The 144,179-nt window shown below is 45.4% G+C and overlaps 1 protein-coding gene across 2 annotated transcripts; it reads left to right on the plus strand.

The window, feature by feature from the left end:
• Nucleotides 1-29,381: 29,381 nt before the first annotated feature.
• Nucleotides 29,382-93,819, plus strand: AGR3 (anterior gradient 3, protein disulphide isomerase family member). Of its 2 annotated transcripts, none has more exons than XM_089660247.1 (8): nucleotides 29,382-29,689; nucleotides 64,754-64,885; nucleotides 66,585-66,648; nucleotides 75,156-75,208; nucleotides 77,201-77,277; nucleotides 84,146-84,209; nucleotides 90,204-90,287; nucleotides 93,019-93,819. In XM_089660247.1, exons 2-8 carry the CDS (start codon nucleotides 64,783-64,785, stop codon nucleotides 93,066-93,068), a joined length of 495 nt encoding a protein of 164 aa, XP_089516373.1. In that variant the 5' UTR covers nucleotides 29,382-29,689; nucleotides 64,754-64,782; the 3' UTR covers nucleotides 93,069-93,819. The 2 variants fall into 2 exon arrangements, with proteins under 2 accessions (XP_089516373.1, XP_089516372.1); XM_089660246.1 differs by lacking the exon at nucleotides 29,382-29,689 and adding an exon at nucleotides 48,813-49,102.
• The last annotated feature ends 50,360 nt before the right edge of the window (nucleotides 93,820-144,179 follow it).

Consider the following 144,179-nt stretch of genomic DNA (forward strand, 5'->3'; position numbering starts at 1 on the left):
GAGAGGACGTGTCCACTCTCCTCCATCCTCTCTACATGCTGGCACCCGCTGAACTGGTCCCTAGAGCCCGGGAGACATTGCAGGCAGGACAGATGTACACGGGAGGGCGGTGGAGGCTGGCACTTTAGTGGGCTTTGTGGAAGCAATCGGGCGGCAGCACTGCCGTCTGAATGCTTCCACCTGACTGGTGAGCCCTGCTGGTTGCCTGCAGCAGGGCTAAAGGTTTAAGAAAAACTACCTGCCCGGCTCCCAGAACTAAATATCCCAGGTGTCAGGCCATGCAAATTGAACATCCCTGACTCCCCCATGGAGTGGAGATATACTTACCTAACAGTGGTCACATGATTGCCAATTCTTTTCCCTTTTCCCAGGAAGAATTTAATGGGACAAAGAAGGGGGGGGGGGTAAGAGTGAACCTATAATTTGCTGGGAATTATATGATCAATATATTTAATCTGAATTCTAACTGAATGACTAAAGCCGGCCATACACGGGTCGACTTCCAAAAGAATTTTCTTTCGAAAATATTGTCTAAGAATTTTCATTTGAATTTTGCACCATTAGTGGGTCACAGAAACGGCAGATTTTTGAGTGGCCATCGAATTTGAGTGATTGGGCATGTTGGAAATATTTTGAAAAATGAACAAATTTCTAATCAATGATGGGAGAATCGTGCCAAAAATATAAACAAAAAAGAAATGAGCGTGAGCTGTGACCTGGTAATAAAAGAAAATTCCCGGCCACAAAAATTCTTTTCAGTAGCAACACGAGGTGAAATTAAAGTCTTGGTTGGTTGAATTTCGAAATCAATGGTGGCACCATCGGGTTACAAAACGCACAAAATTTCAGATTTTCTAAATAAAATTAGTTCGGAATTCGACCCGTGGATGGCCTGCATTAGGCCCATTCACACCATCTCATTGCAATAACACATGGAAACACATATTAAATATGTTGGTGCGATGGAGTAATGCACCCGCCAATGGAACTGCATTGCATGATGGCAACGTAACCACATGCATGGTTAAAAAAAAAAAAAATACACTGCACCACAACACAATGCATGCCACAACGCGATGGTATAATACATCAAGGAGGTGAATAAGGTTCAGGAGGGCAGTATTTTCAACACGAAAACAAAATCAAGAACACGGGACATGACCTTAAACTAACGGGAAGAAAGTTCAAAACTAATCTCTGAAAGTATTATTTTACTGAAAGAGTAGCTGATACTTGGAATAAACTTCCAGCAGAGGTAGTGAGCCAGTCAGCAGTAAACTGCTTCAGCCATGCTTGGGACACGCATAGATCTATACTCAAACAAAAAAGTTAACAGAAAAAAAAACACCCCAGCTCCCCCCCCCCAAAAAAAAAAACAAACAAACACACACACAAAAAGAAAAAAAAAGGCAAGCTTGGTGGACCCCTCAGTCTTTTTCTGCTGTCACTTCTCTATGTTTCTATGCATGGAACAGCAAAGTAAAAACATAACAGGCAAATAAAATGACATAATTTAGTCGGCCACCTTTTTTAAGATTTTTTTTTTCCTTTTATACCTCTAATCTAATGGCTTTTTTTTGCCATTGGTTTCCCTATCTTCATTTTGACACAGATATGTTTTTATCTGCACTAAATCTGTATCAGGTTCCTGTTTTGGGCAGGCTGAGCTCTAAAATAGATAAACAGTTTAGTAGCTTACTCGGACTTTTGAGCGTGTGATTGCAGCTCGGCTTCTTTTAGGCTTCGGGGGCAATAAAACCAGGCAATTGAGCTGCGGTCTTAACATTCAGGAGAAGAACATTTGGGCAAAAACTAAGCACTAACCGCATTTACAGCTTGGGCGTTGAGTCATTTCAATAGCAAGTACTCTGCCCAATTACATGAATAAAAGTGCAAGCATAAAACGCAGCTACAATTGGGTAAATGCAGTACCGTGTTAACATGCGTTTTTCTGCTTCCAGCAGTTCTAGTGTACATGAGGAATGTTCCAGTGTGCATGAGGAATGCTCCAGTGTGCATGAGGAATGCTCCAGTGTGCATGAGGAATGCTCCAGTGTGCATGAGGAATGTTCCAGTGTGCATGAGGAATGCTCCAGTGTGCATGAGGGATGCTCCAGTGTACATGAGGAATGCTCCAGTGTGCATGAGGAATGCTCCAGTGTGCATGAGGGATGCTCCAGTGTACATGAGGAATGCTCCAGTGTGCATGAGGCCTTATTTCCGGATGTTCTTGGAGTGCCTTTTTCTCTCTATAAGAATATCATTGTACCCTGATGATTCCAGTTGACATGAGTCAGTGCCCCATCCATGCTGAGCCTGAGCCCCTCTATCAGAGTAATAACAAAGGATTAGAATCTGAAAGTGGTGGCTTTAGCCCATTAAGCTGCATTACAAGCAGAGCTCTAGCTATTGTTGCTCATAAAGAGGCGGCTTATTCAGAAGTCTTGAATGACACATTGCTTGTCCTGTGTGTCAGTCACAGCCCCACAGGGTAACAAGGCAAAGACAGGTTGCCTCAGTTGTTTAGGAATTTCTACTTGAATTCCTTCATGTCTGTGTGTTTAGTTCAACAGGCAGTGGGTTTGGGTAAATGGGACTCAGGAGATTGCAGAAATACATAAGGAGACTGTTTGAGATTGCATACATATTACAGAAGCCTGAGAGTGATTGCAGACATGCTGCAGGAGAATGCCGGAGACTTCAGACATGCTACAGAAGACTGCCAGAGACTTCAGAAATGCTACAGAAGACTGCCAGAGACTTCAGACGTGCTACAGAAGATGGCCGGAGACTTCAGACGTGCTACAAAATACTGCCGGAGACTTCAGACGTGCTACAGAAGACTGCTGGAGACTTCAGACATGCTACAGAAGACTGCCGGAGACTTCAGACATGCTACAGGAGACTGCTGGAGACTTCAGACGTGCTACAGAAGACTGCCGGAGACTTCAGACGTGCTACAGAAGACTGCCGGAGACTTCAGACATACTACAGGAGACTGCCGGAGACTTCAGACGTGCTACAGAAGACTGCCGGAGACTTCAGACATGCTACAGGAGACTGCCGGAGACTTCAGACGTGCTACAGAAGACTGCCGGAGACTTCAGACATGCTACAGGAGACTGCCGGAGACTTCAGACGTGCTACAGGAGACTGCCGGAGACTTCAGACATGCTACAGAAGACTGCCGGAGACTTCAGACGTGCTACAGAAGACTGCCGGAGACTTCAGACATGCTACAGAAGACTGCCGGAGACTTCAGACATGCTACAGAAGACTGCAGGAGACTTCAGACATGCTACAGAAGACTGCCGGAGACTTCAGACATGCTACAGAAGACTGCCGGAGTCTTCAGACATGCTACAGAAGACTGCCGGAGACTTCAGACATGCTACAGAAGACTGCCGGAGTCTTCAGATGGGCTACAAAAGACTGCTGGAGTCTTCAGACATGTAACAGAAGACTGCCAGAGACTTCAGACATGTTACAGAAGACTGCCGGAGACTTCAGACATGTTACAGAAGACTGCCGGAGACTTCAGACATGTTACAGAAGACTGCCGGAGACTTCAGACATGCTACAGAAGACTGCCGGAGTCTTCAGCCGGGCTACAAAAGACTGCTAGAGTCTTCAGACATGCAACAGAAAACTGCCGGAAATTTCAGACATGCTACAGGAGACTGCCGGAAACTTCAGACATGCTACAGGAGACTGCCGGAAACTTCAGACATGCTACAGGAAACTGCCGGAGACTTCAGACATGCTACAGAAGACAGCCGGAGTCTTCAGACGGGCTACAAAAGACTGCCAGAGTCTTCAGACGGGCTACAAAAGACTGCCGGAGACTTCAGACGTGCTACAGAAGACTGCTGGAGACTTCAGACATGCTACAGAAGACTGCCGGAGACTTCAGACATGCTACAGAAGACTGCCGGAGACTTCAGACATGCTACAGAAGACTGCCGGAGTCTTCAGATGGGCTACAAAAGACTGCTGGAGTCTTCAGACATGTAACAGAAGACTGCCAGAGACTTCAGACATGTTACAGAAGACTGCCGGAGACTTCAGACATGTTACAGAAGACTGCCGGAGACTTCAGACATGTTACAGAAGACTGCCGGAGACTTCAGACATGCTACAGAAGACTGCCGGAGTCTTCAGCCGGGCTACAAAAGACTGCTAGAGTCTTCAGACATGCAACAGAAAACTGCCGGAAATTTCAGACATGCTACAGGAGACTGCCGGAAACTTCAGACATGCTACAGGAGACTGCCGGAAACTTCAGACATGCTACAGGAAACTGCCGGAGACTTCAGACATGCTACAGAAGACAGCCGGAGTCTTCAGACGGGCTACAAAAGACTGCCAGAGTCTTCAGACGGGCTACAAAAGACTGCCGGAGACTTCAGACGTGCTACAGAAGACTGCTGGAGACTTCAGACATGCTACAGAAGACTGCCGGAGACTTCAGACATGCTACAGGAGACTGCTGGAGACTTCAGACGTGCTACAGAAGACTGCCGGAGACTTCAGACATGCTACAGAAGACTGCCGGAGACTTCAGACATACTACAGGAGACTGCCGGAGACTTCAGACGTGCTACAGAAGACTGCCGGAGACTTCAGACATGCTACAGGAGACTGCCGGAGACTTCAGACGTGCTACAGAAGACTGCCGGAGACTTCAGACATGCTACAGGAGACTGCCGGAGACTTCAGACGTGCTACAGGAGACTGCCGGAGACTTCAGACATGCTACAGAAGACTGCCGGAGACTTCAGACGTGCTACAGAAGACTGCCGGAGTCACAGCCCCACAGGGTAACAAGGCAAAGACAGGTTGCCTCAGTTGTTTAGGAATTTCTACTTGAATTCCTTCATGTCTGTGTGTTTAGTTCAACAGGCAGTGGGTTTGGGTAAATGGGACTCAGGAGATTGCAGAAATACATAAGGAGACTGTTTGAGATTGCATACATATTACAGAAGCCTGAGAGTGATTGCAGACATGCTGCAGGAGACTGCCGGAGACTTCAGACATGCTACAGAAGACTGCCAGAGACTTCAGAAATGCTACAGAAGACTGCCAGAGACTTCAGACGTGCTACAGAAGATGGCCGGAGACTTCAGACGGGCTACAAAAGACTGCCAGAGTCTTCAGACGGGCTACAAAAGACTGCCAGAGTCTTCAGACGGGCTTCAAAAGACTGCCAGAGTCTTCAGACGGGCTTCAAAAGACTGCCAGAGTCTTCAGACGGGCTACAAAAGACTGCCAGAGTCTTCAGACGGGCTTCAAAAGACTGCCAGAGTCTTCAGACGGGCTTCAAAAGACTGCCAGAGTCTTCAGACGGGCTTCAAAAGACTGCCAGTCTTCAGACGGGCTTCAAAAGACTGCCAGAGTCTTCAGACGGGCTACAAATGACTGCTAGAGTCTTCAGAAATGCAACAGGAGACTGCCGGAGACTTCAGACATGCTACAGGAGACTACCAGGGACTTCAGACATGCTACATAAGACTGCCGGAGACTGCAGACATACTAGAGAAGACTGTAGACATAGTACAGGTGTGTTACATGAGACTGTATGGATTAGTGCTCCCAGTACTGGTTGCTGGGACAGTGGGCAGCACAAGTACCCAAGGGCCACATGTGGCCCTTTGGCTAGAGGTCTTGGTACAGGGCTCTTTTGCAGATCCTGCTTTGTGACATTGTTTTAAAACACATTAACATGTTTGGTTTGGGCTTACATGCACTATATAAAGAAAAATAGTTCAGTAGATGATAGATAAAACAAAATTCCCTGAGGTATCCTCCCCATATTACCCTCCTCATCCATTGTGGCCCAATAGTCCCCTGCTTGTACGCAGTCCGCTTGTTCATCAAGAATTGACTCACTTTAGCCCCATTCATCTATGGTCACTCATTCTTCCTGAATCACCCCAATCTTATGTTTTATGTCCGGAATCATTAACTTTATATATATTATTTGGGTGTTTTTGGTTTTATTGGATCCAGTAGGGTTCTTTTGTACATAAATATATCATGGCACTATAATGGGGGGTTTATGTGGCCCTTTATCAGAGGTTCACAGGGCTCTGTCTTGATCTTCCTCTTCACCTTGCAGGGCGACCTCGTACGAAAGTTAAAAAGAGGAGAAAGCTCCTCAGGTCGATGTGGACAGAGCCATGGCAGAGCTGAAAAAGGATTTTGGCAGCCAAGGTACAAATCTTCTCACTGATTCTCAAACAAAAGCCTGACAGCTGGTCTTACTGGGCCGTGTTGTGCAAACAACCAGTGAGATTAATGTTGTGTTGTACAAAGAACTCTCTTTTTGATAGAACTTAGATCTTCAAGTCAAACCCCAGCCAGAACCTTCTCTGCTAGTATGGGAAAGGGTTAGAACCTCTATTATTTTTTTGTATTCCAAATGGAGAAGCTTAGAAACCATTTTTGCCTTGGTGACACTAGCGGAAGTGAGGGGCATTCTTCCTGATGTGGATACAGTAGTATAAATATTAGAGGCTAGATCTTTCTTAAAAACATGGAGGAAACCAAGATCACTAGGAGGGGAACTTTTTAAAGGGAGTTTGGCCAAATTAAAGTGGGTGTGGTCAGTGATAATAGGGCAGTAAACTAAATTATGCATTGATTGCGATGGAGAGCCAGCATGGTGGAAGCATAATCTACCCATGTCATGGCAACAATTGGCGGGTAGTTCACAAATGGTCAGTTAGACTCCTGCTGTAACCCTTTCTAGATTTCACTTTAATCGCTTCCCGCCCGTAGGACATCATATGATGTCCTGGACTTTAAGTGGAGATATCTGGATGATATCTCAGCTACAGGCATCCTCTAGATATCTTTTTTTTTTCATCCAGCAATTCCTTCACATGTAAAAGCCATCCTAGCCGCTGACTATCCGCTGGATTGCTTTTACAGGCCACAGGAGGGGACATCCCTCCCGCTGCCCAACTGTGCCTCTTCGATATCTCTTGTGTGATCAGGGAGCTGGAGATCCAATCCAGCAGCGGTGCCAGGTTACCATAGAGCTGACCATGGACCAGATGGTTCCAGGCCATCTCTATGATTCTGAGAGGGCGGAAGCTATCTCATGACATCACTTCTGGCTCTGGCAGATGTTAACAAGTCCATTTTTTTTCCCTCATGCTTTCCAGTATTTTGGAAAGATAATGGGTCCTGAAGACCTCACATCACTCTATAAAGAGGGCCTGTCATGCCTTTTTCCTTTTACAGGGGATGTTAAAATTTCTTGAAATAGGAATAAAAGTGATCGGATAGTGTAAAAATAAAAAATAAAATAAGTAATTAAAAAATAAAAAATCTAAAGCTCCCCTGTCTCCTCATGCTTGCACGCAGAAGCAAACACATACGGAGGTCGGGCTAAACTGTGTTCGTACCACGCATGTGAGGCATCGCCATGAACGCTATAAAGAGAGCAATAATTCTAACACTAGACTTCCTCTGTAACTTCAAACTGGTAACCTGTAAAACTTTTGAAAGCGTCACTTATGGATATTTTTAGATACCATAGTTTGGCGCCAATTCACGAGTGTGCGCAACTTTAAAGCGAGACATGTTAGGTAACATCATCTGTTATATTTTACCAAAAATGTGTATGTGTGTATATATATATATATATATATATAGGGGCGGACTGACCATTTGGAAACTCGGGCACTGCCCGAGGGCCCAGGGTCAGTAGGGGGCCCCATGAGATGCCCCTGGTACCTTTTTCATAGGCTTTTTTGAGTTTGGGCAAGGACACAGGGGCCCCATGATCCCCTATTGCCCGGGGGCCTCATGAGTTGTCAGTCCGCCCCTGTATATATATTGTGTATATATATAAAATATATTGTATTTTTTACATTAAAATTCATTAAAGTGTATTTTTTTCCCCAAAAAATGCATTTTGAAAAATTGCTGCGCAAATACCATGTGACGTAAAAAATTGCATTGACCCCCATTTTATTCTCTAGGGTTTCTGCTAAAAGTAAATATATAATGTTTGGGGTTCAGAGTGATTTTCTAGCAAAAACAAAATTATGACTTTTGCATGTAGGAGAGACCTGCCAGAATATCCTGGGTGTAAAGTAGTTAAAAAAAAAGTTCTTTATTAAAACAGGTTGTACAAATAAAGGTACAACAACAGTACATAGTACAATAGTGTATGATGCGACACACTTCAATATAAATGTATGCAATGGTAGTAAAAGGTACATGATCATTCAGACAATATTTGTGACATGAGAAATCCGAAAACTAATAATCGGGACACATGCGTTACAAGTAGTAATGCACAGGTATATTGACCACCGAAAATTATCGTCCAAAAAATAGGGTTATTGGCGTTTTGCCAATGAAAGAAAAAAAAAAAAAAGTGGTGATAATAATAACTGACTTCAACGCAAAATTGCATCCCATTGAATTCAGTGCATCGTGAATTTTTGGTTCATAATTTTCAATTCGTCAGAAAGTCTTCCGGTATAACCTAGGGTCTGGTTGCCATCATCCCTATTTTTCTAATAGAACAATTTTTATAGCTTACATTTGGTGGGATTTTTAAGGCAACCTCGGAATATAAGTAAACCAAACAATTAAAAAAAAACGTTTTGACATTTTATTAATACATCAAATGCATATTTCCCCAATAAAACATGACAATTTTTGACAACATGTTGATTTGACAATATTTGTGTTATTGCTTCAAAAAATTTGTGGTATCTCTTGAAGCTGATTTTCATCTTGCAACCTCAGTTGATGAATCTACAAGTGCATTCAGCCTATATCCAACATGTTTTGAATACTTCAGTACAGATTCTTCCTTAGGGAAAGGATACCGCTCTAAAACTTTAATTAGCAATAATTAGGCCCCATGTACAGGGGACACTTCTGAATGATGGAAACTGACTGCTGGAAAATGTAGGTTAAAATACGTCTGTTTAGTGCATATGTGCATTTGTGTTTAGAACCGTTTTTTAAAGATAAGCACAGGAGACCTTCCAAAATGCCCAGAATGCACTGAAAAGTGGTAAATTATTAATTATTTCAGACTCTTTCAGAGAAATACAGAGAGTAGAAGCAGAGACAGCAGTATGTGTTGAGATTAGCTTAGGTGTGAGTTTCTCATTAACATTTCTTTTGTTTCCAAGGGTGGGAAAGGTGTCTGGTGGAGGGAGTCATTAAGGTCACCTGGCAGGGGGTCTTCATGTAGGCGCACCCTGAAAACCCATCTCTTCAGGGAAGCCTACCCCACCCCCTGCTAACCTGCCAACCTCCTCCACTCTTCCTACCACTCCATCCCCCACAGCTATCTCCTCCTGTACCACTATCCCCTCCCTCCTAGATTGTAAGCTTGAAAGAGCAGGGCCCTCGATCCCCACATGTTTTGCATTGTATTGGTATTGTTATGTCACATGGTCTGTCCCCCTTTATAATGTACAGCGCTGAGCGAACTATTGGCGCTTTATAAATACTGTATAATAATAATAATGAGGAATTTGAGGTGTGAATAGTCATTAACATATCTTTTGATTCCAATGGTGGGAGAGGGCTGAGATGTGAATGGTCATTACCATATCTTTTGTTTCCAAGGGTGGGAGAGGTCTGAGGTATGAATGGTCATTAACATATCTTTTGTTTCCAAGGGCAGGAGAGGTCTGAGGTGTGAATGGTCATTAACATATCTTTTGTTTCCAGGGGTGGGAGAGGTCTAAGGTGTGAATTGGTCATTACAATGTGTGACAAGCTTGGTAGGAACATCCTGTGTTCAGTGTTTTGTCCATCTGAACTCCTTGAAAACACTTTCCATGCATTTTTCATGATGAAAATAGGCTCTAGACAGCATCGGGAACTGGAAGAGTTAAAAAAAAGCTTATAAACACGATTTGCCGCGTATAGTTGCGTTTACACGCATTTACAAGCATTTTTCTTGTGAAACGCTGATAAAGTCGACTGCTGAACGCAAGTTTTCTGCATTCAAAAAAACGACTGTAAACTCAAATGCCTGTAAACGGCAGTAAATGACGATGTGTACATGGACACATAGGAAAACATTAGGGTGAGTTCAGGGGCTGCTGAAAAAAACATTGAACAGTTCCTAAACGTGAGTTTATCAGCTGCAGTGTACATGAGCCCTTAGACCCTATGTATGTACAGTTGCAAGAAAAAATATGTGAACCCCTTGGGATTACGTGGAGTTTTGCATGAATTGGGCATAAAATGTGCTCTGAACGTCATCTAAGTCACAACAATAGAAGAACACAGTCTGCTGAACATAATACTACACAAACATTAGATGTTGCCATGGTTTAATTGCACATAACATGTAAACATTCACAGTGCAGGGAGGAAAAAGTATGTGAACCTTTGGACTTAATAACTGGTTGACCCTCCTTTGGCAGCAATAACCTCAACCAAACGTTTCCTGTAGTTGCAGATCAGACCTGCACAACGATCTGGAGTCATTTTGGACCACTCCTCTTCACAAAACTGTTTCAGTGTAGGAATATTCTTGGGATGTCTGGTGTGAATCGCTCTCTTAAGGTCATGCCACAGCATTTCAATCGGGTTGAGGTCAGGACTCTGACTGGGCCACTCCAGAAGGCGTATTCTGTGCTGTTGCAGCCATTGTTTTGTTGAATTACTTGTATGCTTTGGCTCATTGTCCTGTTGCATCACCCATCCTCTGCGGAGCTTCAGTTGGCGGACAGATGGTCGTACGTTTTCCTGCAAAATGTCTTGATAAACTCTGGAATTCATTTTCCCATCAATAACAACAATCCGTCCAGGCCCTGAGGCAGCAAAGCAGCCCCAAACCATGATGCTCCCTCCACCATGTTTTACAGTGGGGATGAGGTTTTGATGTTGGTGTGCTGTGCCTTTTTTTCTCCACACATAGTGTTGTGTGTTCTTCCCTAACAACTCAATCTTGGTTTCATCTGTCCACAGTATATTCTGCCAGTAGTGCTGTGGAACATCCAGGTGCTCTTTTGCAAACTTCAAACGTGCTGCAATATTCTTTTTGGACAGCAATGGCTTCCTCCGTGGTGTCCTCCCATGTACTCCATTCTTGTTTAATGTTTTCCTTATTGTAGATGTGACAACAAAAATGTTAGCATGTGCCAGAGATTTCTGTAGGTCTTTAGCTGACACTCTGGGATTTTTCTTTACCTCATGCAGCATTCTGCGCTGTGCTCTTGCAGTCATTTTTACAGGACGTCCGCGTCTAGGGAGAGTAGCAACAGTGCTAAACTTTCTCCATTTGTAGACAGTCTGTCTTACCGTGGACACATGAACATCAAGGCTTTTGGAGATACTTTTGTAACCCTTTCCAGCTTCATGCAAGTCAACAATTCTTGATCGTAAGTCTTCTGAGAGCTCTTTTCTACGAGGCATGGTTCACATCAGACAGTGCTACTTGAAACCAGTAAACACAAAACAGGTGTGTGTTTTTTACGGGCAGGACAGCTGTCAGCAACACATCCAAAATCATCACACTGATTGGACTCACTCCTGGCTCCAATTAGCTCTGGGAGAAGTCATTAAGCTAGGGCCTCACATACTTTTTCCTCCCTGCACTGTGAATGTTTACATGTTATGTGCAATTAAACCATGGCAACATCTAATGTTTGTGTAGTATTATGTTCAGCAGACTGTGTTCTTCTATTGTTGTGACTTAGATGACGTTCAGAGCACATTTTATGCCCAATTCATGCAAAACTCCACGTAATCCCAAGGGGTTCACATACGTTTTCTTGCAACTGTATTATTTATGGTCCAAAAATTGACCAAGAAACGTTACACATTTTACATACCACCAAAATTGGTCAAAGTGAAAATGCTCTGCTGTGTTTTGGAGAATAAGTCCCCCTTAAACTGGATGAGGTAATTGCTGGACATGCAGGAACCACAGGTGCCACGTGGAAGAAAACTGTAGTGATGGAGTGTATTAGTATAATGTATTAATGTCCCAAAATATATAGCACAAGACATCAACATTGTATCAAAAAAATGCTGTCTTTTAATAGTATGATAGGGACCAGGAGTATATTAAATGTTCAATGTATATTACATATGAATAAATATGTTATTTAGACATTTAGATCATTCTTTAGCTCACTCTAACATGTGAGTAAATATATTAGTTAAACAATTAAATCACTCTTTATCTCCCTATAATTTGAGATGTACTATCAATAAAATAGGGGAGAAAGAAAACTAATTGGATGTTTTAAATAATTTTTTGGTAAGAATAATTACTTCCATTTTTGATATTCACCATGTACATATGAAGACACGGTGCTGTAGTAGTTGAACCTTGAAAATTTTTTTTTTTCATTCAGACTATAACTCATCAAAGGGTCCAAAATGAAACGTAGTACATGTAGTTCCACCTGGGACCGAACACCATTTAACAGCTGCCTCCAAGTCCCAATGCTTAGGGCCTTATATAAGGTCCAAGAAAATTGTAATTGATATGTTTCTCCTCCAATTTGCGGGAACGCATCCGCACGAAGGGAAGATGGCGCCCCTAATGTGATTCCTGGCGCTCTACACAACTGCGCAGGCGCTGCCGCGTCTTACGCACTAGCATCACATCCATCTCCAGAGATGGAGTCACCGGAAGTCGGGTGGACGTCATGTTGGAGATCGCCATTGAGACATGGGGCCCCTGTGTCTCTGCCCAAACTCAAAAAAAACTATGAAAAAGGTACCAGGGGCATCTCATGGAGCCCCCTACTGATCCTGGGCCCTCAGGCAGTGCCCGAGTTTCCAAATGGTCAGTTCGCCCCTGCCGCCAACACGGAGTAAGCGGATCCATTTGGAACTCAAAGAAGGTAAAAAATTCTGCCCAACGCTCCATAGGCCCTTGCCATATAGGCCTTTTCCGTGCCAGGCATGTCAAACATGGAAAATCTGCTCCCCCCCAACACATGATTTCTCCCACTGCAGAACTTACAAGCAGGCAAGGGGATCCATTGCTTGCAGCGGAGGAAACAGATATGCCACCCATCCAATAGGTCAAATATCTGCATCAGCCAACAAAAATTAGTTCCCACTGGCATCGAAGGGGTGTTAAAAACAGGAGCAAGAGCTCTGTTTTTACCACCACTCAACCGCCCACCTAAACAATGACCACGTGGCCGCACAGGACAACCCACACTGCTGCAGCCACGATGCCAAAGTCAAACTCACCCACTGAAGTCAATGGGACCGCAACTGCGTGCCAACCGAAGCTATGCTTCCTGAATGCCTTTAAACCAGCTGTCAATCATAGTCTGAAAAGTAATTCATCATGGATCACTTTTTGGAGCCGTCAAAAATTCCGCCGTACATGTGAATGAAGCCAAAATGGGGATCAGAGCCTGGTCATATGACCTGTCAACCAATGCTGTGTTTTATTAGTTGATGGTAATATGCACTTTAAAAATACTCCTTGCTGTCAGTTCTTGGCTTTTTACTGATTGTCAATGGCATAGTATACAGTGTGTAATATCTATAATATACAGACAAGGTGCCAGTAGGTGGCAGCAGACAACCAGCAACAGCCTTCTAAAAGAATGAAGCTGCACTGCCATCTTGTGTTAAAAAATCATAATGACTTTTGGAAGCCAAAGAGAAGAGAGTGAAGGATGGATTTGACTGTAAAGTGTTATGTAGAAAGAAAAAGTAATCATGTTTATCCCTATTCAACACCAGGATTGTTGCACTCTATTGATAGTATGTACCTTCTTCTGTTCTCTAGATACTGAGAGAGGCCATGCCATTGAATCTACTGATGGTGAGTGTCAAGTAGGAAGTTAAACGATCAATCCCAGGGTTGTCATAAAACATTCATCCTCCAGCTTCTAACAAGATTGAAAGCACTCTGTGTAAATATCCCATTACTGATGAAACCTAAAGAGATAATAGAAACGCCTTATTCCATGCAACAGTTTAAGGGGTGTGTTTAAAAAATATTTGCAGCTTTTTTTTTTCTTTTTCTTTCTCTTTCTTCTTCTTTCTTTCTCCTGACTCTATCTTCTATGGTGCTCTACCATGATTGTAGTCTCGCTTGTTTATTAGGTTGTCATACTGAGCAATTTATTTGTATTGTTCTTTTACTATTTGATTTTCCACACTTATGATTGTAACGTTCTTCGCCATTTATGGGCTATTTTCCATAGGCATCGCTGGCTTTCTGCTGTGCCACGTGACTTGATTCTTTCACCTGAATTCATGATATATCATTTTTGCAATGATAATGTATAAGGGTTGTACAAATTTATGTAATTTCTAATAATTGCATTATTCATTTACAGTGATTTGCTACATTGTCAACTCAGATGTTATCTACTATCTGATTTGTACGAAATATTGATCTGACTATTGCCAAGTTGTATTCTGTTTGTTTTTCTCAAACATCTCTATGGAGTAAAAAAAAATTTTTGCAGAGCTATTCGTCCTGTTAACCACTTCCCGTCCGGCCGTTGCATATAAACGGCCGGACGGTGGCAGTGCAGGGTCGGGTGGCCGTTTATAAACGGCCTCCCGGCACCCTGCTTGTGCGCGCTCCCTGGGAGTGCACAGCACCGCGATCCGGTGCCCGCTGTGTCCTCTGGACACAGTGAAACACTGATCGTCGGACGGGACCTCTGTACGAGGTCCCGATCATGTGATCACTGATTGGCCAATCAGTGATCACATGCAAAGTAGTAAGCAATGATGTCACTTGTGACATCATTGCTTACTACGTGTGAAATCTGTGAATGATCACAGAGGTCACATGGTACAAGGCTATTCACAACAGCCTTGTACCATGTGACAAGCTGTGACCAATCACAGCTCACTCAGTACTTCTCAATGAGTGCAAGAATGCAGACAGAGAGAAAGAGAAATGATTGCTTTTACATCCTATATGGGTGTAAAAGCAATCAGTGTAAAAAAAAAAAAAAAAAAATCTTCATCACCCCCCACAAGTAGTACAGTGTCACCATGGTGACACTGTACTGCTAGGGTGACAGTATGTAAAAATAAAATAAAAAATAAAATAAAAAAATAAAATAAAAATGTAAAAAAAAATATTTAAAAATTATAATTTTTGGTTATAAACTAATTTGGATTTTGTTTTTTACTAAAAAGATAACGGAATAAATTTTGGCAAAGATTTATGATTAAATATTATTTATTTGCAAAATTTTATAAAAAAAACACTTTTTTTCAAAATGTTTGGACATTTTCATTTACATAGCAAAAAAAATAAAAATCCCGGCAGTGAATAAATACCACCAAAATAAAGCTTTATCTGTGTCAAAAAAATGGTAAAAAAAATAATTTGGGTACAGTGTTGCATGACCGCGCAATTGTCATTCAAAGTGTGATAGCGCTGAAAGCTGAAAATTGCCCTGGTCAGGAAGGGGGTAAAAGTGTCTGGACTGGAAGTGGTTAAAATGTATGTACATTCGTTCTGTGTCAATAGGGACCAAATCAGATGTTAATAGGCTATTTTCTTTATGGCCAGTAGCTAATGATCATAATAAATGAACATTTTCTATGATCATCAGTTCCATCCAGCAGCAATAATGTGGTATTTTCCTGATTCAGTCCGTTCTATATAAACTAATGTTCAACCTGGAGAGAAAAAAGCTTAGTAACATTCAATTTTTTTGCCCCATTCACACAGATTAAATGTACTTTTTACAGGATGGATATATCTGAGAATTTTTTTTTTATAAACACACCTCTAAAAGATAACTTTTATTGGCTTTTGAGATGCCTTAGAATCTTTTTCAGGCTTTATACATGTTGTACGATTGATAACTCTGCTCCTTCAGTGCAACTTGGCGAGGGCCTGTGCCAACGGGGTTTTGTTTTCATCATGTTGCAAATTTTACATTTCCATACAATTCTATGGAATTGAAAAAACCAGCTGATAGCAAATCAAATGCAAGACGTAAGGAGGTCACTGCAGGTCAGATACACATCTTAATGAATTCTGAATGATCTCAAAAGGGATTCAAATGGATGCCATAGACCCAAGCCTCAATATGGAAAAAATGAGTGTAGTAAACCTAGAGATACAAAAATGCCCTTTCCAATACTAGTATAGTGTAATATGTAATTATCTATAAAAATGCAAAAAAAAAAAAAAAATGATCCAAGGGATGCCTTATTCAATACAATAGGGTCACTTGTAATTACTGAATAAAACTCCTAGCACTGTAAACCTAAATAGATATAAATAGATATAAGGGATGCCCTTTAATACAATAAGGTAATGTGTAATAACTATTAAAACTCCAAATATTGTTAACATAAAGAGATACTCGGGATGTCCTTTTCAGTACAATAGTGTGAAATGTCATTACCTGTGAGTGCATTAAACCTAACATGATTGAAGGGATGCCGCATTCAATACAATAGGGTGATTCATAATTGCCTATTAAATCTCCCAGGCACTGGTGTATTTAGATTTTGTGCTGCCCTAAGCAACACAAAACCTTTGTGCCCCCCCTTCCCCCAATGAGAATTCAAGAAGTATGTGCATGTGTATATGATTCTCTTTTTCCCTCTTTCTCTCTCCTCTCCCTCTCTTCCCCCATCTCTTTCGCCCCTCTCTCTCCCCTCTCTCTTCCTGCTCCCCCCTCTCTCTCTCCTCTTCCCCCCCTTCCCCCCCTCTCTCCTCTTTCCTTTCTCTCTCTCCCCCTCTCTCCCTTCCCCCTCTCTCCCCCCTCGCTCTTTCTCTATCCCCCATCTCTCCCCCCCTCTCTCTATCTCTCTTTTCTCTTCCCTCTTCTCTCTCTTTCTCTCTCCCCTCTTTCACTTCCTCTTTTCCTGTGCTCTCTCTCTGTTTCTCTCCTCCCTCTCTCTTTCTCTCCCCCCTCTCTTTCTCTCTCCCCCCTCTCCCCACTTTCTTCTCCCCCCTCTCTCTCTTCCCGCTCTCTCTTTCTCTCTCCCCTCTTTCTTCTCTCTCTCCCTCACCCCCTCTCTCTCCCCCCTCTCTCCCTCTCACCCCCTCTCCCGCTCACCCCCCTCTCTCCCTCTCTCTCTTCCCTCTCTCTCTCACTCTCTCTCTCTCTACCCCCCTTGTTTCTCTTCCCTCTCTTTCTCTCTCCCCTCTCTTGCTTCCTCTCTTCCTGCACTCTCTCTCTATTTCTCTCTTCCCTCTCTCTTTCTCTCTCCCCCCCTCTTCTCTCTTTCTCTCTTCCTGCTCTCTCTTTCTCTTCTCTCTCTTTCTCCTCTTCCCTCTCTTTCCCTCTCTCTCTCTTCCCTCTCTCTCTCCCCCCTCTCTCATCCCTCTCTGTCTCCCCCCCCTCTCTCTCTTCCCTCTCTCTCTCTGTCTCCCCCTGTCTCTCTCTCTTCACTCTTTCTCTCCCCCCTCTTTTTCTCTCTGAACTCCCCCCCTCTCCCCCCCTCTCTCTCTCCCTTTCTTTACTCTCTCCCCTCCCCCCTCTCTCTCTTCCATCTCTCAGATTGTATGGGACTGCACACACACACACACACACAGTATGATTACCCCCCACCTCCTCCAAGTTTGCTGATCTTTGGGAGCAACAAATGTGGGCAGGGGGTGGTACTCCTACTGTGTGTGCGCAGTCCCATATGATCTGTCAGTGATCGTGTATCATGTGCTCTATGGAGGACAGGAGGGAGAGCCCAGAGAACACAACACAACTCACCTCCTCAGCCACTTCTCTCCCTGCTCCAGGCTGTCCCCTGGTCCTGGCTCTGAGTACGTGCGGGGGAAGGAGCTCAGTGGAGAGCAGCCACTCAGGAACACCAGGGCACCCCCTCAATCCGGCCAGGTCTGTCTTTCCCTCCAGCAGCAGAAAAGTGACGGGAAGGAGAGGGGGAGAAACCTCAAACTGGCTTTCAGCTGCTGGAGGGAGAGATACACAGGGCATCCTTCTGTAACTGCTCTCCCCCACCACACTGATCCTCCTGCTGCCCAGGCCACCTACAGGAATACCGGTGGTACCGCTCTGATGGCGGCCCTGCATGGCTCTGTCCGCCACTGCTCACCAGGTCCACTCTTCTAGGGGGGCAGTGTCGCCCCCCTAAAAACTGCCACCCTAGGCAAGTGCCTTGTTTGCCTTGTGGTAGGTACGCCCCTGCCCCCAGTGCAATAAACCTAAATATACAGTATACAATGGATGCCCTTTAATACAATAGAATAATGTGTAATTACCTATTAAAGCTCCTAGTGCAGTAAACTCTGGGAGATGCAAAGAATGCCTTATTCAATAAATTAGGGTAACTTGTAAATTCCTATTAAAACTCATAGGGCAGTAAGCCTTGAGAAATACAAGAGATGCCATTTTCAATACAACAGAGCAGGGGTCTCCAAACTATCTACACAAAGGGACAGTTTTCTGTCCTTCAAACATCCTGGCTTGGGAGTAAACAATGCCCCATGATTAGTATTAGGGGGAGTAATAGTGCCCAGACTTTGGTATTAATGGGGGGGATAGTGCCCCATCATTGGTGTCAATGGTAGGAATAGTGCAACATCTTTGGTGTCAGTGGAAGGAATAGTGTCCTATTGTTGTTGTTAGTGGCAGGAATTATGCCCTACTGTTGCTGACAGTGGGGGCAATAATGCCCCAAGGGCCAGATAAAAGCAAGTAAAGGGCCGCATCTGGGAGACTAATGCCATAGAGTAATATATAATTACCTATTAAAACTCCTAGTGCAGTAAACCTAAAGATACTAGGGATGCCTTATTCAATACAATAGGGTCATTTGTATTCATTTATTAAAACTTATAGTGCAGTAATACTAAAGATATACTAGGGATGCGTTTCCCATACAAAACGCAGATAGTTCACAAAACCTCCTGCGCTCACATGAACTCCTACCCTAAAAACACAAGCTGCTGACACTAAACTTATACCCAAAATAAGTGAATGATCAATAAAAATAAAAAGTGCAGCGCTAATCAATAATAAAAATGAATATCCAATGAATGCGTGATACAATAAATCAAAACTCAATACACCCCTACAAAAAAATCCAAAGTACTCAATAAATATAAGGTGTCATGCGTGTATTCCCTCATAGGGAATATCTGGTGCAAAAAGTGACAAATATATCATAAATAATAATAATAAAGTGGCAACACACATACAGTGCTCAAAAAAGATGAACCAAAACTCAGTTATGAGAAAAGTCCAAACAATTAGTAGTAATAATGATGATGCAGTGCTTAATGATGATCTTCACACTCCACTCTTCATGCAAAAGTAATGTGCAGTGTGCGTGATTCACACGTGACAATCCTTTAACAGCCAAAATGCCCCCTCACCAACTTCCTTAGACCCCAAAGGGCCAGCACGCTTTCAGGATCACACGATCCTAACAGTATGGATTCCTCTCTAGGTATCGCCTTCCACCTCCAGCATCCACCAGTTTAGCAGCCAGCTCCTCCCAGGGTCATAGTGAGACACAAGCAGAGACCCTCCATAGTGCAACCAGTATTTTATTCAGCAATAGGTATATAAAATAGATTTCCACTCACATAGAAAAACGAATAGTCCAGCCTCCTACCACATGCTATGGGTGTACTGCATGGGTAATACACAGGGTGATCCAATATGGCCCCCACGCCGGAAATGACGTCACCGCGTTTGCCGGAAGCTCCTCCCAACGTATCGACGCATTGCGTCACGTTCAGCACGTGACTTCATCAGGGTCAAAACGCACCTTCATTTGATCTCAGATGAAAGCAGTGAGTGAAATGCAAGTGGTAAAGACTAGGATATACTGTTTAGAAACCGAATAGTATTTCAAGAAGGTTACATTGTCTTTGGTAGATAATGAAAATCAAAGTTGCCTATAGATAAAGTAACAAAATAAAACTGGATGTGTTTCAATAATTTATCTGAAACTTCCCTTTATCTGCAGATTACTGTTGGATTTGGCTTTATAGTAAGAATATCCAAACCCCTGAGGTCAGATTTGGGATAGTTCTGCCTATCTGTGAATGTAAAGATCCCGGACATGTATCGCTTCTCATGATATATCTGCAATAAAGTTAATTAGAGATGAGCGAATTATTCAAAAATTCGGTTCGGCTGATTCGCAGAATTCGCCGATTAAATTCGCTTCATGCCGAATATATTCGCTGCGAATTTAACTTATAAAAAGGGTGTTTCTAGGCTTCAGAGAGCCTTCATATTAGTGCAGAACACTGTACCTTTAATTTAAATGCCCTTGGAGTCTGCTGGGGAAGAGAAATAATACTGTCAGTCAGTATGACATGCAGATGAGTGCCGTCGATCTTAGAATCACCGCACACTTCACTCATTTGGGCAGTCACGGGGCCAAAACCAGAGTGTGGAGCCACAGTGTGGCGGTGGAGGCAGCAGCAATGGGAGACCATACAGCACCCTATGACAAAATGGAACCCACCAGCAGTGTGAGGAGACCTGATAGTGGCACATGGCAGAGTGTGGCGATGGAGACAGCAGCAATGGGAGGCCGTACAGGGACCCATGACACACTCTGGACCTGGCAGCAGCATGAGGAGGCGGTACAGGGGCCCATGACAGATTACGGGCCTGGCAGCAGCATGAGGAGTCGGTACGGGGGCCCATGGCAGATTACGGGCCTGGCAGCAGCATGAGGAGGCGGTACAGGGGCCCATGGCAGAGTGGCGGAGCGTAAGCAGCTAAAATTGAAGGCCATACAGAGGCCTATGTTAAAAAGTCCCCCCAGCAGCAGCGTGGGGAGATGACTATCAAGAGTCCAATGGCAGAGTGGCGGAGCAGAAGCAGCTTCAATTGAAGGCCATACACAGGCCTAGGTTTAAAAGTCCCTCACAGTTAATTCCAATAACGAACTCTACTCCTCCGTGCAATCTACTTACGAGACCCTGGGCAGGTCTGGGTCCAATTTGTGGTAGAGACTGGTTTTGTTCAGCCATGCTTGAGCGAGTAATAACAGGTCTGTGCTGCCCTTTGGTGTCTGGCTTAATGCGCACAACACTGAACGTCCCAGCGTTTGTCAACGATTTGCCGTTAAGTGATGCAAACCCGCTGAACCACGTTCATGAGGAGCCGGTACAGGGGGCCATGAATCAGTATGGACCTGGCAGCAGTGTGAGGAGACCCGAAAGTGGCACATGGCGCAGGGTGGCGGTGGAGGCAGCAGTATTCGGAAGCCATACACAGGCCTAGGTTAAAAAGCGGAAGCCGTCAGCAGCGTGAGCAGACGACAGAGGCACATGGCGCAGGGTGGCGGTGGAGGCAGCAGTATTCGGAAGCCATACACAGGCCTAGGTTTAAAACTGGAACCCAGCAGCGTGAGCATACGACAAAGACGCACATGGCAGAGGATGGATCTGGCAGCAGTATGAGAAGGCGGTACAGGGGCCCGTGGCACAGTGTGGTGATGGGGGCTACAGCAACTGGATGCCAGAAAGTGGCCGATAGGGCTATATACTGCATGGAATTATAAAGTTGTAAAGACAGCGGCCTATAAGGCTATACACACTATAACAATCATGACTTGATTGACCATTGGCCTATAAGGCTATACACAGCATGAATATCATGACTTATTCTGAGAGTGGTTTGGAAGGCTATATACAAAAAGTAATTCATGAGCTGTCCGGACAGCGGACAATAAGTACATATATACAAATCAATTCATCAGCTGTCCAGCCAGCGGCCTCAAAGGCGACACATATAGAAAGCAATTCATGAGCTGTTCAGACAGCGGCCTCTAAGGCGACAGATATACAAAGCAATTCCCGAGGTGTTCAGGGAGCGGCCTGAACGGCTAGGTTATTAGGTCAGTTGTGTCAGGAACTGGTGGTTTGAAATCCAGACTAATCCACGCCTGATTCATTTTCACAAACGTGAGTCTCTCCACACTTTGGGTGGACAGTCGTGTCCTACGCGGAGTTACAATACCTCCTGCCGCACTAAACACGCGCTCCGATGCCACGCTACTGGCCGGGCATGACAGCCTTTCAAGGGCAAATTCAGCTAGTTGGGGCCAAAGGTCAAGTTTCGTTGCCCAGTAGTCAAGGGGATTGTCTACCTCGGTTGGCAGGGTGCTGTCCAAGTAGGCCCAAGCCTGTTGTTTGAGGTCCTGCTCCAGGTCCACCTGATGCTGCTGCTGCTGCGGCTGGTTAGTAGTTTCCTCACTGCGCTGGTGAAGAAAGCTACTCATCATCGACTGCAGACTGAGGCAGCCGCTGCTGGTGGAGCTGCCACTGCTCCTACCACCCCACCCCTCCCCTGCTGCCATGGCAGCGGAACGCGAGCGCACAGGGCCCACAGTGTCTGAGGATGGACGTTGGCGCAGAAAGGCAGAGACCAACTGACTACATAGGTGGTTTTTATAGTACTTTATTTTGGCCTCCCTCTCAGCAGGTGTGAAAAAGGCCACCATTTTTGAACGGTAGCGAGGGTCCAACAAGGTGGACAGCCAAAAGTCATCCCTCTGTCTGATGGTTATTATTCGGCTGTCGCTACGCAAGCAACCGAGCATGCTATGGGCCATTTGTGCCAAGGAATGCGAGGGACTCCCTGCCTCCATCTCCACAGCATACTGCCATGGTGCGTCTGGGTCCTCTGTCTCCTCCTCCTCCTCTACCAGATGCTCCTGCTCCTCCACTCCTGTCCGCTGAGTGGAAAAACCACCCATTTCACTCAATAATTCCTGAGCACCAATGTCCTCCTCTACCTCCTCCTCTTCTTCTTGTCCTGCCCCCACAGGGGTCATGTGGCGTTGAGATCTGTGCGCCACGTCTACCGCACCCTGACCAGCCATTGTTAACAGCATTTGTTCCAGGACGTGCAACAGAGGAATGACGTCGTTCATCCCATAGTCCTGCCGACTCACGAATAGCGTGGCCTCCTCAAAGGGCCTGAGCAAGCGGCAGGTGTCACGCATGAGCTGCCAATGGCTGACATCTAAGTTACACAGGGGAGTACCTTTATCCGCTTGTAACATCAGGAAATCGGTGATGGCCTTTCACTGTTCGTAAAGGCGGTCTAACGTCGCAGATCAGGCGATGCTGTGGAATTCCGTTCTGCCGCTGCAGCTCAAGGAGGGTGTGCTTTGCGGTGTAGGAATGGCTGAAATGCATGCAAAGTTTACGTGACATTTTAAGGATGTCTTGCAGTGGGATGGTGGATTTTAGGAACCGCTTGACAACCAGATTGAACACGTGAGCCATGCATGGCGCATGGCACAACCTTCCTTGACGCAGAGGAGACACCATGTTCTTTCCGTTGTCGGTCAACATGGTTCCGATTTTCAGTTTGCGCGGAGACAGCCATCTGTCGATTTCTCTGTTCATTACACTCAGAAGTTCCTCCCCTGTGTGACTACGTTCGCCAAGGCATACCAGGTGCAGCACAGCGTGACACCGTTGCGCCCTGCACATGTGATATGCCGGTCGGGTAATGGGACTTGGCACGGGGGTGGCGGCTGAGGACACGGCGGAAGAAGAGGTGGTAGAGGCGGACATCTTTGCTGACCAAGGACGTGCAAACGTGGAGGCAAAAGCGGCGTGACCTGTCCAAGTTGCTGGTGCGGCTGTGCCGGCACCACGTTCACCCAGTGGGCCGTAAATGACATGTACTGTCCCTGACCGTAGTTACAGCTCCACACGTCGGCGCTGCCGTGCACTTTGGCAGAGACCGACATGCTCAAAGACTGGCCCACCATCTCTTCTACATGTGAATGCAGGGCTGGCACTGCCTTTTTGGCGAAGAAATGCCGGCTTGGCACTCTCCACCGCGGCTCGGCACAAGCCATCATTTCTCGGAAAGGTGCTGAGTCCACCACTTGGAAAGGGAGGGACTGCAGCACCAGCAACTTGGACAGGAGGACGTTCAGCTTCTGCACCGTCGGGTGCGTGCTCGCAAACTGTTGTCTCTTGGAAACGGATTCCAAGAAAGACTGCTGACGGAATCCGTGAAGAGGAGTAGCAGGAGAAGGAGCATCTGAACGAGCGGAAGATGCCAACGAGCGACAACTCCCCTCAGCAGAGGTGTTGGAGCCTTGACTGGCTGATAGAGGGCGATTGACGTCGGGTGACGGAGCAAGTAATGGAGCGGGTGATGGAGCGGGGGCTGGGGCAGGCAGAACCGCCGTATCTTTATCACGGTTTTCCCAGGCCACCGAATGGCGACGCTGCATATGCTGACGCAACGCTGTAGTCCCAACATTGGCCCCCTGGCCACGCTTGACTTTCTGGCCACATAGTCGACATACGGCTACGTTTACTTCCTCGGGCGGCTTGACGAAAAATTGCCACACCGCCGAGTAGGAAACTTTGCCCCCGCTACTCCTCACTGGCTGACTGCTACTTCCTCCGTGCACACCGGCACCACTACTGGCCGTGGTGGTAGGCTGCAGTGGAGGCCGTTTGGCTCCACTGACACTGCTGCGACCCTGCTGCCTCCTGGGCAACCCACCGACTGTTTTGCTCGCTGGCAAGCTGGCACCCTCTTCTCCTGATGATGCGGAAGCAATAGCCTGATGACGACGAGGCTGCCAAGTGCGATCAGCCTCATCATCATCAATTAGGGTCTCCGCGTCACTACTAGCCCCCTCGGCTGCGTGTGGGTCAGGAGACAGACCTGTCTCTAGACCGGCTACCGAGCCACTCTCCTCGCCAGTACTTCTTCGCCTGGCTGCTGAAGAGGCGGATGTCTCCCCCCGTTCCTGACCGCCCTCTGTTAGCTCTTCCTCACTGTACAGTGGGGCTGAGCCCACAGCATGCGATACTTCGCTTGGTGAGGGAACACCAAAGGACAGGGGCAGGTAGAGGACACGTGATTTCAGTGGGCTTGCTCCCGGGCCATGCCAACTAACGGTTGTGTCTGACGTACCCACCGACCGTTGGCTGTAGGTGTCAGAGGTGACCTGGGAAGAGGAAGACGACCGAGTCAACCAATCGATGACGGCAGGGTTGTCGGTGGAGACACGACCGCTGGATGACACCGGGAGCACTGGCCTCTGGCTGCGACTAGTGCTGCCTCGACCCCTTCCTCTGCTGCCATGTCTGCTCGCTCCTGAAACATTGCCTCCTCTGCCACTCCTCTGCGTGTTGTCTGACATACTCTTTAATTCAATAAGCACCCCAAAAATAAAACCGGATTTAACTCTTTGAACGTACAATAGTGGTTGTGAAGCAGAAAGTCAGTTTATTTAGCACAATCGGTCAATTGCAGCTTGCCGTTGGCTGTAAACTGTACGTTTATGTCACTGGAATGCACTAATCAGCCAAAAAATATTACCGCCACCCGGCGTGTATATGGATTTAACTCTTTGAACGTACAATAGTGGTTGTGAAGCAGAAAGTCAGTTTATTGTACACAATCGGTCAATTGCAGCTTGCCGTTGGCTGGAAACTGTACGTTTAGGTCACTGGAATGCACTAATCACCCAAAAAATATTACCGCCAGCCGGCGTGTAAATGGATTTAACTCTTTGAACGTACAATAGTGGTTGTGAAGCAGAAAGTCAGTTTATTGTACACAATCGGTCAATTGCAGCTTGCCGTTGGCTGGAAACTGTACGTTTATGTCACTGGAATGCACTAATCACCCAAAAAATATTACCGCCACCCGGCGTGTAAATGGATCTAACTCTTTGAACGTACAATAGTGGTTGTGAAGCAGAAAGTCAGTTTATTTAGCACAATCGGTCAATTGCAGCTTGCCGTTGGCTGGAAACTGTACGTTTATGTCACTGGAATGCACTAATCACCCAAAAAATATTACCGCCACCCGGCGTGTAAATGGATCTAACTCTTTGAACGTACAATAGTGGTTGTGAAGCAGAAAGTCAGTTTATTTAGCACAATCGGTCAATTGCAGCTTGCCGTTGGCTGGAAACTGTACGTTTATGTCACTGGAATGCACTAATCACCCAAAAAATATTACCGCCACCCGGCGTGTATATGGATTTAACTCTTTGAACGTACAATAGTGGTTGTGAAGCAGAAAGTCAGTTTATTTAGCACAATCGGTCAATTGCAGCTTGCCGTTGGCTGGAAACTACGTTTATGTCACTGGAATGCACTAATCACCCAAAAAATATTACCGCCACCCGGCGTGTAAATAGATCTAACTCTTTGAACGTACAATAGTGGTTGTGAAGCAGAAAGTCAGTTTATTTAGCACAATCGGTCAATTGCAGCTTGCCGTTGGCTGGAAACTGTACGTTTGTGTCACTGGAATGCACTAATCACCCAAAAAATATTACCGCCAGCCGGCGTGTAAATGGATTTAACTCTTTGAACGTACAATAGTGGTTGTGAAGCAGAAAGTCAGTTTATTTTGCACAATCGGCAAACTGCAGCACCAACTGTGCACGACAGCCACCAAAAAAAAAAAGGGTGTATGTCACTTTAAATTTTCGATTCTTTGATAGCTGTGGCCCTAAGTAACGATTCTGTGTCCCTGAGTAACGATTCTGTGTCCCTGAGTAACGATTCTGTGCCCCTGAGTAACGATTCTGTGCCCCTGAGTAACGATTCTGTGTCCCTGAGTAACGATTCTGTGGCCCTAAAGTCTCTGTGGCCCTAACTCTGTCCCTTAATACACACAGGTCTGTCTCTCTTGAATGACCGGAGGCTAATGGAGAATTCTAAGATGGCCGCGATTTATAGCTCCACCATTACACAGTGCTGGCTGGCTGCTGATTGGCTAATGCGATCACATGTCATGATTCATGACTCATGAATGCATTATGGGTCAGCGCGCCTTGTCTGCGCGCCTTCCCAGAGATCCCCGCCCCATCTTCTCTGTCCATTTTCTCCTGTCGCCGCACATGTCGCCGCCATTTTTGGGAAAATTCGATTCGTGCATCCGAAGTTTGCTAATCTTCGGATTCGTCGCGAATAGAATTTTTCCAAATCTTCGGAACAAATTCCACTTCGTCATGTTCGATTCGCTCATCTCTAAAGTTAATGTCAGACTATTTCCTGTGCTGGATGAATGTTTTTCATTTATTTAAAATGGGAAATGACATATTTGGCCACGAGATGGACATACATATCAGGGATTTTTAATGATGCTTATTGCCATCTGATGGTGCTAAGATGGGGGGGGGGGATAAGTGTTGGTTGGGAGGGCTATGTTTGGGGAGGAAATGTGCTAAGAGGGGGATTGGGCCTCTTCTGTGAACTCTGATCTGTAGGCCTTCCCATAGATTTTCTATTGGATTCAAGTCAGGTGATTGGTTGGGCCATTCTAGCAGCTTTCTTTTCTTTCTTTGAAATCATTTAAGAGTTTCCTTGGCTTTGTGTTTGGGATCGTTGTCTTGCTGAAATGTCCGCCCTCGTTTCATCTTCATCACCCTGGTAGATGGCAGCAGATTTTTATCAGGAATGTCTTGGCACATTTTTCCATTCATCCTTCCTTCAGTGGTATGAAGTTTGCCAGTACCGTGTGCCGAAAAAGCAGCCCCACACCATGATGTTCCCATCTTCATGCTTCACGGTTGGGATGGTGTTTTTTGGGATGATGTGCAGTGCTATTTGACCTCCAAACATGGTGTGTATTATGGCATCCAAAGAATTCTATTTTGGTCTCATCTGACCAGATTATATTCTCCCAGTATTTTACAGGCTTGTCTAAATGTTAAAGCAAACTTTAAAGGAGCTTCAACATGCTTTTTCTTCAGCAATGAAGTCTTGCGTGGTGATCGTGCATACAGGCCATAGAGGTGAGTATATTACTTATTGGTTTCTTTGAAACAGTTGTAGCTGCTAATTCCAGGTCTTTCTGAAGCTCTCCACAAATGGTCCTTGGCTCTTGGATGACTCTTCTGAAAATTCTTTTCACTCCTCTGTCAGAAATCTTGCGAGGAGCACCTGGTCATGGCCGGTTTATGGTGAAATGTTGATCTTTCCATTTCTGGATTATGGCCCCAACAGTGCTCACTTGAAGTTTGGAAATCTTTCTGTAACCAATGCCATCAGTATGTTTTGCAAAAATAAGGTTGTGACAGTCTTGAGAGCTCTTTGAGTTTACCCATCATGAGATGTTTCTTGTGTGACACCTTGGTAATGAGACACCTTTTCATAGGTCATCATTTGAGACTGAACCAGCTGATATTAATTTGCACTGACAAGGGGCAAGATTGATTTGTAATTACTGGGAGATTTCAGCTGGTGTCTTGGCTTTCCATGCTTTATTTGCACTTCCCTTTCAATACTTTTTCCCTGAGTCATTCCATTTTATTACACATAACTTAATTCTGAACTGTTTTGGTTTTCTTTGTATATATGGCTTGCATGGGATGTTACCGACATTTGGAGAAAATTTCATGTCTTATAGCCTAGGCCCAGTGGTGTATTTAGGTTTCGTGCTGCCCTAGGCAACAAGAAAAGTGGCTCCCCCCCATTGACCAACACCCCAGCCCCCCACCCCCACCCGAGAGAGTAATCCACTACCACTGCCCTCATATGCTGGCAGCCACCCACACCCCGAAAAGAGATAAAACACTCACCTTCACAACTCCGGACATCCCCGGGAACAAAAGTCAGGCTCTACATACACCATCAAGCAGCCCGCATCCTCTCTCAGATCACACCTGGTCCCCATGCTGCATGTGTCCCTTCTTCCTTTCCTTCTTTCAGGGGACAGCACTGCCCCCCTGAAACATGCTGCTGCCCACCTGAAAAATTCTGCCCTAGGCAACTGCCTTGTTTGCCTTGTGGTAAATACACCCCTGCCTAGGCCATCTTTATGTAGAGCAACAATTCTTTTTTTCAGATCCTCAGAGAGTTCTTTGCCATGAGGTGCCATGTTGAACTTCCAGTGACCAGTACGAGAGAGTGAGAGCGATAACACCAAATGTAACCCACCTGCTCCCCATTCACACCTGAGACCTTGTAACACTAATGAGTCACATGACCCTGGGGAGGGAAAATGGCTAATTGGGTCCAATTTGGACCTTGTCACTTAGGGGTGGACTCACTTTTGTTGCCAGCGGTTTAGACATTAATGGCGGTGTGTTGAGTTATTTTGGGGGGACAGCAAATTTACATGTTATACAAGCTGTACACTGACTACGTCACATTGTAGCAAAGTGTCAGTTCTTCAGTGTTGTCACAAGAAAAGATAGAATCAAATATTTACAAAAATGTCAGGGATGGACTCACTTCTGGGAGATACCTGAACTCCTTAAACCTTCCTTAGTTTTGGATGATGCCTTACCAGATTATCTCCTAGAAAAAAAATCATGCTGCACCCTGGTGACCTTTGATCTCTCCCTTGTTGCGTAGATCTCCCGGGGTTGCCTAGCCCTGCTTTAAATGTTACAAGATAACCAGTATGTATCTTTCAACCTTCAGACTCCAGTGAGCCCTGGACGGTTCCCAGGGAACAATAGCCCCATACAATCTGAAGGTATTATTTTTCACTGAGACCGTCCCAGCCCCATCCATCCGGGCCTCGTACACTGGACTCTTTTAGAGCTTTCCTTTAATTTACTGACATGCGATCCGCGGAGAGGGAGGGGGGTGGCAATGATCGGCCATGAGAAAAGAAAAAGTAACAAAGTTCCCAGTTCCACCTGTTTCAGTTTTTTTTTTTTTTACGGGGAGTTATTTGCTTGTTGCCATGGTGACAGGAAGTGCAGGTCACCTGTTCAATGTAGGAATATAAAAACCTTATCTCAGCCGGGATAAAGAAGCCAGGACACAGCCGCAGGATCTCCCAGGGTAAGTCATTCTTTTACTTGCTCCTCTTTTATCTGAGCAATGTCCCACATGGAAGAAAAATATATTTTAAATATATTTCAAAAATATTCTTCCCAAATATATTGCCATATAATTGAAATACTACAATTTTGGTCATATTCAATATATTTCAAAATATATTTCAATAAATATATATATATACAGTTGTGTTCAAAATACTAGCAGTCAGACATCACTAACCGGATCAATCACTGTTTTTGATAGAAATGATATTTCTACATGGCAAATAATTTACTAGCAGGTGTAGTAGAGTAATAGAAATCCAACAGACCCAACAGTCGTGACATGCATGCTGCTGATTCTGTGTCATTGAATCACTCATTGAAAGGGGCATGTTCAAAATAATAGCAGTGTGGAGTTCTATTAGTGAGGTCATTCATTCTTTGAAAAACAGGTGGCAATTATTGCCCTTATTTAAGGAAGGAAGGCAGCAAATGTTGTACATGCTGGTTACAGTGCATTTCTCTCTGAAATTCGAAGGAAAATGGGTCGTTCCAGACATTGTTCAGAAGAACAGCGTACCTTGATTAAAAAGTTGATTGGAGAGGGGAAAACATATAAAGAAGTGCAGAAAATGATCGGCTGCTCAGCTAAAATGATCGCAAATGCTTTAAAATGTCAACCAAAACCTGGAAGACGTGGAAGAAAGTGAAAAACTACCATTCGAATGGATAGAAGAATAGCCAAAATGGGGCGGACTCAGCCAACAATCAGCTCCAGGAAGATGAAAGAAGGTGTAAAGTTTCCTGTGAGGACTGTTACAATTAGAAGACGCCTATGTGAAGCCAAGCTATCTGCAAGAAGCCCCCGCAAAGTCCCACTGTTGACAAAAAGACATGTGCTGAAGAGGTTACAATTTGCCAAAGAGCACATTGACTGGCCTAAAGAGAAATGGCGCAACATTTTGTGGACTGATGAAAGTAAGATTGTTCTTTTTGGGTCTAGTGGGCGGAGACAGTTTGTCAGACGACCCCCAAACACTGAATTCAAGCCACAGTACACTGTGCAAGACAGTGAAGCATGGTGGTGCAAGCATCATGATATGGGGATGTTTCTCATACTACGGTGTTGGGCCTATTTATCGCATACCAGGGATCATGGATCAGTTTGAATACATCAGAATACTTGAAGAGGTCATGCTGCCTTATGCTGAAGAGGAAATGCCCTTGAAATGGGTGTTCCAACAAGACAACGACCCCAAACACACCAGTAAACGTGCAACATCTTGGTTCCAGACCAACAAGATGGACGTTATGGAGTGGCCAGCCCAATCCCCGGATCTTAATCCAATAGAAAACTTGTGGGGTGACATCTGAGGCAAAACCAAGAAATAGAGAAGAACTGTGGAATGTAGTCCAATCATCCTGGGCTGGAATACCTGATCACAGGGGCCAGAAGTTGGGTGACTCCATGCAACACAGATGTACAGCAGTTCTCAGAAACAGTGCAACTACAACCAAATATTCATGAAGTCATTCAAAGGAAAGCAAAATCTTCAAACATTTCTCAGTTTATATAGTGAATGTTTGAGTTTGTAAAGAAGAATACAAACACTGCGATTTTTTTAACAGTCTAATATTCACTTTTCTTAAATTTTTTAGAGGAACAACACAAATTTGATATATTGTTCTTCATGTTGTGATTTGGAATAGAATGTGTCGTGTTCCCAATGCATTTGTGTGGATGGAAATAAAAGCTATTAGAAGGATTTTGAGCTTTATTCACTGTTTTCAACACACTGCTATTATTTTGAGCACAACTGTGTATGTATATATGTATGTGTATATTACAAAATATATGAGAAATATTTTTAAAAATACGTTTCAAAGTTACTGTATCAAAGCACATAATAGGTGCAGCGCTATAGAAATGTATATAAAATAATCAATGTCCACAAATAAATATGACAAATATTAAACTGTTCCTCCGTGCAGATCTGGGTAGTAAATAATGGTGCTCCAAAAAGGTATGGTAGAATTACGCACTCACCAGATGCGTAACGTAAATACGCATTGTATATATGTGTAGAGGTCTCCTTTAGGATATGGATAAGGTCCTGCCACAGGATAATCCTCCCTCTAGATATGGTGGTGCTGTCAGTAATTCACGGGATAGTACAGGATCCAGCTAAACCAGAGGTCCCTTTAAGGGATGGACGGGTGTGGATATCAGCATTAAGGAACTCCCCTCTCTGGATGTTGATGGATGGCTGGATCAGGATGAGCTCTAAAAGTAAATCGCTCCGCACTGGGGAGCTATGGCGACCTCAGATGGCTGAAAAAAAAAGCTACTGTATGTCTTTAAAAATACAAATCTGGATTTTTAGAAAGCATTTACAAATATATGTAAAAATGTTAAAATTACTTTTTTATACGTTAAAAAAAATCTGAAGACTATATTTAAAAGATATATATTTTTTCATATATTCTTCAGATTTTTTTTAACATATAAAAAAGTCATTTTAACATATATCTTTACATATATTTGTTAATGCATTCCAAAAATGTAGATTTGTATTTTTAAAGACATACAGTATATTTGAAATGTATTTTTTTTAAATATTATTCATATAGTTTGTAATAAAAATGCATTTCAACGTGTAGTATATTTTTAAAATATATATTTTTTATATATTCGTCAGATTTTTTTAACGTATAAAAGTCATTTTAACATATATCTTTACATATATTTGTAAATGAACTCCAAAAATGTAGATTTGTATTTTTAAAGACATACGGTATATTTGAAATGTATTTTTTAAAAATATTTTTCATATATTTTGTAATAAAAATGCATTTCAACATGTAGTGTGTATGTGTGTGTGTATATATATATATACAGTATATATATATATATATATATATATATATATATATAAATAATTTTTTTTTTTTTATTGAAATATACTTTGAAATATATTGAATATGGCCAAAATGTTAGTATTTCAAATATATGGCAATATATTTGGGAAGAATATTTTTTAAATATATTATAAATATATTTTTCTTCCATATGGGGTAGCTTATATTTAGGGTTTAACTCCACCCAAAACTAATTTTTTAAACTTTTTGAGTGCCCCCACATTCTGACTTCTTACATTTCTCAGAGAATCCAGAAGAGATCCTGATTACAACTCCCTGATCCACCAAGGTGTGTAAGCACAGATTTTGTTTTTTTTTTAAAGAAATCTGAACAATGGAATATCTGAGAGATACTATTGGCCAGTGTCCATGCAAACTGAAATGGTAGCTTTGGGTGGAGTTGACCTGACAAATGTGATATTCTAGGGCAGGGGAACAATAAGCTCTGTAAATAGTCATTTGGGACTTGCCTTGCTAGTCTGTGCTTCTACATGTGACTTTATAACCCATTTATATGCATCCAAGGTGTTAAAACAATCTATTGAGCTCCACATTGATTTTTACAGCCAAATTTCTGCTTTCAGGTAAAAGCGATCGTATTTACAAGGCTGCCCCACCTCTGCCAGCATCCGCAATGGTTCCTGAGCTCCCCATTCCTCCAGGGAGCCCAAAACCATGGTCATATTTGCAGCAGGAGGCGTTCAGGGACCATCTATTCCCCAAACCTTTCTGTGACTAATGAACCTGGAAGTGATGTGTATTGCATTACGTCCGGGTTCATTATGATCATGCTTCGGCTACTGTAGCCAGGGAAGCAGCTAATCAAGAACAGGGGCGGACTGACAACTCATGGGGCCCCCGGGCAGTGCCCGAGTTTCCAAATGGTCAGTCCGCCCCTGATCAAGAATTATCTGTGCTTGATTAGCTGCAGGGGAGACATTGGGGGTCTGATAGACTCCTGATGTCTCCATAAAGAGGACCTAAAACCTACCCGATGTTATCACGTAGGGGACTTGAGATGGCAATAAAGTTAAATGAAGAATAAAAGTTTTTTAAAAATTGTAATAAAATAATGAATTATAAACACCCCTGCAAATGAGCATGTAGAGCGTGTACATGTATGTAAACTGTACATGCATGTACTGTACATGTGATGTCTCGTAGCGAACGTTGGAGAGAGAGCAATAATTCTCGAATTATAATTCAAGATGAACTCTGGTGAACTCAAACAATATGTAAAATTTGCTAGTGTGTTTAATTCTGTTCGACCATCTAACATGCCCCTCCCCCCCAGCCTAACAATGCTGATGTCCAAAGGTGCCTCCTGTGCTTCTTCATCCAGAGTGGAGGCACTCTAATACAGGAGGTATGTTACCGGCTAGATCATCAGGTGAAAGCAGAGGAAAAAAGCCTTAAACAAAAAAAAAAAAGAGAGAAAACAAATGCAGCCACCATATCTAATGACTGATAAGCTGTAATATATTACATTTTGAGTTTTATACTGATTTAACATTTCTAAAAGGTTTTAGCTCAGGGGTGCTCAGGCGCAGACTGACAACTCATGGGGCCCCCGGGCAATAAGAGATCATGGGGCCCCTGTGTCCTCGCCCACACCCAAAAAAGCCTATGAAAAAGCCAATGAAAGGTACCAGGGGCATCTCTTGGGGCCTCCTACTGACCCTGGGCCCTCAGGCAGTGCCCGAGTGCTCGAATGGTCAGTCCACCCCTGGGGGTCCTCAACCTGTGGCCTGGGGATCCCTCCGATGTGGCCCTCGACCTCACACCAGGGAAGCTCACTTCTATTATATCTTGAATGCAGGAGTTATGGAGCACTTTAGGAAAGTGCACTACACCCACAAGTTATAATAGAAGTGCAGCTGACACCCAGGAAAGCTGCAAGTGCACTGCGCTGCACCCCTGGTGTGGTTAAACCGCAGCACATCAGTGTGAAAGCAGCCTTGCAGAGGACTCAGGACAGTAAGAGCTCATTACATTTGCATTTTCGGGGGGTGGTAAAACCCCATAGTTCAGATGTGTTTTTACGACACACCACCAACCACTGCTGTAGCCTCAGGATTTTCAATGGTGACCCCGTCCCATGCTCCAGGGGGCCCGTGCAGCCCTGTCACATTCGGTTTTACCCTTGGACAGAAGGGGCAGCATATACAGCAACAAATCCTGTCCATTTTCATATTGCAACTGCTAAAAGTCGTCTTCTCCTCCTCTTCCGTCCTCCAGCTGCAGGAGGAAAATGTTCATTATGCTGTTCAAAATAAAAAAATTAGAAATTCTGAACCATTTCATTTTACTGTGGCATCAGGCCAGTGACCAAATCACTTAGGTGGCGCTTGCTGTACAAAAGGCTGGGCAGCCCTGCTTTAGCTGGGCACATAATGCCATGGGGCCCTCTATGCTTCTTCTCCGGGGCTGGGCATCTCTCAGCGATCCAGAGAGCGGTTCTAACATGACATCAGTGCCGTTCTGTACAATGTTACACAATGAATGCAGGGAGCCTAGGGCTACGTTCACACTGGCTTTGTCAGTAGGCATTAGACAGGCGTTTGGGAAGCGTTTTTAACACTCCTCAAACGCCTATGAAAATTGTACACATGGCTGTTCACACTGAAGCATTAGCGTCGCGGCAAAATTGATGCCTCATGTCGAGTCAGGAGGAGTTGAAGCTTCCCATTCAAGTCTATGGTGACGCTCCTCAAACGCCTGGCAGGCGTTTGCGGAGCTTTAATACCATAAGTGCTCGTTCACACTTGACTTTAATTCTTACTCTTACCAAACGCCCCTATAGTGTTTGACAGGCGTTTGGGAAGCATTTTTAACACTCCTCAAATGCTCCCCAAATGCCCTATACGCAGTTTTGAGGCAGCTGATAGGCATTTGCCAAGCGTTAAAACCGCACCACAAACGCCTAAAATGAAGTTAAATGGTATTAACGCTCCACAACTGCCCCGCAACCACACCGCAAACGCCTGCCAGGCGCACCATAGACTTGAATGGGAGGCTTCACCTCCTCCTGACTCAACCCGAGGTGTCAGTTTTGCCGCGACGCTACCGCTTCAGTGTGAACAGCACTGTGTGCTGCCATGTGCAGAATTTTCATAAGTGTTTGAGAAACATTAAAAATGCTCCGAACGCCTGTCTGACACCTGAAAGCTAGTGTGAACGGAGCCTTAAACTTCATTATAGGCGTTTGTGGTGCGGTTTTAACGCTTGGCAAACGCCTCAAAAATGCGCATAGGTATTTGAGGAGGGTTTGAGGAGCATTAAAAACAATTCCCAAATGCCTGTAAAATGCTATAAGGGAGTTTGGCAAGAGTTGGAAATAAGTCAAGTGTGAATGAGCCCATAGTGACACAGTGTTATGAGGACAACCAAACAGGGAGAGTCTAGGTAGCCAGCAGCAGCTAAAGCCTAGTACACAAGATGAGAACATCAGACAAATGATCGTCCTCTTTTTTTTTTTTTTCCGCATCCTAGTCTCATATCGAAAGTTGAAGAATTTACTAAAGCTACGAAAATTCTCATGAGACAGAATACAACTTTATAAGTGATGTATCTTATTGTACTGTAATATATTCTTTTGTTTCCGAGCATGCGCGGTCTTGGTCACTTGTTTTTTTTTATTGGACGAATATTGTACTGATTGAATGAAAATCATTAATTCTGTTATCGTACGAGAAAAATGTTCGTGCTTGTTCTGTCTCTGCAATCTAAGGATTGATAGTGTGATCTCTGTAACTTAGTTGTGATGAGATAGCGGTGACTCCAATCTTAGTTGAATAACACAGGAAGTGACTCGATTGGATGACACCTTGTAGATCTTGTGAAGTTTATTCCATAAACTGAGAGAATCTTACAACAATGAACATCGGATAGGTCAAAAGATCATAATGTGATCTACTTCATGACATGAGGCTAGAAGCTGAAATGCATTACTGGGAAAGGGGCGGGATATCTATACAGCAAGAACTAAACCAAAGGAAAGGGAGGAGCAGAGACAAAATACAAGAACACTTAAAGGCATATGACAGTCATGTGAAACATGACAGTGCTTGTCCCTTCAGAAATTTTCACATGAACTGTCGTGATCGGCTCCCTACAGCTGTGATCAGATTATTGGACGATCGCTCCGAATGCGGTATGTCGTCCAATAGTCTCATTGTGTGTACAAGGCTTCGGCATTGTCATCCTACAATGGGAATTAATGTTACTGGCAGGATGAAGGAAGGATGATGGACAGAGGGATTTGGATCCCATAGAGGGACAGTCCCTCCAAATATGATTTGGCATTGCTGGAAGATTGATCAAAGTAGAGGAAACTACAGATCACCATTTAAGGAAAGAATCCCCTGAAAGGGTACAATATTGGGGTACAGTGTTAGCCATAACCACAAAGGGAAAATATTTGGGCAAAACAGAGTGGCCTGGTAGGGGAGAACATAAATAGAATTGTAAGGTATATAACTAGAAGGATCACAGGCAGGACGAAGGTAGTCTTTATTCCTCTATATAGATCTTTAGCTATCACTAGAGGGATCACCTGATACCTCTATATAGACCACTAGAGGGGTCAGTAGCAGGAGGAAGAAAGCCCAGATTCTTCTATATAGATCTATGTCACTAAAGGGGTCACCGGCATAAGGAAGGTGGTCCCGATTCCTCTATATAGAACTTTATATCACTAGAGGGGTGACCAGCAGGAGGAAGGAGGTCCCGATTCCTCTATATAGATCTTTCTATCACTAGAGGGGTCACCAGCAGGAGGAAGGAGGTCCCGATTCCTCTATATAGATCTTTATATCACTAGAGGGGTCACCAGCAGGAGGAAGGAGGTCCCGATTCCTCTATATAGATCTTTCTATCACTAGAGGGGTTACCAGCAGGAGGTCCTGATACCTCTATATAGATCTTTTTATCACTAGAGGGGTCACCAGCAGGGGGAAGGAGGTCCTGATTCCCCTATATAGATCTTTATGTCACTAGAGGGGTCACCAGAAGAAGGAAGGAAGTCCTGATACCTCTATATAGATCTTTGTCACTAGAGGGGTCACCAGAAGGAGGAAGGAAGTCCTGATACCTCTATATAGATCTTTATATCACTATAGGGGTCACCAGCAGGAGGAAAGAGGTCCCGATTCCTCTATATAGATCTTTCTATCACTAGAGGGGTCACCAGCAGGAGGCAGGAGGTCCTGATACCGCTATATAGATCTTTCAATCACTAGAGGGGTCACCAGCAGGAGGTCCTGATACCTCTATATAGATCTTTCAATCACTAGAGGGGTTACCAGCAGGAGAAAAGAGGTCCTGATTCCTCTATATAGATCTTTATATCACTAGAGGGGTGACCAGCAGGAGGAAGGAGGTCCCGATTCCTCTATATAGATCTTTATATCACTAGAGGGGTCACCAGCAGGAGGAAGGAGGTCCTGATTCCTCTATATAGATCTTTCTATCACTAGAGGGGTCACCAGCAGGAGGCAGGAGGTCCTGATACCGCTATATAGATCTTTCAATCACTAGAGGGGTCACCAGCAGGAGGTCCTGATACCTCTATATAGATCTTTCAATCACTAGAGGGGTCACCAGCAGGAGGTCCTGATACCTCTATATAGATCTTTCAATCACTAGAGGGGTTACCAGCAGGAGAAAAGAGGTCCTGATTCCTCTATATAGATCTTTATATCACTAGAGGGGTGACCAGCAGGAGGAAGGAGGTCCTGATTCCTCTATATAGATCTTTCTATCACTAGAGGGGTGACCAGCAGGAGGAAGGAGGTCCCGATTCCTCTATATAGATCTTTATATCACTAGAGGGGTCACCAGCAGGAGGAAGGAGGTCCCGATTCCTCTATATAGATCTTTCTATCACTAGAGGGGTTACCAGCAGGAGGTCCTGATACCTCTATATAGATCTTTTTATCACTAGAGGGGTCCCCAGCAGGGGGAAGGAGGTCCTGATTCCCCTATATAGATCTTTATGTCACTAGAGGGGTCACCAGAAGAAGGAAGGAAGTCCTGATACCTCTATATAGATCTTTGTCACTAGAGGGGTCACCAGAAGGAGGAAGGAAGTCCTGATACCTCTATATAGATCTTTATATCACTATAGGGGTCACCAGCAGGAGGAAAGAGGTCCCGATTCCTCTATATAGATCTTTCTATCACTAGAGGGGTCACCAGCAGGAGGCAGGAGGTCCTGATACCGCTATATAGATCTTTCAATCACTAGAGGGGTCACCAGCAGGAGGTCCTGATACCTCTATATAGATCTTTCAATCACTAGAGGGGTTACCAGCAGGAGAAAAGAGGTCCTGATTCCTCTATATAGATCTTTATATCACTAGAGGGGTGACCAGCAGGAGGAAGGAGGTCCCGATTCCTCTATATAGATCTTTATATCACTAGAGGGGTCACCAGCAGGAGGAAGGAGGTCCTGATTCCTCTATATAGATCTTTCTATCACTAGAGGGGTCACCAGCAGGAGGTCCCGATACCGCTATATAGATCTTTCAATCACTAGAGGGGTCACCAGCAGGAGGTCCTGATACCTCTATATAGATCTTTCAATCACTAGAGGGGTTACCAGCAGGAGAAAAGAGGTCCTGATTCCTCTATATAGATCTTTCTATCACTAGAGGGGTGACCAGCAGGAGGAAGGAGGTCCCGATTCCTCTATATAGATCTTTATATCACTAGAGGGGTGACCAGCAGGAGGAAGGAGGTCCCGATTCCTCTATATAGATCTTTATATCACTAGAGGGGTCACCAGCAGGAGGAAGGAGGTCCTGATTCCTCTATATAGATCTTTCTATCACTAGAGGGGTCACCAGCAGGAGGCAGGAGGTCCTGATACCGCTATATAGATCTTTCAATCACTAGAGGGGTCACCAGCAGGAGGTCCTGATACCTCTATATAGATCTTTCAATCACTAGAGGGGTCACCAGCAGGAGGTCCTGATACCTCTATATAGATCTTTCAATCACTAGAGGGGTTACCAGCAGGAGAAAAGAGGTCCTGATTCCTCTATATAGATCTTTATATCACTAGAGGGGTGACCAGCAGGAGGAAGGAGGTCCTGATTCCTCTATATAGATCTTTCTATCACTAGAGGGGTGACCAGCAGGAGGAAGGAGGTCCCGATTCCTCTATATAGATCTTTATATCACTAGAGGGGTCACCAGCAGGAGGAAGGAGGTCCCGATTCCTCTATATAGATCTTTCTATCACTAGAGGGGTTACCAGCAGGAGGTCCTGATACCTCTATATAGATCTTTTTATCACTAGAGGGGTCCCCAGCAGGGGGAAGGAGGTCCTGATTCCCCTATATAGATCTTTATGTCACTAGAGGGGTCACCAGAAGAAGGAAGGAAGTCCTGATACCTCTATATAGATCTTTGTCACTAGAGGGGTCACCAGAAGGAGGAAGGAAGTCCTGATACCTCTATATAGATCTTTATATCACTATAGGGGTCACCAGCAGGAGGAAAGAGGTCCCGATTCCTCTATATAGATCTTTCTATCACTAGAGGGGTCACCAGCAGGAGGCAGGAGGTCCTGATACCGCTATATAGATCTTTCAATCACTAGAGGGGTCACCAGCAGGAGGTCCTGATACCTCTATATAGATCTTTCAATCACTAGAGGGGTTACCAGCAGGGGAAAAGAGGTCCTGATTCCTCTATATAGATCTTTATATCACTAGAGGGGTGACCAGCAGGAGGAAGGAGGTCCCGATTCCTCTATATAGATCTTTATATCACTAGAGGGGTCACCAGCAGGAGGGAGGAGGTCCTGATTCCTCTATATAGATCTTTCTATCACTAGAGGGGTCACCAGCAGGAGGTCCCGATACCGCTATATAGATCTTTCAATCACTAGAGGGGTCACCAGCAGGAGGTCCTGATACCTCTATATAGATCTTTCAATCACTAGAGGGGTTACCAGCAGGAGAAAAGAGGTCCTGATTCCTCTATATAGATCTTTATATCACTAGAGGGGTGACCAGCAGGAGGAAGGAGGTCCTGATTCCTCTATATAGATCTTTCTATCACTAGAGGGGTGACCAGCAGGAGGAAGGAGGTCCCGATTCCTCTATATAGATCTTTATATCACTAGAGGGGTGACCAGCAGGAGGAAGGAGGTCCCGATTCCTCTATATAGATCTTTATATCACTAGAGGGGTCACCAGCAGGAGGAAGGAGGTCCTGATTCCTCTATATAGATCTTTCTATCACTAGAGGGGTCACCAGCAGGAGGCAGGAGGTCCTGATACCGCTATATAGATCTTTCAATCACTAGAGGGGTCACCAGCAGGAGGTCCTGATACCTCTATATAGATCTTTCAATCACTAGAGGGGTCACCAGCAGGAGGTCCTGATACCTCTATATAGATCTTTCAATCACTAGAGGGGTTACCAGCAGGAGAAAAGAGGTCCTGATTCCTCTATATAGATCTTTATATCACTAGAGGGGTGACCAGCAGGAGGAAGGAGGTCCTGATTCCTCTATATAGATCTTTCTATCACTAGAGGGGTGACCAGCAGGAGGAAGGAGGTCCCGATTCCTCTATATAGATCTTTATATCACTAGAGGGGTCACCAGCAGGAGGAAGGAGGTCCCGATTCCTCTATATAGATCTTTCTATCACTAGAGGGGTTACCAGCAGGAGGTCCTGATACCTCTATATAGATCTTTTTATCACTAGAGGGGTCCCCAGCAGGGGGAAGGAGGTCCTGATTCCCCTATATAGATCTTTATGTCACTAGAGGGGTCACCAGAAGAAGGAAGGAAGTCCTGATACCTCTATATAGATCTTTGTCACTAGAGGGGTCACCAGAAGGAGGAAGGAAGTCCTGATACCTCTATATAGATCTTTATATCACTATAGGGGTCACCAGCAGGAGGAAAGAGGTCCCGATTCCTCTATATAGATCTTTCTATCACTAGAGGGGTCACCAGCAGGAGGCAGGAGGTCCTGATACCGCTATATAGATCTTTCAATCACTAGAGGGGTCACCAGCAGGAGGTCCTGATACCTCTATATAGATCTTTCAATCACTAGAGGGGTTACCAGCAGGAGAAAAGAGGTCCTGATTCCTCTATATAGATCTTTATATCACTAGAGGGGTGACCAGCAGGAGGAAGGAGGTCCCGATTCCTCTATATAGATCTTTATATCACTAGAGGGGTCACCAGCAGGAGGAAGGAGGTCCTGATTCCTCTATATAGATCTTTCTATCACTAGAGGGGTCACCAGCAGGAGGTCCCGATACCGCTATATAGATCTTTCAATCACTAGAGGGGTCACCAGCAGGAGGTCCTGATACCTCTATATAGATCTTTCAATCACTAGAGGGGTTACCAGCAGGAGAAAAGAGGTCCTGATTCCTCTATATAGATCTTTATATCACTAGAGGGGTGACCAGCAGGAGGAAGGAGGTCCTGATTCCTCTATATAGATCTTTCTATCACTAGAGGGGTGACCAGCAGGAGGAAGGAGGTCCCGATTCCTCTATATAGATCTTTATATCACTAGAGGGGTCACCAGCAGGAGGAAGGAGGTCCTGATTCCTCTATATAGATCTTTCTATCACTAGAGGGGTGACCAGCAGGAGGAAGGAGGTCCCGATTCCTCTATATAGATCTTTATATCACTAGAGGGGTCACCAGCAGGAGGAAGGAGGTCCCGATTCCTCTATATAGATCTTTCTATCACTAGAGGGGTTACCAGCAGGAGGTCCTGATACCTCTATATAGATCTTTTTATCACTAGAGGGGTCACCAGCAGGGGGAAGGAGGTCCTGATTCCCCTATATAGATCTTTATGTCACTAGAGGGGTCACCAGAAGAAGGAAGGAAGTCCTGATACCTCTATATAGATCTTTGTCACTAGAGGGGTCACCAGCAGGAGGTCCTGATACCTCTATATAGATCTTTCTATCACTAGAGGGGTGACCAGCAGGAGGAAGGAGGTCCCGATTCCTCTATATAGATCTTTATATCACTAGAGGGGTCACCAGCAGGAGGAAGGAGGTCCCGATTCCTCTATATAGATCTTTCTATCACTAGAGGGGTTACCAGCAGGAGGTCCTGATACCTCTATATAGATCTTTTTATCACTAGAGGGGTCACCAGCAGGGGGAAGGAGGTCCTGATTCCCCTATATAGATCTTTATGTCACTAGAGGGGTCACCAGAAGGAGGAAGGAAGTCCTGATACCTCTATATAGATCTTTATATCACTATAGGGGTCACCAGCAGGAGGAAAGAGGTCCCGATTCCTCTATATAGATCTTTCTATCACTAGAGGGGTCACCAGCAGGAGGCAGGAGGTCCTGATACCGCTATATAGATCTTTCAATCACTAGAGGGGTCACCAGCAGGAGGTCCTGATACCTCTATATAGATCTTTCAATCACTAGAGGGGTTACCAGCAGGAGAAAAGAGGTCCTGATTCCTCTATATAGATCTTTATATCACTAGAGGGGTGACCAGCAGGAGGAAGGAGGTCCCGATTCCTCTATATAGATCTTTATATCACTAGAGGGGTCACCAGCAGGAGGAAGGAGGTCCTGATTCCTCTATATAGATCTTTCTATCACTAGAGGGGTCACCAGCAGGAGGTCCTGATACCGCTATATAGATCTTTCAATCACTAGAGGGGTCACCAGCAGGAGGTCCTGATACCTCTATATAGATCTTTCAATCACTAGAGGGGTTACCAGCAGGAGAAAAGAGGTCCTGATTCCTCTATATAGATCTTTATATCACTAGAGGGGTGACCAGCAGGAGGAAGGAGGTCCTGATTCCTCTATATAGATCTTTCTATCACTAGAGGGGTGACCAGCAGGAGGAAGGAGGTCCCGATTCCTCTATATAGATCTTTATATCACTAGAGGGGTCACCAGCAGGAGGAAGGAGGTCCCGATTCCTCTATATAGATCTTTCTATCACTAGAGGGGTTACCAGCCGGAGGTCCTGATACCTCTATATAGATCTTTTTATCACTAGAGGGGTCACCAGCAGGGGGAAGGAGGTCCTGATTCCCCTATATAGATCTTTATGTCACTAGAGGGGTCACCAGAAGAAGGAAGGAAGTCCTGATACCTCTATATAGATCTTTGTCACTAGAGGGGTCACCAGAAGGAGGAAGGAAGTCCTGATACCTCTATATAGATCTTTATATCACTATAGGGGTCACCAGCAGGAGGAAAGAGGTCCCGATTCCTCTATATAGATCTTTCTATCACTAGAGGGGTCACCAGCAGGAGGAAGGAAGTCCTGATACCGCTATATAGATCTTTCAATCACTAGAGGGGTCACCAGCAGGAGGTCCTGATACCTCTATATAGATCTTTCAATCACTAGAGGGGTTACCAGCAGGAGAAAAGAGGTCCTGATTCCTCTATATAGATCTTTATATCACTAGAGGGGTGACCAGCAGGAGGAAGGAGGTCCCGATTCCTCTATATAGATCTTTATATCACTAGAGGGGTCACCAGCAGGAGGAAGGAGGTCCTGATTCCTCTATATAGATCTTTCTATCACTAGAGGGGTCACCAGCAGGAGGTCCTGATACCTCTATATAGATCTTTTTATCACTAGAGGGGTCACCAGCAGGGGGAAGGAGGTCCTGATTCCCCTATATAGATCTTTATATCACTAGAGGGATCATCAGCAGGGGGAAGGAGGTCCTGATTCCTCTATATAGATCTTTATGTCACTAGAGGGGTCACCAGAAGGAGGAAGGAAGTCCTGATACCTCTATATAGATCTTTGTCACTAGAGGGGTCACCAGAAGGAGGAAGGTAGTCCTGATACCTCTATATAGATCTTTATATCACTATAGGGGTCACCAGCAGGAGGAAGGAGGTCCCGATTCCTCTATATAGATCTTTCTATCACTAGAGGGGTCACCAGCAGGAGGAAGGAGGTCCTGATACCTCTATATAGATCTTTCAATCACTAGAGGGGTTACCAGCAGGAGAAAAGAGGTCCTGATTCCTTTATTTAGATCTTTCTATCACTAGAGGGGTCACCAGCAGGAGGAAGGAGGTCCTGATTCCTCTATATCAGGAGTGGGCAACTGTGGCCCTCCAGCTGTTGTAGAACTACAAGTCCCATGAGGCACTGCAAAACTGACAGTTACAAGCATGACTCCCAAAGACAGATGCATGATGGGACTTGTAGTTCACCAACAGCTGGAGGGCCACAGTTGCCCACCCCTGCTCTATATAGATCTTTATGTCACTAGAGGGGTCAGCAGCAGGAGGAAGAAAGCCCCGATTCTTCTATATAGATCTTTATGTCACTAGTGGTGTCACCGGCAGGAGGAAGGTGGTCCCGATTCCTCTATATAGAACTTTATATCACTAGAGGGGTGACCAGCAGGAGGAAGGAGGTCCCGATTCCTCTATATAAATCTTTATATCACTAGAGGGGTCACCAGTAGGAGGAAGGAGGTCCTGATTCCTCTATACAGATCTTTATATCACTAGAGGGATCCCCGGAAGGAGGGCCTGATTCCTCTATATAGATCTTTAGCTATCACTAGAGGGATCACCAGCAGGAGGAAGGAGGTCCTGATTCCTCTATATAGATCTCTAGTTATCACTAGAGGGATCACCAGCAGGAGTATGGAGGTCTTGATTCTTCTATATGGATCTTTACCTCTAGAGGGATCACCAGCAGGATGAAGGAGGTCCTGATTTCTCTATGTAGACCCTTGGTTATCACAAGAGAGGTCACCAGCAGGAGGAAGGAGGTCCTGATTCCTCTTTATAGATATATAGTTATCACTACAGGGGTCACCGGCAGGAGTAAGGAGATCTTGATTCTTCTATATGGATCTTTATATATCTAGAGGGGTCACCAGCAGGATGAAGGAGGTCCTGATTCCTCTATGTAGACCCTTGGTTATCACAAGAGAGATCACCAGCAGGAGGAAGGAGGACCTGATTCCTCTGTATAGATCTATAGTTATCACTACAGGGGTCAACAGGAGGTGGAAGGAGATCTTTAGATCTTTACCTAGACTTCATTGAGAATACTGTGTCCAACTCCAGAGACCTCACTTACATAAAGATACTGAGACGATAGAACAAGTCTAGAGACACACAACAAAAATGGTGAAAGGTCTGAGGGATAAAACATATCGGGAATGAAAGGAAAAGGGGCAACATGACAAATGTTTAAATACATGAAGGATGTAAATATGGTTCAGAAGGGCAATTTGAATTTATAATGAAGATCACGGGGACATGGACTCTAACTAGCAGGTGAAAAGTTCAAAACTAACCGTAGAACATATTACTTTGCCAAAAGAGTAGTTGATGCATGCAGAGGTAGTGAGTCAATCAACAGTAAGGCCCCTTGCGCACGGGCGTCAATTTACTGATACTCAGAAACTTGATGACAGGAAGTCCCTAAGTGAAAAAAACTGTGTAAAGACCTGAGTAATGTTGAGTATACGTGAGTAAAACTGCGTAGGCGTGTTGATGAGTAAAATTCTTCTTTATTGCCAGTACTGAAATATACTCATTTATACTGTCGTAAACATGCTTATAGATGAGTAAACAGTCGTATGCAAGTAAATTACTGCACTAAAATCAGATGTGTGCATTGTCCCATAGACAGCAATGCATCTCATTTCAGATCATTAAAAAACTCAGCAGTTTTTACTCCCATGTGCAAGAGGCCTAAGTGAATTTAACCCCTTCACGCTGGCGCTTCCCGGACCATTAACCACTTGCCTACTGGGCACTTATACCCCCTTCCTACCCAGGCCAATTTTCAGCTTTCAGCGCTGTCGTACTTTAAATGACAATTGCGCGGTCATGCAACACTGGACCCATATGAAATTTGTATCTTTTTTTTTTCACACAAATAGAGTTTTCTTTTGGTGGTATTTAATCGCTGCTGAGTGTTTTATTTTTTGCGCTATAAACAAAAAAACAGCAAAAAAATTTGAAGATTAAAAGTTTTTCTTTGTTTCTATTATAACATTTTGCAAGCCGGTAATTTTTCTCTTTCACTGATGTGCGTTGATGAGGCTGCACTGATAGGCAGCACTGATGGGCACTCATAGGCAGCACTGATGGGCACTGATAAGGTGGCACAGAGAGGCAGCACTGATAGGCTGCACTGATGAGGTGGCACTGATGAGCCGGGACTGGTGGGCATTGATGAGGAGGCACTGATGATGCTGCACTGATATGCAGCAATGATGGTCACTGATAGGCAGCACTAATGGGCAACACTGACGGGTGCTGACTGACGTCACTGACTGAGAGCCCTGACTGGCAGCACTGACTGATGGCACTGACTGGTGGCACTGCTGGGTGGCAATGATGGGCACTGAGGGACACAACTGCTGGGCAGCACTGCTGGGGGGCACTGATGGATGGCACTGCTGGGCACTGATGGGGCACTGGTGGGATGTACTGATGGGCATTGGTGGGTGGCACTGCTGGGCACTCACTGCAGGGCACTGATTATCAGTGTCTTCACGATCAGTGCCGATCTCCTGTGTGACAGCTCCCTGTTATCCGCAGTACTTTCCTCACACTGTGACAGCATAAAGAAAGTGCTGCCGATAACCAGCAACTGTATTTACTTGGTGATCTGCTGTGTCATTGGACACAGCTGGTCACATGGTAAAAGGCCTCTGTGATTGGACTTTTACCTCATCATGTGATCAGCTGTGTCTGTAGGACACAGCGATCCCGGAGATCACCGGGTGGGCGCCCCTGGGGGAGCATGGGAGGGCGCGTTCTGGGAGGACATCCTATGACACCCTATCAGAACTGGGTAACTGCGCTGTAGCCATCATTCGGCTATAGCACGGTTACCAAGTGGTTACATTGTTGTGGGACGAGGTTTAGTCATGTGATTGCCATGATTGGCTGTCACGGCAGTCACATGATTGGAAAGGTCCCAATTGCAAGGAGAGATCGGGACCTTTCTGTGGGACACCGACACATGTGCTGGGAGTGCCTATCATGGCGCGTGCTCTCAGCACATGTTTGTTTACAAATGGTACGCAAATATGGGGCCTCTTGGCATCAAGGCCCAAAGGATGCGCTACATTATCAGCCTAGGCTGTACATTGAGTGCAGATAGAGAGGGTTAAAGCAGTGTTTCTCAACCTTTTTACCGTGGAGGTACCCTTGGCGAAAAGTTTGAGATCTCGGGGAACCCCTGAAAAGAATTTTCAGATCTACAGCTCACGGATCATTGGATCTGATCAGTGAGCTGTAGATATAACAACAATTAAACTGATATAGAGCAGCACAGGGAAGCTACTGTTGTAACATGTCTTTTCCCCTTGATCACTGCTGGCCCTCCTCTCCTCCATCCCAGGGTATATCACATGCAAGAGCCTGGGACAGACAAAAGAGGAGGACCTGTGGGGAACAGTGGTGTAATAACCAGTATGCTTCCCTGCACCGCTGTCTGCTTCCATGAGGGAGACTTATTCTCTCTACAGGCAAACCTCGATTTATGAATTTAATACGTTCTTTTAGTATTGTGAAAAATTTGGAAACCGAAACGTGGAATGCAATGAAAGCCAATTAATCCATTCTGGAGGTCAGAAAAAAGTAAAAAAAAAAGTATTTTATCTGTTCAAAACTCTTTATAAAGTGCACTTTAAAGGCATAAATACTGTACAGGGACATGATTAAAAAATAATTTGTAAATGCACTGAAAACTAATTAATCTGTTCGTACTGCGAAAAAAATTCATAAATGCATTGAAAACCAATTAATCCGTTCCGGAGGTCAGAAAAAAGTAAAAAAAAGTATTTTATCTATTCAAAACTCTTTATTAAGTGCACTTTAAAGGCATAAATACTGTACAGGGACATGATTAAAAATAATTTTGTAAATGCATTGAAAACCACTTAATCCGTTCATATTGTGAAACAAAATTTGTAAACCGAGGCATTATTTTCAATGGATTTTCATTCGTAAACCGAAAATTACGTTAGCCGAGGCATTCGTAAACTGAGGCACGCCTGTATGTGTCTTTTTTATTGGTATCCAAAAGGAAAAAAAAAAAGTTTGGTCTTTAGTTCTGCTTTAAGATTCATATTGTTTGATGCATTCTTTGTTACAGTGAATCTGAGAAAAAGGGAGTGTCGGTATGTGAGACTCGGCACAGTGAAGGCCATTTATGACCCTGGGCTGGACAGGTAGAAAACAAAACGGAGCTCACCAAATACCACAGGTAGCACACCTGGGGAAGGGGAGCGGCACTGAAACACGTACATGGAGGTCCTCCCAAGGTCAAATCTCTGCCCTCATTTTCTGTCCCTGTTTTGGGACGAGTTGTAGTGCCTTCTTCCATGGTGTGACTCCTCGTCCACTCCACAAATTTCCACCTTTGCTCTCATCTCTCGTTCTACCTGACCAGAGCGAATCCAGCGACTGCAGACGTGACCTAGTTTCCTTGGGAGAACTTACTCCTGGTTCCATCCTGATCGAGCCTTCATTTTGTAAGTGTAATTATATCTTATTCATTATCTCCTTCCCACCATGCACACACATATGCAGCTTCACTGTAGTGAGTCTTTTTCAGTGGGGCTCTATAGGCTTTGCCTGTGTTTGTGCTGAGAGCAAGCTGCACAGCACACTCCCAGCATGTAGACTGAGCTGTCACCAACAGCTCTGGGTCTCCTACTAATGATTGGGATTCTGGAGGACCGGCTTTTAATCTCATGATCGCTGATAACCTGTGGTCTGTGTACAGCCCGCCCCTGTACTCTTTGGCCTTGTTCACATGGGCGTACTTAAGCGTACACCCACGCGAAGGGCCGTTTTTGCCTGCATAGGATGCACAGGTGTTCCATGGAGCCGTGCGTGGGCAATCCCTTTGATGACTATTGGGATGAAGCCGCTGCTCATGATTTGATAGCTATGCAAGTGTGTGTTGGTCCCTGAACTCACTCGGTCTGCATTCAACGACACACACCTGCACCCAGGGCTGTGGACATGGGGTAGCACCAGCTCTCCAGTACCAGGCGTGGCCCAGCCAATTCAGCAGGGAGTCCCTTTGATGTCTATTGGGATGCAGCAGCTGTGCATCCACTGCTCATGATTTGATAGCAATGCAAGTGTGTTTGTTGGTCCTTGAACTCACTCGGTCTGCGTTCAATGACACCTGCACCCATGGCTGTCGACATGGGGTAGCACCAGCTCTCCAGTACCAGGCCTGGACCAGCCAACTCAGCAGGGAAGCCCGGCCTGGAGGTAGAGAGGGGACTCCCAACTTCTGGGAACTGCTTTTAGCAATAAAAAAAAACCTTTCTTGGGCTCCATTTTATTCAGCAGGGGCCAAGGACAGAAAGGGGACTATTTACTGACTGAGTAATATTCAGTTCCCTTAATGAAATTAAAGTCCTGACCTCTTCTATATCAATCTGCCAGGGAGACTAGGACCGAAAATCATTAAATAGTTCTATTTCTGCCCTTGGCCTGCCAGCTAAACAAATAGGGCCTGGGGAATAGGTGATGCCAGGGGGAGGTGCACAGGTGTGCTGAAGCACCCTCAAAAAATTTCAAGAACCCTCACAGTACCCCCATCAGCAGCCACTAGCACTTTGTCACAATTCTTCCTTGGGTTCCTCACCAATCATATTAAGTGTGGGCAGACTAGCTTTCAGGGGTGGGCAGTGCTCCCGCCCCTACGCCTGCCCCAAAGTGTGACAGCTGACAAAAACAGGAATGCTGTAAACCAGCACTATGCACTTGCATCGATCTCACTGTTTGCGCACCCGCCTGTCTGCCTGCTGCCACTGACCACCAATGTAATGAGCACACTGGCCACCAATGTAATGGTCTGGGGGTTAATAGCTGTGCTGTGTTGGGAATTAAATATCGTGCAATGCTAGGGTTGATTGTTGCGCAATGCTGGGGATTAATTATTGTGCAATGTTGGGACATATTTTTTGTGCCATGCTGGTTGTTTAATTATTGTGCCATGCTGGGGGTTTACTAATGTGCTGAAGGATTATTATTGTACCATGCTGGGGGTTTACTAATGTGCTGAAGGATTATTATTGTACCATGTTGGGGGTTCAGTAATGTGCTGAAGGATTATTATTGTACCATGCTGGGGGTTCAGTAATGTGCTGAAGGATTATTATTGTACCATGCTGGGGGTTTAGTAATGTGCTAGGGGTTTATTATTGCTGGCCCTAACACTTACTGGGAGTTACCATTGCTGGCTTCAAGGGGACGTATTTTACTTCCAAAATCTCTTCAGTGTACTTCTAGGCCCTATTTCTCCATAACACACTCTGTCTGCAGGCTAGTGGGAGGGGTGGTCACGCTCAGGCCCTGGCCCTGTCAGCTGGGGCCCCATAAATTCTAACAGCAGCCCTGCCCGCACCCACACGGATGTCAAATTGGGAACAGCAGCTCTGTTCGTGCAATATTCAGTATTCATCCATCAATATGCAGTATTCATCTGTGCAATAATCACTTGCATTGCATGCATTTGTGGGGCATCACCATTTGCTTGAGTGGGCCATGTTCGGCGTTAGTACTGCCTGTTGAATGCAGTAATTTTTGCCATGGGCGAAAAAGCATTTCAACTGCAGCATATGGACACACCTTCACTGCTTTTGTAACTTAGGGGTGGCCGGTTGGGGGTGCTAAAACGCCACTATCTGCAACTGTATATGAGCTGTTATGGTCAAAGGTCAGGGTAGGTGTAATTTAGGAAGGAATATAAAAAATGTATTTCAGCCACTTGGTGGCGATGATGATGTAGGAACTACATATATTAAACACAATACAGGCATACCTCGGTTTACAAACGCCTCGGTTAACATCATTTTCAGTTTATGAATGAAAATCCTTTGAAAATAATGCCTCGGGTTCAGGGGCGGACTGACCATTTGGAAACTCGGGCACTGCCCGAGGGCCCGGGGTCATTAGGGGACCCCATGAGATGCCCCTGATACCTTTTTCATAGGCTTTTGTGAGTTTGGGCAAGGACACAGGGGCCCCATAATCCCCTATTGCCCGGGGGCCCCATGAGTTGTCAGTCCGCCCCTGCTCGGGTTACAAATTTTTTTTGCAATATAAACTGATTAATTGCTTTTCAATACATTTCTATGGGAAACTGCGTTTCATTTTACAAACTTTTCACAATACGAAACGCCCCGGAGAACACATTAAATTTGTAAACCGAGTTACGCCTGTAAAGTGAGTTTGTTCTAAATGTGCGGATGTTTGCTGCATCCACACAACAAACATTTTCACATAGACCCCTTAGCTTTAGTGATGATATGCACAGTTTTACTAACACATACCAAAAGTGCAAAATTGATGTCAGGTATAAAGAGTAGCTTCACTTTTGTTGAGAAAAAAGCATTCCCCTCTGGGTGATCTATGCACGTTCTATACATTGCAGGGATTTTACAACCTTTGCTGCAGATTCCTACATTTTTGTTATTCTGAAGGCATAGCTGTTTATTTGTGTCCATGTGCAAAGTGAATGTGAATGCGAGTGATATATTTTTCAGTGAATTGCTGCACTTGCAGGGTTCTAATGAGGAAAGTGGCAGGGTCTGCATCCCTTTAGACATGATTTCCCTTTGGGAGTACCTCACCAAAGTTGACATTTTTGTTGCAGAGGATGCCCAAAATCTGACTTGTAACTTAGTGCAGACTTCTGGGAAAATCAGGCAGCCAATCACACAAGCAGGAAATGACATTTCTGTGGGGCATTCTGTACTCCATCTGTGTACGAAATGCCTCCAGTTTGCCATATTGCATTTTACAAAAAATCACAACACTGCAGGTTGAAAAGGAAAGATCATTTTTCATAACATTCAATTACAAAAGGCCTTGTGTAGAAATTGTATACACTGTATTATTTTTTTACTTTTTTTACCCACAAAAGTTGAGTTACCCTTTAAGATTTGTTTTACCTTCATCGTGAAGGGTTTAAGAGGTGTTTGCCTGAGCTATACGGTGCACTCTGTGGTGTTCTTATTTTTTGTTTCAATCGTTTTTATTGCACATTTTTTTTGTTACAAAAATAAAGGAGGAACAAGACATTACAACGGTTTGATTGTATCATCCTCAAAAATATTGAGATTCATATATAGAAGGAAAGGCATTTACTGTTAGCCGGATACACGTGTCTATCCCCCTTCAGTGGGTGAACCTTGAAGTGGGTAGAAAATTGCAGCAATAATTTTCTCTCCAAGAATACAGAATAAAGAGTATTCAACTGATAATATCTGGTTGTCAACTTATGTGCAGCCACTGTGTGGAGGCAGTAGACAAAATAGAGCGAATGGTTGATCAATCCCTCCGATTCTCACAAGACCACTGGTCCACCAGGGTCCTTCAGGGTTGGACCAGGACAATAAAATAATTGAGGTCCTCCCTCCCAGAGGGTCTACAGAGATCGAAGCATCAGCAACATCAGACATAGAAATAAACAAAGTCCAATAACACCATAACACAATGTCATATCTGGTGAGTAACAAAAGATGTCTCGGTATTGAGATGGGGGGGGGTCAATGTCCAAAGCAATGAGCCCCCCCGATTCAACCAACTCACATATATTCAGAGCACAAAGAAAAAAAGAGAAAATAGGAAAGAAAAAAAAAAAAGAAAACATTGATAAGGGAGAAAAAGAAGCAAAAAAAAAGGGGGGGGGGAATAAAAAAATAAGGGAAAGGAGACAAAGGGTAGAGGCAAAGGACCAGACAAAGAAAGGAGGGGAAAGAGAGAAAATGAAATCAGAGGCGAGAGAAGAGTAGAAGAACCAGTCCAACCGAAGTCCAGCTCACCTCAACCCTGTACTCAACCCTGACCTCCCAGGACCTGTAAGTGAGCCATGGAATCCATAATCTGCCAAATAGGGGTTGCCTGTCCCGCAATACATTCACCAGTTTTTCATTAAGCATAATCCAAGTGAGCTTACGTTTCATCAAAGCGATATCAATAACTGGGCTTTTCCAAGCTGTGGTGATGGCGATTTTTGATGCCAAAGTCATAAAGTAAATTAAGGTTTGAGTGTACCTGAGGACATTGTCAACCGGCTTATTTAACAAAGTGATACAAATATCTTTGGTTATGTCGACCATGGTGACCTAGAATATGAGGGAATGTATCCTCATCCAATAGCGACGGACTTTGGAGCAGGTCCACCATAAATGTAAGACTGTGCCTGTTTGGCCGCAGCCCCTAAAACATAGGGCAGATGCACCTGGGAACATACGAGAGAGGCGGTCTGGAACCATGTACCATCTCACATATACTGTACCTTGTATGCCGCTTCTATAAGGGCAACATTTAAGATGCCTCTGTGAATACGAGAGTTCCAAGACCACCAATCCTCCTCATCAATAGACACAGCCAGATTTCTTTCCCAGGCGACTTGATAAGAAAGTTTGGCTGGTGGGGTGGTGAAATATTTGTACAGTATAGAGATGAAGTCCTTCAATTGAGTTCCCTTCGTGCATCTGTTTTCAAACATAGTGCGGAAGATCAGATCAGGACTGTTTTTCTGTAAGGTATGCGAGAAATGGTAAATTTGCTGCAGGTGGAAATTCTCAGAAGGGGGCATCTCCAGACTGTGCAGAAAATACAAGGGCGGTCAGATCCCCTTACGATCTAGGAAGTCTCCTATTCTGTAAAGTTCTTCTGAAGTCAGTTGGATTTAGTCCAGGAGGGAAAAAAGGATTATTAAGAAGGGGGCCCACTGGCATGTGTGGAGAACACAAAGGCCATCGTTTGCAGTTCAGGTCCCACAGACTGTGGGAGTGGGAGAGGGTAGGGCATAAAATTGCCTTGCAATGGAAGCCATAACACCAGGTCCATGAGAAGCGGTGCACAGGCTTGGACTTTGGTGGACACCCAGTAAGGCTGATATCCCCTGTGATGCAGTTGACATAACTGTGAGAGCTGTGCTGTGACATATTTTCAAAAATCTGGAACAGCCAGACCACCCACCTCCTTTAGGGAATACATCATGGCTTGGGCCAGCCTGTTAACCTTAGGGCACCAGATATAACAGAAAATGTTTCCTTGAAACTGCTGGATTGTTGCCAATGGAACTGGGATGGGTAGCCTCCTAAATTAATATAACAGTCTAGATAGAACCATCAGCTTGATGGAAGCAACCCTCCCCATCCATGACAAGCTCGCATCTGACCATGTTTCTACATCCTCATCCCGAACAGGGCTGGGTAGTTCACCTTGTAAACTGAGGAGATGCTAGAAGTCAATTGTATACCCAAATATGGAAGCATTGAAAGGGATACTGTGACTGAATGCTACGTAAAATTGAATCAGCTAAGGTTATGTTCAACTCCTCCGACTTATCTTGATTGACCCCTAGGTTTGAAATATTCTCAAAATGATCTAGAAGGGTAAACAAATTCGGCAGTGATGTGTGTGGGGAGGTGATAAATAACAAGAGGTTGTCGGCAAATAATGCACATTTATGACTTCTGCCCCCGCTCTCTATCCCCAGGATATCAGGATCATGCAGATGGCAATTGCCAGGGTTTCTATAGCAATTATAAATAAGAGGGGGTGACAGGGGACAGTGCCAGAGTGGATGGGAAATGGTTCTGATCTATGGCCTTGCAATGTTATTTGCGCCTTAGGTGTACTATAAAGTGAGCGAAGGGAGGCCAGGAATTTAGGTCCAAAATTCCACCTTTCCAACACCCGAAAGAGGTAAGACCAAAAGAGTGAGTCAAATGACTTGCGAATATCGAGCAACAATAGCATCCCTCATCTAGAGTTACCCCCATCCCAGTGGACTGTAATAGCGTAATCAAATCTGTTACATGTCGTGCTGATCTGCTGCTTGTCGGTTGGGAAGAAAACCCACCTGACTGTGACAAATACAGTATAATGAGCCAAGAAAGTCAATAACCTATTTGCCAAAATTTGTGTGAATAGTGTTAATTAGAGAAATTGGCCGGTGATTAGCCACATTGCTGAGGTCCTTATGAGGCTTTGATATTGAGTTACGTATATATGCTTTATTGGAGTCTGTAGGGTCTCCACGTCGTATGGCATTAAAACATTGATGTAGGGGTACAGCTGAAAGGGAAGCAAACTTTTTATAATATAGGGATGTGAACCCATCAGGGCCTGGTGCTTTTCCAGATGGGGCTTGTTTAATAGTCAATAGCACCTACTCAACCATTATCTCCTTTTCAAGGAGGTTTCTGTGTTCCGCCATTATATTGGGAATAGGCAGATGTGCAATAAGTGTAACTAAAGCAGGATAACTCAAGCAGCAGGAAGATACAACAAAGAACTCTACTGCATGCTGGACGGACTGCAAGCAAACACCCTGGGAAACATCTCCTACAAGTTTGATTGCCACTCCATGTACCTTTTAATATGCCCCTCTACTCCTCCTTTTCATATTACTATCCTCTGTTCTCAAAATCTCAACTTTTTACCCCTCTGCTCCACCCCAAAGCTTATACATATCACCCTCACCTCTACCATCTCCCTACTACTGCTTTCATCACCTCCTGCTGATACTTTACTCACCTGCTGAACCAAACACCAGGACAGGAAGGCATGTGCACTCATATACATCCTGCTCCCACCTTACTTTCCTCACCCTCCTTCTTCTCCTAACCTCTGGGGATATCTCCACAAACCCTGGTCCTCCAGTATCTCACCCCCACACCAGACACCCTCCTTTCTCCAGGAATAGCTGCAATCTCCTCAATTTAATCTCTATCCTTGTGCTCCTAAAAACCACCCTCCCTTTTTCATCCTTGTGCTCCTAAAAACCACCCTCTGTAATGCCCGCTCTGTCTGTAATAAGCTCACCTCTGTCCATGACCTTTTTGGCTCCCTTAACCTACTAGCAATTACAGAAACCTGGCTTCAAGCAGTAGATTCTGCTTCTCCCGCAGCACTTTCCTATGGAGGCCTTCTCTGGACTCACTCGCCCAGACCCAGTGGTTGGAAAGGAGGTGGAGCTGGTTTGCTTCTATCCCCACTGAGCACCTTTCAAGTCCTCCCTAACCCTCCCTCTCTATCCTTCTCTTCTTTCGAGACTCACTGCATTCGGCTGTTTTCTCCCATTTTCTGAGGATTGTAGTGATCTACCGGCCTCCTGGACCGGTGTCCCACTTTCTTGATGACTTCTCTGCCTGGCTACCCTACTTTCTCTCCTCTGAACTACCCACTATCATTCTTGGAGATTTTAACATCCCCATTAATATGAACAACCCAGCTACATCCCAACTCTTCAACCTAACCTCATAACACTGACGTACAAAGCTGTCCATAATTCTACCCCAAACTACATCACCGACCTAATATCCAAATACCACCCAAAACGCACTCTCCGCTCTTCACAAGATCTCCTTCTCTCTAGTTCCCTGATCTCCTCCTCCCATACCCGCCTCCAGGACTTCTCCAGGGCATCACCCATCCTCTGGAACTCCCTACCCCAATCCATCAGACTGTCACCCACTCTCCTCTCCCTTAGGCGCACCCTAAAAATCCACCTCTTCAGGGAAGCCAACCCACCCTCTGCTAACTGCCGATCTCCTCCACTCTTCCCACCACTCCATCCCCCACAGCTTTTCTTTCCGTACCACTATCCCCTCCCTCCTAGATTGTAAGCTCCAAGGAGCAGGGCCCTCGAACCCCTCGTGCATTGCACTGTATTGTTATTGTACTGTCTCATGTATTGTCTCCCATTGTAATGTACAGCGCTGAGCGAACTGTTGGCGCTTTATAAATACTGTATAATATTAATCTTTTGCATTAGCACAATATATACAGTCCTCCACTCACTCTGATGGGAATACATTAGACCTTGTTTTCTCCCATCTTTGCACTCCTGACAACCTCACAAACACCCCCTTTTCTCTCTCTGATCACAATCTCATCACCTTCACTGTGTTCTTGTCTTCAAACACTTATCTCTTCAAGCAGGGAACACAGAAACCTTCACAAATTTAACCCTTCTCTTTTCCACTCTGCAACTGACCGCCTCTGACAGAATCTCTCCCCTGTCCTGCCCTGGCCACTGCTGTCTACAACAGTTCGCTTTCATCCACACTAGACTCACTTGCTCCTCTTAACTACATGAAGCATCAGGCCCCGACCATTGCAACCGTGGCAGACTGACGACACCAGAAATCTTAAGCGATATAGTCGTGCACTGGAGTGATTGTGGCGTAAAACCAAATCTCAGCAAGCATTCACCAGATATAAATCTACTTTCTTAACATACAATTCCTCCCTCCATGCTGCCAAACAAGCCTACTTTGTCACTCTCATCAATAGCTTGTCATCCAGTATTTGTCGTCTCTTCTCTACTTTTAACTCTCTACTTTCTCCACCTCCACCCAGTACCTCACTCACTGCTTACGAGATTGCACATCATTTCAAAAACAAGATTGATACAATTCGTAGGGGCATTTCCACTACACAGACATCCATCCCACTTAACTTACCTTGCACTAAACCTCTCTCAACACTTTCCTCTTTTGACCTCGCTACTACCGAAGAAGTCACTAAAGTTTTCTCAGAAGCCTGTCTCAATACCTGCCCCCTGGATCCTGTTCCCTCACAACTACTACGGTCACCCTCTTCTTCCATCCTATGCTCCCTCACTCACATCTTCACTCTCTCCCTCTCTAATGGCGCCCTCCTCACCCCTCTAAAGCATGCACAAATCACTTTCATACTTAAAAAACCCTCCCTGGACCCCACCAACCTGAACAACTTAAGACCCATCTCCCTGGTCCCGTTTACCTCTAAACTTTTAGAACGCTTAGTCTACAACCGCCTGAGCTCCCACCTCACTGACAACAACCTTCTTGACCCTTTACAGTCTGGCTTTTGCTCACTCCACTCCACTGAAACTGCCCTACTAAAACTCACTAATGATCTACTAACTGCTAAAACCAATGGCCACTACTCCGTACTCTTACTACTCGACCTCTCTGCAGCTTTTGATATTGTTGACCATCCCCTCCTCAAAAAAAAAAACTCCACTCTCTTGCCCTCTGAGGCTCTGCTCTCTTCCTATCTATCGCAGCATTCTTTCATTACCTATTACTAAATCTTCTCCTCTCCACTTCCTCTTTCTGTAGGGGTCCCTTAAAGTTTTGTCCTTGGACCCCTCCATCTACACCATCTACACCTCTTCTCTTGGTCACTTGATAAACTTCCATGGCCATCTCTATGCTGATGACACACAAATCTATCTTTCTACTCCTCACATCACCCCTTCAGTCTCTCACATTACTAACCTACTGACATATCAGCATGGATGTCACTCCACTTCCTCAGACTCAATATTTCTAAAATTGAGCTCATACTATTCCCTCCAGCCTGTGCCCCTCCACTGACTTCTCCATCAAGATCAATAATACAACCATCAGTACCTCCCCTCATGCCAGGGTACTAGGTGTAATCCTAGACTCCCATCTGTCCTTTCAGTCCCAAATCCAATCACTGTCCACAGTTATTACCTTTTGTACCACCAGCCCCTTCGTCTTAGGTTATAAGCTCCCAGGATCAGGCCCTCCTAACCCTCTTGTATTGAACTAGTATCGTTGCTGTATTGTCGCCCTTTATTTTGTAAAGCACTGAGCAGACTGTTGGCTATAGAAATCCTGTATAATAACAATAATATTAATAATAATAATAATAATAAAATCTCACTCCTGCAATCAGGCCATCACCTGAGGCTGATTGCACGAGGTGTATTTAAGCAGGACCTGGCCTGTGATCAGTGCCTTGGTGTTGTTCCCCATGAGCCCCTGTGCTGTGTATCATGTGTTCCTGGTCTTCTGACTATCTGATTTGTTGCTGACCCTGCCTGATCCTGACCTCTGCTGACTTCTCCTGCTTGATCCCTGGCTTGTTTGACTACTCTCCTGGACATCCCTAATCTGATCTGAACTCCTGTTACCGACCCCGGCGAGTGACCCAACTACTCTTCTGCCTGCTGCCTAGTACCACGCTGACCCGCTGTTACCGACCCGGCCCGTCTGACCATGCTAATTACTCTGCCATCCATCCATCCTGCACGGATCCAGCCATCCCTGCTCACACCTTCTGCCTCTTCACATCAGGCTGTCTACCTGCATATACCTCTGGTGGTACCCTCTACCACGAGCAGGTGTACTCAGGGGCCGCGAACTGGTTCCTGTCTGCTCCAAGTCCATCCCCACTATCAGGGGCCCTGGTGAATAAGCAGACTGGGACTTAGACTCCGCACCCTGGGGAATCCTGTCCCGAGGACTGCCAGAGGTACCACCAGACGGTTGTTAACAGAACCATAAGGCCGGCCTGACCATTCCACCTCTCCAGCCCTGACTACGCCTGTGTTCCTGCACATACTAGTATTAGTGGAAGGTTGGTGTGTTTACTGTGTGTTTGTATATTTGGGTGGCTAATAATAAATTATATTATTATTATATCATTCCTGAAGCCTGTTATTTCCTTGTGTCAGTCCACACATTTCTGGTCATACCCGGATCCCTGACATTACACCAAGGACATTCCTGACCAGAAGTGGCTGTACAGGGAAGCCATCTTGGCTTGTTGTTGTGAAGGATGCATCCGGAGGAGGTTATATACTTGTATTTGCTAGTCTTAGATGACAGAGAATATGCCTATCAGACTCTGCAGGAGTATACCAGGGAACAGCTGCTAGAGTGCATACGGGTTGCTCATTCCCTAGTAGATCAGGGCACAGAGGTCTCTGAGGTGCAACCATTGATTCAGGCTTGTGTTGAGTTGGCTTCATCTAGTACCCCTGAAAGCAGGAATGACTTTCTTCCACCATTCAGTACGGATCAAATAGAACCACTGGTATGGTTGTTGGAGGATGATCCAGATTGCTTCTGGGAGCGTTATTCAGCATGTTCACCACATGTGCTAGTGGAGTGTATAAACACAGTGCAGTCTTTGGACAGACAGGCTATGTGTAAGCTGAGCTTTGTTCAACCCATACTACAGTCCTGGTCAGATTTGTTACACCCAGCCTCAGGCAGCTTGCAGCAAACCCCTCCTGCTTCTAATTATTCCTCTGCTCAAAGCTCTCTTCCTCCAGTTCCCGACAGCACCCCCAGTGACAGCCCAATATACCCTGCTAGCTACCACATGTCAGTCCCCTGCTCCCACTCGCTGCACCTATCCTGCCTTTAACTCTGTAAAGAAGTCCTCTGTAGAGGCTGCTCCCTCCTCTGTCCCATCCTCCAGCTCTTCTCTGTCCTCAGCTGCTTCCTCTGTTTACAGACCTGCATTTACTTGCAGTGCGTCAGTAACTAAACCTAAGAAGAAGCTAAAATTCTTTCCAACCAGCACCATTCTGCCAGTAATCAAATCAGTCAGCCTGCCGTCTGAAAACCTGCCTTCTGTTGTCCCGCCCGATGCCATGATGCCTGATGACCCAGTGTACGCTATCCCGTCTGATGATCCTATCCCGTCTGATGTTCCTATCCCATCTGATTATCTGGTGCCCGCTACCCAGCCTGATGGCCCGATCCAGCCTGATGGCCCGATCCAGCCTGATGGCCCGGTCCAGCCTGATGGCCCGGTCCAGCCTGATGACGCGGTCCAGCCTGATGACGCGGTCCAGCCTGATGCCCCGTTGCCCGCGGTCCAGCCTGACGCCCCGGTGCCCGCGGTCCAGCCTGACGCCCCGGTGCCCGCAGTCCAGCCTGAGGACTCAGTGCCCGCGGTTCTGCCAGACGACTCTGTGCCCGCTGTCATGCCAGATGACTCGGTGTCTGCTGTCGAGCTTGGTGACCCCGTGCCCGCTGTTCTGCCAGATGACTCGGTGCCCGCTGCCCAGCCTGATGTCCCGGTGCCCGCTGCCCAGCCTGACGTCCCGGTGCCCGCTGCCCAGCCTGACGTCCCGGTGCCCGCTGCCCAGCCTGACGTGCCTCTGTCCGCTGCCCAGCCTGGCGTGCCAGCTCCTGATGCCCAGCCTGCTTCTGGAAATCCTGTGTCCAGCCAGTCGCTTGACTCTGGCAGTGGGATATCCAGCCAGTTACCTGACCCAGGCGGTGGAACATTTTTTTTTATTAAGGACTGTTTGGAGCGTCCTGAGGCTGCTCCTTGAGGGGGGGGTACTGTTAGGAATTGACTCACCAATGTTGGCGGGACTCACCTGCCTTGTGGGCTGCAGTACCAAGGCTGGCCAGCGGGTGCTCTCAGCAGCCAGAATCTCACTCCTGCAATCAGGCCATCACCTGTGGCTGATTGCAGGAGGTGTATTTAAGCAGGACCAGGCCTGTGATCAGTGCCTTGGTGTTGTTCCCCATGAGCCCCTGTACTGTGTATCCTGTGTTCCTGTTCTTCTGACTATCTGATTTGTTGCCGACCCTGCCTGATCCTGACCTCTGCTGACTTCTCCTGCTTGATCCCTGGCTTGTTTGACTACTCTCCTGGACATCCCTAATCTGATCTGAACTCCTGTTACCGACCCCGGCGAGTGACCTGACTACTCTTCTGCCTACTGCCTAGTACCACGCTGACCCGCTGTTACCGATCTGGCCTGTCTGACCACGCTAATTACTCTGCCATCCATCCATCCTGCACGGATCCGGGCATCCCGGCTCACACCTTCTGCCTCTTCACATCAGGCTCTCTACCTGCATATACCTCTGGAGGTACCCTCTACCACGAGCAGGTGTACTCAGGGGCCGCGACCTGGTTCCTGGCTGCTCCAAGTCCATCCCCACCATCAGGGGCCCTGGTGAATAAGCAGACTGGGACGTAGACTCCGCGCCCTGGGGAATCCTGTCCTGAGGACTCCTAGAGGTACCACCAGACGGTTGTTAACAGAACCATAAGGCCGGCCTGAAGCCTGTTACTTCCTTGTGTCAGTCCACACATTTCTGGTCATACCCGGATCCCTGACACCCCCTCCCTTATTTTCTGTGGAATAATGTGTTCCAGTCTGTAGCTGGTACTCTTATTTTTATCTGAAGATAATTTATCTAGCAAGGCCATATTCTGCACTGTTTAGAAAGTCTTCTGAATGTACAGACAGCGAAATAAGAAATATATGCATTGTTACATAATTGCTGATACGTATACCCTGTGAGATGCTTTTCAAGGCACTTAGCTTGCGGACACAAGTCTGGCTAGGTCCCAGCTGATTAATAAAGCTTGTTTTCCTCAAGTTCGTGTCCGGAGTTTTACCTGAAGTTTCCAAAGTTGCTACTACATTATTAACCCTTGACACACTCAGTTTAAGACTTGCGTGGCCTGGGACATTGCAAATGGTGTCCACTTCCTGCCCTAACACTTGGAATACTGTGTTAAGAAGCTGCTGTTAAGGGGTTAGTGTCCTCATGTAAGATGGGGAAACAGCTCTCATTGTTTGAACACTGTTTGGAGTAAATCAAATGTTTTGACTGACATTCTGCGATTTTGCCACAAGATGTCACTGTTTTTCTAACACAGCCTCAGACTGCATAGATACTTCTATATTCATGAAGAGGTGGGGTTTACACACAGGAGTTGAGTGAACAGGAAGAGGAGACAGCAGCCATGCTTTGGAGAATGGGGCTGTGTGTGAGCTGAGAATCCGATGCCATCCAGGTGTGAGAACATCCCTCCGTAATCAGAAATGCAGCTAAGTGAAGCTGATGGTGTTCAAGACGCTGATCCTGTTCAGAGAAAGGAGGAATGCTGATGAGATTGCTGCTTGTTGGAGAGACATTTGTTCTGTTCAGAGTCACCAGCAAATGCAAAACAGACCGGGGTCAGTAAGATCGTGCACGCACCTCATTTCAGTGTTGGCGCCTTGAGACTGAGTCCAGGCCTATAGTTAGTTAGGGTCTCTGTTTGTGTCAGGCTACAAGTGTTGTTACTGATCATTGGAAGGACTCCACAACTTAAAGTGACATTTCACATTGGAGCTGATAAAATCCCACAAATTCAAGCCAGACTGGCATTTTGCTCAGAAGGAATACTCAGGCACGTGCTACAGGACCAGTTATGGGAGGGGGAATACTGTAGATTTGTGTAAGATTGTAAGCTGTTGTGCTGCACCGCAGGCTAGCCCATACCGTACACCCATACACTGATTCCTGCTCTGTAGGGTAATAACAGGTAAGGTGTGGCAGCTTAGTTGTGCCCCCCAGTAGGTAAATTACTTCACTTTCTACCTTCATCCATCAGGAGGCGCCGTGCTGTGCAGCACAAGGGTCTCAGCCTTTGGGCTGGGTGTATGTAAATTTATTGTATGTTTCCAGCATTTGTGGTTGTGTTTATTTGCCACATCTAAGTAAAATTCTGTTGTTTCAAAAGCTGGTGTTGGGGTTGCTTTCCTCATTCGTGACTTCACTGTATCCTGGGGAGCCCAGCCCGGTACACGGCTTACACTCAAACCCTTGTTCAGTGTTTTGGAGTATCCCACAGGGGAGGGTTAGAAGAAGAGGGCACAGCATGTCAAATGACCAGCCTAAGGACCTTGGGAAAAAAAGATAAGTATTAAAAAAGAGCTTAGCCTGGAGCTTGAACGTTAACTCTTCTGGAGCATGCTCAGAAGTGGCTGTCAGAAGCAATAACAATTTCAGTTAAGGAACATAGCCTGACTGCTCCCTATGGATCACAAAAATATAAAAGCCCAGAGTGCAAATTCAACAGATCCCTACTTTATTAATTCTAACATGTTGTACCCTCTCTTCCTGTTTTGTAAAAGTGTAGTGCCCATGTAACATAGATGTAATACATGTACTGTAATTCTACATACACCCTTTTCCTCCAACTGCCTTTGGCTAGGTTTGATGGCATCACAGGTCCTCTTTGCCCTTTTCTTCCTCCGATGAAGGATGATCCAAAACTGCAGAACGGTGGTGCTGCCCTCTGCAGCATTCTTCTGTGAGGGAGGGCAGAGCCTTGACACCCTGGGCTCACAGGAAGTGGGTTGAGTGATGTTGGTTGTCATTCAACCCAGAAGAGGCCTAGTGAGCTTCTTTTTTTATTGATAACGTGCTGGAGAAAAGTTTTAAATGTACAACCAAGCTAGACTCAGGTTTTAATGATGTTTTGATATTTGATAGTAATGAAGCTATTTTAAAAGGATAAACCGCCAAACTCACTTTATTTAAAAAAATGTTAACATATTTTTCTTTTTTTTTTTAAATTCTCTACAGGGCAGCTCTGACCACAAACAGGAGACACAATGTTTCTGTCGTCATTGACTGTATTGTTCATCATAGTCACCTACTCCTCTAACCTCGCCATGGCGGTGAAGAAGGAGAACCGACTGCAGACGCTTTCCAGAGGTCATATAGCTGATGTTAGGCACTGAACATTTTATGGTTGTAATAGTCATCAATGGGGCTGAGCAGGGAGATTTGTGATTGATTTTGCATCAAGATTGCCAATTTCATAGGACATTTCCTCATATCCATGTATGGCATATTACATTGACGTGACACTAAACACTAGTTAAAAATTGCATTCCTGTATTCTGAACTTGAAAATGTCCCCACTATTGCTTTTAGCCTCCTCTAAATTCCTCCAAAACCTTTTATATTTTTTTTTCTTTCTGATCTGTGATCTGACTTCCTGTTAGAGGCTGGTTGCATTCGTTCTCCATGGTCCCACTGTATGTAGGAATGTAGCCACCTACCCGTTTGCATTCGTTCTCTGTGCCCCCTAAGAGCCTTCAACCTCCAACACCCCCCCCCCCCCCACAACCTTCCATAGTGGCCTATAGTGCTCCTAGACCCCAAGAGTCCTCAGCCTCCACAGTACCCCCCAACCGTCCATAGTGCCCTACAGTGCTCCTAGACCCCGAGAGCCCTCAGCCTCCACAGTACCCCCCAACCTTCTATAGTGGCCTACAGTGCTCCTAGACCCTGAAAGCCCTAAGCCTCCACAGTACCCCCAACCTTCCATAGTGGCCTACAATGCTCCTAGACCATGAAAGTCCTCAGCCTCCACAGTACCCCCCCCCCCCCCCAACCTTCCATAGTGGCCTATAGTGCTCCTAGACACCGAGAGTCCTCAGCCTCTACAGTACCCCCCAACCTTCCATAGTGGCCTACAGTGCTCCTAGACTTCCAGAGCCCTCAGCCTCCACAGTACCCCCCAACATTCTATAGTGACCTACAGTGCTCCTAGACCCCAAAAGCCCTCAGCCTCCACAGTACCCCCAACCTTCCATAGTGGCCGACAGTGCTCCTAGACCATGAAAGTCCTCAGCCTCCAAAGTACCCCCCACCTTCCATAGTGGCCTATAGTGCTCCTAGACCCCAAGAGTCCTGAGCCTCCAAAATACAAACCCCCCCCCCAAACCTTCCATAGTGGCCTATAGTGCTCCTAGACACCGAGAGTCCTCAGCCTCTACAATACCCCCCAACCTTCCATAGTGGCCTACAGTGCTCCTAGACTTCCAGAGCCCTCAGCCTCCACGGTACCCCCCAACCTTCTATAGTGACCTACAGTGCTCCTAGACCCCAAAAGCCCTCAGCCTCCACAGTACCCCCAACCTTCCATAGTGGCCTACAGTGCTCCTAGACCATGAAAGTCCTCAGCCTCCACAGTACCACCCCCCCCAACCTTCCATAGTGGCCTATAGTGCTCCTAGACCCCAAGAGCCCTCAGCCTCCACAGTACCCCCAACCTTCCATAGTGGCCTACAGTGCTCCTAGACCCCGAGAGCCCTCAGCCTCCACAATAGCCCCCCAACCTTCTACAGTGCCCCTAATCTTCCACAGTTCTGTCCTTACTTTTATTGTGAGTATGAACTTTATTCTTTACTGTTGGAGCATGGAAGGTTTTGGAAGAATTTTCGGAGCCCTGGTCTGAAAATGGTTGGCAATCCCTGCTCTAGATAATGCATTAAACCCCATAACTATAGCACCCACCTGCTACACTTTCTTACTGAAGATAATAAGTTCCAACAGTACACCAAATCGTTCTGATATAATTGTGAAAAGATCATTCAGGTCGATCAATCAACATGTTTTCTTCCAGGATGGGGAGATGGCATCACATGGGTCCAGACATATGAAGAGGGATTGTATAATGCAAAAAAGAGGTAAGCAGACTATTAAACTTACAGTATCTCATGACCCGCAGATGCTTCAAGAGTCAATCCACTCAAAACATGTAGTCTAGTCTATGTATAAAACATTTCTTGGGTGAATAAACACATTTGTGCACGCTGCATTCATTTTGGCTGTAATAGCTCTAATAGAGTAATCCCTATATTCGTAGCGCCATCTAGTGGCCAACATGTTGTATGCTTTTTCATTGAGGTAGTTCAGAAAACAATCCCACATTTTGGCCACTAGATGGTGCTGATGATGACAGGAATTCATCTATTAGAGAAATTACAGCCAAAATATGTGCATCATGCATGAAATGTGTGTGATATTCATCCAACAAATGTTTTATAAGTAGACAGGTTGTTTTTTTCTGTTGTATTCACTCTTCTAAAATGAACCTGCACTTTGCTTGTGTAATGCTTGCTCAACCAGCTGCACAGTGACCAATCACCAAGCACTATTGTTGTCTTTAAATTATTAGTGTACCCTTGTGGCAAAGGTAAAAGTGATTGTTATTTTATCCATGTCTTTTTTTTTTTTTTTTTTTTTTAAAGGAAATCCTTGTAATCCTTGTCTTTTTAATTTGGTTCCTTAAAGTGAAATGCTGGGTAAAATGAAAATGACATATATGATGCAGTCTGTCCAAAGCATTGACACAGCAATTTTTCTTTTTCTGAGTCTTCCTGTAACATAGTTTTATTGCCTTTTGATCTCACCAAAAGATATCTTATTTTTCCACTTCACGTAACAGGGTGACAACATTGTTCATTCTGCAGCAAAATTGTACAGCAGAGTTGTCACCCTGTGGAAAGGATCATCCTATGGTGGTCATACACTATACAATCTGATTCTATAATCTCCCAAACTATATAATGGGAGAACACACCTAATCCATCCAGTTAATCGGTGTCCAGTCCAGGCCCTTGAACTACATAGTTGATGGTAGATCTAAAAGAAAAATGTACATTCAGCTTGTAAAGTGCATGATGAGTCCTGACAGACATATCATTTGAAATGGACCGATTTGTACCCTAAGCATCCAACGTGTTATAAATAGTTAAAGCAGCAATTTTACATTTCTGTTGGGAAAAAGGTTTAAGCCGTCTGAGCTGAAGTGGAGCTCTGTGCTCGTTACTGATCCAACCACAGACCCATCCATCTGGTCCGTCAAGAGTCACTTTCATCTCATCAGTCCATAAACCTTTAAAAAATCTGTCTCCAGATAATTCTTGGCCCATTCTTGACGTTTCAACCCATGTGTCTTGTTCAGTGGTGGTCGGGTTTCAGCCTTCCTTACCTTGGCCATGTTTCTGAGCTCTGAACACCTTGTACTTCTGGACACTCCAGGTAGGTTGCAGTTCTGGAATATGACATCACTGGAGGATAATGGCTTCCTGGTAGCTTCAATGTTGACTCTTCTCAAATCTTTGGCAGTTCATTTGTATCTTTTTCTTCTTAACGCGTTTATTGCGACCCTGTTTACTATTTGCAACAAAACATTTGATGGTTCTGTGATCACGCCCCAATATCTTAGCAATTTCAAGAATGCTGACTCCCTCTGAAAGACTTTTTACAATTTTTGACATTTCAGAGTCAGTAACATCTCTTTTTTGACCCATTTTGCCTGAGGACAATAAGCTGAATAATAATTATGCACACCTTGATATAAGGTGGTCCTCTCCTTAGGCCACACCCTCCCTTATTACACAAATTCACATCACCTGAGATGCTTAAATCCAATGAGTATTCAAGTTTATACAGCTTGGAGTTGCAATATGCAGAAAAATGAGGATTTGGTCAAAATACTCACTTGCCTAATAATTTTGCACGTGTACAGTATGTTCAGGGGCGGACTCACCATTTGGAAACTCGGGCACTGCCTAAGGGCCCAGGGTCAGTAGGGTGCCCCATGAGATGCCCCTAATACCTTTATCATAGGCTTTTTGGAGTTTGGGCAAGGACACAGGGGCCCCATGATCCCCTATTGCCCGGGGGCCCCATGAGTTGTCAGTCCGCCCCTGAGTATGTTATTTATTTTATATTGCCCATAGTTTCACTTTAACCGCTTTCCGTGCGCCCTGTAGCAAATGCACTACTACAGGGCGGCACAGGTGCGCAAAATCATGTATATATACATTATTTTGCATTTCTGGGTACAGGGCGGCATATGTGCGCAAAATCACGTGTGTGTATATATATATATGTGATTTTGCATTTTCGGGTAGGGGGCGCGCACGCCCTACCTGCGCCGCCATTTGTGGCCGCGGCTGTCAATCACCGGGCAGTGATTGCTGGCCAGCAACAAAACAGTTCTCCTCCCTGTCAGCTCCTGCACACTGCTTTGCATGGCTGTGCACAACTAAGCCATGCGAAGTTGTGTGCTTACTGTGAAGCACACTAACACTGCCCGCCCTAGTAAAACACACCAAGCACACAGTTAACCCTTTGATCACCCCAGATGTTAACCCCTCCCTGCCCAGTGCCATTAGTACAGTGTCAGTGTGTGTTTTTTTTTTTTTAGCACTGGTCAGTGACACCAAGCCAGTTCCCTCCAGTGTTAGAATGCCCGCTGCAGTCCTGCTATAATCGATTGCCGCCATTACTAGTAAAAATAAAAAAAAATAAAAAAAGCCCAGTGTGTATATATATATCGCCATTTGTAAACACTGTAACTTTCACGTAAACCGATTAATTTACACGTATTGGGAATTTTTTTTAGCAAAGACATGTCGCTGAATACATTTTAGCCTAAATTTATGATGAGATTTGATTTTTTTTTTACTGGACATGTTTAATAGCAAAAAGTAAAAAAAATATTATTTTTCTCAAAATTGTCGGTGTGTTTTTTTTTTTATAACGCAAAAAATAAAAATGCACAGGTGATCAAATACCACCGAAAGAAAGCTCAATTCGTGGGAAAAAAAGGATGTAAATTTCATTTGGGTGCAGCGTTGCATGACTGCGCAATTGTCAGTTAAAATAACGCAGCGCGTAACGCAACAAATGGTCTGGTCAGGAAGGGGGGGGGAATCCTCTGGAGGGCGAGGGGTTAAAAGAAACCTGTACCGCTAACATATCTAGGATACCATTGATGAATATTACTTTTGAAAACGTTGTTTTTGAAAATTTCCCAGCAGTTATAGTTCAAAGGCTTCAATATACTGAATCACTTACGCATTTCCACTAGATGGCAGCAGCCAATCAGTGACCTTTCTCCTCCCAAGTGTTCTCTGTGTTCCTCATTCACACTGTATGTGCAGAAAAACTGATAGAAAACCACGCAGATTTCACCCGCAGAAACACGAGTTGACATCAGTTTTTTTTAATGCACAGGCTCCCATTTACAGAGAGAGAAGAGGACAGTTTGGACAGTTAATTGCTAGTGTTATTGCAGAGCCTTCCTTTAAATCAGAGTCCCCATCAGAGCGTTCCTTTAAATCAGAGTCACCATCAGAGCATTCCTTTAAATCAGAGTCCTCTGTGCATTACAGTCCCCATCAGACCCCTCGTTATATCATGGTCCCCATCAGAGTACCCTGTGCATTACAGTCCCCGTCAAATCCTCTTTTACACCCTAGAGCCCATCAGAGCCCTTCATTTGCCGTCATCAGTTTCCCCCACATCAGTGAATCCTCATCACAACCCCCACATAAGACCCAACATACCAGTGACTCCCACATCAGAGCCCCACTCATCAAAGCCCCCACATAAGACCCAACATACCAGTGACTCCCACATCAGAGCCCCCCTAATCAGAGCCCCCACATAAGACCCAACATACCAGTGACTTCCACATCAGAGCCCCCCTCATCAGAGCCCCTTCCGAGTCACTCCTTGTCTCCGCCCTCTACTTTTGAGCACTGCCCCTAATTCCACCCCCTACCCGCCTCCCAGTACTGCCCCTTTCAGAGAAACCAGAACCAAGTATCATTTTGTGGTGTTAAGTCATTTGTATAGAACTCGTTATTGATCACAAGAATAGCAGTAAAATAGATCCCCTGCAGCATTCAATAAAAGTCCTTTCTAACAACAATAGACCCCACCCCAGCAACAATGGATCCCCCAGTAACAATAGACCCTCTGCAACAATAGATCGACCCAAGGAACAATAGATCTCTTCAGTGGCCACCAACACCAGACCCATCCCTCAACAGTAGTTTACTCCCAGTAACAATTTACCTCCCCCAAGCGACATATGACCCCCCCAGCAACAATAGATCCCTCCCTCGACAATATATCCTCCCAACAACATCTCCCCCAGCAGGCAGCATAAATAGACTCTTCAGCACAACCCAACACCCCTTACCAGTCAGTGCTGGAGGTGCTGGAACTGCATTCCCACTGAAAAAAAGCCAATTGTATATATTCAGAAATTTTTTTTCTAAGGTTAGTACTGAACTTTCCTCCTGCTAGTTTCAGGTTATGTCCCTGCGTTCTTGATTTTAGCTTCATATTGAAATACTGCCCTCCTGAATCTTTTTCACACCATTCATGTATTTAAAGATTTCAGTTGTGGCCCCCCTTGGACAGGCCCCCCTTGGGAGTGTTGCAATGTTGAGGATCTGTAGTACTTTATGCTAAACCTTTCGTACATTGGACCCCGGGTGCAGTGCTGGGACAAGGCCATGCCCAGGACAAAGATGGCAAACTGCTGTGAGTGAGGTGCTGAAGAATGGAGCAGCTGAAGCTCTCCCTCCACATATCAACGATGCACCTGGGGCACATGCCCCTCTGGCCACCACTAATTGGGTGAAACATCAGAAAATTAAAGTAATTCTGATCATAGATGTAGCACCTAGAATAGGTTGCTAGAGAGGTTCAGGAAAATCTGGTTCTTTAGATTCTTTGTAATCATTGGAGCAGTGTGTGATTATTTTTGTTTTTTCTGGGTCTCAATGGCTGCAGGCTCAACTGCTTCCCCCTGCCTTCTAGGGGATTCTAGAATGTAGTGGGTTGGAAGAGGCAGACACTGGGCCTGAATATTTATGTAGTCTCAGCCAATCCTTGGGGGAGAGGATGCCCAGTAGGTAGCTGGGGGGTGCATAAATAGTCGGGTTCTTGGAGCAACGGGGCTCTTGTCCAGGAGGAGAAGACCCCAGCCTGAAGGACTGCTGCCCTTCTGGGCAGTGTAGCTAACATCTGTAGGAGTTCACCAAGGTCCCAGCTCAGGGAAAGCTGGGGGGCCTATTTTTTAGAAAAAGCTGGAGCTCTTTCAAGGGGATTCACTGATGATTTGGCCTGGAGGTTCACAGGAGAAGTGTCTGGCTGATATTGGACAGAGGAACCCAAGTCTACGGGGACATTGTGAGTGTAGGCCTGAGTATGGGATCCTAGTGACTGTTCGCTGCTCTACCCCTTTGAGCAACTGATCCAGTGCTGCTGAATTGGGACCTTTCCTGTGCTTGTAGTCCCAGGGTTGCATGTTCTCCTAATGCCTGCCGAGAGTGGAGTTATCCTGTAGAGTAAGGGTGTCAAGCTGGTGGCCCTCCAGCTGTTGCGAAACTACAAGTCCCATCATGCCTCTGCCTTTGGGAATCATGCTTGTAACTGTCAGTCTTGCAATGCCTCATGAGACTTGTAGTTTGGCAACAGCTGGAGGGCCGACAGTTTGACACCCATGTTGTAGAGTGTAGGCAAGGCAAAGAGGGCCCTCTGTTACTTTGTGCACAGAATTTGGAGTATCCCATAGCCCACCTTGCACCCCAACCAAGTTCAACAAGCATTAAAACATTAACCTCTTGATGCCGATCGCACGCAAATATACGGCCTCTCGGCATCTGGGCCATGACACCGATCGGCCGCATATTTGCACGCAAATAGAAAATACATATGTTCTGAGAGCGGGAACCCTGCCCGCTTCCAGCACATATGTCCACGACACTCGGAAAGGTCCCGATCGCCCCTTTCGATGGGGACCTTTCCTGATCATGTGATCGCCGTGATGTCGAATGACGATGGTCACATGACCCTAAAACCCCTGCCCCACCTCCTAGCTCCTGAAACTCTTATGCAGGCCATAGACGGGTTGTTTATCGGACAAATTTTTGTCTGTACGAAAAATCTGCCGATATTCAGGCCGTTAGCTTGGCCAGCCCGTCGGCCGTTTTTCACAGATCTCATTTATTTTTACCGGTCATGCTGGAAAATCTGCGAAAAACGGCCGTTTTTTGTGGACATTGATGGCAGCATCGGCAACGGGGCCTACTGATTTTTCGTTTATCGGGCCAAAATTTGGCTGATAAACAGCCCGTCTATGGCCTGCCTTAAAGGGCCAGGAGGCGCCAGCGTTAAGAGGTTTAAAAACATTCCTTGCCTATTCATGAAGTTGTTGTGAGACTGTAAAAGGTATTGTGTGCCTGGTTGCATGTACACCCAATTGGAAAGAGATCCTGGGACATATCAGCATGCTTGCCAGTAGTCTACGTTGCAATAATATGAATGTAAATTGGAATGCATCATTCGATCCCTGTGTAACACGTCCTCATTACACTCAGGGAAATTAACATTGTGGCAACCACATCCTCATATTTCACAGGTCAGCTCCCCCCCCCCCCCCCCCCCCCCCCGCAAACTCCCTACAAGGAACTTCTGGCTATTCTTGTCTGACCTACTCTTATCACAAAGGAAATCTCCAAATCTACAACCTACTCAGCACATTGTGATAGGCTGCACACAGGAAGATCTTACTGATAGTAGTTGACGTGTATTTTTATAATAGTTCTCTGTGCTCTGTTATTTTTCATGTGAGTAAAATCAATGTTATAAAATTCTTCCCTGCATGCTCTGCTTTTATCCAGCGGTTTAACCTCTCTAGCGGTCTGATTATTCTGTATTTCTGTGCTCAAAGCGGTACATTTTTTTGCATGGAAATATGTTGGTTTTTTTATTGTAGGCTGTAATTTTTAGGAATAACTCACTGAAATCTGTCCGAACAAGAGTCTAGTAAACATCCCGGGTATGATAAAATTTGAAACATGAAATCATAAATTATAATATAATAAATAATCATAAAGAATATTTTAATAATAAATTTAATTCAATAATATAATCAAACCAAAAACACTGAAATTTGAAATATAGCGCCAAGTTCGCACATCCCTGAGCTCAGTCGCAGAATCATTTTCAGTGTCTGACGAATTTCCCCCACGAATCATTATCACTCAATTCTGCAAGTGGTACTCGCTAATTTCCTTGGATAGTTGGTTGCCGCCTTCCAATATCTGCCAGACACCTCTCCTGTAAATTCTTCAGACCAGATCCCCAAAAAATAAGTCCCTCAGTAATCTCCAGCAAGTTCAGTAGAAAAGGCCCCTCAGCTAACATAGCTGGTACCTCGATCAGCAAAGAAAGAAGCACAACTGGACTGCCCAGAGGGGCAGCAGCCCTCTGCTTCAGGCCTTAGGCTGTTTATGCTCCCACCCCACCACCTTCTGAGCACCTTCCACCAGGGATTGGCTGGAACCACATAAATATCCTGGCTGTCTCAGCCCACTGCTTTCCAAAACCCTCCAGAAGGCAGGGAGAAGCAACCAATGAGACACAGAAGAGGGTGCAACACAAAGGACAAGGGTGCACTCTTTACGTCTGGAGGAAAAGAAATTTAATCTCCAGTAAGAGCTGTGAAAATGTGGAATAGACGCCCTCAAGAGTTGGTTGTGGCCAGCTCAGTGGATTGCTGTAGGAAAGTCCTGGATTCTTTCTTGGATACACAGAATATAACTGGATATAACATTTATAGGTAAAGTTGATCCAGGGAATATCCGATTGCCTCTCGGGGGATCAGGGAGGAATTTTTGTCCCTGCAGGAGCAAATTGGATCGTGCTTTGCTGGGTTTTATTTTTTTTGCCTTCCTCTGGATCGACTGTGTGTATAGGATTATAACTTTTTTTTTATGGTTGAACTGGATGGACTTTTGTCTTTTTTCAGCCACACTAACTATGTAATAGAACAGCCCAAAATAATCACAAGCTGCTCAACTGATAACAGTAGAGCTAAAGAACTAAATTTACCTAATCTGGCAACTAAGTAGGCGGGTGCGACATTAGGAATACATTAACACCCACAGCAGGTCGCACACCCAGTGCATTGTGAACACGGTGCAGGAAATGTTCACAGAATGCAGGTTTCCCGCTCCACGTTCTGGTGTGCAGATTGCCTAACTACAAAAACATCACAGAGGTTCTAACCATTCCCTACTCAATCCAAAAATAAAACAATACATAAAATCTGGCCACAGGTACACCAGGGGGCATATCTATAAAGCAGCAAATTCACCACCAGTGAATGTAGTGAGTGAAGTGAATGTATGGTGAAGGTTACATTCACTGCTTTATAAATACGCGGGAGGGGGGGGGGGGGTTATGTCTTCCTGGCTGAACTTGTTGGACTTGTATCTCTTTAAAGGTAACAATGTAACAGTATAGATTATTATGTATTGTTCTCGGGTTGCTTTGTGTCCAGGCTGACGTCATTGATCATGTCCTGTTTTTCTTGCAGCAATAAACCGCTGATGGTGATCCACCATTTAGAAGACTGTCAGTACTGCCAAGGTAACCTACCCGTCCAGCTTCCTGTCCTGACACAGGACAATATTTCTCACCGAACCCACGTCAAACTCGGCCCTATTACACTTTATTGAACTCTGATTGGTTTCTATAGATTGATTAGGTACATCCAGGGGCGGACTGACCATTGGAAACTCGCCCAACGGCACGGGGTCAGTAGGGGGCCCCAACGGCACGGGGTCAGTAGGGGGCCCCATGAGATGCCCCTGGTACCCTTTTCATAGGCTTTTTTGAGTTTGGGCAAGGACACAGGGGCCCCATGATCCCCTATTGCCCGGGGGCCCCATGAGTTGTCAGTCCACCCCTGGGCCGGATCACTGTATAGAAACGCAGTCCAGATGCGTTGCGAATGCATTTAAGCATGTGTGTTTTTGATGCGTTTTTGACGCATTCCAGTTCAAATTTTCCCCTCTTTTTGTCTTCAATTTAAATAGGGAAATGTGCGTTCCAGTGCATTTTTGGTGCGTTCCGGTATGGTTTTTATGCTTTTTACCGCACTTAAGTGCAGTTCTGTGCAGAAAAAATGCAGCATGTTCTACTTTTTTTTTTCTGCATCTGGAATGCACTGGAACTGCAAGCACTGATGTGAACTATGACATTGACAACCATATCACCTACTTTCCGTGTGTTTTGGATGCAGAAAAAAAGCAACTGAAACGCATGGAGTGTGAACCGGCCCTTAAAGCTACAGTTTAATCGGCTTATATTTTGCCTTCCCTGGTTCCTCATTTCCTCGCTCATTCACATGTGAATGACATTTCTAAATAATTTTTTTTTTTACCTTATTTTAGGCTCAATGATTTCATTACTGGGCCTCCGTGCTTCTCTAGGCAAGGCTGGGAGATCATAGCTGGTGGGAGGGGCCATCAGGGTGCTGTATATAGCTTCCTAAAAACATCACAGCACCCTGCCTCAGAATTCCTCTTACACCCTGGTTACATCAAGCCCGACTTTGAAATCATGCGACTTGCAGTGAAGTCTCACGATTTCAAAGTTGGATGACCTGCCGATTTCAGGTGCAATTTGAAAGACATCTGATATAGATTTCTATGCAAATCGCACCAAAAGTAGTGCATGTACTGCTTTAGAAATTGGTGCGGCTCCGACCAAGTCAGAACCGCACCGATATGTAATTGTGGACAATAGGGTGTGACCAGGGGAGGACTGACAACTCATTGGGCCCCCGGGCAATGGGGGATCATGAGGCCCCTGTGTCCTCACCAACATTCAAACCACACCCAAAAAAGCCTAAGAAAGGCTCTAAGGGCATCTCATGGGGCCCCCTACTGACCCCGGGCCCTCGGGCATTACCCGAGTGCCTGAATGGTCAATCCGCACCTGGGTGTGACTTGGCATGCGATTTGCAAGCCGCATGGCATGTAAATCACATGCCAAGTGGCACCCAGTGTGACCGGGGTATTAAAAGCCCTCAGTCCTGAAACAAGCAGTGGGCTGGCTTTTGGGAGGAGCCACAGATATTTTAAAACACCTTGATGGGTGAATGTCAGTCTGGAGAAGTGGGAATTCATAGGCAGGAATTTTCATGCAGACTTTCCCACATATAATGCTCCGTGATTGAAAGAACTGAAATCCAATTACTTAAAAAGGGATGCCAGGGACAGTCAGAGTGGGGAGGAAAGGGCTAACTGATGCTGGTAGTCCTCCAGCCAGGAAATGAAGCCGGTGTTATTAAGGTGCTTCAGCTTCTAATGCACATTGTGAGAAGCTGACAGTGTGCAGTGAAATCAGAGGAAGCCAGTCCAGGAGAGGAGCCGGAAAGCCTGTGCAAGACCGAAGGGAAGGCTGGAGGTCAGATTAAACTGTAGATGGGGTCACCTGGGACTTGTATGGTGAGAACATTAGACTGTAAGCTGCCGAGGGAGGAGGTCTGACAATACACATCCGTACTCTACAATCTGCTGCCAGTATATCCCAATAATCACATGAATACAACGCTTTATCAATGTCTTCCACCAGCTCTGAAGAACATATTTGCAGAAAGTGAAGAAGTCCAGAAACTGGCCAAAGAGAACTTCATCATGCTGAACCTCATGGTATGTGGATTCCCTAGAATTCATCATTATTATTCACCATCATGGACTGACACCAAGGAGATTTATTATGGATTTGATTCATATCCGTTGTGACTGGGGAGGGCCGGGACATGCTGATTTCTGCACATGTGGATTAAAGTGTTACTAAACCCCAGACCCTGCATTCACTATATCCGGTCTCCCCAGACCCTGCATTCACTATATCCGCTCTCCCTGGACCATGCATTCACTATATCCGCTCTCCCTGGACCCTGCATTCACTATATCCGGTCTCCCCGGACCCTGCATTCACTATATCTGGTCTCCCAGGACCCTGCATTCACTATATCCGGTCTCCCCGGACCCTGCATTTACTATATCCGCGCTCCCCGGACCTTGCATTCACTATATCTGGTCTCCCCGGACCCTGCATTCTCTATATCTGGTCTCCCCGGACCCTGCATTCACTATATCCGGTCTCCCCGGACCCTGCATTCACTATATCTGGTCTCCCAGGACCCTGCATTCACTATATCCGGTCTCCCCGGACCCTGCATTTACTATATCCGCGCTCCCCGGACCTTGCATTCACTATATCCGGTCTCCCCGGACCCCGCATTCACTATATCCCCTCTCCCCAGACCCTGCATTCACTATATCTTCTGTCCCCGGACCTTGCATTCACTATATCCCCTCTCCCCGGACCCTGCATTTACTATATCTGGTCTCCCCGGACCCTGCATTTACTATATCCGCTCTCCCCGGACCCCGCATTCACTATATCCACTCTCCCTGGACCCCGCATTCACTATATCCGCTCTCCCTGGACCCCGCATTCACTATATCCGCTCTCCCCGGACCCTGCATTCACTATATCCGCTCTCTCCTGACCCTGCATTCATTATATCTGGTCTCCCCGGATCCTGCATTCACTATATCCACTCTCCCAGGACCCTGCATTCACTATATTCACTCTCCCAGGACCCTGCATTCACTATATCTGGTTTCCCCAGACCCTGCATTCACTATATATGGTCTCCCCGGACCCTGCATTCACTATATCTGGTCTCCCAGGACCCTGCATTCACTATATCTGGTCTCCCTGGACCCTGCATTCACTATATCTGGTCTCCCCGGTCCCTGCATTCACTATATCTGGTCTCCCAGGACCCTGCATTCACTATATCTGGTCTCCCCGGACCCTGCATTCACTGTATCCAGTCTCCCCGGACCCTGCATTCACTGTATCCAGTCTCCCCGGACCCTGCATTCACTATATCTGGTCTCCCCGGACCCTGCATTCACTATATCCGGTCTCCCCGGACCCTGCATCCACTATATCTGCTCTCCCACAGTACACACAACATGGAAATGTAAATTATTTTAGTAAATATAAACTTCTAAATACCTTTTCTCATCAGCCGTATATAGCAGTCTTGTGACTTCTATCAGTGTCCAGCAGAGCACTAATTACAGCTTCATTTACCCCTGATTGTCCTATGAGAGGCTGCATGGCCCCTGACCCTCTGTCTGCATAGCGCTGATTGGCCCTGTGCTGATCACATGCTCCCCCCCAAAGAAAAAAAAACTTCTCTAACAATACACACCAAACGGAGCATGTGCAGAGTGACTCCTAGAGCTATGTATTATCAGCAGATGGATTGGGGACAGTAGAAGGGTAGGATCCAAGAAGACAGGATCAAACAGCCTTTTTACACAATGCAGAGGATTAACCCCTTAGGTTCCACAGTGACTATAACAAGCATGCTTTACTGCATCTACAGACTGATTGTACTGCTGTGGGATTAGTAACACTTAGTTTTCTTTTTGGGGCTTCTTTCCCTTTTTTTTCCCCCTGGTGATCCTGCACAAAGTCAGGAATAATACCATTGCCTCTGTAAGATCCTGGACATTATTTTAATCTGAACCCCAGTTACGGAAATCCCCCAACTATGGAGATTCCATACCTACGGGATCCCTCTAGAAGCTGAAAACCACTGAAGTAGGTACCACGACTACACCGCCACTCCACTGATCTCCACCAGCTTCCAGTCCCATGCTGAGCTGCTGCAATGTGAACACAGGAGGTCGCCTGCTGATGCAATTCACACATTACATTTTCTCAATGAATGCAAAGCGGAGAAGGCACAGTGATGTCACAATCTCCACCTCTTCCAGTCAGAGAATGCTTTGCGTGCTGTGAATGGCCCCCATGCCAAGCAAACAACCTCCTGTGTTCACCAAGCAGCAGGACAGCCAGTAGTGTATTTAGGTGTTGTGCTGCCCTAGGCAACACAAAAATTGGCTCCCCCCCCCCCACGGAGAGACCCTGACACCGAGCAGCACCCTCCTCCCTCCCAAAGAAAGCTTGACATTGACCAACAACACCCCAGACCAGGGGCGGACTGACAACTCACGGGGCCCCTGGGCAATAGGTAATCATGGGGCCCCTGTGTCCTTGCCCAAACTCAAAAAAGCCTATGAAAAAGGTACCAGGGGCATCTTATGGGGCCCCCTACTGACCCCGGGCCCTCAGGCAGTGCCCGAGTTTCCAAATGGTCAGTCCGCCCCTGCCCCAGACCCCCACCCAAGAGAGCCTTCCACTACTACTGCCCCCCCATATACTGGCAACTCTCCCCCTGACCCTGCGAGAGAGAAGACACTCACCTTCACAGTTCCGGACATCCCCAGGAACAAGAGTCAGGCTCTGCATACACCATCAAGCAGCCCCTCTCAGATCCTACCCGGTCCCCATGCTGCGTGTGTCCCTGCTTCCATCCCTTCCTTTGGGGGGCAGCACTGCCCCCCTGAAAAATGCCGCCCTAGGCAAATGCCTTGTTTGCCTTGTGGTAAATACACCCCTGAGGACAGCCACTAGGCACGGGACCCAAAAGCCAGTTGTGATCATTGGAGTAGCGGTGCCTACAGTGGTTTCCAGTTTCCAGAGCGATCCCACAGGTCCCGGAAATGGCGCAGAGCAATCAGGACACGGCATTACTAAGCATGCCTAATGGAAGTCTTTTTGAACTTTTTTTTTTTTAAGTGGAACTAAACCATATCTGAGCATCACAAACTGAATATGTTATTTAATTCATTTGTAATGTTCATAGCAAACTCATCCATCCATCCATATCTCCATGCTTTATTTTGCTGAGAAATCACTTTTGGAAAATACCCTCCTAGCATTTTCTAGCTGTGGCCATCTTGAGTAGGGGCCAGGGGCGGACTGACAACTCATGGGGCCCCCGGGCAATAGGGGATCATGGGGCCCCTGTGTCCTTGGCCAAACTCAAAAAAGCCTATGAAAAAGCTAGCAGGGGCATCTCATGGGTCCCCCTACTGACCCCGGGCCTCCGGACACAGCAGAACACCGATCGCTGTACGGGATCTCTGTATGAGGTCCCGATCATGTGATCACTGATTGGCCAATCAGTGATCACATGAAGAGTAGTAAGCAAGATGTCACTTCTGCAGGGGCGGACTGACAACACATGGGGCCCCCGGGCAATAGGGGATCATGGCGCCCCTGTGTCCTTGGCCAAACTCAAAAAAGCCTATGAAAAAGGTACCAGGGGCATCTCATGGGGCTCCCTACTGACCCCGGGCCCTCGGGCAGTGCCAGAGTTTCCAAATAGTCAGTCCATCCCTGGTAGGGGCAGATGATTCATGTAGCATTTACCTCCTGGAGTCCATATGCCCCTAGCTCAGGCATGCAGGCAGGGTGTGCTTAGCTGAGAATGCTCCTCCTGAAGACACCTGGGATGTATGACGACATATTGGCCTAGGCCAGAAACCAGGAAGTAACTGAAGAAATGCAAAAACAAAGTTTTTAAAACAAGTAAATATGATATCCTTTCCTATCAATTTACTAAGTCCTCATGCACACGGGACGTTTTTACAGCGGCTGTTTTTGGCTTTTGATGTTTTTTTTTCTACAGTCAGTAAACCCCCCAGCATGTTATCCTATGTGCCCATACACACATCGGCTGGAATCAATGTTTTTTGGCTGAAAAAAAAAAGCTCAGTACTAGTGGGTTTCTAGAGGATTTTTTTTTAGCTGTAAAAACGCTCTAACGCTTAAAACGTGGTAAAACTCAGTAAATTGAGGGTGACGTCAGACGGACAGTAAATTGTGGCAAACCAGCGTTTTTGGACTTCTTTTGACCAACAATAAAAAATAAATTGGTAAAAAAACTCTAAAACCGCAAATGCAAAAAAAGCCGAAAAATGCCAAAAAACTCGTTTTAATTTGATTTTACACAGCAAACATTACCAGCGTTATCAAAACGCCCCGTGTGCATGAGGCCTAATGCAGGCCATAGATGGGTCGTTTATCGCCCAAATTTTCGTCCGCATTAAAAATCGGCCGATATTCACGACGTTAGTGGGGCCCGTCGGCCGTTTTTCGTGGATCTTCTCATTTATTTTTTTTCGGCCATTCTGAAAAATCCCCGAAAAACGGCCGTTTTTCATGGACATTGGTGGCAGCATCGGCAACGGCACCGACCGATTTTTCGCTTATCGGCTGACGATTTGTCTATGGCAGGGGCGGACTGACCATTTGGAAACTTGGGCACTGCCCGAGGGCCCGGGGTCAGTAGGGGGCCCCATGAGATGCCCCTGGTACCTTTTTCATAGGCTTTTTTGAGTTTGGCAAGGACACAGGGGCCCCATGATCCCCTATTGCCCGGGGGCCCCATGCGTTGTCAGTCTGCCCATGCAGGGGCCCCATGATCCCCTATTGCCCGGGGGCCCCATGAGTTGTCAGTCTGCCCCTGGTCTATGGCCTGCATAAGGATTGAAAATAGTCCATGTTGACAGAGAGAGAGTGCAGATATGCGTTCAGTAAGCTACATTGTCCTTTCTACAGTTGGCCATACAGTATAGATCTGATGATAAACAATTTGAGGCTTTATAGACAACAGCCAGGAAGGAGACGCCCCCAAGCACTTTCCTAAGGCCCTGTTCACATGGGCGTTCCGTATGTCCGTTTTTCATCAGTCCATTTACAGATGAAATACGGACACCCATGTATTTCTATGGACTAGCGGATGTAAACGGATGATCATCTGCTTACATCTGTTACCTGATTCCTGACTGCCCTATAGCAGAAATACTGCTACACGGTGGTACGGGAGCGCAGAATTACACACATATATATATATATATATATATATATATATATATATGTGTGTGATTTTGCATTTCTGGGTAGGGGGCGTGAGCGAGCCGCGCCGCCATTTGTGGTCCCGGCTTCCAATCACCAGGTCCCGGCCGGTAATTACTTGCTGATGCCCGGTGATTTCCGATCTCCAATTGGGAGGAGGACTGTTTTGTTTACTAACAGTCCTCCTCCCTGTCAGCTCGGGCAGTTGCATTATATATACATTTTGTATCATTTCAAGTGACTCACCTCATTTCTGGCAGGATCTGCAAGTATTTTCTATACTTGCCTGAAATGTTCTTAGCCTGAAAAAAGAAAACAAATGCATCCACCATATCTAATGAGCAGTAGGCTGCAATATATGACATTTTTGTTCTTGTGGAGTTTAGTTACATTATATTGCCAATAGTATTGGGGCGCCTGCCTTTCCACGGACATGAACTTTAATGATATCCCAGTCTTAGTCCGTAGGGTTCAATATTGAGTTGGCCCCGCCCTTTGCAGTTATAACAGCTTCAACTCTTCTGGGAAGGCCGTCCACAAGGTTTAGGAGGGTGTCTATGGGAAGGTTGGACCATTCTTCCAGAAGCACATTTGTCAGGTCAGGCACTGATGTCGGGGGAGGAGGCCTGGCTCGCAGTCTCCGCTGTAATTCATCCCAAAGGTGTTCTATCGGGTTGAGGTCAGGACTCTGTGCAGGCCAGTCAAGTTCCTCCACCCCATACTGGCTCCTCCATGTCTTTATGGACCTTGCTTTGTGCACTGGTGTGCAGTCATGTTGGAACAGGAAGGGGCCATCCCCAAACTCTTCCCACAAAGTTGGGAGCATGAAATTGTCCAAAATGTGCTGACACCTTAAGAGTTCCCTTCACCGGAACTAGGGGGCCAAGCCCAACCCCTGAAAAACAACCCCACACCATAATCCCCCCTCCACCAAACTTTACACTTGGCACAATGCAGTCAGGCAAGTACCGTTCTCCTGGCAACCGCCAAACCCAGACACATCCATCAGATTGCCATACACAGAAGCATGATTGGTCACTCCAGAGAACACATCTCCTCTGCTCTAGAGTCCAGTGGTGGCGTTCTTTACACCACGGCATCCGACGCTTTGCATTGCACTTTGAGATGTAAGGCTTGGATGCAGCTGCTCGGCCATGGAAACCCATTCCATGAAGCTCTCTACGCACTATTGTTGGGCTCATCTGAAGGCCACACCAAGTTTGGAGGTCTTTAGCTATGGACTCTGCAGACAGTTGGTGACTTCTGCACACTGTGCGCTTCAGCATGCGCTGACCCCGCTCTGTCATGTGACGTGGCCTACTACTTGGTGGCTGAGTGGCTGTTGTTCCCAGTTGCTTCCACTTTGTTACAATCCCACTAACAGTTGACCGTGGAATATTTAGTAGCCAGGAAATGTCACAGATGGACTTATTGCACAGGTGACCACCTATCACGGGACCACGCTTGGAGTCACTGAGCTCCTGAGAGCGACCCATTCTTTCACCAATGTTTGTAGAAGCAGTCTGCATGCCTAGGGGCTTGATTGTATACATCTGTGTCCATGGAGGGGATTGGAACACCTGAATCACATGATTGGAGGGCTGGCCCAATACTTTGGGCAATATAGTGTGTGTTACCAGGAGAATGTCAGGGCTGTATTTAATGAACAAACTACTGCAAAATCTTGATGAAAGTTTTACCGTTCTCTGCCTCCTCCTCTAGCACGAGACTACAGACAAGAACCTGGCACCAGACGGGCAGTACGTACCCCGGGTAATGTTTGTTGGTAAGGACAGAACATTATTTGAAGATTTGGGGAAACTGGTTTTATTTTCGGCCTAGAAGTGGAAATGTTACATTTTGATTTTGCTCACTGGGAATATTGTACATTTTTGTTTATTAAAAATCTTACAAACAACATAATAAACATATTTACATATATACAGAAAAAATTTAATATATATATATATTTAAACAAAAACAGCTTACTTCAGCATAGAAAACAATAAACGGCTTTTTTGTTGGGAAAAACAAGCAGAACCAATCATATTTTAATATTATTATTATATTGTATCTCTGCAAACCTGACCGTCACCTAAACGCCCCCCCTCAGGCTAAGAAATGATTAAACATTTATCCCATGCATGCAGCCTTTTTTCAAAAATCTGATCTTACAAAAATCTAGGGGGCGTGATTGGGAATATTGTAAATGTTTTGTTTATTAAAATCTTGCAAACAACATAAAAAACATCATAAAAAAACATTTACATATACAGTTGCAAGAAAAGTATGTGAACCCCTTGGGATTACGTGGAGTTTTGCATGAATTGGGCATAAAATGTGCTCTGAACGTCATCTAAGTCACAACAATAGAAGAACACAGTCTGCTGAACATAATACTACACAAACATTAGATGTTGCCATGGTTTAATTGCACATAACATGTAAACATTCACAGTGCAGGGAGGAAAAAGTATGTGAGGCCCTAGCTTAATGACTTCTCCCAGAGCTAATTGGAGCCAGGAGTGAGCCAACCTTGACTCCAATCAGTGTGATGATATGGGGTGTGTTGCTGACAGCTGTCCTGCCCTTAAAAAACACACACCTGTATTGGGTTTACTGGTTTCAAGAAGCACTGTCTGATGTGAACCATGCCTCGCAGAAAAGAGCTCTCAGAAGACCTACGATCAAGAATTGTTGACTTGCATGACGCTGGAAAGGGTTACAAAAGTATCTCCAAAAGCCTTGATGTTCATGTGTCCACGGTAAGATAGACTGTCTGCAAATGGAGAAAGTTTAGCACTGTTGCTACTCTCCCTAGGCGTGGTCATCCTGTAAAAATGACTGCAAGAGCACAGCGCAGAATGCTGCATGAGGTAAAGAAGAATCCCAGAGTGTCAGCTAAAGACCTACAGAAATCTCTGGCACATGCTAACATTTTCGTTGACACATCTACAATAAGGAAAACATTAAACAAGAATGGAGTACATGGGAGGACACCACGGAGGAAGCCATTGCTGTCCAAAAAGAATATTGCAGCACGTTTGAAGTTTGCAAAAGAGCACCTGGATGTTCCACAGCACTACTGGCAAAATATACTGTGGACAGATGAAACCAAGATTGAGTTGTTTGGGAAGAACACACAACACTATGTGTGGAGAAAAAAAGGCACAGCACACCAACATCAAATCCTCATCCCCACTGTAAAACATGGCGGAGGGAGCATCATGGTTTGGGGCTGCTTTGCTGCCTCAGGGCCTGGACGGATTGTTGTCATTGATGGGAAAATGAATTCCAGAGTTTATCAAGACATTTTGCAGGAAAACGTACGACCATCTGTCCCCCAACTGAAGCTCCGCAGAGGATGGGTGATGCAACAGGACAATGACCCAAAGCATACAAGTAATTCAACAAAACAACGGCTGCAACAGCACAGAATACGCCTTCTGGAGTGGCCCAGTCAGAGTCCTGACCTCAACCCGATTGAAATGCTGTGGCATGACCTTAAGAGAGCGATTCACACCAGACATCCCAAGAATATTGCTACACTGAAACAGTTTTGTGAAGAGGAGTGGTCCAAAATGACTCCAGATTGTTGTGCAGGTCTGATCTGCAACTACAGGAAACGTTTGGTTGAGGTTATTGCTGCCAAAGGAGGGTCAACCAGTTATTAAGTCCAAAGGTTCACATACTTTTTCCTCCCTGCACTGTGAATGTTTACATGTTATGTGCAATTAAACCATGGCAACATCTAATGTTTGTGTAGTATTATGTTCAGCAGACTGTGTTCTTCTATTGTTGTGACTTAGATGACGTTCAGAGCACATTTTATGCCCAATTCATGTAAAACTCCACGTAATCCCAAGGGGTTCACATACTTTTTATTGCAACTGTATACAGAATAAAATATATATAATTAAACAAAACCAGCTTACTTCAGCAAAGTACTAACAAATCCTGACCATCACCTAAGCACACCCTCAGGCTAAGAAACGATGAAACATTTATCCCATGCATTCAGCCTTTTTTCAAAAATCTGATTTTACAAAAATCTAGGGGGCGTGATTGGGAATATTGTAACCTCCTGTAATACAATAGAGCTAAATATACTCCCCTTAACCTACACTAAGGCTCACCATACACCTTACAATCTGATTGTACAATCTCTGTACAATCAGCTTTAGATTTGCCAAAACTATGTCATATGATGACCTTCCTACACTATCCAATCAATTTGTGTCCAGTCAGACAGGTCCTTGCACTGTATACTTGTAATAAAGCTAAAGAAGATTGTAAAGGTGGTTGTATAATTTCATTGTAACGTGTGTGGTGAACTTTAGGCTGGTCATACATTTCTTGTACAATTTTCCTCTAGATTTACCTAAACCATATAGGTAACCATATATGTGCACAGCTATCCAAACAAGTGTGTACGAGCTGACAGGGAGGAGAACTGTTAGTAAACAAAACAGTTCTCCTCCCTGTCGGAGAGGAGAACGGGCTCTGGCGGAATCCAGTGATTGAGAGCTGCGAACGGCAACATGGGTAGGGCGTGCGTGCCCCCAACCCGTAAATGTAAAATCACATATATACATGTGATTTTGCGCACCTGTGCCACGCTGTAGCAGTATTTCTGCTATAGGGCAGTTGGGAAGCAGTAAAAAATGTACTTTTGTTTATAAATATATAGATGTATTCACATTGTCATTTATTTATGATACGCATTTTATAATTTGTGTATATAGAATATATTGCGCTTAGTTTTGTGTTGGTAACTGATTTTCATCACTGTTACTATAATTTATAAGGGATGTAGGGAGCGCGGTATATTTTTTGTGTGTATGTTTGCAGACTTTTCAAGCTTGCCAACGGCCAGCTCCACATTTTATATTTGGTTTGTAGGAAGCGCGATCTTATTTATCACTAGCAATTAGCTTGCATTTGTTCTGAACCAGGTCATGTGTTCATATCAGGTCAATGATGTCAAACAAATCATTAGTAAGACCTCATCTGGAATATGCAGTTCAGTTTTGGGCTCCAATTCACAAAAACAACATTGGGGAACTGGAGAAAGTACAGAGAAGGGCAACCAAACTGATAAGAGGCATGGAGGAGCTCAGCTATGAGGAAAGATTAGAGGAACTGAATTTATTCTCTACTGAGAAGAGAAGATTAAGGGGGGATATGATCTCCATGTATAATACATAAGGGGGGATATGATCACCATGTATAATACATAAGGGGGGATATGATCACCATGTATAATACATAAGGGGGGATATGATCTCCATGTATAATACATAAGGAGGGATATGATCTCCATGTATAATACATAAGGGGGGATATGATCTCCATGTATAATACATAAGGGGGGGATATGATCTCCATGTATAATACATAAGGGGGGATATGATCTCCATGTATAATACATAAGGAGGGATATGATCTCCATGTATAATACATAAGGGGGGATATGATCTCCATGTATAATACATAAGGGGGGATATGATCTCCATGTATAATACATAAGGGGGGATATGATCTCCATGTATAATACATAAGGGGGGATATGATCTCCATGTATAATACATAAGGGGGGATATGATCTCTATGTATAATACATAAGGGGGGATATGATCTCCATGTATAATACATAAGGGGGGATATGATCTCCATGTATAATACATAAGGGGGATATGATCTCCATGTATAATACATAAGGGGGGATATGATCTCCATGTATAATACATAAGGGGGGATATGATCTCCATGTATAATACATAAGGGGGGATATGATCTCCATGTATAATACATAAGGGGGGATATGATCTCCATGTATAATACATAAGGGGGGATATGATCTCCATGTATAAATACAACAGTGGTTCATATAGTGAACTTGGTGTAGAGTTATTCACTCTGAGGTCATCACAGAGGACAAGGGGGCACTCTTATGTCTGGAGGAAAAAGAACTTTAATCTCCAAACACGGAAAGGTTTCTTCACAGTAAGAGCTGTGAAAATGTGGAATAGACTCCCTCAAGAGTTGGTTCTGGCCAGCTCAGTGGATTGCTTTAAAAAAAAGTCCTGAATTCTTTCTTGGATACACAGAATATAACATTTATAGGTAAAGTTGATCCAGGGAATATCTGATTGCCTCTCGGGGGATCAGGAAGGAATTTTTACCCAGCAGGAGCAAATTGGATCATTCTTTGCTGGGTTTTTTTTGCCTTCCTTTGGATCAACTGTGGGTATAGGATTATAACTTTTTTTTTTTTCTTAATGGTTGAACTGGATGGACTTTTGTCTTTTTTCAGCCAGACTAACTATGTAACATCCCCGCCTCTTTGTCAGCTGCAGGGTGGGAAATCCCTCGCCTGCAGCTCATTGGACCAGGAATGACAGCTGGGTTCAGACTCAAACCTACTTCTGAACAAATGCAAGTTCATCCCTAATCCTCAGGTACAATGCAGGTGCAGCAGCCACTGCAGGTCCTGCATTGTGTGGGATGGTGTTTTGGGGGGTTTCCCTACATTCCGGGGCAGGGAGAGTGAAGAATAGCACTGGTAAGAACCGCTCTCTATTTTATCCACCTACAGTGAACTAAATGAAAATTATATCATGGGAGGGGGGGGGAGGGTAGGAGGGGGCTATATGTCCGGGTCCCCCCCCCCTGCCCACCCAAGTACAAAGAATAACATCTGTGTTTGTAGATGAATTTAAGGCCAGGAATTAGAAGTAGATTAAAGGCTGAGGGGTGAACCCCCCTTCCTCAAGGCTAGGATATAATAGAAAAACAAAGAAAGTTAAAAAAAAAAAAGTTTAAAAATTCTCCTTTATACATCATTGTATTATATGTTTCTATATGATTTTTTTTATTGCTCTTTAATTTTTGTGCTATATTTTAGCTACCCTAGCCGTGATGAAGGGGGTTTCAGCTCCCAAAATGTGATGACTTTGTAAGCAATCTGTATTTGAAATAAACTTGTACATGAACTTCCGTATCATGGTCAGGGATGCTGTTAGAAACCACGGAGCCCCATACAGCCAACCTAACAGGGCCCCCCTCAAATAAACACAGTTCACGATACTTCAGTTATGAACGAACACAGTGAGCGATCAGTAACAATCACTCATTATGTTCATTCAGGAAAGGAAGAGGCTGGTAATTGTAACATAATTACCAGACCCGTCCCCCACTCTCCATCCTGAAGGATCCTATTGTGTGCTTGCAGCTGCCGGTGGGAAGGAGGAGAAGGGAAGCCAGCAGCACTGCAGGGGTGGGAGCACACAGGGGCCCTGGGCAGTAGAGGGAAAGGTATGGTGCACAGGGAGGGCGATTAGTAAGTTGGGGGGGGGCAATTGCCCCCTGATTCCCTGTATGGCACTCTCTGCAGCAGCCAAAAGCCAGCAGGACAGAGGAGAAGAAACCGGCGTTCAGCCATTGCAGAGAGCCATGCAGGGGATCGGTTCCAGCAATTGCCCCCCCCCCCCCAGCTGTGCCGAGCACCCAGCTGCCTGGGCCCCTCTGCTGGCCTGGGCCCCGTACAGGAGGACTGGTGGTACCCCCTTATCCATGGTCCTGATCTCAGTACTGCTTCAGTTCTAGATTCAATCATCCCACAAAATACAGATGAATCAGTGTAGGTGTGCAGGAGAAGGAATGGTCGCAGACTCTTCAGGTGGGGCTCAGAATGCACACAGATGCTAATGGTTTTTCACCGCTAACCAAAGTCTGAGAAACACGAAGAACAAACCTGTGTGTCGCTCTTATTTTACAGATCCGTCACTCACTGTCAGAGCTGACATCACCGGGCGCTATTCCAATCGCCTTTACACTTATGAGCCGCAAGACATCGCTCTCTGTAAGTTTGTAATCTGAATACTAAACTCCAGGCAATCCACTAAATGCACAAACTAAGTACATTCTGTATATGTAAGCTGTTTTACCCACCAAAGAATTTGTATTTTTGTTCATCCAGTCCTGAGGTTTACACAGAATTGCCACAGAGCACAATCCTGTCTGGCAGGGCAGGAGACCTGGTTTTTCTCTTCTGCATTAAAATAAAACCTTTATAGGTCTTGTCCCTCCCCCAGCCCGTGATTGGACAATGAAAGGAGGAGCAGCACACTGATGAGCTCTGCTCTCTCTTCCTGTTCCGTGTTAGCATGTGAGCACTTCAGCACAGCCCCTGTGCACAAAGCCAGACCCATAACCCATTCACACTTGAGGGAGACCAATTTTAGGCAAATTTTTAGCTTTTTCTTTCTTTTTTCTTTTGCTCGTGTGTTTTTTGGGTGTTTCCAGTTTTCTGGTTTAGCATTTTTGTTTTAGCCAATGGAAAGCTAGTTACTAGGAGAAAGGAAACTGCACATAAAAATTGCGTTACATGCAGTTTTTAACACTCCTATTGAAGTCTGTAGAGGTCAAAAATGTGCAACTCTGCCCATAAAAAGCTCAATTTCAGGCTTCAACTCAGGTGTGAATGGGCATAATTAAACATAATAGGAATATTGATGTTGAATGTTGAAGTGCTTCAAGAAATGCATGTCATATCACTTGAGCCTAAAACCATGGTCTAATGAGTTTGGTGTTGAAGAAGGCGCATGTCCTGCACAAAACTCTGACCTCAACCCTACAGAACACCTTTGAGATGAATTGGAACATCAGTTGTGAGCCAGGTCTTCTCATCCAACATCAGTACCTGACCTCCTAAATGGTGGAAAGCTCCATAAAGATATGGTTTGACCAGTTTGGTGTGAAGGACATCAAGTCTCCTGCACAGAGCCCTAAACTCAACCCAACGAACACCTTTGGGATGAATTGGAACATCAGTTGTGAGCTAGGTCATCTCATCCAACATCAGTACCTAACCTTACAAATGGTGGCCAGCTTCATAAAAACATGATTTGATTGGATTGGTGTGGATGAACTCAAGTGTCCTGCACAGAGCCCTGACCTCAGCCTCACTACACACCTTTGGGATGATTCGGAATGCTAACTGTGAACTAGTTAAATAACCAGTGTAGCGCTAACAAAACTAAATATATATGAATGAATAATTAAATCCATAAATAAACTTAATACATGCTGAACAATCCCCTTATTATACACACCGGGGAAATAAACATAAATAAATCAATAAATAGTGTCATACGTGAATTCCCTCTCATAGGGAACAATCAGTGCATATAGTGAAATAAAAAACCATAATTCAATAAAGTGAAGAAACACACAATAGTGCACAACAACTGTGAACTAGTAATTAGTTCAAAAAATTCCTAAGTCCACGATGCTTATAGTGGTCCTCCCACTTCACTCTCATGCAAAAACGTGCCAATCCTCCTATATCCGAAGTGCCCCCTCACCCCCTTACTTAGACCCCAGCAGGGCCAGCTCGCTTTAGGGATCAACCGATCCTGTATTATTATTATTATACAGTATTTATAAAGCGCCAATAGTTCGCTCAGCGCTGTACATTACAAAGGGGGACAGAACATGTGACAGAACAATACCAATACAATGCAAAACATGAGGGGATCGAGGGCCCTGCTCTTTCCAGCTTACAATCTAGGAGGGAGGGGATGGTGGCACAGGAGGAGATAGCTGTGGGGGATGGAGTGGTAGGAAGAGTGGAGGAGGTCGGCAGGTTAGCAGGGGGTGGGGTAAGCTTCCCTGAAGAGGTGGGTTTTCAGGGTGCGCCTAAAGGAGAGGAGAGTAGGTGATAATCTGATGGGTTGGGACAGGGAGTTCCAGAGGATGGGTGACACCCTGGAGAAGTCCTGGAGGCGGGCATGGGAGGAGGAGACCAGGGAACTAGAGAGAAGGAGGTCTTGTGAGGAGCGGAGTGTGCGTGCTGGGCGGTACTTGGATATTAAATCAGTGATGTAGTTCGGGGCAGTATGGTGGACGGCTTTGTACATCAGTGTTAGGATTTTGAATTTGATCCGTTGCGCAATCGGAAGCCAGTGGAGGGAAAGAACAGACTCCTCTCAGGATTCCCCTCACTGATGGTAAACGTCTCCAGCCTTCACCAAACTAGCAGCCAGCTCCTCCCAGGGTCATAATAAAATACAAGAAGAGACCCTCCATAGTGTAACCAGTTTAATAAAATAAGTGTTTAGTTGAAAAGTAATACACTCACATTTAAAACATCACATCTCCAGCTTTTTACCACATGCTATGGGTGTACTGCATGGGTATATACAAAAGGTGATCCAATATGGCCCCCCACGCCGGAAATGACGTCACCACGTTGCCGGAAGTTCCTCCCCGCGTACCGACGCGTTGCGTCACGTTTAACACGTGACTTCCTCAGGGGGGTTTTCATGAGCTGTAAGCCATAATCATCACAATGATGACAAATCACGGCTTGAACTATCTTGCTTTGCATGTAATGAGTCTATCTCATATATTAGTTTCACCTTTTAAGTTGCATTACTGAAATAAATGAACTTTGGCACGATATTCAAATTTTTCGAGTTTCACCTGTATATATGATAGCTGAAAGCTTGCCTTTGAACATGCACTGCATCACTGAATACTATGGAATTGCTCATGCTTAATTATTTGTGTGTTTTTTTTTTTTATTGCAGTGATAGAAAATATGAAGAAGGCGATGCGCCTCATCCAGACTGAGCTATGATCAGCGCTCCGCATGAGGCACTGAAGACATAGATTTTTAACAATCCAACTCACACAGGTCCCTTTAATGTCCATAGCGGGAGATTTGTGTCCGCTCCTCTAAGAGATCCCCAACAATTGGTGCCATTACCTCCCCGTCGATGCTCTGCACTTCTCTATCCAATCACATTCCTGCCAGCTCCCAGCATAGCCATAGACACAAATTTTGGGACCCTGTCATTTTGCCTATTTATAGCAAAGTAACAGTTGCACCCATGGCTGCCAATAGTAGGGACATTCTGAATGGCCCTCCAACACGACTTCCAATGGATGCGTATTGCAGCTTCCCACCCAAAAAAAAAAATAGATGCACGCACCATTTTGTAGCAAAACATCACAACGCACATTCACACCACCATCATCATGGTGCGTTGGCGTGCCATTCAAATGACTCATGTGACATGTATTGTAGTAAAATATGAATTACTGCAACAGGGTGACATGATTGGGGCCCTATGGCAAATATTACATAAGCACTAGGAGTACTCACACTGAACCTTCAAGACCTGACCTCCTGTATATTCAGAAGATTCTGCGCTGCTAGGACAATCATGACCCCTTCCAGAATATTCCTCATTGTCGCTCTGTAAGGTTTATACGTTGTATTTTTGTAGACTGTAATCATGTCGGCACATCGGAGTGTTTCTTTATACAAAGATATTAGGAAATTTAGAGGTGTGAAATTTTAAATAAAATTGATTTTTAAAAACAGAGTTAAGTCTGCAAATTGTTATAGGTTTTGTATATAAACAGAATTGTGCATTCTAAAATATAATCATTTTTCAGATGGATCCGGACTTCGTTTTAAAACCCAAGTCTGACGTTTCTGACAAATCACGTACTGTATATTTTAGTGTAATCGCAATACGGCCTCATTTACACTTGTTGCTGGGGGGGTAGTAAAAACACTGGGTTGAGCTTGCATCGTGGTGTAGCAAAAATTAGCCCCCCTGTCATGCCAGTGGGCAGTACCCTTCAGATGAATGAGGCCATTCTGGGACCATCCTGCAACCATGTGCATGTCCAAATCTTGTAGACTTCACCTCCGCAACATCTCCAAGATACGCCCATTCCTAACCTCGGAAACCACTAAGCAACTTATTCACTCCCTGGTTATATCTCGCCTTGACTATTGTAACTCCCTCCTCATTGGCCGACCTCATCGCAGGCTATCCCCTCTTCAGTCTATAATGAACGCTGCTGCCAGACTCATCCACCTTACTAGCCGTTCTGTATCTGCCACCCCTCTCTGCCAATCCCTCCACTGGCCTCCACTAAGTGTCCTCCACCCCTCTCTGCCAATCCCTCCACTGGCCTCCACTAAGTGTCCTCCACCCCTCTCTGCCAATCCCTCCACTGGTCTCCGCTCAGTGTTCTCCAACCCTCTCTGCCAATCCCTCCACTGGCCTCCACTAAGTGTCCTCCACCCCTCTCTGCCAATCCCTCCACTGACCTCCACTCAGTGTCCTCCACCCCTCTCTGCCAATCCCTCCACTGCCCTCCACTCAGTGTCCTCCATCCCTCTCTGCCAATCCCTCCACTGGCCTCCACTAAGTGTCCTCCACCCCTCTCTGCCAATCCCTCCACTGGCCTCCACTAAGTGTCCTCCACCCCTCTCTGCCAATCCCTCCACTGGTCTCCACTCAGTGTCCTCCACCCCTCTCTGCCAATCCCTCCACTGGCCTCCACTCAGTGTCCTCCATCCCTCTCTGCCAATCCCTCCACTGGCCTCCACTAAGTGTCCTCCATCCCTCTCTGCCAATCCCTCCACTGGCCTCCACTAAGTGTCCTCCACCCCTCTCTGCCAATCCCTCTACTGGTCTCCACTCAGTGTCCTCCACCCCTCTCTGCCAATTCCTCCACTGCCCTCCACTAAGTGTCCTCCACCCCTCTCTGCCAATACCTCCACTCATTGTCCTCCACCCCTCTCTGCCAATCCCTCCACTGGCTTCCCATTGCCAAATGAATAAAATTCAAAACATTAACAATAACGTATAAAGCCATTTATAACTCCGCCCCAACTTACATCACCAATCTTGTCTCTAAATATCACCCAAACCGTACTCTCCACTCCTTGCAAGACCTCCTGTTCTCTGGCTCCCTTGTCTCCTCCTCCCATGCTCATCTCCAGGACTTCTCCAGAGCTTCCCTCATCCTCTGGAACTCTCTACCCCAATCTATCAGACTATCGCCTACTCTACCCACTTTTAGGCGATCTCGGAAAACCTCTCTGTTCAGGGAAGCCTATCTTGCCCTCAGCTAATAATGGAATCTTCTACTCTTCCAACCGGTCCATCCCCCACAGTTACTACCTTTTGTACCACCAGCCCCTCCCTCCTAGATTGTAAACTCCAAAGAGCAGGGCCCTCCTATCCCTCTTGTATTGAACTGTATTGTTACTGTAATGTCTCCCGTTATATTGTAAAGCGCTGGGCAAACTGTTGGCGCCATAAATCCTGTATAATAATAATGTGCATATAATTGAAAATTTTGCAACATAGAATGAGCACAAAAGTGAGCCAAGCAGTAGGTGCCACTATGGACACCCCAACATTATTATTTCTATAATACAGGATTTATATAGCGCCAACAGATTACACAGCACTTTACAATATAAAGGGGGACAGTACACTTACAATACATTTCAGTACAGAAGGAATAGAAGTGCCCTGCTCATGGAGCTTACAGTCTAAAGCAGGGGGGTTCATCCTTTTGATCTTCCGGGGCCATATTGCAAGAAGAGGAATTGTCTTTGGCAGCACATAAAATACACCAACAATAAGGATCGCTGATGAACAGAAAAAATTGGGCAGATCACAAGTTAACCACTTCAACACCGGGCACTCTTACCCCCCTTCCTGCCCAGGCCAATTTTCAGGTTTCAGCGCTCTCACACTTTGAATGACAATTGCGCGGTCATGCAACACTTTACACAAACTAAAATTTTATCATTTTGTTCACACAACTATAGCAATTTAGTGGTGATTATATACCACCAAAAGAAAGCTCAAGTAACTAAATAAATTTAAAAAAAAAAGTTTTTCTTTGTTTCTGTTATACAAGTTTGCAAATAAATAATTGTTCTTCATAAATTTAGGCCAATATGTATTCTGCTACATTTCTTTGGTAAAAGTAACCCAAATCAATATTTATTATTTAGTCTGTAGGAAAGTTATAGAGTTCACAAACTGTGGGATATATCTGAATATTGATCAATCCTAAAGTACTGACGGCCAATCGAATTTCTTGAGGCCCAAAAATGTCAGGACAGTACAGATATCCCCCAAATGTCAGGACAGTACAGATATCCCCCAAATGTCAGAACAGTACAGATATCCCCCAAATGTCAGGACAGTACAGATATCCCCCAAATGTCAGGACATGACAGATATCCCCCAAATGTCAGGACGGTACAGATATCCCCCAAATGTCAGAACAGTACAGATATCCCCCAAATGTCAGGACAGTACAGATATCCCCCAAATGTCAGGACGGTACAGATATCCCCCAAATGTCAGAACAGTACAGATATCCCCCAAATGTCAGGACAGTACAGATATCCCCCAAATGTCAGGACAGTACAGATATCCCCCAAATGTCAGGACAGTACAGATATCCCCCAAATCATCCCTTTTTGCAAAGCAGACAGCCCAACGTAGCTCATAAGAGGCAAAGTGAGTTTTTTGAAGTTGTCATTTTTTTGTCATAATTTTTCGTAAAATTAAGAAATGTAAAAAATTATTTTCACTTTTTTTTTTTTACATACTGTCACCAGTGCAGTACAGCGTCATCATATAACTGGCGTGGCAGTGATCAGGGACACTGACTCATGAGAGTACGAAAAAAAAATTGATAATTTTTTTTTCAAGTGTGTTTAATTTTTTTTATTTTTTATTACATTTTTCTCTCTTTTTTTAAGATTTGTTTTTCATATTACACTATGACCAAAGTAGTATAATGTTACCAGAGTAACATTGTACTACTTTGGGGAAGTGATCAGTATTTTTTTTTTCTTTATACACAATTTTAATGCTTATAGCAAAGAATTTCTGTGCACTTTGCAGGGACTTCCTGTTGTGGCTATGGGGCAGGAAGTGAAGGGAAATCTCCCAAATGGGGAAAAAAACCCTGAAAGGGGTTATAACCCTTCCTATGGCTGGTCATACACTATACAAATTTCTGCCCAATTTCCTTTAGATTCACCTTCAACTATGCAGTACAAGGGCCTGCCTAATTGGATGCAATTGAAAGTGTTGTTTAATTTTGACCTCCTATTATATGATTTTGGAAAATCTAAAGCAAAATTCTCAAGAAAGTTGTATAATGTATGGCCAGCCTTCCTCTATCCAAAAAAAAAAGAAAAAAAAAATGTTTTGCCTTTAGTTCTGCTAAATCTGCAGCTTCAGGCATCACCCTGGTATCTTTTTTTTTCCCTAAGAGCCTGCGATTGGCTTTTTCATGATAGCATGGGGTCTTATAGATTCAAGATATCTTCCTAAAGAGTACCTGTTACATACCTATTGCTGTCACATGAGAAGTTTATATTCCTTGTGACAGCAGTAAAAGTGATAAAAAAATAAATAAATGAATAATTAAAAAAAAGATTAAAGTGCCATCCTCCTGTGCTCACGTGCAAATGCGAATGTGCACGACCGTCCCGCGCACACACAAACAGCAATCAACTCACATGTAAGGTGTCGCTGCAAACCTCAGATCATGGGTTGATTCTAGCACCAGACCTCCTCTGTAAATCTTAAGTGGCAACCTGTAAAGGCTTTTAAAGTGTTGCCTATGGATAGTAAAATTTGTGTCGTTTTCAGCTGTTGCACGGGCATGCGCAGTTTTAAAGCATTACATGTTTGGTATCTATTTACTTGCCTGTAACATCATCTTTTATATTTAAAAAAAAAATGGGTTTGTATTGTATTTTATTTTTTTTGTGTTAAAATTCAAAAAAAGTGTATTCCCCCGTTCCACCCCCCCAAAAAAAACGTTGCCCAAATACCGTGTGACATAAGAAATTGCAAAACCCACCAATTTATTCTCTAGGGCCTCTGCTTTAAAATATATATATATAATGTTTGGGGATTCTAAGTAATTTTCTAGCAAAAAAAATACTGATTGTCACATGGGAACAAAAAGTGCCAGAAATGGCCTGGAGGTGGTTAATGCTTGAAAATCCAGATACATAGAAGAACTCAGAATATTTATTATTATTATTTATTTCAGGTACTTATATAGCTGTCAATTTACACAGCGATTTACATATATATTGTACATTCACATCAGTCCCTAACCCTCAAGGGGTGTACAATCCAAGGTCCCTAACTCACATTCATACATACACATACTAGGGACAGTTTAGACAGGAGCCAATTCACCTACCAGCATGTCTTTGGACTGTGGGAGGAAACCGGAGTACCCGGAGGAAACCCACACAGGCACAGGGAGAACCTGCAAACTCCAGGCAGGTGGTGCTGTGGTTGGGGTTCGAACCAATGACCCGAGTACTGCCAGGTGGAAGTGCTAATCATTTAGTCACTGTGCTGCCCATATAAATGAAAAAAATACCTAAAATTTTGTTAAAAAAAATTTTTTTTTGCTTACTTTTTCTTGTAAAATAAATGTTTTTTTCTTCATAAATTTGGGCCAAAATGTATTCTGCTACATATTTGGAGTAAAAATAACCCAAAACAGTGTATATTATTTAGTCTGTGTGAAAGCTATAGAGTCTACAGAGTCTACAAACTATGGGATATATATTTGAAAATTGATCAGCTGAGATCCTAAAATGCTGGACACTGGTATGACATTAGCATGAGGTATGGTGGTGATCAGGATACTGGTATAGTGGTGATCAGGACACTAGTATGGCAGTAATCAGGGTGCTGGTATGGGGTATGACAGTGATTAGGATGCCGGTATGGGGTATGGCAGTGATCAGGATGCTGGTATGGGGTATGGGGGTGATCAGGATGCTGGTATGGGGTATGGGGGTGATCAGGACACTAGTATGGCAGTGATCAGGGTATTGGTGTAGAGTATGGCAGTGATCAGGGTGCTGGTATGGGGTATGGCGGTGATCAGGATGCTGGTATGGGGTATGGTGGTGATCAGGACGCTGGCATGGGAGTGATCAGGACGCTGGTATGGCAGTAATCAGGGTGTTGGTATGGTGGTGATCAAGATGCTGGTATGGGATATGGTGGTAATCAGGATGCTGGTATGGCGGTGATCAGGGTGTTAGTATGGGGTATGGTGGTGATCAGGGTGTTAGTGTGGGGTATGGTGTTGATCAGGATGCTGGTATGGCGGTGATCAGGGTGTTAGTATGGGGTATGGTGGTGATCAGGGTGTTGGTATGGGGTATGGGGGTGATCAGGATGGTGGTATGGCGGTGATCAGGGTGTTAGTATTGGGTATGGTGGTGATCAGGGTGTTGGTATGGGGTATGGGGGTGATCAGGACGCTGGTATGGCAGTGATCAGGGTGTTGGTAAGGGGGTGATCAGGATGCTGGTATGGGGTATGGTGGTGATCAGGATGCTGGTATGGCGGTGATCAGGGTCTTAGTATGGGGTATGGTGGTGATCAGGGTGTTGGTATGGGGTATGGGGGTGATCAGGACGCTGGTATGGCAGTGATCAGGGTGTTGGTATGGGGTAAGGGGGTGATCAGGACGCTGGTATGGTGGTGATCAGGATGCTGTGCTGGTATGGGGTATGGTGGGGATCAGGGTGTTGGTATGGGGTAAGGGGGTGATCAGGACGCTGGTATGGTGGTGATCAGGATGCTGGTATGGGGTTGATCAGGATGCTGGTATGGCACTGATCAGGATGCTGGTATGGGGGTGATCAGGACGCTGGTATGGCACTGATCAGGATGCTGGTATGGGGGTGATCAGGACGCTGGTATGGCACTGATCAGGGTGTTGGTATGGGGCAAGGGGGTGATCAGGACGCTGGTATGGCAGTGATCAGGGTGTTGGTATGGGGGTGATCAGGACGCTGGTATGGGGGTGATCAGGGTGTTGGTAAGGGGGTGATCAGGACGCTGGTATAGCACTGATCAGGGTGTTGGTATGGGGTAAGGGGGTGATCAAGACGCTGGTATGGCACTGATCAGGGTGTTGGCATGGGGCAAGGGGGTGATTAGGACGCTAGTATGGGGGTGATCAGGGTGTTGGTATGGCACTGATCAGGGTGTTCGTATGAGGTCAGGGGGTGATCAGGACGCTGGTATGGCACTGATCAGGGTGTTGGTATGAGGTCAGGGGGTGATCAGGACGCTGGTATGGCACTGATCAGGGTGTTGGTACGGGGTAAGGGGGTGATCAGGACGCTGGTATGGCGGTGATCAGGGTGTTGGTATGGGGTTAGGGGGTGATCAGGACGCTGGTATGGCGGTTGATCAGGGTATTGGTAACATTGTAATAGGTCTAAATGAAATGTTTGGGGGTCTGTTTACATTTGCGCTGCACAATAATGCATGTGTGTTATGTAACGCATTACCGTGGCAGACCATTGAAATGAATTTTGTCCCACAAATTGGAAGTACCAGAAAAGTTTTGCGGCAAAGCCCTATGGTGCATTGCAGAACATTGCAGAGCATGTGTGGGGTGCTATTCAAAATGAATGACACCACACTGCGTCCACGCACGGCTCCTACAACTCATAGGTGTAACTCGGTGCAGTTACTTTTGCCCTTTCCTAGACTGAACTGGACTTGCCTCTCATGTTTAGCAGACAATAAACCTCAGCGGCTGAACTGGCGGAACCGGATCTGCGGCAGCATCCGTCTTCGGCCTGTGGGGTGTTGGCCGGCACAGCAGGTGGCCAGTGTGAACGCTGACGAGCTCCATCTATATTTCCTAATATGACACAGACAAATATTTGTACAACTCGAGAACAAAAGGGACCATCGCAGTGCTGAGTGTGCGGAGCTAAGGACACATCAGCATTGGCGGCGGGGAGATGCTGGCGATATTGTCAGCGCGGAACGTTCAGGAATGTGAATGAGCAGGAAGGGACTGACCCGATATTTCCTCCTTTACATCCTCGGGTTTCCATCACACCAGTAATGTCACTGCTACAAATCTCTGATCAGGAACCAATCAGGAACTCCGCTCGGGGTCAAGAGTCAGGTGCCGCGCAGACGCATATTTGTGTACTGTCAGCGTGAACAGGTTAAAATGACACTGAACTCTGGTAAAAAAAAATATGTACAGTACATGTATGTATTTTTAAAGGGTAACTCCACTTTCAAGTGAAAAAATAAATTGCAAATAAAAAAAAATATTGTGTTTACGATTGCGACTCAAGTCATTTTGTAACTGAACGTTATTAGACATGACCTTTCCTTTTTCAATCTGCAGCGCTGTCATTCTCTGTAAAATACAATATGGCTACCTGGAGGTGTTCTGTACACAGATGGTATACAGAACCTGAAAATGGAACCTCCTGCTTGTGTGATCGTCTCACTGATTTTCCCAGAAGTCTGCACTAAAATACAAATCAGATGTTGGGCATCCCCTGCAACAAAAATGTAATTTTTAGTGAGTTGCTCCCAAAGGGAAATCACATCTAAAGGGATGCAGACCCTGCCACTTTCCTCATTAGCCCTGCAAGTGCAGCAGCTGATTGATAATCATAAAATCCCTCCCATTAGATTCACTCTGCACATGGACACAGAGAAACAAACAGCTATTTCTTCAGAATAACAAAATGTAGGAATCTGCAACAAAGTTTGCTAAAATCTCTGCAATGTACAGAGATCACCCAGAGGGGGAGGTTTATTTCTCAACAAAAGTGGACTTTAACCGCCTCCCGCCCACCATATAGTAATATGACGGACGCAAGGTGGTTCTCTCATTCTGGGAGGGCGTCACATGACGTCCTACCATTCTAACCACGCATGTGCGGCTCCCGGAGTGCGCGGCGATTGGCGGTGCACTGTGTCCCTCGGACACAGCGGATCCCCGATCCACGGAAAGAGCCGAAGATGTCAGCTCGGTCATGTGATCAGCTGTGTCCAATCAAAGCTGATCACATGTAAATACGGAAATGCCGGTTATCAGCATTTCTCTCCCCACGAGCTGTCACGCTGACAGAGGAGAGGCGAGCCGGTAATCAGCAGCCCTTGGAGGGGACATTTACACTGATCATCAGAGCACTGATGATCAGTGTGCCCTGATGATCTGTGTAGCCCCAGCAGTGCCACCTGTCAGTGTCCATCAGTGCCTTGTGTCAGTGCTCATCAAAGCCACCTGCCAGTGCCCATCAGTGCCACATTAATGCCACATATCAGTGTCAACCGTCAGTGCCACCTATCAGTGCCGCCAATCAGTGCCACCTATCAGTGTCAATCAGTTCTGCCTATCAGTGTGCATCAGTGCCACCTATCAGTGCTTGTCAGTGCCACCTATCAGTGCCACCTAACAGTGCCAGTCAGTGCCGCCTAGCAGTGCCAGTGAGTACTGCCTATCAGTGCCACCTATCAGTGCCATATATGAGTGCTGCCTTTCAGTTCCCATCAGTGATGCCTGTCAATGCCTATCAGTGCCACTTACCAGTGCCTCCTCATCAGTGCCCATCAGTGCCACCTATCAGTGTCCATCAGTGCAGCCTATCAGTGTCCATCAGTGCAGCCTATTAGTGCCCATCAGTGAAGGAGAAAAATCACTTATTTACAAAATTTTATAGCAAAAAATAAGAAAAAACTTTTTTTTTCAAAATTTTCAGTAGTTTTGGTTTGTTTAAGAAAAAATGAAAACCCCCGAGGTGATTAAATACCACCAAAATAAAGCTCTATCTGTCACAAAAAGATACAAATTTCATATGGGTACAATGTTGCATGACCGCGCACTACAGAAAGAGATCAAACGCAAACCGCATAGGTATGAACCTAGCCTTAGAGATGACACAGTCATGTAGAATCTTGTGCCTGTGCAGTTCTTGACCAATGCTTGACACAGAATAGCCCCTGCTGCAGCCTCTCACCTTCTGAAATGCTAAAGGGGTACAATGTTGCAGTCAACTTTCTATTTTTGCAAATAATCCTGGATGTCATAAATTGGCAGCGAATGGATGTGTTTGCCATAAGTGGATACAATATTTGGTAATCTCGTAAAAAAAAATGTCAGATTTTAGCCAAAGTACACTATCAGTATCTAACACAAACACTGTCTGGGGCTGATGGCGGTGATAGCGAGAGATTTCCTGGGCATGAACTTGTCAGATGAGCAAATCCAGCGCTGCAGCTCACAGTAATGCCAACCATAGATGGTTCGAAAATCGGCCGATTTTTCGGCCAAAAAGAAAAAAATCGTCCGATTTTCGTAGTTAGTGGGTTAATTGGTCGGCCGCTTTTTCGTGTTTTGGCATATTTTTTTTATTGGTCATGTTGGAAAATTTGCGGCCGATTTTGACGATCGCCCGATTTTCCCGGCATTGATGGGCAAATCAGCTGATCGTTTTACCGATAAAAAGTCAGCGCATGACCCGTGACCTGCAAGAAGAAGAAAAAAAGGAGAAGAAAAAGAAGAAGAAGAATTCCAGTCCGCTATTATATTTTATATGAAAAGTATTGCGGTTGCAACAATGTATCCATTTGTATCCGAATAAAAACATCTGTATCCGAAATGGATACAAATGGATACATTGTTGCAACCACAATACTTTTCATATAAAATATAATAGCGGAGCTCTCTGCAAGGGACAGAAGTAATTCAATGCCAGTCGTAGACGGGACGAAAATCGGCCGATTTTTTTTACCGTTGGTGGTAAAGTTGGCTGATCGAACAACCGATTTTTCGTTTTTATTTTATAAATAAACGGCCGATGTTTGACCCGTCTATGGCCTGCATTAGGAAACCTTTCAGCACCTTTGAGTGTGAGCTCTATGATCCAGTGCAGGGAAGCCACTTGTAGCTTCCTATATTGTTACAGTAATGCAGTCAGGCTGTAAAAACCGAAATAATTGTGAGCTCTTTTTCTATTGTTTGAACAGATCTTGCTGGGGGTAAAATACCCTGTGTTAGCCATACGCTAGAGAGCCGGACCCCTGCTCAACAGAGTGCAGCCATCCGGGTCTTTAGCAATCTGACACGCCCCTTGCCCAGTGCACCAATCAGCAGCGTTCACACTCCCTCTGCAATACTGTTGATTGGGCATTTCAGCCCGCTGGAGACCCGGAACGCTGCACTTGGTGTTGAGCAGAGGTGTGGCTCTCAAGCACGCTGCCAACTCAGGAGACAGTATTTCACCCCTGCTGCAACAAACAGTATTGTTCTAAAAAAATCTTGTATGTGTTGATGTTTATGGCAGACTTTCTCCATTGTTTTCCAGTTTCGGCCTCCTGTGAAAGAATAAATCTCACGGCACCCCAGATTAAATTGTGAAAAATCATACTTATCGATGGGAAACCCGAGCCGAGACAATGCATACAACCACCTTGAGGAGACTGACTTCTCATCAGAGGTCCTCCTTCATATTAGAAGATCCCCCTTCACATCAGAGGTCTTCCCATCATATCAGAGCCCCCCCTTCACATCAGACCACCTCCCTTCACATCAGAGGTCTTCCCATCATATCAGAGCCCCCCCTTCACACCAGAGGTCCTCCCATTACATCACAATCCCCCTTCACATCAGAGCCCCCCCTTCACACCAGAGGACCTACCATTACATCAGAGCCCCCCCCCCCCGGACCCCATTCACGCCAAAGGTCCTCCTATTACATAAGACCCTCCCACTTTACATCAGAGGTTCCCCTTTCACATCAGGGTCCTCTCTTCACATCAGAGGTCCTCCCATTACACCAGAGGTCCCCCCTTCACATCAGAGGTCCTTCTAGTACATCAGAGCCCCCCTTCACACCAGAGGGTCTCCCATTACATTACAGGTCCCCCCCTTTACATCAGGGTCCCCTCTTCATATCAGAAGTCCTCCCATTACATCAGAGGTCCTCCCTTCACATCAGGGTCCCCTCTTCACATCAGGGTCCCCTCTTCATATCAGAAGTCCTCCCATTACATTAGAGGTCCTCCCTTCACATCAGGGTCCCCTCTTCACATCAGGGTCCCCTCTTCATATCTGAAGTCCTCCCATTACATTAGAGGTCCTCCCTTCACATCAGGGTCCCCTCTTCACATCAGGGTCCCCTCTTCATATCAGAAGTCCTCCCATTATTTTAGAGGTCCTCCCTTCACATCAGGGTCCCTTTCCTGGAGTATTTCAGTTCCTGAAGTGCAATTGAATCAAACAATCACCTATGGTTGGCATTGTCACCGGGGTCACTGGGATGAAGTTGTGGACAGGCACAAGACAAGAGATGGATACAAACAAAATTCAAAGTCTTTATCAGTGCCTAGAAGCAGAGTGAAGTCTATTATTAGGAAGTGGAAGGTATTTGGTACAACACAGACCCTCCCTGGACCAGGACATTGCTCCAAACTGGATGGAAGAACCACGAGGAAACTGGTCAAAGAGGCTACCAAGAGGCCTCCAGCAACTCTGCTTCAGAGTTGCTGGAGGCCTCTTGGTAGCCTCTTTGACTAGTTTCCTCCTGGCTCTTCCATCCAAAGAGCGGTCATTGTGTGATGTGACAACAATATCACAAATCCTCCACAAATGTGGCTTGTATGGGAGGGGTGCAAGAAATAAGCTGCTCCTCAAGAAAGGCTGCATGCAGTCACCACTGAGCTTTGCCTGGACGCACCTTGAAGATTCTGAGGCCACATGGAAAAAGGTGTTCTGGTCAGATGAGGCTAAAATGGAATGATCTGGTCTTAACACTAAACGATATGTCTGGCGGAAATCCAATCTATCTCTCCATCCACATCCCACCATTCCTACAGTAAAGCATGGAGGGGGAAATATCCTGCTATGGGGGGTTTCTCTGCAGCAAGGGCTGGAGCACAGGTCAGGATAGAAGGAAAAATGGATGGGGAAAAATACCGTCACAATCTTGAGGAAAATCTGCTGTCCTCTGCCAGAAAGTTGTCAATGGGAAGAAGATTTACCTTCCAACATGACAATGAGCCAAAGCACATAGCAAACATGAGCCCACAGTGGTTGGAGGAGGAAAAGGTGAAGGTTCTTGCATGGCCTAGTCAGAGCCCAGACTTCAAGCCCATTGAAAATCTGTGGAATGACTTGAAGACTGCAGAAATGGATGGACTTTGCCTCTATACTATGTTCAACTGTTTAAGTGTATTCAAGCTGATATAGATATGGAGGTCATGAGAATATATTTGGTTCTCTCTCTTTTCATTATTGGTGATTCCCCCCCCCCCCCTTTGGAGGGTTTCAACCAATTATTAGTTTGGGGAGTAGGGGTGCAGTTTGTAACAGTGGGGGTCACCATTTACCATTTTGTATTGTAATTCTCTATGATGATATTTCAGCTTTTCATAGCGGATACACGGTTCCACTTGACTGGCAATCACTGATACCAATGGATGAGGGCTTCTCTCCATCCAGGTGTGAATGTAATGTCCCATATATGATGCACTGGTCCTATGGAAGTCATCAATATCATCAACTGGTAAATGCTCTTAGCCTTTTATCTTTATTGTTTTTCTAATTTTATGTATGGTCATATATCCATAATGTGTCTTTGGGCCTATTCTTGCTCAGTTGTAGGAATTTATACTTTGTCTCCCTGAAGAAGCGGGCTTTGTCTCGTGAAACGCGTTGGAATACATGAACAAAGTATCAACAGATAACTCTATGCTGGAACAATCAACCATAATTGTACACTTGCACTTTTGATGTCAAGGAACAGCTTTAAGAATATCAGTACCTCTATGTATTGTCAGTAGGCTACTATTTGTAGTTTTGTTTGTCCGATACATTTGGGCTTATTATGACCTTTAATCTATGTGTCCGATTGTTGTGTTCCACCATGATGGTGGTTTTTTTTAACCAAATAAAAGGCGATAAACTCTTTTCAGTTTCTGTTTCATATCTTTATATAGTTTTTGTTGTATATGGTTTGGTACCTTTAAAACCCCATTAGCTTTTTCTTGTTAGGGTTATATTTAAAACAAGGACTGTGTCTGTCTTTATTTCAGGCTGCAAAGCAACAAAATGTGATTATTTTAAAGGGGGGAGTCCTTTCTAAACCCTGTAGGGTTTAATAGTAACCCACCTAAAATGCAATGCAGAGATGAAAATTGGCTTAGTTTTTTGTTTTTTTTCATCGCACCTATATGAGATGTAACCGGTATAAAGGGTTAGAGGGGACCAGCTTTTTGGGTCTATGTTTTGTAGCCATATATAGTTGTTTCGAGCCTGTCCTCACTAATCTGAAGTCACGAAACTCATCCTGATCTAGGCGGCAGTGAAATTAACAAATGCACAACACATGGACACAACTTAGGAAAAGAAGCAGCAACCTTCTCAACCCTGAGCCTGAGTTCACACTGATGCGGTGCAGAATTTGCAGCGGTTTCTGTGCAAATTCTGCACCGCATCAGAATCGCACCCCGTTCATGCGAACTGCTGCGGGTGTGTATGTTAAGGTAACAACACCCCAAAATTGGTTCGCAAAATGTGGTACAATGTGCAGAATTGGATCGCATGGGTGCAGGGGCGGACTGACGATTTGGAAACTCGGGCACTGCGGAGGGCCCGGGGTCAGTCGGGGGCCCCATGAGATGCTCCTGGTACCTTTTTCATAGGCTTTTTTGGGTTTGGGAAAGGACACAGGGGCCCCATGATCCCCTATTGGCCGGGGGCCCCATGACTTGTCAGTCCACCGCTGCATGGGTGTGAATACCCCTACGATCCGAATCTACTGCGGATCAAAAAAAGGGTCCTGCACCTTTTTGGTGTGGATGTGGTGCAATTTGAGCCATACAAAATGTATGGGTCAAATCGCACCACGCAGAGTTCGCACGTGATTTGCACAGGAATGCAGTGCGGTTCCTGTGTGAATCATATGTGATATGTCGCACCTCAGGAGTAAGAACTCAGGCTAAAAGAAGAACATTTAGATTGGGTAAAGCAAAACTATCCTTGCAACGGGGCTCTCCCCTCACTGCAAGGGTTAAATGCAGGGCCGGGACAAGGGGTGGGAGGGAGGGGCGGCTGCCCTGGGCACAGTGGTTTACTGTATGGATGGGGCAACTTCCTTCTGTTACAAGGCTGACAGGAGTAGCGACAACTGCATCACTACTCCTCTCAACCCAGAGCTGGGAGCAGCAAGGAGAGGAGGAGTGAGCTGGGAGGCGGTGCAGGCTGTGTTCTCACTTCCCTTTCTCCTTCCTGGCAGTGCAGTACTCCTGTATTAACAAGTGGGCAGCGGTGTCCACAGACACAAAGGAGCCGCACTACCAGGAAGGATGAGTGGGAGAGAGAGCACAGCCTGCACCACCGACTACATAAGCTTCCTGGAGAGATCCGCAAGTGGAGGAGAGAGCCATCAACACAAGCATATGCCCAATGTTAAAACTGAGCGGCACAGTGAATGCTGGGCATAGGATCCCAGAAGCTTGCAAATTATTGTCCTGGGCGCTGGATAACCTTGCCCCAGCACTGGTTAACTGGTCATTTTTGACTATGGCACCAGTAAAAAAGCACCCAACGAAAAGGAAATCCATGAAAGCCCAAGTGTCAGACAAATGAAAGCGTTTCAGCCCATCTCCACCCAGGCCATGCCCTCCAATGCATTTCAGCCCACCCACAGAGAAAATGAAATGCGTCAGTAGCATAGCCTGGATGGAGCCAAGCTGAAGCCTCTTTCATTTGTCTGACACTTGGGCTTCCTTGGAGTGCAGCAGTTTGGATTTCCTGTTCCGGCACCCTCTTTTGTGTGAGTCACCGGAGCTTGGGTTGGAGACCTGGAGTGGAACCCGAAGCATTCTTGGTTAATGGTCACCGGTAAAAAGCAGTTTTACTTGTTTTATCCTTTGCTCCTCCAGCAGAGGATGCTTTCTTCTTCTCTCTGAAGCTCCAGGTTGTGGGCGGGCCCTTGGTGAGCTCAATTACAATGCATGGCTGCTGGTCCTACATTGTATGCGAAGATGTCAGAGTACAGCAGACGGAGCACTGCAGTATAATAACTTTGGTGGACCAATTGCACAGAGAGGAGGAGCCTATGGGAGCGAGGGATAAAGTATGTGAAATTACTTTTTTAATAGTACCTTAAACAAGCATTTAAAGTGTTACTAAACCCACAACAGTACAATCAGTCTGTATATGCAGTAAAGCATGCTTGTTATACTCACTGTGGAACCTAAGGGGTTAATCCTCCATGTAAAAAGGCTGCTTGATCCTGGCTTCTCTGCTCCTCATCTTCTTCTACTGTCCCCAATCTATCTGCTGATAGTACATAGCTCTAGGAGCTACTCTGCACATGCTCAGTTTGGTGCGTATTGCTAAAGAGTTTTTTTTCTCTTGGGAGAGTGCAGGTGATCAGCACAGGGCCAGTCAGCACTGTCCAGACAGAGGGTCAGGAGTTATGCAACCTCATAGGACAATCAGGAGAGAATGAAAACTGCTCCTACAAGCTTTAAGCAGTGCTCTGCTGAACACTGATAGAAGTCACAAGACTGCTATATACAGTAATACTGGTGAGAAAAGGTATTTAGTAGTTTATATTTACTAAAATAATTGCATTTCCATGTTGTGTGTACTGTGGGAGACCAGATACAGTGAATGCAGGGTCCGAGGTGACCAGATACAGTGAATGCAGGGCCTGGCGAGACCGGATATAGTGCATGCAGGGTCCGGGGAGAGCGGATATAGTGAATGCAGGGTCCGGGGAGACCAGATATAGTAAATGCAGGGTCCGAGGATACCAGATATAGTGAATGCAGGGTCCAGGGAGACCGGATATAGTGAATGCAGGGCCTGGGGAGAGCGGATATAGTGAATGCAGGGCCCGGGGGGACCGGATATAGTGAATGCAGGGTCCGGGGAGAGCGGATATAGTGAATGCAGGGTCCGGGGAGAGCGGCTATAGTGAATGCAGGGTCCGGAGAGAGCGGATATAGTGAATGCAGATCTGGGGAGACCAGATATAGTGGATGCAGGGTCTGGGGAGAGCGGATATAGTGAATGCAGGGTCCGGGGAGACCAGATATAGTGAATGCAGGGTCCGGGGAGAGCGGCTATAGTGAATGCAGGGTCCGGGGAGACCAGATATAGTGAATGCAGGGTCCGGGGAGACCAGATATAGTGAATGCAGGGTCCTGGAAGACCAAATATAGTGAATGCAGGGTCCTGGGAGAGCGGATATAGTGAATGCAGTACAGGGGGAGCTCTGCTACATGGATAGTTTTGACATTTCCCCGAAATTCAGCTTTAAGCACTGTGTATCATAAAAAAGGGCCATTTTTAAAATAAATTACAGTTTTCTTTTTCATAAAAATACTTTTTTTCCCAGGTCAGTGTTGATCTCCTCCAGTCCCTTTGAGCCACTTCCTGTCTATATGCACTTGCTCCAGTGTCAGCTGCTTATCATAGCTCTGGACCAGCCTCCTGATAGTGACAATGGAGGACCATGACTGTACAATGTATCAAATGGCCAATTATAGTCTCTACTAGGAGCATATGTGACAAAGTGACAACACAGGATTACAAATGGGGGACAGTTGTCAGCCCAGAGTAGGAAGTACCTAGACAAGAACTTTCATGGCAGAATCCACAGGCATTATTTTAATGAAAGCTGCAGATTTAAAAAGATTTAGGGTCAATTTGCTGACATGCTTTTCAGTTGTTTTTTTTCTGCATCCAAATGTACAGAAAGTAGGTTATATAGATTGTAAGCTCCAAGGATCAGGCCCTCCTATCCTTCTTGTATTGAACTGTATTGTTGCTGTATTGTCTCCAGTTATATTGTAAAGCGCTGAGCAAGTTGTTGGCGCCATATAAATACTGTATAATAATAATAATAATAATAATATGGTTGTCAAAGTCATAGTTCACACCAGGGGCGGACTGACCATTTGGAAACTCAGGCACTGCCCAAGGGCCCAGGGTCAGTAGGGGGCCCCATGAGATGCCCCTGGTACCTTTTTCATAGGCTCTTTTGTGTGAGTCACCGGAGCTTGGGTTGGAGACCTGGAGTGGAACCCGAAGCATTCTTGGTTAATGGTCACCGGTAAAAATCAGTTTTACTTGTTTTATCCTTTGCTCCTCCAGCAGAGGATGCTTTCTTCTTCTCTCTGAAGCTCCAGGTTGTGGGCGGGCCCTTGGTGAGCTCAATTACAATGCATGGCTGCTGGTCCTACATTGTATGCGAAGATGTCAGAGTACAGCAGACGGAGCACTGCAGTATAACTTTGGTGGACCAATTGCACAGAGAGGAGGAGCCTATGGGAGCGAGGGATAAAGTATGTGAAATTACTTTTTTAATAGTACCTTAAACAAGCATTTAAAGTGTTACTAAACCCACAACAGTACAATCAGTCTGTATATGCAGTAAAGCATGCTTGTTATACTCACTGTGGAACCTAAGGGGTTAATCCTCCATGTAAAAAGGCTGCTTGATCCTGGCTTCTCTGCTCCTCATCTTCTTCTACTGTCCCCAATCTATCTGCTGATAGTACATAGCTCTAGGAGCTACTCTGCACATGCTCAGTTTGGTGCGTATTGCTAAAGAGTTTTTTTTTTCTTGGGAGAGTGCAGGTGATCAGCACAGGGCCAGTCAGCACTGTCCAGACAGAGGGTCAGGAGTTATGCAACCTCATAGGACAATCAGGAGAGAATGAAAACTGCTCCTACAAGCTTTAAGCAGTGCTCTGCTGAACACTGATAGAAGTCACAAGACTGCTATATACAGTAATACTGGTGAGAAAAGGTATTTAGTAGTTTATATTTACTAAAATAATTGCATTTTCATGTTGTGTGTACTGTGGGAGACCAGATACAGTGAATGCAGGGTCTGAGGTGACCAGATACAGTGAATGCAGGGCCCGGCGAGACCGGATATAGTGCATGCAGGGTCCGGGGAGAGCGGATATAGTGAATGCAGGGTCCGGGGAGACCGGATATAGTGAATGCAGGGTCCGGGGAGACCAGATATAGTGAATGCAGGGTCCGGGGAGACCAGATATAGTGAATGCAGGGTCCTGGGAGACCAGATATAGTGAATGCAGGGACTGGGGAGACCAGATATAGTGAATGCAGGGTCCGGGGAGACCAGATATAGTGAATGCTGGGTCCGAGGAGACCAGATATAGTAAATGCAGGGTCCGAGGAGACCAGATATAGTGAATGCAGGGTCCAGGGAGACCGGATATAGTGAATGCAGGGCCTGGGGAGAGCGGATATAGTGAATGCAGGGCCCGGGGGGACCAGATATAGTGAATGCAGGGTCCGGGGAGAGCGGATATAGTGAATGCAGGGTCTGGAGAGAGCGGATATAGTGAATGCAGGGTCCGGGGAGACCAGATATAGTGAATGCAGGGTCCTGGGAGACCAAATATAGTGAATGCAGGGTCCTGGGAGAGCGGATATAGTGAATGCAGGGTCCTGGGAGAGCGGATATAGTGAATGCAGGGTCCTGGGAGAGCGGATATAGTGAATGCGGGGTCCGGGGAGAGCGGATATAGTGAATGCGGGGTCCAGAGAGAGCGAATATTGTAAATGCAGGGTCCGGGGAGACCAGATATAGTGGATGCAGGGTCCGGGGAGACCAGATATAGTGAATGCAGGGTCCGGGGAGAGCAGCTATAGTGAATGCAGGGTCCGGGGAGACCAGATATAGTGAATGCAGGGTCCGGGGAGAGCGGCTATAGTGAATGCAGGGTCCGGGGAGACCGGATATAGTGAATGCAGGGTCCGGGGAGACCAGACATAGTGAATGCAGGGTCCGGGGAGAGCGGCTATAGTGAATGCAGGGTTCGGGGAGACCGGATATAGTGAATGCAGGGTCCGGGGAGAGCGGCTATAGTGAATGCAGGGTCCGGAGAGAGCGGATATAGTGAATGCAGATCTGGGGATACCAGATATAGTGGATGCAGGGTCCGGGGAGACCAGATATAGTGAATGCAGGGTCCGGGGAGAGCGGCTATAGTGAATGCAGGGTCTGGGGAGACCAGATACAGTGAATGCAGGGTCCGGGGAGACCAGATATAGTGAATGCAGGGTCCGGGGAGACCAGATATAGTGAATGCAGGGTCCTGGAAGACCAAATATAGTGAATGCAGGGTCCTGGAAGACCAAATATAGTGAATGCAGGGTCCTGGGAGAGCGGATATAGTGAATGCAGTACAGGGGGAGCTCTACTACATGGATAGTTTTGACATTTCCCCGAAATTCAGCTTTAAGCACTGTGTATCATAAAAAAGGGCCATTTTTAAAATAAATTACAGTTTTCTTTTTCATAAAAATACTTTTTTTCCCAGGTCAGTGTTGATCTCCTCCAGTCCCTTTGAGCCACTTCCTGTCTATATGCACTTGCTCCAGTGTCAGCTGCTTATCATAGCTCTGGACCAGCCTCCTGATAGTGACAATGGAGGACCATGACTGTACAATGTATCAAATGGCCAATTATAGTCTCTACTAGGAGCATATGTGACAAAGTGACAACACAGGATTACAAATGGGGGACAGTTGTCAGCCCAGAGTAGGAAGTACCTAGACAAGAACTTTCATGGCAGAATCCACAGGCATTATTTTAATGAAAGCTGCAGATTTAAAAAGATTTAGGGTCAATTTGCTGACATGCTTTTCAGTTGTTTTTTTTCTGCATCCAAATGTACAGAAAGTAGGTTATATAGATTGTAAGCTCCAAGGATCAGGCCCTCCTATCCTTCTTATATTGAACTGTATTGTTGCTGTATTGTCTCCAGTTATATTGTAAAGCGCTGAGCAAACTGTTGGCGCTATATAAATCCTGTATAATAATAATAATAATAATAATATGGTTGTCAAAGTCATAGTTCACACCAGGGGCGGACTGACCATTTGGAAACTCAGGCACTGCCCAAGGGCCCAGGGTCAGTAGGGGGCCCCATGAGATGCCCCTGGTACCTTTTTCATAGGCTTTTTTGAGTTTGGGCAAGGACACAGGGGCTCCATGATCCCCTATTGCCCGGGGGCCCCATGAGTTGTCAGTCCGCCCCTGGCTCACACCACTGCTTGCAGTTCCAGTGCGTTCTGGTTGCAAAAAAAAAAGTAGAACAGGCTGCATTTTTTTCTGCACAGAACTGCACTGGAATGCAGTAAAACACATCCAGGAAGGAATTTTTTTCTTTGCAGGAGCAAATTGGATCATGCTTTGCTGGGTTTTTTTTGCCTTCCTCTGGATCAACTGTGGGTATAGGATTATAACTTTTTTTTTTTTAATGGTTGAACTGGATGGACTTTTGTCTTTTTTCAGCCAGACTAACTATGTAACATCAAAAACGCACTTGAACGCACCAAAAACACATTGAAACACACATGTCCCAATTTAAATTGAAGAAAAAGAGAGAGGGAAAAAACGAACTAGAACCTATCAATAACACACTAGAATGCATCAAAAACGCACCGGAACGCACCAAAAACGCATCAAAAACACATCTGCAGAAACGCATCCAAAACGCATCTGGACTGCGTCTTTATGGTGTGATCCGGCCCTAAAAGCAATTTATGGAACTACAGTAACATGTTATGAGATTTATTGATTGGGTTTCAATACGGATTGTGATTTCCTGAACCCAATGGCGGTCGGAGTGAACCAATAGAGGGATGGAATATGTTCCCAGAACAGTTCTCTCCAGGAATGGGTTCCTGACTCTTTGTTTGAAGACTTTGATTGTGGTGTTTGCTCTGTGGACGGGGAGAACTCAGACATCCCGGATGTCGAGAGGCCAGGACATTTCTCAGCAGTCAGAGGCATGGAGGACTCTACTGATGAATCAGCACTAGAGAGCCGTCCTCCAACCCCGACCAGCTCCATATGATCAGTCAGAGAGATCCTATCTCAAATGTACATTTCCTTTAAGGTGAACCTGTTAAGATCCTAATCTAATGAGGAAACAAACCAGGATGTATGAGAAAAAAAATATAGAACAATGCATACGTATGCTAAAGAGGCAACGAAGGAGAGAAACATAAAATGTAACAAAATCAAGTCCACACTATATCTAAAAACATCATCTAAAGCACTTAAAGAACTCCAGGTATAATCTTTTATTGCATAGTTACATTGGTCCGGCTTAGCAGAAAACTGTTTTTTTTTTCTATTTAGAGTAAAGATTTTACATAAATAAAATAAATAAATAAAAGCTGATCATTTTAATCATCCCCTTGGATCCAAATCACATCAATATAGAAAAGGATCCGACTTGGAGGTGACTTCTATTTATGTCTATGGGCACAAGTCAGATAGAAGTCGACTTGAAGTAGTACAGGAACCTTTTCTAAAGTCAGGATGACTTCAGTAGTGCTGATTAAGATAGTTCTCATTGATTAACATGGGATTTCACATGTCATGTGACTTTGGGTCTCGCAAGTTGGATCTCAAGTCACAGCAGCGTGAACTGAACATTAGTACTCAAGTGTACCTAGAAAAGTCGCATTGTAAGTCGAACGACGTTCAGGTCATAGTAGTGTGAACCGAGAATTATTGTTGAGTTTGTGCTGTGGAAAACAACAGACTTGCTGGCTGGATCACCAGATGAAAATAGAAGAAAGAAAGCCTAAAAAAAAAGAACATGAATACAGCCATCACATCTAAGAACTGGTAAGGTTAATTATAATAAATGTTTGCTGGGGGAGGAGCCTGAACATGGCGCCAACATGGAGCTCAATGTGAGAGCTCCCTGACAGCAAGCACTCCCTGCGACCCGCCAGACAGTGATGCCTGGGAGGCTGTGACTTACCCAGGGCTTTGGTGCTGTTCCTTGGAGGGAGTCTGGCCTGAGAGAGGTATCCCTTGTGCCGCCAAGCAGAGGTGGTGAATTGCGGAGGTGAGGAGTGTGTGGAGCCGGCTGGTTGGAGAGGAGACGGACTCTGCCGGAGTCCGGAGCGGTGGACGCCAGGTGGTCATGTGGCCACCGCAGAGGAGTACTGGGAGGTAGAGAAACCAGCCGGCCCAGCACAGAGGAGAAGGTGATCCATCCACCACAGGACTGCCCGGGACTGCTCAGGACCCGCGGAACTCCACAAAAGGGTGATCCCCCCCTAATGGCCAACATTCACTAATAGACATCAACAGCTATCAATGGTCACCAACATGCACCGCCGTAGATGGGGGTTTTTGACTACTCAATCGTGGTAGAAACCTCCGTGGGAGAAGGAAGGCCATCAGCAGATGCCCCAGGTAAAGTGGAAAAAAGTGGCATTGAGGAGGTGAATGAGTGGCTACAGAGGATGGTGTGTCAAAACTTAAAATGGACTAGGGGGTTCAGGAGGAGTAGAAACAGAGACGCAAGCGAGAAAAATAAACCCCCTAGGGAGGAAATTGGTATAGGGGGAAGGAAAGCAAAGGAAAAACTCAATGGACAATATCCCTGGAGGGACTCAACTCTAGTTTGCCCTGTCGAAGTAACCCTCTGGCCCAGGAAATATGGAAAAATATACTAACACCATGAAAAGTAAAGCTGCAAAAGGGGGAGGGTGCAAGCCACCCCAAACAAGCTCAATAAAAAAAAATATACCTACACAAGGAAATAATTTTGAGGGACAAACTCCAGAGAGACAACAAGGAATGAGGGGAAGACGGGAGATGGAAAACATCAATGGCGATTGCTCCAGATTGTCTTTGGGAGTATCTAACACCAGTCAAAGTGTAGAAGCTGAAGATACAGAAAATTAGTCAGTTATCGAGAACTCTGAAGAGCAAGAGAGGACCTCACAGATGCCAACTAAATCTGATATAGCAGATATGTTTATGAGACTGGAACGATCCATAAAAGAGGAGATGGCAATAATACATAAAGATCTGGGGCAAGTTTTATCACGGGTAGAGGAGACTAAAGAGAGACTGGATAAACATGCCCAATTAATAACAAAACTAGAAAAACAGATGGAAGAAATGAGAAAGGAGCAAAGGAATCTGCTATATAAATTGAAATATCAGGAGAACAGAGATAGAAGGTGTAATCTGAGGATATGGGGCTTACCAGAGACCTCGCAAGGAGAAGATTTGATGGAGACAATGGTGAAACTGTTTAATACAATAACAGACAGATTAGCAACAGAGCACCTGAAGATCGATAGAGTCCACAGAATAGGAAGGTCCCAAGGAAGCGGAAATGGAAGAGACAACCCTAGAGATGTGATCATATATTCCATTACTATAGAGACAAAATGGAGCTATGGAAGAAGACAAAAGGGAAGACCAGCAATAAAATATGGAGAAGCAAATCTACGGATTTTTGCTGACATATCATCAGAAACATTGGCTAGAAAGAGAACATTGAAACTATTACTGGAACAGGTGAGAAAATAGAACATATGATATAGCTGGGGATTTCTAACATGCTTAATAGGATGAAAAGACGGTTGCTCTGCAAGACTGAGATTCCCAGAAGACTTGAGAGACTTTTGCGAGAGACTTGAATTACAGAATTCTCTTTTGTATTTTTTTATTGTTTTTTTTCCTCTTCTCCCTGCTCCTTACCCCTTCTTCTAGGTAAAGTAAAAACTTTAGAAGAAAGGCGGGAAACAGGAAGCTGCATATACAGTCAGACAAGCAGCCTAGGGAAGAGGAACGTGGTCGGGATGGGCGTATGTGATCAGAGCTCTACCCTAGTTTGGAATCGATGGTGGGACTAGGACCACAAATGATTCCAAGGCAAGTTAAGAACTTACGTAGGGGTTAGCTCCGTGTTCCTTTGGAGGGATGATGGTACTCTTGTTGGGAAGAAATTAGATGAAAGGAAAAAAAACATATACAGGAAATGGAGGAGATTAATTTTATGACCTATAATGTTAAGGGGCTGAATAGCCTGGGGAAAAGGCATCAGATCCTTAGAGAATTACAACAACGATCTATTACAATAGCGTTTTTACAGGAGACTAATTTATTACAGGAAACAATTGTGAAGCTTTACTCTAGATATCATCCAACCTGGTAATTTGCAGATTCACCAATATAAGCGTGCTAAAGGTGTGGCAATTGGTATAGATAAAAATTTAAGATTCAAACTGGAAGATAAGTTGGAGGATCCTGAGGGGCGTTTCTTGTTTTTGAGAAGGAGATTACAGGAAATAGAGTGTACATTGGCAAATATTTCTTGCCCTAATAGAAATCCAGTGACCTATCTGAAGAATATACTGAGAAGGCTGCTGGATTTTAAAATGGGTAAATTAATTGTGGCAGGAGATTTTGATTTCAGCATGGACCCCCAGATTGACATGACCTTGCATGTGCAGAGAGAGGGAGGTAGATGTTTGAAATCTATGCAAAGAGTGTTATATCAATATCAACTCTTGGATGTTTGGAGAGTGAAGCATCACAGAGACAGAGACTACACGTTCTACTCTCTGGCACATGTGACATACTCTAAATTAGACTATATATTGATGGAACAGACTCTTGGAGTCCTTGGTAAAAATAAATATAGAAGTAACAACAATATCGGACCACACACCTGTTACAATGAAGTTATCATGGAATAGAGAGCAGAATGAGAAAAATATGTGGAAACTAAATGAGACACTCCTTCAGGATCATGAGATAGAACTGAGAATAAAAAAAAAGATCAGACAATATTTTGAAAGAAATAAGACTGAAGGAGTTTTGATGGCCACGGTGTGGGAAGCACATAAAGCATATACCAGGGGAATTTTGATAACAATTGGGGTAAAAAAAAGGAACAGCAAAAGAAAATGAATATGCTCTTAAGGGATCTGTATGAACTAGAACAGCTACATAAAAAGAGAATAATAAAAGAGATACAGCAGAAGATAATAAATAAGAGAGAGGATTATGTAATCTAATGGAGGAAGAAACAAGGAAAACATTCAACATGATGGCAAGAGAGTGATATCAGTGGGGGAATAAACCGGGTAAATATCTAATGAGAGCATTGAGAAATGAGAAATCAAGAATTAAATAGAGAAGATTAAAGATGAGAATGGAGAATTGATCTACTCAACCACTGGTATCGCTAATGTATTTAAAAAATATTAAAGTAAACTATATGATGTTAACCCAAAACAGTTAAAAGGGGGGTAAGAAGAAAGAACTAAAAAGAGACAGATGTATTTAAAAGAGGCGGGATTACCGAGATTGGGAGAGGAACGATTAATATGTCTGGAAAAAATGATAACGCAAGAGGAAATTCAGGCAGCACTGAAGAGTACAGTGACGGGGAAGAACCCGGGTCAGATGGGTATACTGTGAGATATTATAAAAAATTTTAAGAACAGTTAGTACCTAAACTGAGTTTATATATGAATGCATTAGGAGAGGGGATCGAAATGAGGGAGGAGTCATCGCAAGAATATGTTACAATTATTCAGAAAGAGTGAAAAGATGGAATCCAATGTGCTAGTTATAGACCTATCTCAGTGTTAAATACAGATAACAAATTATATGTAAAGGTCCTGGCAAACTGGTTGAAAGACCTAATGCAGGAATGGATTCACCTAGACCAAGTGGGATTTGTCCCTGGGAGGGAGGGAAGAGATAATGGGCTGAGATCATTATTCTCATACAAAAAAGTAAGAAGGAAAAATACCCTGTACTGATTTTATCAGTGGACTCAGAAAAAGCTTTTGATAGGGTGGATTGCGACTTTATGTTAGATACATTGGATGTTCTGGGAACTGGCCCCAAAATGAAAGGGTGGATAGGAAAGCTTTATAGTCTACCCTCAGCAGCAGTAAAAGTCACGGTTCATTAACAGAGTTTTTCAGGATGTATAATGGGACAAGACAGGGGTGTCCGCTTTCGCATTTGTTGTTTATTTTGTCCTTGGAACCCCTTTTGGCAACAGTAAGGAATAGTACGTATTTGAGGGGAATACCGATAGGTCAGATAGAACATAAAGTAGCAGCGTATGCTGATGACATGCTATTCTATGTGGTTAATCCTAGGTTGACATTACCTAATTTAATGAAAATAATGAAATACTATGGAGAGCTGTCAAATTTAAATATTAACCCGGTAAAATCAGAGATTTTAAATGTTAATGTCCCGATAACTGAAAAGAAAGCTTTGCAAAGATAATTTCCATTTTCTTGGAGGGAAAGAGAACTTAAATATTTAAGAATAAAATAAAATCGTCCTTGTTAAATCTAAATTATGATTCGGCACTTATATTGATGGCAAGCTTGCAAAATATTTGGTTTTTATGATTAGTCATAATTAATATTAATATGTGTAAGTGGTCTTTGACAAATGGTAGTATTTACTATTCTTCAATTATAGCTGAGACCAAAAGATATACAAGTTAAGCTGAAATAGTATATACCAGTTGAAAGTTGAGTAGACTATATTTAGAGATATTTAGGCATAGAAGTATTTGGTAGTTATGTCAAGGTTATTAGAAGTGACTTACTATTACATTACGTATTTTCTGTGTATATTTAGTATACGTCATTAACATTGATACATTTACGTCATTAGCTTATAATATTGGTACATCAGCATACATATGTTCCTGTCCATCAAACATCATATGTTTAGCATCTTTACCTTATATGAAATGGCTTTGCTAAGCAGTAATACTTTCCATAGAAGGTATTCAGATCACTAACTATGACGTACATTTGCCTCTTAAAAGTGCATGAGACACAGAGACACGGACTCACACACGCTCTCTCATACACACAAGCAACATGACTCTTGCATACACACGTCTGAGAAGCTGCAACAGGTGCATACTGAGATCACTTCCAGCTACAATTTAGTCACATCCGGCTTCTCCTTCTTTACAAAGTCATTGAGAAGGACAGAATGGCAAGGACAGGACAGCCATGACAGATAATGGTGACTTTTTCTTTGAACTTTCGCTTGTCAGTTTTACAGTAGTTTTATCTACATGGAACTGTTCATAATACGCTTTACATTGTTTATTTGACACCATTGTGTGATAGAATAAAATCACACTTCATTTTTTATTTCAATGGCTCTTTCATTCATAATCGCCTCAAGACACTAGAAGAAGTATTATATGTGTCTAAAAATCTAACAGTCCTTAAAGGATTTATATAAAATAAACTACATCCCACTAATAAATGAGATCAAGGAGGAACTGAGCAGATTATCGGTAGGACCTTTATCCTGGATAGGATGAATACATTTGGTAAAAATGATAATAGTCCCAAAAATCCTATATAAATTTCATATGTTACCTATACAGCTTCCGGGAACCTACTTCAAGGTAATTAAAAAAATTATACTGAGGTATATTTGGGGGAATAAAAACCTAGAATAAGTTACGAAGTATTGTGTAGAGATAAGGAGAATGGGGGGTTAAGTGTGCCTGATTTTAAGAGATATTATTACTCAGTACTATTTTTATGTATTTTCAATTGGACGCATAATGCACTAGGGAAAAGTTGGGTGAATATAGAAAACACATTAGGTGGGACACAGTTGAATAGGATGGTGTGGTTGCCATATCAATACTGTAAGTTGGCAGAAAGCACGAGCACTTGTACACAAAATGTAATTAAGGTCTGGGACGTAATTCATAAACAAATGGGGTGGGAGTTTAACTCTGTGTTGATCCTGGAGGACGTTGAAGAACGAAACACGTAGGGTAGGGCTTTGGAATTGATGTCACTACGTACGGGTTAGCCGCCTGTGTTCATAGAGCCTGGAGCTGATCCGATTGTTGCATACATGCTGCTAGTGCTGGTGTCAGCCATGACACTTTACTTTGTGAGTGCGGTTTATGCTTAAGGGAATAAAATTCTTTGAATGGTTTTACGCTGTTACACTATATTGCCAAAAGTATTGGGCCTCCTGCCTTTACACACACATGAACATTAATGGCATCTCGGTCTTAGTCCATAGGGCTCAATATTGAGTTGGCCCGCCCTTTGCAGCTATAACAGCTTCAACTTTACTGGGAAGGCTGTCCACAAGGTTTAGGAGGGTGTCTATGGAAAGGTTGGACCATTCTTCCAGAAGCCCATTTGTGAGGTCAGGCACTGATGTCGGAGGAGGAGGCCTGGCTCTCAGTCTCCACTCTAATTCATCCCAAAGGTGTTCTGTGGGGTTAAGGTCAGGACTCTGTGCAGACTAGTCAAGTTCCTTCACCCCAAACGCGCTGGAGGTGGAGGTGGGGTAGGCTTCCCTGAATAAGGGAGTTTTCAAAGATTGGCTAAATGCAGACAGGTTGGGGGCTGACTGGACATACTGTGGTAGGGAGTTCCAGAGGATGGGAGAGGCTCTGGAGGCGAGTGTGGGAGGAGGTGACAAGGGAGCTAGAGAGCAATATGTATTGGGAGCAGGGGCGGACTGACAACTCATGGGCCTCCTCATGAGAAAATGTGGAACAAACATACCGACACGGCCACTCCTCATCTATACCAACAGCAGGAAACCTACAATGTGTTGTATTCAGGGGCAGACTGACAACTCATGGGGCCCCCGGGCAATAGGGGATCCTGGGGCCCCTGTGTCCTTACCCAAACTAAAAAAAGCCTATGAAAAAGGCACCAGGGGCATCTCATGGGGCCCCCTACTGACCCTGGGCCCTCGGGCAGTGCCCGAGTATCCAAATGGACAGTCCGCCCCTGATTGGGAGGATGACACACAATGTGCAGGCATGGCCAAACATCGTCACTACCATGAAGGCAGTCTAGAGCAATGAGATACAGGTGATGCTAGAGTGATTGCAGATAGTTACAAAGTGGCTGAAAGAGTGTGCAGGAGATCAGCACAAATGAGATAGGTAAAAGGAGAAAACAAGTATTTTATTTTTAAAAATGGCAATAGTTTATGATACATAGTACTTTAGCAAACGAAATGAAGTAAATGGTCTCAGGTGATACATGGAGATGAAACAAATCCTCCTACATAAGTTGTACCTGTTTATCTGCAGTATTCTCTTTTCTATATCTGTTCAAAGTGCTGAATTTATAAAGCCTGTCTGAGAGTTCTAAAAAGGGGCGTGGAGAGCTAAAATTACACTCTGCAGAGCTCAGTGAGGAGAGCTCTGATAGCTGATTGGAGGGAAGGGACACCTCCCCTCCCCTTCACATAGCACACAGGGACAGAGCTGAGGCTGTCAATCACAGGTTGTGTGCTGGAGCTCCCTCCCCTGTCACTTTTTTTCTGCTGGTGTCAGGAAAACTTGTCAGAAACGACTCATGCTGATAGCAGAGGAATGAAGCAGCAGACAGAAATGACACTTAGTGCTCTGGATTGAAACAAGTACACACTATAGAGGGATAGGCTTTGATCATATTTCATGTCTGAGGTTTGCAACCACTTTTAGTCTCGGTTCACACTACTGCGACCTGAAAGGCGTGTGACTTAAAGTGCAACTTTGCCAGGCAAATTGAGTACTACTTTGATACGACTTTGAAGCGACTTTCAGGTAATGCCTGGGTAATCTTGCTGTAATGTTGGATCCAAATCATATCAATATAGATGAGGATCTGACTTGGAGGCGACTTCCATTAAAGTCTATGGGCACAAGCCGGATAGAAATCACCTTGAAGGAGTACAGGAACCTTTTATAAAGTTGGAGCGACTTCAGTAGTGCTAATTAAGACGGTTCTCATTGACTGACACAGGATTTCACATGCCATGCGACTTGGGGGTCTCACAAGTCAAATCCCAAGTCGCGGCAGTGTGAACCGAGCCTAAGGGCAAATCTTGCTGCTGGCCTACTGTATTCTGATGCCAAATTCTAGTTCTAGATCCCAGGATACTGTTAAAATGGAGTTCCACTCAAAAGTGGAAGATCCGCTCACTTGCCTCCTCCCCCCTCCACTGCCATATTTGGCACTTTTTGGGGGGGATCGGATACCTGTTTTTGACAGGTACCTGCTCCCAATTCTGGCTCAGTTCACCTTGGGCCGGAAGTTTGGCCCCCTCCTTCCTCTCGCAGTCCCCTGGGAACTGTCACAAGTTCCAGAAGACTGCCGGACCAATCAGGAGGTGCAGCGCGACTTGCGCATGCGCAGTGGGCACCAGGCTGTGAAGCTACAAGCTGTCACAGCCTGGTGCCCACAGTTGAGATGCCAGCGCCATGGAGGAAAGAAGGGGAGAAGGGACGGCGCAGGTGAGAACATCGCTGGACCCCGGGACAGGTAAGTGTGTGCTTATTAAAAGCCAGCAGATACACTTTTTGTAGCTGCAGACTTTTAATAAACACAAAAACGGCTGGAAATCCACTTTCACTCTGTCCACTTTTTGCATTTTGTCTGCCCACATTCCTGGGATGTGTTACAAAGTTACAATGTTTCAATCTGATCACTGGAGGAGAGGAGACTGAGGAAATGCCCCATCATGCCTGCAGCAGACTGATGGCATCATCTCAGCCTAGGCAAAGTCACTGGAATGGAGTTCAAGGATGGCTTTTCAATGATAAAAGATGGAAAAACGATACTTTCGCTGTATGTCATTCTATGTCAGGAGCAGGGGCATTCGAGCACTCGGGCACTGCCCGAGGGCCCAGGGTCAGTAGGGGGCCCCATGAGATGCCCTGGTAACTTTTATAGGCTTTTTTTGAGTGTGGGCAAGGACACAGGGGCCCCATGATCCCCTATTGCCCGGGGGCCCCATGAGTTGTCAGTCCGCCCCTGGTCAGGAGTTTATTCAAGCAGATTTAAAGCAAAGTAAATAAAAAGTTTAAGGAGTTTTAATTTGTAACTGTACACTCAAAGGTGATTGGAGAAACACAAATGTTGGTTGCGTTGGCCAGAAGAGTGACGGGTAAATGCTAAGCGTGCCCAGCTACAAGTGCCAGTCCCCGGTTGTAGTTCCTCCCCAGTCCCGGGGGTGGCAGAGTCCTCATAATCCACCTCCAATTACTGCATACTAAATACTAAATCCTGCAATCTGCAGCCAGCCCATCCCAGATTGCAGGATTAGGCGTTTTAGGTTCACGTGGCTCTTCCCTGACACCAGGACGGTGGCGCCCAAATCCTGTTCCTTGATCAGAGCCACTCCTCGGTCACCATGGAGCTTTGCCTTACGTCCTGGACAACACCCGACGTCCCCGCTGTAGACACACTCAGCAAATAGGAAAGAAAGGAAATCATTTCTAGGACATGGAGGAAACGGACAAGTCCCAAGGTCTGCCAACGGAGAAGAAGGATTTTCTAAAGGAAACTTTTCTAAGGCTGGCCATTCATTATACAATTTTCTTGAGAATTTTGATTTAGATTTACCAAAAACTATATAATAGAAGGGCAAACCTAAACAACACTTTCCATTGTATCCAATTAGGCTGGCCCTTGTACTTTATAGTTGAAGGTAAATCTAAAGAAAATTGGACAGAAATTTGTAAGAAAAATGTAAAGTGTATGGGCAGCCTAAAGCTGTTTTGGGCTGAGCTCTTTGGCCTCATTCACGTGCAGGGGCGGACTGACCATTTGGAAACTCGGGCACTGCCCGAGGGCCCAGGGTCAGTAGGGGGACCCATGAGATGCCCCTGGTACCTTTTTCATAGACTTTTTTGAGTTTGGGCAAGGACACAGGGGCCCCATGATCCCCTATTGCCTAAGGGCCCCATGAGTTGTCAGTCCGCCCCTGTTCACATGGCAATGAAGGTCAATGCAAGGAATGACGTGAAGTGCGTTTAGGTGCATTCAGACGCACAGAAATCTGGGTGTCTGTAAGCCGATTAATAGTCTCAATGCATCTAAACGCATGCAAATGCAAGTGTATTTAAACACATAGGTGGTTGGGGCGACTGCAGGCAAGAATAAGTGATTCTTGTTGGTGGAACTATACCTTGCAAGCAGACTGTATTTGCAACCAACCGCCGGCCAGCGGTTCAGACTTGTACTCCAAATCAATGGCTGGTGTCGTTCGCATGTAAACGTTCGTCCAGCAGCTACATGCCAATAGAGTCTCTGGCCGTTTGCATTCAGGGATGGCATTTCCAGGGCTAAGAGTGCAGCTGCATCCGGTGTATAGGGTTGCCACCTCATCCCTTTAACCACTTGCCTACCGGGCACTTATACCCCCTTCCTGCCCAGGCCAGTTTTCAGCTTTCAGCGCTGTTGCACTTTGAATGACAATTGCGCGGTCATGCAACACTGTACTCATATGACATATTTATTATTTTTTTCCACACAAATAGAAATTTCTTTTGGTGGTATTTAATCGGCGCTGGGCGTTTTATTTTTTGTGCTATAAACAAAAAGGAGCAAAATAATTTGAAAAAAAAAGGTTTCTTTGTATCTATTATAAAATTTTGCAAACAGGTAATTTTTCTGCTTCACTGATGTGCGTTGATGAGGCTGCACTGATAGGCAGCACTGATAGGCACTGACGAGGGGCACGGATATGCAGCACTGATTGGCACTGATAAGTGGCACTGATGAAGCTGCACTGATAGGCAGCAGTGATGGGAGGAACGAGTGGGCAGCACTGATGGGTGGCAGTGGTGGGCGGCACTGCTGGGTGGTACTGCAGGGCACAGGTGGGTTGCACTGCTGGGCACAGGTGGTTGGCACTGCTGGGCAAAGGTGAGTAGCACTGCAGAGTGGCACTGATGGGCACAGGTGGTTGGCACTGATGGGCACAGGTGGGTGGCACTGCAGGGCACAGGTGGGTGGCACTGCAGGGCACAGGTGGGTGGCACAGGTGGGCAGCACTGCTGGGCACTGATCATCAGTGCCCTGATGATCCCTTTGCTGACAACTGCAAGTTCTCGGCAGTACTTTCCTCACACTGTGATAGTGTGAGGAAAGTGCAGCCGAGAACCGGCAACTGTATTTACCTGTTCATTGCTGTGTCATTGGACACAGCTGATCACGTGGTAAAAGGCCACCATGATTGGCCATTTACCGTACTCTGTAGGACACAGCAATCACTAGGCGGCGTCGGGTGCACGCCGCTGGGGGCACGCAGGGGGGCGAGTTATGGAATGACGTCCATGGATGTCATCCCAGGATTCCACAACTGCTCTGTAGCCGTCCTTTGTCTATAGCGCGGTTGGGAACTGGTTAAACCCATATTAATTAGACAGGTTCTGTGGCTGATTAAGGTGATAATTACCACTTGCCCACCACTCCATAGCAGAAATACTGCTACAGGGCGGCAGGGCTGTGCAAAATCACGTATATATACATGATTTTGTATTCCCAGACGGCTTCAGCTATCACCGGGTCACGGACGGAAATTCCCCGCCGAGTATCACTGACAGGAGAGTTTTGTATGTAAACAATACAGATCACTCCCCTGTCAGCTCTGACATGCTGCTTTATTTTGCTCTGCATAGCACGGTCATCCAAAGCAGTGTGCTTACACAGTAAGTCGTCATGCACACGGGTCGTTTTTACAGCGGCTGTTTTTGGCTTTTGCCATTTTTTTCTACAGCCAGTAAACTCTCCAGCATGTTATCCTGTATGTCCATAGACTGTAATCGTTTTTTTTTTTTGGCTGGGGCGTTTTTGCCTCGAAAAATAACCCAGGACTACTGGATTTCTAGAGGAATTTTTTAGCTGTAAAAACTCTCTAACGCTGAAAAATGCAGCAAAATGCGGTAAAATGACGCAAACCGGCATTTTTGGATGTTTTTCGACCAAAAAAAACTGCTAAAAAACACAAACGCAGGAAAATGCTGTTAATCATGGCAAAACGCCACCAAATGCTAATGGATAAACGCTACAAAAAGCTGAAAAACCAGTGCCCCCTCTTCCCCCCACAGACGTTGCAGTGCCAGGCTCCTGTAGACTGTTCCTGACTCTGGTTGAACTGGATGCCCCCTCTTCCCCCCACAGACGTCTGGAGCTGTGATCACTAGATCATGGTTGCAGTGCCAGGCTCCTGTAGACTCTTCCTGACTCTGGTTGACCTGGATGCCCCTCTTCCCTCCACAGACGTCTGAAGCTGCGATCAGTAGATCATGGTTGCAGTGCCAGGCTCCTGTAGACTCTTCCTGACTCTGGTTGACCTGGATGCCCCTCTTCCCCCCACAGACGTCTGAAGCTGCGATCACTAGATCATGGTTGCAGTGCCAGGCTCCTGTAGACTCTTCCTGACTCTGGTTAACCTGGATGCCCCTCTTCCCCCCACAGACGTCTGAAGCTGCGATCAGTGGGTCTTGGTTGCAGTGCCAGGCTCCTGTAGACTCTTCCTGACTCTGGTTGAACTGGATGCCCCTTCTTCCCCCCACAGACGTCTGAAGCTGCGATCAGTGGGTCTTGGTTGCAGTGCCAGGCTCCTGCAGACTCTTCCTGACTCTGGTTGAACTGGATGCCCCCTCTTCCCTCCACAGACGTCTGAAGCTGCGATCAGTGGGTCTTGGTTGCAGTGCCAGGCTCCTGCAGACTCTTCCTGACTCTGGTTGAACTGGATGCCCCTCTTCCCCCCACAGACGTCTGAAGCTGCGATCAGTGGGTCTTGGTTGCAGTGCCAGGCTCCTGCAGACTCTTCCTGACTCTGGTTGAACTGGATGCCCCCTCTTCCCTCCACAGACGTCTGAAGCTGCGATCAGTGGGTCTTGGTTGCAGTGCCAGGCTCCTGCAGACTCTTCCTGACTCTGGTTGAACTGGATGCCCCTCTTCCCCCCACAGACGTCTGAAGCTGCGATCAGTGGGTCTTGGTTGCAGTGCCAGGCTCCTGCAGACTCTTCCTGACTCTGGTTGAACTGGATGCCCCCTCTTCCCTCCACAGATGTCTGAAGCTGCGATCAGTGGATCATGGTTGCAGTGCCAGGCTCCTGTAGACTCTTCCTGACTGTGGTTGAACTGGATGCACCCTCTTCCCCCCACATACATCTGAAGCTGCAGCCAACAAGGAGACATTGAGACATAGCCAGTGTGTATCTCTGGCTCCAAGCACTTTCCTGGAACAAGCTCTGGCCAGAATAATGCAGAGGGGGGGATGGGTATCAGTCTCCACCCCTTTGCATTCCTCTTGCTGTGGTCTCTGGAAAGCAAGTGAAGCTGGAGATATGCGGTGGCTTCAATGTCTCCTTGCTAGCTGCATTGTGGGGGAAGAGGGGGCATCCAGTTCAATCAGAGTCAGGAGGAGTCTACAGGAGCCTGGCACTGCAACCATGACCGCATGGTTGATCGCAGCTTCAATACTTCACAGGCTCATTTGAAGCCGAAGATATGCGGTGGCTAGCAATACCCCCTTGATAGCCATGTTGTCAGACAGCCATGGGGGGGAAAGGCAGCTGTGCCCAATCACATTGCTAGTCTTCCACAGCAGGGCTGGATCTAGAGGGGTGTTGGGGTAAGCTATGCACCCCCAGATTTTGGTCTTGCCCCCCAAGACCAGTGACCATAGCAGGGCGGACCTGATAATGAGGCACTGAAGCCCAACCCAACCATTACGGTCCACAAGGATAAAATGAAAGTGTTTGCACCCCCAGATCAGACAAGCTAGATCTGGCCCTGTTCCAAAGTATGTAGGCAAATGGAAAAATGCACTGCATGTAGAGTTATTCACCCTGAGGTCATCACAGAGGACAAGGGGGCGCTCTTTACATCTGGAGGAAAAGAGATTTAATCTCCAAACACGGAAAGGTTTCTTCACAGTAAGAGCTGTGAAAATGTGGAATAGACTCCCTCAAGAGGTGGTTCTGGCCAGCTCAGTGGATTGCTATAAAAAAGTCCTGGATTATTTCCTAGATACACAGAATATAACTGGATACTAACATTTATAGGTAAAGTTGATCCAGGGAATATCCAATTGCCTCTCGGGGGAACAGAAAGGAATTTTTTCCCCTGCTGGAGCAAATTTGATCATGCTTTGCTGGGTTTTTTTTGCCTTCCTCTGGATCAACTGTGGGCAGGGGCGGACTGACAACTCATGGGGCCCCCGGGCAATAGGTGATCATGGGGCCCCTGTGTCCTTGCCCAAACTCAAAAAAGCCTATGAAAAAGGTACCAGGGGCATCTCATGGGGCCCCCTACTGACCCCAGGCCCTCGGGCAGTGCCTGAGTTTCCAAATGGTCAGTCCGCCCCTGACTATGGGTATAGAATTATAACATTTTTTTTTTATGAACTGGATGGACTTTTGTCTTTTTTTTCAGCCAGACTAATTATGTATTTATGTACACAAGGCTACAGGAGATCAGCAGCACTGAGCACAAAAAAGGTGAAAAACTGATTTTTTAAAAAACATGGACCTTGGTTACAGTATGCAGTGATTTAGCTAACTCCAGTTGGGGTTCATATCTCCTGTAATTACCATATCACTATCAGGCTTGATACCGGACTGTTAGCGCCCCCGGACTGTTTCCCTCGGGGATGGTGCCATCCTGTCCCACATGTTCAATATTTGTCTGAGCCGGGTGCCAGAATTTGTAACACATTCCAAGAAATGTCAGCACACAGCTCGCCATAAACTGACAGCCAACTCCGCGTGTCTTCTGTGTTTACATCGGACGCTCTTCCTCTTCCAGAACTGCCGAATATCCTGTCCAACCATCATTTATTGCTTGTTTACGTATGTGTGCTGCGGAAACACACAAAAGCACATTGATGAAAACTGTATTTTGAATGCTACATCAACACATCTGCACGGCATGCCGAAAATGTTCATTCATGGAAGTGCCATACAGACTACTCAAAGCAACATGCCGCAATTTGGTTGCAACACAATGCAGTGTATTGTGAATGAGCCCCAAGCATCAGCGGGCAGTTCTTTGTGCCAGGTCGTGGGATCACAAATAAACATCCAAAATCATTCATAAAAGAGAAAACAACGCATACTGCTTCTTACTTCCTAACCCCAGAAACCACTAAACAGCTCATCCACTCCCTCATCATATCACGACTCGACTACTGCAACTCCCTCCTCACTGGCCTGCCTCGCCGCTGGCTATCCCCGCTTCAGTCCATCCTGAATACGGCTGCCAGACTCATTCACCTTTCCAACCGCTCCATCTCCGCCACCCCCCTCTGCCAATCCCTCCACTGGCTTCCGATTGCGCAACGGATCAAATTCAAAATCCTAACACTGACGTACAAAGCTGTCCACCATACTGCCCCGAACTACATCACCGACCTAATATCCAAGTACCACCCAACACGCACACTTCGCTCCTCACAAGACCTCCTCTCTAGTTCCCTGGTCTCCTCCTCCCATGCCCGCCTCCAGGACTTCTCCAGGGTTTCACCCATCCTCTGGAACTCCCTGCCCCAACCCATCAGATTATCACCTACTCTCCTCTCCTTTAGGCGCACCCTGAAAACCCATCTCTTCAGGGAAGCCTACCCCACCCCCTGCTAACTTGCCGACCTCCTCCACTCTTCCTACCACTCCATCCCCCACAGCTATCTCCTCCTGTGCCACCATCCCCTCCCTCCTAGATTGTAAACTGGAAAGAGCAGGGCCCTCGATCCCCTCATGTTTTGCATTGTATTGGTATTGTTCTGTCACATGTTCTGTCCCCCTTTGTAATGTACAGCGCTGAGCGAACTATCGGCACTTTATAAATACTGTATAATAATAATAATAATAATACTTCTAAGGCTCTGTTCACAGCTATGCTTTTTGCTTTTGATTCATTTTTTAATGCTTTTTGCGCTGTGCTTTGCGTTTTTACATGCACACTTATGCCGCATTTTTACAATATTTTGCATTTTTTCAGCTTTTTGTTTTTCGTTAAAATTACCATTTTTTTGTTGCTGGGCAGGAAAAAAATGCAAATTGTGGTAAAAATACAGCAAAAACACTGCCAAAATGCAGCAAAAACGCATTTCAGCAGCTCCTCTATTAAACTCTATTGTGGCAAAAATGCTGCTTTTTGTATTTAAAAAAGCCCCTGACCCTTTCCAAAAACACAGCAGATCAAAAAAGCATTGATGTGAACATGTCCCACAGGAAACCATGTTAAATAGCCTGTAGTGCATTTCTGCAAAAGCAAAAATCACTAACAAAAACGCATTGGTGTGAACCAGGGGTAAGGCTTTAACTAGTATGTTGCAGGAATGCACACAAAATTGTGTGCAAAAAAAGTGCTGTCCCTTTGCAGATGCACTGCAGTACCATGAATTCTGAATGGCACCCATACACATCTTGCAAACACGCGAAAGCCAGAACACGGTACCACAATATCATGCATTTTGGTGTAGTGCGATTTTTAAAAAATGGTGCAGGCAATTTTTTGTGTATTTGTCACACATACAGTAGGGCAGCCCATGGAATAAAATGGGCTGCCCTAAATGCGCTGTGTGGAAATGCACAAATGGTAGGCCCAGAGCAAAAAATTAAAAAATAAGCGCAGGGTCGACATGACTAGGGGGAATAGAGGGACAACAGAGGGTTAAATTATGGGAAGGAAGTTTTGGGGATTAAGGCTTACCTTATTGGATGGGGGATGTTGGGGAGGGTCTCCCAGGGAGGAAAAGGAGGGTCTGTCCTCAGGAAGTCTACTGGGGGAAGTTTGGAAGAAGAAGAAGATTCCCACCCTCCCTCCCTCCCCTTCGTGCTTTGGTTTGGATTGTCATGGCAGCCTTGGCTGTGGTTGGTCTTTGGAGGAGGAAAGAATGTATGGAGACAGATTCGGGACCCATCAGTGGTATGGGGACCTCGGTACATTCCAGTTAACAAGGAGTTAACTCGGAATAGGTAAAATGGTGGTCACTGTGGATAAGTTGGGTTATCTCCGAGCCGGTATGTTGCTGCTGGGGATAAGTAGGGTTATCTCCGAGCCGGTGTGTTGCGGCTGGGGATAAGTAGGGTTGTCCCCAAGCCGGTGGGTTGCAGCTGGGGATAAGTAGGGTTATCTCCAAGCCGGTGGGTTGCAGCTGGGGATAAGTAGGGTTATCTCCAAGCCGGTGGGTTGCAGCTGGGGATAAGTAGGGTTATCTCCGAGCCAGTGTGTTGCGGCTGGGGATAAGTAGGGTTGTCCCCAAGCCGGTGGGTTGCAGCTGGGGATAAGTAGGGTTGTCCCCAAGCCGGTGGGTTGCAGCTGGGGATAAGTAGGGTTGTCCCCAAGCCGGTGGGTTGCAGCTGGGGATAAGTAGGGTTATCTCCAAGCCGGTGGGTTGTGAGGATTGTGGTGTGAGAAGGCGTTCTCATGAAATATTGCGCATGATTACCTCTGATTTCCAATATGTTCACCACAGGCCAGTAAGAAAATTACTCTGGAAGCCCAGCTTCAGAGATGGCCTGTATAATAGCCATTCCCAACCCAGCTTCATCAAATGAGACTAAAATTTTGATGAACTGTATGGAGACCTGAGTTTTACTATTAGAAATTGATCATAAGTTTAGTTTAGTGTTGTTCTTTAAAATAAATCCCAGGCATTGTTGTACTGCAGTGCCCATGTGCTAACAAGAGACATGTGGAGGAGGAGAGGTCAGAGTGACAGAGAGATGAGCTCATCAGTCTGCTGCTTCTCCTTTCACTGTCTAGTTATAGACTTGGGGTATGGAGGAGACCTGTAAGTGAAAATGAAACTGCAGCAGAGAAACATCAGGCCTCTTACCCTGTCAGACAGATCTGTTTCTACATGACAGAGCTGTGTAAATCACTGACCTGGATGGACAGAAATATAATTCATTTGGCAGATGTTTCATTTGTGTATTTAGCATGGAATTCACTCTTACAATTCTCACTTGAGGTTTTAGGATAATGAAAATTCAAAACTTCAACCATGAAACTAAAATGTTCCCTTTACAGAATTTTACAAATCAGCTGTTATTTTCTACATATCCCTGACCATCACAAGGCATGCTGGATCTGTCACATCTCTTAGAACATTGGTCCATGTATAAGTACTGTTGGATGACCATAAACAGGCAACCAAGAAGGACAGGTGGGACCACTTGCAGTCTTTGTAGAGCTTCAAACCTGGAACCTCGCTCCCACCATGGCTTTCCATTTGGCCTTGTCTTTTATCAGGTTAATTCTCTTCTTTACGTCATGGCTGCCTGTCACTTCCTAGATGTCATGCATCCACTGTATTCTTCTAATGTGTCTACTTTGCTCACTTCCACCATCCTGCTCAGCTTTTGCTTCAATGGCTCTTTGTAGCACCTCTTCATTCCTGACCATGTCCACCCAGATGATCTTCAAGATCCTCCTGTAGCCCCATCATTAAGACTTGTGATCTCTTTTTTTAGAGACATTTGGAGTAAAGTTTTTCTGCACCATACCTGAGAACAGACCAGACTTGTGTTTGTAGCAATCTTCTCGTTGGACTTGGAGAGAGAATGTTACTCATCAGCAATTTGTATCTCCAGAAATTTTGCTTGGACTTGAGGGTTCCAGCTCCGACTTCAACATTGTTCTTCAGGTTTTCTTTAATCCATTCCAAGGTATTGGAAGTTGATTGCTTGCTACATTCTTTCAGTGCCACACATTAGTTTTGCTTCTTTGTGTTCTTTGTTTTTTACAACTATGGCTTTTGTACTTATCCATGTAATTGTAACATCCATGTAATTGTAACGTCCATGTACTTGTAACGTCCATGTACTTGTAACGTCCATGTAATTGTAACGTCCATGTAATTGTAACGTCCATGTACTTGTAACGTCCATGTAATTGTAAAATATACTGTAAATGCCTGTATAAAAGTGGCGGTGAGTGAAGCACTTGATGCAATCCAGACAGTGTATAGCCCATAGGCCAATTCTTGAGACCAAAAGACACAGCCTCCAATTATAATGTGCGTTGGTGACTTATAAGCCCACACAGGGCAATGGATATTGCATATAGATCCTTAAAGGTGGACGTTATATCAACAGAACGTAGGCAAAATTGCAGTTCGCTACCAGCTGAATGTGAAATAAAGTCACTGTCCTGAGATGAAAAGTGACTGGTAGGAAGTCTGTGAGGCAGTAAGGACTACTAATGGCAGAGCCCTGCCTGCATGTATATCCAGTTATCCACCAGGTGTGAGTAAAAGTGTCACTCACCACCTACTCCATCAGATGGAGATAGTATGACCTTCCCTTAGTTGCTCGGTTCTGTGCTCGAAGTCCCGGAAGCAGCCGCCATATCAGGACCTCCGATAACCAGGCTCCGCTTCTTCTCCCCTCCCTCTCACTGGCTTTCAGAGAGAGCCACACAGGGGATCGGTTCCAGTAATTACCCCCACTGCACCCATGTGCACCATACATTTTCCCCTTCGGCCCAGGCTCCCCTGTGTGCTTCCACCCCTGCAGTGCTGCCGGCTTCCATCCTCTCACTGGCAACTGCAAGCACGCAATAGGATCCTTCAGGATGGAGAGTTGGGGAAGGGTCCATTAAATATATCACATTTACCAGTTCCTTCTTTTCCTGAATGAACACAACGAGTGATCAGTACCAGGCCTGAGTCGGCCATAGGGCACACTTCAGTCTATTATGAATGCTGCTGCTAGACTCATACACCTTACCAACCGATCAGTGTCTGCTGCCCCTCTCTGCCAATCCCTCCACTGACCTCTGCTCAGTGTCCTCCATCCCTCTCTGCCAATCCCTCCACTGGCTTCCACTAACCCAACGTATACAATTCAAAATACTAACCACAGCTTACAAAGCCAACCACAACACTGCCCCTAGCTACATCACCAACCTCACCCACGGATACCACCCAAATCGCCCACTCCGCTCCTCCCATGATATCCTCCTCTCTAGCTCCCTCATCACCTCCTCCCACGCTAGTTTCCAGGACTTCTCCAGAGCCTCTCCCATCCTCTGGAACCCACTACCGCAGCATGTCAGCCCCCACCCCGTCTGCCTTTAGGCGATCTTTGAAAACTCACTTCTTCAGGGAAGCCTACCCCACCTCCACCTAAGAACTGTACTTGAGCCACCTCCATCAGATCACCCCCCGCAGCTATCACCTTTTGTATCACCTCCCCCTTCCTTTAAATTGTAAGCTCCACGAGCCGGGCCCTCCTATTCCTTCTGTACTGAAATGTATTGTAATTGTACTGTCTCCCTTATATTGTAAAGTGCTGAGCAAACTGTTGGCGCCATATAAATCGTGTATAATAATAATATCATGTGTACATGGCAGGCAGCCACGGAGATGGAGACCGTGGGGAAGGATGCAGAGAGGGCAGCATTCTGAAATCCTGGATCCTCCCCCACCAACCTGACCCCCAAATAGGCGAGCAGCAGCAGGCGCAGCATCCCCAGGGCCTCCCAGAGCCTGGACTCCTCCGAACTCCTCTCTGCTCTGTGAGGACAGGCTGAGCAGGGGCTTGGAGGGCCTCTAGGGAGTGACAACGATCGAGCAAGACCCCTCATGGACCAGTACATGCGGAACATGATGCCGGCGGTCAGTGGCAGCTGCCTGTAAAAGCCCGGCATTCATTCTTTCATTTATTATCGTATATTTAGACAATTCCAAATGATGATAAATTACAGTGACTGAAGCAGGCTAAATATAACTAAAAGTCATAGAGAAACCGCTAGATGTTAATAAAAATGGGCCGCTCAGTCTAAAATGCCCGGGCCTACTTTTTTTTCACAGTTCGGGCCTGATCGGTATTGATCATTCACTGTGTTCATAACTGAAGCATTGTAGATGTGGGGGGTTTATTTTGCAGGGGGGGGGAAGGGGGCCCCGTCAGGTTGGCTGTATGGGGCCCCAGGGTTTCTAACAACAATGTCCAAGCAATGGTGCATGTAGATCATGTAAAAAGAAGTCAAGTGAATTCGGGGATTTACCGCAAGCCTGAGGGCTCATTTACAATTGAGGTGCCCTATGAAGAGCAATCCGTGGTGGTGCGCTTTCCAGAGGGCATTTGACAGGCAGTGAGGAGGCGATAAGTCACCTCTTTATCTAGTTTACCCCTAAAGATCAGCACCATTAGGGCACAAGTGCACACGGCTGCAATGTGTTTGTAGCATGGCTCTGTTCAGCTGAATGGTCACTTTTGGAGGACACTAGAACATTCCGAACGCAATGGGGAGATGGTTTTTACCACACCATGTGTATTCTCCTGTCCACCACCTTTGCAGTTTAAGAGGGAATCATTGGGGGGCGGTAACTGAGGTTCAACCATGCGTTTTACCAACCTCCAACCACAAGTGTAAATGAGGCCTAATGGTGATACGGAGCAGGGACCTCCATCTTCTGGCCCACAGCAGATTGGAGTATTGGGCTCATCTACCAATAATGTATATAACTTCCTTGCTCCTTCGGCTTCTTGAGGTTCTTGCTATTGATGATAAGAATTGTGTGCTAAGCATTCACAAAGCCTTGAGAGCAGTAAATAATATGAATCAGTGCCAAAGGGTCTCATAGGACCCCCAGCCTCAGGTTGGATACATAGGACTTCAAGGATTATAAAAGGTAGCAAACATTTGTGGGAGGAATAGAGGTTTAAACCTAACACAAGCACAGACGTCGGATACATTGTTGCACCAGAGTCGTTTGCCCATCCTGGACCCTCTGATCCCTTTCCCTTCGAGGCCACAGATTGTTATAACCTGTTCTTTCCTAGCTGATTATATGTCACATTTTATCTCGCAGATTTCCTCTTCCTCTTTTGTTTTTTTCACTGATGAGGTCATTTCATTCCAGTAACTTCATTTAATTTCAGCCATTGAACAATGGAATAGAATCACACTGGTTGAACGAGTTATTGAGCTCAGCAGAAAAGAAAAAGACTGGTTTCAGATGGTTTGATAATTTTAAAGTGTTACTAAACCCACAACAGTACAATCAGTCTGTAGATGCAGTAAAGCATGCTTGTTATACTCACTGAGGAACCTAAGGGGTTAATCCTCCACATTGTGTAAAAATGCTGTTTGATCCTGACTTCTATGATCCTCCCCTTCTTCCAGTGTCCCCCTCTTATGTCCTGATAAGACATTCAGAGTGGAGACACTCTGCACATGCTCATTAGGTGTGTATTGCTAGAGAGGTTTTTTTTTTTTCTTGGAAGAGTGCATGTGATCAGCACAGGGCCAATCAGCACTGTCCAAACAGAGATTAGGGGTTCTGCATCCTCCTACAAGCTTTAACCAGTGCTCTGCTGGACACTGATAGAAGTCAAAAGACTGCTCTAACTGCTGATGAGAAAAGGTATTAAGCAGTTTATATTTACTAAAATAGTTGCATTTCCATGTTCTGTGTACTGTGGGAGACCGGATCTAGTGAATGCAGGGTCCGGGGAGAGCGGATCTAGTGAATGCAGGGTCAGGGGAGAGCGGATATAGTGAATGCAGGGTCAGGGAAGAGCGGATATAGTGAATGTAGGGTCCGGTGAGAGCGGATCTAGTGAATCACAGGGTCCAGGAAGAGTGGATATAGTAAATGCAGGGTCCGGGGAGACCGGATATAGTGAATGCGGGGTCCGGGGAGACCGGATATAGTGAATGCGGGGTCTGGGGAGACCAGATATAGTGAATGCGGGGTCCAGGGAGACCGGATATAGTGAATGCGGGGTCCGGGGAGACCGGATATAGTGAATGCGGGGTCCGGGGAGACCGGATATAGTGAATGCGGGGTCTGGGGAGACCGGATATAGTGAATGCGGGGTCCGGGGAGACCGGATATAGTGAATGCGGGGTCCGGGGAGACCGGATATAGTGAATGCGGGGTCTGGGGATACCGGATATAGTGAATGCAGGGTCCGGGGAGAGCGGATATAGTGAATGCAGGGTCCTGGGAGAGCGGATATAGTGAATGCAGGGTCCAGGGAGAGTGGATATAGTGAATGCAGGGTCCGGGGAGACCGGATATAGTAAATGCAGGGTCTGGGGAGACCGGATATAGTGAATGCAGGGTCCGGGGAGACCGGATATAGTGAATGTAGGGTCCGGGGAGAGCGGATCTAGTGAATCACAGGGTCCAGGAAGAGTGGATATAGTGAATGCGGGGTCCGGGGAGACCGGATATAGTGAATGTGGGGTCCGGGGAGACCGGATATAGTGAATGTGGGGTCTGGGGAGACCAGATATAGTGAATGCGGGGTCCAGGGAGACCGGATATAGTGAATGCGGGGTCCGGGGAGACCGGATATAGTGAATGCGGGGTCTGGGGATACCAGATATAGTGAATGCGGGGTCCGGGGAGAGCGGATATAGTGAATGCAGGGTCCTGGGAGAGCGGATATAGTGAATGCAGGGTCCAGGGAGAGTGGATATAGTGAATGCAGGGTCCGGGGAGAGTGGATATAGTAAATGCAGGGTCCTGGGAGACCAGATATAGTGAATGCAGGGTCCGGGGAGACCGGATATAGTGAATGTAGGGTCCGGGGAGACCAGATATAGTGAATGCAGGGTCCGGGGAGACCAGATATAGTGAATGCAGGGTCTGGGGGGACCAGATATAGTGAATGCAGGGTCTGGGGAGACCAGATATAGTGAATGCAGGGTCCGGGGAGACCAGATATAGTGAATGCAGGGTCCGGGGTTTAGTAACACTTTAAGTGGTTAGCATGCTTTCCTTGTAGCATGGAAGTCCTGGTTCTATCTTCCACCAAGACACTCTCCATCAGTGGGTATGTTTCCTTCCACAATCCAAAAACAAATTGGAAGCCTAATAATAGACCTAGCATCCGATATGTTTGAACATTTTCAGTGCATGCAGACTAATGTGTAAGTGTAACACTTCTAGGTATTTATCACAGTACTCCAATCTGACAATGCCTTCATCTGCTTTTCTCTGCAGACGGAGTGAGCCATCTTTGTTCAGGCATCATCCAGGGTCTTGGTAGCTGTGTAGTTGTTGGCTGTGTTGACTAATGCCTGACACAGATTAGCCCCTGCTGGAGCCTCTTGCCTTGTGACTTTCTACAAAGTTAAATGTTGCGGGACCACTAGAAGAGAGAAGGGAGAAATGCTTCCTTCTACCTGCAATAGACTGGTGGCACCATCTAAGCCCAGGCAAAAGCACAGAAAAAAAGCTCAAGGATGGCATTTTAACCATAAAAAATGGAGCTTTTCTGAAAATCTGTGCTGAAGTTCTATATTGTGAAATGTCAGGAATGTTTACCGTACATGCTTTAAAGAAGGGGTCTCCGAAGTTTCTGAACAAAGGGCCAGTTTACTGTTCATCAGACTGAGTAGGCCGGACTGTGGCCAATGTGAGTAGAAAATGCCCCGACATCAATGGGAGTAAAGAATGCCCCATCATTGGTATTAGTGGGAGGAATAGTGTCCCATTGTTGGTATGAGGGGAAGAAATAGTGCACCATTATTGGTAAAAATGGAAGGAATAGTGCCCCATCATTTGTGTCAGTGGGAGAAAGGGTGCCTCATCATTAGTGTCAGCAGGAGGAAGTGTGCCTCATAACTGGTGTCAGTGGGAGGAAGGGTGCCTCATTATTGGTGTCAGTGGGAGGAAGGGTGCCTCATTATTGGTGTCAGTGGGAGGAAGGGTGCCTCATTATTGGTGTCAGTAGGAGGAAGGTTGCCTCATCATTGGTGTCAGTAGGAGGAATAGTGCTCTAGTGTTGGTATCAGTGACAGGAATTATGCCCCACTGTTGGTGTAGAAGGAATAGTGCCTTGTATCAGTGGGAGAAATAGTGTCCCAAGGACCAGATTAGGGCAAGCAAAGGGTCACATCCGGCCCCCGGGCCGCAGTTTGGAGACCCCTGCTTTAAAGGAAAGGCAATTTTTAATCACATAGAAGCCCTTGTAATTGCACTTCCTTATATTCTCAAAGATAACTGAAGAAACCCAAGTCATTTCTGTGTTGGTCAAAGCAGCCTTTCCCAAACCTTTTCCCCCAAAGGAATCCTAATAATCAGGGAACTCCTGCTTACATAAATTGATCGAAAGTCATTGGTAAAATGCCCCTTACATTGATGGTCAGTGGGAAGAATGCCCCCCATACAGTGGTGGTTAGAATTCAACCCTTATGGAGAGCTAAAAGGATCACTGATGTCATGCCAGTGGATCTACCGAGTGGAGTTGGTCCTGGAAGTCTGCAGACACCATCAAATAAGGAACCCCTAGCAGCTTGGAAGGGCCATAGGATTCCACTAAACCCTGGTTGAGAATGGCTGGGCTAGGTTAAGGTCAGGACAAGGGGTGGGCAGTAGGGGCAGCAGTTGGGGATTTGGAGGGTTGTGCTGGCCAGAAGGGGTGATTTTGAGGAGGATTTGTGTGTTACGAAGAGGGATTTTGGAGGTGTGGGGGGGGGAGGATTTGTACTGGTAGGGATGATTGGGAGGGATTTATGCTAGGAGGAGAAATTGGGGGGTTGGGGTAATTAGGGCTAGGAGGCTAGGAGAGGGTATTTGGGGGGATTTGAGCTGGGAGAGGGGGTTTTGGAGAGGGGAGAAGATTTATGCTCAGAGGGGAGATTTGAGGGGTAGAGGATTTGTGCTAGGAGGGGAGATTTAGGGAGGGAGTGGATTAGAGGAGCTGGGAGGGGGATTTGTACTGGAAGAGGGTATATTTTCTGCTTAAGGATAATACTGACTTGCAAACAGAAATGTTGCTTAGGGGGCAAGTGTGAAGATAAGGGCTTGATTTTTTTTTTCTTTTGGGGGGGGGGGGCGATTTTTGCTGACACAATGCTTTTATATTTGGTGGTGGTTGTGGTGGTGGTGGTGGGGGGGGGGGTAGAGCAGTTTGGCAGCTTTGCCCTGGGCGCTAGGTGCCCTTGTCCCAGCACTGGCTGGTCTATAGCATGTATATGCATACACCTGGCAATGGGCCCTGCCAGTCACTGGCTATAGTTCATCACCAGCAATGGAGGTGGAAGGTTCCTCTTAGTCCTCTTACAACTATTACATACTGTATCCTGACAACTGCAACATGTCCATCTCAAATCTTACGACTAGACATCTTGTGGACTGAATGTGGACGAAGAAGTCCGCTTTCATTAGTTTCCACCTAAAATAGATTGTGAGCTCTTTTTGTGGCAAGGACAGATGTGACTGGTTCAATATTAAGGGGCTATAGTGTTTAGTGAGGCCCCCACATGAATTCTGAACCTTGTGTTACTAACCTACAGAGTCATTTGAGTTTTGGCAGTTTTGGTGCATGGTGTCATCCACATGGAGCCTCCAAAGTGACAGTCAACATGTGGAATCCACTGCATCTTATATTCTCCAATGCAGCCGGTGGTTTAGCTATTGGAGCAGTGTTAGCAAAGCAGCACCCCAACCCACCCACCCCAGTCTATTGCTTCGCCTTCTTCATGATGCTCTTTAGAGGGGCTGATCACCTAGTTTTCATCTGGAGGAACATCTTTAATTAAAGTTGGATTGTCCATACTTATGTGACCAGCCTGCTCTTTATAGCTAGGCTTATGTATGCCTTAATTTGCTTGTTTCATTTAATACACATCTCTGTGTTTGGGTTATCCCTTAAATAAATATCACAAACTTTATGTCAATATTCTAAGTTTGTCTTTATTGATTAATTTATTTTTATTGTTAGTTGTACTTCTTCCTGAGGTTCCAATGTTTAGTTTCCTGTCCTCTGTGAAAGAGCTGCGGAAAAAGGGTACCAGACGCGTTGATCATTATCCTGTCCTGAAAAACTGTAACTACTTGAAGACAGTTGTCTTCTTGTCTCCAAAATCTTCAGTGATATGCTGATCCCTACCACAGTTCCCGGACTGGAAAAGCAGGAAGATTAATCCTCTGAAATAGCCATTTAAAAGATTGTCTTTCAGGACTCCTACTCTCATTGAGGCCCTGTTCACACCAGCAGGGTCTAAAAATGTATGTACTAAAGCAGGTTTCCATGGAACCCTAGAGTTCCTCCTTGAGTTGTGGTGGATTGACCTCTAATCTGGAGGTGCCTGCATAACTCTGGGCCCAACACCACTTGGCAGAGCCAACAGACTCCAATGATCTTTGTAGCCGTCTGTGAGGGTGGCATTCTGGCCACCAATGTAAGGGGAATACTCTTTCCATTGACCAACAATTTAAGGGGCATTCTTCCACTGACCACCAATGTAAGAGGAACAGTCTTTCAATTGACCACCAATTAAGGGGCATTCTTTCAACTGGCCACCAATTTAAGGGACATTCTTCCCACTGACCACCAATGTAAGAGGAGTAGTCTTTCCATTGACCACCAATTTAAGGGACATTCTTCCCACTGACCACCAATGTAAGAGGAGCAGTCTTTCAATTGACCACCAATTTAGGGGCGTTTTTTCTACTGGCCACCAATTTAAGGGACATTCTTCCTACTGACCACCAATGCAAGAGGAGTAGTCTTTCCATTGACCACCAATTTAAGGGGCATTATTCCCACTGACCACCAATGTACGGTAAGAGGAGCAGTCTTTCCATTGACCACCAATTCAGGGGCATTCTTTCTACTGACCACCAATTTAGGGGCGTTCTTTCTACTGACCACCAATTTAAGGGACATTCTTCCCACTGACCACCAATGCAAGAGGAGTAGTCTTTCCATTGACCACCAATTTAATGGGCATTCTTCCCACTGACCACCAATGTACGGTAAGAGGAGCAGTCTTTCCATTGACCACCAATTTAGGGGCATTCTTTCTACTTACCACCAATTTAGGGGCGTTCTTTCTACTGACCACCAATTTAAGGGACATTCTTCCCACTGACCACCAATGTAAGAGGAGTAGTCTTTCCATTAACCACCGATTTACAGGACATTCTTCCCACTGACCACCATGTAAGGGACAATTTCCTACTGACCACAAATGTAAGGAGCATTCTTCCCACTAACCTCTAATGTAAGGGGTATTCCTTCCACTGACCCCCAATGTAAGGGGAGAAGTTTTTCCATTGACCACCAATGTAAGGGGCATTCTTTCCACTGACCACCAATGTAAGGGTGACATTGCTCCCACTTACCCTGTTTAATTTTAGCAGGGGTTCCCTGAGACTTGAAAATTGTTTGAAGGGTTCCTCTGGGGTAAAAAGGTTCAGAAAAACTGTGTTAAAGTGCAGCTAATGTATTGCAGGTTACAATATCTTACATGTGGTGGCTGCCTGTGGCCTTTTTAACCCGATGATCCTGCCAGTAACACACTTCCTGCCCTAGGCTGACAACGCTTACTCACTGCACCATATCTATGGAAGAGAAATGTTGTCACCCTAGAAGAGGACTTCAGAGATCTCCCCCTATCCTCATCCCCATACTAGACATGGGTGGTGTTCTGTAGCATATGAAGATAGCTGAGAACAATGTAC

The sequence above is a fragment of the Staurois parvus genome, unplaced genomic scaffold (genome assembly GCF_062004578.1).
Source record: "Staurois parvus isolate SC_StPar_1 unplaced genomic scaffold, SC_StPar_1.0 ptg001220l, whole genome shotgun sequence".
NCBI classification, from domain to species: Eukaryota; Metazoa; Chordata; class Amphibia; order Anura; family Ranidae; genus Staurois; species Staurois parvus.

What these genes read in the sequence shown, in the direction of transcription:
- AGR3 (XM_089660247.1), top strand. Translation starts at nt 64,783, where the DNA reads ATGTTTCTGTCGTCATTGACTGTATTGTTCATCATAGTCACCTACTCC. An exon ending in ACTGCAGACGCTTTCCAGAG is followed by an intron (nt 64,886 to 66,584) that starts GTCATATAGCTG and finishes GTTTTCTTCCAG; the next exon opens with GATGGGGAGATGGCATCACA. An exon ending in AGACTGTCAGTACTGCCAAG is followed by an intron (nt 75,209 to 77,200) that starts GTAACCTACCCG and finishes GTCTTCCACCAG; the next exon opens with CTCTGAAGAACATATTTGCA.